General features: G+C 41.3%; 3 protein-coding genes across 6 annotated transcripts; 2 read left to right on the top strand and 1 right to left on the bottom strand.

Annotated features, from left to right (window-relative positions):
* The first annotated feature begins 46,620 nt into the window (after positions 1 to 46,620).
* Positions 46,621 to 110,039, top strand: MAP3K1 (mitogen-activated protein kinase kinase kinase 1). 2 transcript variants are annotated; one of them, XM_081880694.1, is made up of 20 exons: positions 46,621 to 47,255; positions 82,633 to 82,783; positions 83,829 to 84,035; positions 85,203 to 85,397; positions 85,817 to 85,933; positions 86,827 to 86,975; positions 91,217 to 91,338; positions 92,443 to 92,524; positions 92,638 to 92,815; positions 93,311 to 93,595; positions 95,006 to 95,127; positions 96,678 to 96,769; positions 98,269 to 98,458; positions 98,616 to 99,888; positions 101,470 to 101,622; positions 102,217 to 102,379; positions 102,710 to 102,841; positions 104,498 to 104,640; positions 106,101 to 106,232; positions 107,380 to 110,039. In XM_081880694.1, exons 1-20 carry the CDS (start codon positions 46,693 to 46,695, stop codon positions 107,527 to 107,529), a joined length of 4,599 nt encoding a protein of 1,532 aa, XP_081736820.1. In that variant the 5' UTR covers positions 46,621 to 46,692; the 3' UTR covers positions 107,530 to 110,039. The 2 variants fall into 2 exon arrangements, with proteins under 2 accessions (XP_081736820.1, XP_081736819.1); XM_081880693.1 differs by having other exon boundaries at positions 46,623 to 47,255; positions 85,197 to 85,397.
* Positions 110,040 to 112,707: 2,668 nt separating this feature from the next.
* SETD9 (SET domain containing 9) lies at positions 112,708 to 123,403 on the top strand. Its single transcript, XM_081880812.1, has 7 exons — positions 112,708 to 112,970; positions 116,272 to 116,636; positions 118,958 to 119,081; positions 120,877 to 120,992; positions 121,346 to 121,451; positions 121,655 to 121,782; positions 122,704 to 123,403. Exons 1-6 carry the CDS (start codon positions 112,885 to 112,887, stop codon positions 121,740 to 121,742), a joined length of 885 nt encoding a protein of 294 aa, XP_081736938.1. The 5' UTR covers positions 112,708 to 112,884; the 3' UTR covers positions 121,743 to 121,782; positions 122,704 to 123,403.
* On the bottom strand, positions 123,281 to 142,448 carry MIER3 (MIER family member 3). Of its 3 annotated transcripts, none has more exons than XM_081880767.1 (13): positions 142,356 to 142,448; positions 141,452 to 141,476; positions 139,200 to 139,345; positions 137,991 to 138,125; positions 136,963 to 137,083; positions 135,339 to 135,424; positions 134,842 to 134,917; positions 131,507 to 131,658; positions 130,393 to 130,474; positions 129,327 to 129,418; positions 127,429 to 127,556; positions 127,118 to 127,263; positions 123,281 to 127,015 (listed from the first exon to the last, which is right to left on the bottom strand). In XM_081880767.1, the coding sequence occupies exons 1-13, from the start codon at positions 142,362 to 142,364 to the stop codon at positions 126,558 to 126,560; spliced, it is 1,656 nt and encodes a 551-aa protein (XP_081736893.1). In that variant the 5' UTR covers positions 142,365 to 142,448; the 3' UTR covers positions 123,281 to 126,557. The 3 variants fall into 3 exon arrangements, with proteins under 3 accessions (XP_081736893.1, XP_081736894.1, XP_081736895.1); XM_081880768.1 differs by having other exon boundaries at positions 141,399 to 141,476; positions 142,356 to 142,440; XM_081880769.1 differs by lacking the exon at positions 142,356 to 142,448 and adding an exon at positions 141,880 to 141,945 and having other exon boundaries at positions 141,399 to 141,476.
* Between the last annotated feature and the right edge of the window lie 1,731 nt (positions 142,449 to 144,179).

Below are 144,179 nucleotides of genomic sequence, written 5' to 3'. Positions count from 1 at the left end.
TTTATCTCCAGGTAGGGTTGGGACTCTTGGCTGAATCCCTGAAGAGCTGCAGCTGCTCAGAGTAACAATACTGAGCTAGATGGATAAACGGTCAGATTCTGTATAAGACAGCTTCCTATGCATCCTATGTAGGGGAAAGAGTTCTTGTTTCATTGGCATTTAGTTTCATTGCCATGTGCAAACCACATCTTCTTGAGATGTTTCTGCAGGCAGGGACATGGTTAGGGGGTGTTTCAGAGGGGCTGAGCCCCAAGTCTTTTGCCCTGTATTCTGGATCCCCTGCCACTTCCCTCCCCCCCAAAAAAAACTTTATTTATAGGGCAGCTGGTTGCCCCACAAAGGTCTGCAGAGGTGAGACTCCAGCCGCTACTTTAATTTGCCCAGAGGCATCTACACATATTTGATCAACACATGTAAAGTTCAGATGGCTTGAATTGGGTCACCCTGGCCAATGATTTGAACAAACATAAGAATATAAAAAGAGCCTGCAGGATGAGGCCACTGTGCAAGAGTATTGCTCATTTATGAAACACCTTTTCTGAGTGACAGCACCACAGGAAGGAACTGCAGGGAAATCGACCACACTAACCCAGGAGGCCTCCTTGCAGATTTTTGTGAAAAGAAAAGGAACTGAAACGGCACGATTCGTACAACATCAAAGCTCTTTGGCCTCTCAGCTGCTTCCTGCTGAAAAGTTCGTGGGTTGGAGGGGGCCCAGAGAGCCTGTGTGCCCCCTGCTTTACAGAGAACAGTCCTCTGTTTCTGAGGACAGCTCTCAGTTTCAGTGGTGGAGAACCTCTGGCCCATGGGCCTAATAATGCCCAGCTGAGGTCCCCACTTGGCCTGAAGGCTTCCCCCCACAAGTTACACCAACCCACACCTGGTGTCATATATGATGGGAGATAAGGGGCAGGAAGAACCCCAGAACAACATGCAGGGGAAGGGGTTGGCATCATTCCATCTGGCAAGCTGATGGAATATTCAATATGATGTGATGTATGTGTAAATAAGCATATGCAAATTGTATGCAAATATGTGCCCTATAACCTGCATCTTTAGTTTGACAGGAGCGAGCTCTGACAATTGCTAGCTGCATCCTCCATCACCAAATGGCACCTAAAGTGAGGCTGTTGTGCCTACTGTCCACCGTTGTTGTGTGGAGTGGATGGAAATAAAACAGGCTTGGTCCATGGGGTCAGGAGCCACCAACCCATCTGTATGTCTCCCACCCATTATTTTGGGCACCCATCTGCTGCAAATAATCTATTTCCCTGTATGGCAGATTTCATGTTGTTGTTTTTAATGGAGACTTGCAGTAGGAAACACTGTTGACACCAGAGATTGACAAGAGCATGAGATTAAAAGTGGGGTGGGGGTCAGGGAAAATCGCATACACACCCACTCACCTACTGCTGGAGAAATGCTTGAGGATGTAGGAGGGCAACCATTTTTCAACCCGTCTCCCCTTATCTGGAGTCTGCAGATGCAACCGAAAAAGAAGTCTGAAGCAGCAAATCTCCTCTCTGTGCCTCCCAGGCTTTGTGCCAGTAATAGATAAGGGAAAACAGAGAGGTGATTATTCATTATTCTCCCTTTGACTGCCTGGTACAGGTGGATGAGATTTGCTCCGTCTGTCTGCTGCTCCAGCAAAAGTATCCATATGGCCCTGCATGATCTCATTTTCAGTAAATTCCATCCAGTTTCAGAAGAAACCAAAAGATACCGACAGGCACCAGAACATTACGCTCCCCAAGCCATTTGCAGGCAGGTGCCTAGATACTGTAGCAAGAGAGATCACAAGTTTTTCATATCATCCTTCTGTCCTGTTTCACAAGTCCGCAATCACACCATACTATTACCCGCAAAAAAAGTGGGACAAGATTTAGAATGATGTCGAAGAGCCCAGCTTTTATTTTAGTTTACTTACTATTTTGCTTTTATTCTTACAAGCTGCACCTTTCTGATGAGATGGCTGAAATCTAATATCAATACATTTTCCTTTTAACAAATAAAAATGTCAAGGGATGTCCAACTGCTAAGGGAGTTCTCAGCACCCCAAACTGGAGAATAATCCTGGAACCCATGTCCTCCAGAAGGGTGCTAATAAAGTCAGTGGGCATTTCCAGACTGTTGCCATTTTCTAGTGCAATTCAATCACATACTGGTAGATTTAATTCTACATACTGGTAGAATTAAAACCAATCTGGAGCTCTTGCACAACAGTATAATTTTTCTAGAAAAAGAGGTGCCGGAATTCACCATGAAGACCTGCCTCATTCTCTTAGAATGGCAATGGCACCCACCTGAGAGATGCTGGAACTGAGTTTCCCCAAATTCCTGCTGAAAAAAGTCCTGCCCACCAGCATCAGACTATTTGAGACAAGGAAAGTGACAGGGAAGGTGTGGGATGACAGCTATTTTGATGCAACATTGTTGAATGCCTCCCCAACAAATCAAAAATGAATATTCATTAAATAGCCAACATTGTATAACCTCCCCACAAGCTTTGTGCAAACAAGTCTGTATGAATGCTCAATATACAGTTTTTCTGGTAGTGACTATTGTCACCATATACAATTTACATTCTATACAATCTGCACTATATACAATCTATAAAAATCACGGCCGTTGTATAGCAAGTAGTGAACAAGCAAGTGTCTGGTTTAAATCTCACAAACTCCTGGGTGGCCAAAGGCAATCTCAGCCTCAGTTAGGGCTGGCCCAAGGCACTGAGCTGCCTGAGGCAGAGCAGCAATTTCCCCAGTCAATGTGCATAGTACCCAAGGCCTATCAAGTTATTTTGGCACGTGAGGCCAAAATATTTTAGAACCATAACTATGTGCTGCCATTTTCTGACATGGCAAATCAGCTTCCTGGAGTGGCTGCCTCTCTCTGCCTAATGGTAGGGCTGGCATTGACTCTGCCCTCCTTCTGCAATACAAGGATCATGGCAGCTCAGTCAGTAGAGCATGAGACTCTCAGTTTCACGGTCATGGGTATAGTGAGAGGAACTGCAGGTGCTTCTATGTCATAGAAGGTCCTTAAATTTATATATTGCCCTGCCTACTTCTGTATCTGGCTCCGCCCACCCTTTGCATGTGGCTCCCAGAAAATTTCCTGTGAGGGAATGTGGCCCTCGGGATGAAAATGTTCCCCACCCCTGCTATTTGAACTCAGTGGATCACAAGCAGGAACATTTGCTGGCACCACTCACAGAAGTGGGTTGTGTTCAGAAAAGGATGAGGTAAATGGCAGGGGAGGGACCTGGTGGAAGCAGGGAGGAAGAGAAGTAGGTGGGACAACACTAGATTATGCCCAGAGAGAAGAGTGGACAGGGGACAGAGAAAGACTGGAGTGGATGAATAAGCTGTCACTCAGTGCTGATGGCAAGGAGGAGGAGAAACCGTCATCCAGTGTAACTCAATGTGCCATTTGCTGGAGCATGGTGTGTGGTAGATGGTACCTCTGGTGGGGGACACATTGTGTTCTTTCTGGGGTAGTTTGTCCACCTTTGGTCCCCACCTTGCACTCGGCTCTCACCTGTGGCTCCTAGAAGCTGTCAGCCTCAGCATGTGACAGCAGCCATACCCTAGGAAACGGCGTTGACTGGCCAGGTGAGCTAAACCTCTGCTGCCTTGTGGCTATACTCATTCATGAGACAGGATTTGGGAGTTAACCCCAAAGAAAAATCCATGCCTGCTGCATTTTGGGATGTCTTTGGGAGAAGAAAAGTCTAAGGAGAAAACCCTACACAAATCCAAAATGGCGTCCCTAAGAAGGTTGGATGACGTCTTGTTTACATCCTTCCAGCAACTCCCGCAGCCAAGCTGGTGTCAAATGCATTGCTCTACTTTTCTTTGGACCACATCAGTGAGGCTGAGAAGAAGGGTTTGGATTTGATATCCCACTTTATCACTACCCGAAGGAGTCCCAAAGTGGCTAACATTCTCCTTTTCCTTCCTCCCCCACAACAAACACTCTGTGAGGTAAGTGGGGCTGAGAGACTTCAAAGAAGTGTGACTAGCCCAAGGTCACCTAGCAGCTGCATGTGGAGGGGCAGAGACGCGACCCAGTTCACCAGATTACGAGTCTACTGCTCTTAACCACACGGGCTCTCAGAGGGGGGGTCTTGTCGTGTGGGCAGCCCAGGACCTCCATACACACTGCCCAAGCTTATGCTCTGGGGAGGTCACTAATGGAGCAGTTTGACTTCACCCCCAGAGGCGCACTCTATTGTCTCTCAAGACAGATGGATGGATGCCAACAACAGCTGCTTGTCACCGACACTGGATCTTACCTGAAATCACTTTATCAGGACATACGAGATAGTACTACACAAGTCAACAGAGGTCCTTTCAGATAAATAGTGATCAGATGGCTCTGTCGCTCTGTCGCAGCCTGCGACAGTCCCCATTTCCAATGAGAGCAGCCCCACCAAGGTCAGGAATCCTGAGCACTCTTGCCAGATGTCAAACGGATTGATTGCCTGCATAACAGTGGGGGGTGGGAGGGAGAATCTCCCTTGGGCACAGACATGAAACACACATCAGCAGAGTTGAAAGGTTACAGTGCCTTTGCCTGTGGCCACATTCTGCTGCCAGAGAAGCAGCAGCAGAGATTGCCATGGCTTTCAGAGTTCTAATATTCATCAAAGGAAATGACCAAAGCTGAGTGATTCAGTTGTTGCAGTTGTAAAAGTCGTGATGGATTCTTGCTAAGTATTGGGGGAAAGACTGTCCTAAGTGATGAGAATGTAATTTTCAAATTGGCACTGTCCTCTAACAGGCTGCAAACTAACTGTCATTTGCAAGCCTCTCCCATCCCAGCTATTGGTGACAGTCTTGCCAAAGAACATTTAAAATAATAAGCAGGAGAATCAGTAATAGAACATTCAGTACAGCATTAATTATTTTAATTATTTTCCTGAGGCAAAGAAAGGGGTGCACTTCATGAACCCCCCCCCAAAAAAACCCCTCAACCTCTTAATTTCAGCTATTTTTGGGTGAAGCGCTGTACAACCAAATACAAACATTCACCCATACCCTGAGAGTAAAATAGTCAGAGAAGTTATGAGCAGAGTATGAATGTGTAAGCTATGTAGCCAAATCACACTTAGAAAAAAGAAAAAGATGAATAATGGTCAGTGTTAGACATACTCACAGTAGATATCCACTTTAAGTGTGACTTGACATTGAGATCACTGCATGCATCAGTATTCGGACTGCGATCAGAATTTTGAAGTACTTTCATACAGGAGGTATATGAAAACCATAGTTCCATACTATCATTTTTTAAATGAAAGCCACCTGGCACACCTGAAGGTATGAAACATTTAAGCTAAGACCTTTAGTTTAAGTCCTCTAGGGTGAAAGCAATGACTGCTTTGGCTGCCATTAGTCAATTGCATATCAAGTCTTTGTTGCTTAAGCCTTTGTTTGGCAACATATCTACAATGCAGAGTGCCCATTGTGGGTCCATAAAGCCTTTCCTCCTCCCAGGAGGGGAGGGGTTGTGATCGGGAGATGATTCCCGCATCGTGCAGGGGGTGCTCCGCCCCCTGCTTCAACTCCAGGGCTGGCACCACGCCCCTCCCGAGTTAGGCACCCAATAGGGAAGCTCAATGGGGGTGTGGGTTGCTGCTCAAACGCAGCCGTGCCAGCGATCCCCACCATTGCACACACATTTTCTTCGAGCCAATACCTTCTCACATGCTGTAATCAATAAAGTTGTGGCCTTTACCTTACCCATTAACCTTACATTCTGTGTCCATGTGTCTTTATTCCCCAAGCGGGGATCGGGTCCTCGAATCACAACTACCACTGTATCTTTTCAAAAATTGGAATCCCTTGCTTGTTGCACTTGCTGAGTAAGTTTGTAAATAACCAAGGTCTCCCAAAATGTATCAATCCACTACTGCTTGATTTTGCCCTCTAAAGTCAATTGGCTAACTTTTATCAATTCATAGCAGCAATACATTCTCTTAAACCCATTCTGTACTCAGCAGTCTGAATGCCCCACAGTGAACTGTGCTTTTCCAGGTGTGCTAGCTACACATTTGGACATTGATTACTCCTGTATAAAAACAAAACCTAAAGCAAAGGTCAGAATATTTATTCCTAGTACATTTCACGTTTTCTGTTGCCAAATGCCTTGTGATGTATCCTGCAAAGGGCAGGATAAGACATGTCTACATAGCAGAGAGTCACAAAGATGCCAGTGTGACCTGAAAGTGACCTTCTATGCATACAAGCTTTGCACAGTCGTTCTTGCACAGGAACTGAAACAGCAAAGCTTAGCAAAACAAAACAATGCAGACAAGGAGAGATTGGTGTTGGGAGCAAACAAGTCATTCAGTGTAGCAACAGGCCTCAGACAAAAAAACAAGGATCTATCTTCCAGCAGCCAGGAGGGGGAAAAGATTCGGATATTGATGCAAGCACCTAAATGTCCTAATTATGAATTCCAGTGAGGCTGTCAACCAGTTAAAGAATTTTTAACTGATTTACAAGCATGTGTTTTCACAATTAAATTTGGATATATTTGCATATTACAAAACCTCAATGTCTTGCTGAAATGTTGGAGGAAGTGTAAGAAAAGTTAACAAAAGTTACCTTAGGAAGAAAGACTATTTTGATTACATTGGCTACAGTTATACATGCTTTTAGTAACCTAAACCACAGAGCCTAGGACTTGCCGATCAGAAAGTCGGCGGTTCGAATCCCCGCAACGGGGTGAGCTCCCGTTGCTCAGTCCCTGCTCCTGCCAACCTAGCAGTTCAAAAGCACATCAAAGTGCAAGTAGATAAATAGGTACCACTCCGGTGGGAAGGTAAACGGTGTTTCTGTGCGCTGCTCTGGTTCGCCAGAAGTGGCTTAGTCATGCTGGCCACATGACCCGGAAGCTGTACGCCGGCTCCCTCGGCCAATAAAGTGAGATGAGCGCTGCAACCCCAGAGTCGGCCACAACTGGACCTAATGGTCAGGGGTCCCTTTACCTTTACCTTTAGACTAGACTACTGAAGTGCTGCCTTTAAAAACAGCTCAGAAAGTGCCATTGGTCCAAAACATCAGCTGCCAATCCAAGTACATCACTCCAATTCTGCCAATTTTGCATTGGTTGCCAACCTGTTTTTAGACTAAAGTTAAAAGTATTTGTTTTGGGCTTTACAAGCCCTAAGTGGTCTAGTACATCAGTGAGGATCTGTGGCCTGCCAGATGTTGAGCCAACCTCAACCTAGTGCCCTCCAGACATTTCAGACTATCATTTCCTTCAGCTCCATCTAGCTGGTTTAAACGATGCAGGGATTTCATACAGTTACAAAATATCTAAAGTTATAAGCACTGTGCATTTGCAATTATAGAGTGGCATTCAATTATTATTCAGAGTAGATTCACTGAAATTAATGGACCTAACTTAGTCATGTTCATTAATTTCAATGGGCCTCCTCTGAATAAATTTTATTTATATGCCATTAATTGTGTGTGTGAGAGGGGGGGGGGATAGCAAAGAAAGCCTGGAGGATGTAGCACTGTAGTTCCACTGTACTTTAGCCTCTGGGAAGCTAACAAAAAGCCTTTATGGGAGGTTCAGAAAAGAGCACCCAAGTGAAAGATAGACCTGTATGCTCTTTGTGTATCCAAGCAATTTCCCAGAATGGTTTCAAGTTTTACGGCTCGCTTTTGTTGCACAAAGAAAAGGGCATAAGAGTAACCTTTACAGTAAGCAGCAGGCACACATAAGCAGAGGAATATGAAGAATCTTATTGTATTACATATTTACTGTGTTGTCCCGTGGGGCGATTTATTCTACAAGATGAGCATCTGTTGACATAAAATACTTTTTTGCTTTTCCAAATAAAACCGCGAACCATTTCGCAATCAGAAAATTCACTTCCCCGTCTCTTGCTACAGGCAGAGGAAAAAAAAAAATGGAAGCAAATTTTGTAGGAGAGGAGAGGATAGCCAGCAATGGTGATTTGTACCTGTTTTTCATTCCCTGGTAACTCTTGCGTCGTACGCCCACAGGAACAATTAATTTTCCCCCATGTGTAAATGACCCTTCAAAGAAAAGCTTTATCCTTCCTATGTTCAAAAGTGTGTTTGCGTCCATGTACATGTGTGAAATGGAGTCAGATATAACATCCATGCTCTTGGCCATGCGTAAAGCAGCCATTTGTTCCTGGGCAAACACCATTCCTGCAGCAGCTACTAGGGCCACTGAGATTTTGAAAGCAGCCTTGAATTTGGCTGCAGTCAGTGATGCTGAGCGATGCAACTCTTCCACAAGTGTCAATGCCATGTTGTTGTTGTTGTGACCCAGTGCTGGAAGTGCAAAGGGGGGACCATTTGAGTGACTCGTCTCCAAGGAAAGTAGGGCAAGCTCTTGTCAGTTACACTCACACACACTGGGGTGGGGGGTGGGGAAAGGCTTCTGGCTGCTTAGAAGCTTCAGGCAGAACACCACTCACTTCTCCACTCTAAATTGCCTCCTCTGCTCAATGGTGGCTTTTCCGGGGGGGGGGGTGAGGGTGGAGCAGGGGAGCTCTCTAGGTTCATTTGCAAGGTAGTACTGAAAAGGTGGAACTGACCCTGGGCTTCTCTGCTGGAACACACATGCTTCACTCCTTTAAAAGAGCAGAGTGGTGTTTGGCAACTTAAACTGATGGAATATGCGCAGCTTGCGGACCTAACATATAGAATAAGAGAACAAGTAGAACATCAGTTTAAAGAAGATTGGAAAATGTTTATTGAATATATGAAGGAAAATTGTGTTTACAGTGGTACCTTGGGTTACAGACACTTCAGGTTACAGACGCTTCAGGTTACAGACTCCGCTAACCCAGAAATAGTACCTCAGGTTAAGAACCTTGCTTCAGGATGAGAACAGAAATCGTGTGGCAGTGGTGCGGCGGCAGCAGGAAGCCCCATTAGCTAAAGTGGTACCTCAGGTTAAGAACAGTTTCAGGTTCAGAACAGACCTCCAGAATGAATTAAGTTCTTAATCCGAGGTACCACTGTATTTGAAAATGTGGGCAGCATTGATATAAATTCAACAGTGTAAATGTTTGGATGGATGTAATGATGGAATAATGAATGATTTAGTTTATATAAAATATGCAGGGATTTATGTTGTGCAAAACGAACCATGGAAAGAGAGGAAGGGGTCATTGATATTTTAAGGTTGTTTAAGTGAAGTATTTTAAAATGTAAAACAGAAATTTTATAAAAAATATTTTTAAAAAGAGCAGAGTGGTGCAGATGCTTCTGTAGCACTACAAAATGGCTATATTATAGTGATACCTTTGCAAGCTGAAGAAGAAGAAGAAGAAGAAGAAGAAGAAGAAGAAGAAGAAGAAGAAGAAGAAGAAGAGGAGGAGTAGTAGTAGTAGTAGTAGTAGTAGTAGTAGTAGTAGTAGTTTGGAGTGTAAATCATCATCAACAAAAAATCATCACTCCAAAAATAAAATAAAATAAAATAAAATAAAATAAAATAAAATAAAATAAAATAAAATAAAATAAAATAAAATAAAATAAAATAAAATAAAATAAAAGGCAATTCTTCCTCTTCTTCATTCTCTCGTGAATATAAGATGCCATAGAATTTTTATTTTTAAATGTGAGTTGCAAATTATATTCAAAGGAGTAATAGCAGCATAAGAAACTGTCTTATATCAGTTCATGCTGTTTGTCTTTCTATCCCCATTTTGTCTACTCTGACAGGGTAATTTTGTCTACTCTGCAGCATCTCAGGCAAAGGCTTTTTTCATCGCCTGCTAACTGCCCTTTTTACTGAGGTTGCCAGAGATTCAGCCTGGTACCTTCTGCATGCCAAGCAACAGTACTAGCCTTAAGCAGTGGTCTCTCCCCACAACAGTATTCTCCTTGCAGCAAGGCTACCACATTATCACACATATAATAGTTATTGCACTGTTCCTATAGAGGGGGGCATCGTTTCCTGTTAAATACCAAAATATCAATAACCACTTCTCGTTTCTCACTTGCTGCATGCCAGCTGCATTTTGTTTCTTCATTTGCCTCATCTGTGAAACAAGAAACCCTTGAGGATTGCATCGGTCCTTTCACACCCCTCAAAAGCAACAAAATTTATATTACACAATATCCAAGTTAAAGGATAAGCTTGGTCAAGATGCCCTTGCAAATCTATCATCGCTGTTGCAAGCATTGGCACACATTCTTGCCACTTTCCCAATGTGAATTAAGTTGCTTCAGAGCAATTTGGACCTTTCTCTGCTCAGTCACCATGCACTGTTTGGGTTATTGTGGCAAAACACCTTCAGTCGCTTGGCAATTGAATGAACCTCCACAGCAAAGGTTCAGTGCAAAGCCTCCTCCCGTTATATTTTCTCATTCTTTCCAAGAACCCTTGAATCAGGTTAGGCTATTTCACACGCTAAAGAAGAAGAAGAAGAAGAAGAAGAAGAAGAAGAAGAAGAGTAGTTTGGATTTGATATCCCGCTTTATGACTACCCTAAGGAGTCTCAAAGCGGCTAACATTCTCCTTTCCCTTCCTTCCCCACAACAAACACTCTGTGAGGTGAGTGGGGCTGAGAGACTTCAGAGAAGCGTGACTGGCCCAAGGTCACCCAGCAGCTGCATGTGGGGGAGCGGAGACGAGAACCCGGTTCACCAGATTACGAGGCTACCGCTCTTAACCACTACACCACACTGGCTCTCAGCTAAACACAAATAAAGCCGGGTTTCCCAATCCATGAGTTCCACCCAATTCTGGAACTCTGTTGGCTGTACCTGAATAATGGCACATGTTAGCACCTGTTTGCCACATTCACACTTTACATTGCAGGTGGATACTTAAATCCTGAGTGTACACTCCCAGATAAAATGTAATTGCTAAGAGGCCAATGCCGTTGATTCCAATGATTGCATGAGTTATACGCCAATGAAGAATTTTTCATTTGATAACACAGGCTGAGAATCTTAGCTATCCAGATACCCAGTGCTTCATTTGGTACCAAACATCAACTATTTGCACGTTTTGCTTCCTGACTGTTATCTGACATGACGAGGATAGAAAGATGTCAGCAGCAAAAAACCAAGACCTCGCTTCCTTAAAAAAATACACCCCTTTAAACTGCTGATGCGTTGTGATGTTGTGTCACCCTGCATCAGAGCAATCTCCTAAAGCAAGCTCTCCATGCCTTTTAGGCCTTGTTCACAATCAGATTGGAATTAAAACTATTCAAATATTTTACAGATCATTTCCACCAGCATTCATTTCAGTCCTTAATAATGAGCTGTTCTTTAAAACAAGATGGCATACCTGATGCTCCTAACCAACAGTGTTTAAATATATTTTGAACTACATGTTGGTGCAATGACTGTTTACACAAATTTTGACAGCCTGAGAAAGCTGGTACTAGAAGAATGCACCTGAAGCTAGATTCTGTGTTATGGCGGACCTCCCACACTTATTTACCTTTTTCTGCAAGTGCTTGATTCTTTACTACGTAATGTTTCCACCAATCAGAGAATTCAATTCATTTTAAATGAGGAACGCAAGTTAGTAACCTATAAAATAGCAATAAAAACCAGTGTTAGTTTTGTTCAATCAAATCCCATGTGTCACGAGGGTCATTTACAGATTTAGGTCATTGACAGTATTTCATTCCTGAATTACTGAATTCACAAATTTATCCTTGAGCAATATATGACATAGGAAAGATATTTGAAGACTCACAGTACTGATGGGCTGAAGGATTGTCATAGGAAGTTACCTAGCCCATGTATGTGCCTAATGAGAGTTTGTTTGTGTGTGTGCATTTGACAATATTGAAAATACATGGATATGAAATCTGTACTTCAAATAAATTTAAGAAATATAAGAACTAAAGAAGATACCAGCTGGATCATACTATCTTGTCCAATATTCTGTTCCCTTATTGGCCAACCAGATACCTATGGGAAGCCCAGAAGCACAATAGGAACGCAATCCTCCTTTCCTGCTTGTGTTCTCCTGCATCTTATAGTCAGAAACATGCATTCCTTCCTCAGGAGATGGCATTAGGTCCAATCCGGACACAAGTGCTGCATCAGCCTGGAGCTGGCACAGGTATCGGGCCCAATCATCCTGTTCCCCCTTCTATTATGACCACCATAATTAGCTGGGCTGTGGGTGTTGTGGTGGCTCCACAAAGCCCCAAAGCAGCCTTAGTTAAGGACCATCTCTCCTCTAGTCAGCTCTGTGAATAACATTTCTCATGAATAGTCATTTATTATATCTAGAAATTCAGTCTCTTTTCTACAGAAATTATCTTGCCAAGAAAGAAAGAAAGGGAGAGGGGGATTGTTTGCGAGGTTTAATTCAAATCCTCTTTGCTCACAGAAGAGATGGGGGAGAGGTCAGGGAATTGCAAAACTCTGTGGTTATCTCCGGAGAAGGATGGCCAAATTGTGGCGATTTCTTGCCAAAGAAAATATGCTTGGCCGTGGTACTATCAGTTGCATTTTTCCCACTTTCAGGTATTGATAAAAGTGATGAGAATGAAGAAGGAGGGAGAAATGTCATCTTTACCCCTCTCTGAAAAGAATGTTTGCTGCTCTTTCCAAAAAAGTGTAATTATCACAAATTGTAGACTTTCAGGGCAGATTCACACGACCCTTTGGCACTTGACTGGCTGTTTCTTTTCTATCTGGCCTGCCATTTTTATCTTTTTATTTTTGCTAATTCAGATTTTGATGTGACTATAGCCCTGTTCAACTGTTACTCAGCACACATGGAGAGGAAATGTATGCGGTCAACACCCCAGTCAGGTTCCACCACTAACCCATGTGTGTTGTGGAGGAAGGTCTGAAGGGTGAATTCTTTGTGTGTTGAACTGAACAAGTGAAGACTGATTCCCTGCTATCAGGACTCCCAAAGGAAGGGATGGTTCTGGACAGAGTCAGCCAAACATGTGAAGAATACCCCTACAGCTCAATGTACAATGGTTGAGGGCATTATATGTGGGGCTCTTCCCACACTAATCCAAAGAATGTCTGAGCAAGGCTTGTGGTGGAACGGTGCATGGAGCACAGACTGCACCAAACTAAATGGAAGTCTTGCTTCCCTTGTGGCTGCAACTGTAGGGTGCTTCCAGACTGTTGCTATTTTGAGATGTTATTCAACCACATACTGGCAAATTCAGATTATGCAATTATTGTTGACTGACTGGAAGGGCTTGCACAACTAACCCACTTCCACAACAGATTAGACTTTCTGCAATAAGGAAAGTTACAGGAGAATGCACTGGGAAGTGTGGAATAAATAATACTTGTTTTGATGCAACGTCATCTAACTTCCCTGCAAACAAAGCAGAACAAATGCTCATTAAACAGCCAACATAATCTAATCTCTCTGCAACAAATCAACACAAATCTTCTTTTTTTGTAATAATTTTTATTAATTTTCTAATTTACGTTTTAAAGTAGTCATTTAAATAATCTTAAATCAATGACTTCTCTTCTTCTCCTTCCGTGGTTGAGTTTCCGTACCATACATCCCTGCATATTTTACATAATCCAACCATTCAGTATTCCAGTATTGCATCCCTCAAACTTATTTCACTGTTGAATTTATCTTAATGCTACCAGCGTTTTCAAATGTATAGTTTTCACCCATATATTCAATAAACATTATCCAATCTTCTTGAATCTTCAATAAACTGATCATCTGGAAGCACCTGTAGTTTCTATTTGGGCACAAGGACTGGAGACCACACCCAATAACTCTTCCCCAACATTGCACCTTCCTCTCTTGACATCCACACATACAGTGCAATCCTCTGTCAGGTAGGGAAGGCTCTTCATGTCTACACTGCATGCACAAAGGTTTATCTGGCATCTGGAATCCTGATCCTTCAGGCTACTGCAGGATCACAGCTGGGGCTGGGGGGAGAAATTTGATTCAGTTCATATTCAAAGGCAGATGTGGGTAACTGCATCATATAGCTACACTGGTGACTGGGAGTGGCCGCCGAGACAACACTGGTCTTGAAAGACCTACATTGGCTCCCAGTACATTTCCAAGCACAATTCAAAGTGTTGGTGCTGACCTTTAAAGCCCTAAAGGGCCTCAGCCCAGTATACCTGAAGGAGCGTCTCCACCTCCATCGTTCTGCCCAGACACTGAGGTCCAGTGCCGAGGGCCTTCTGGCGGTTCCCTCGCTGCGAGAAGCCAAGTTACAGGGAACCAGGCAGAGGGCCTTCTTGGTAGTGGCACCCACCCTGTGGAACACCCTCCTACCAGATGTCAAAGAGAAAAACAACTACCAGACTTTTAGAAGACATCTGAAGGCAGCCCTGTTTAGGGAAGCTTTTAATGTTTAATAGACTATTGTATTTTAATATTTTGTTGGAAGCCACTCAGAGTGGCTGAGGAAACCCAGCCAGATGGGCAGGGCATAAATAATAAGTTGTTATTATTATTATTATGTTTTCCAAAGCAATCTGTGAACCAAAACATAGCCATTGTCATGGACTGGCTGGATGCAGAGGAGTAGTGGGAGGGGGCACCAGTTGGGGAAACCCCAAGGGACACCCCAATTGAAGCCAGGGGATTGGTGGTGGGATGACAATGTGTGGTCAGAGTGATGAGAGGGAAGAGACTGGGAAGAGGAGTCAGAGGCTGAAGAGGTAGCAGGGCTTAGTGATCAGGAAGAAGCTGTGGCAGAGAGCAGTCCAGACTGGAGGGGGCTGGAGATGAATGGGAGCCAAGAGGAAGAGATGAATCAGGCTGCTTAAGAAGCCAAATGCTCTCCCCCTCCTGCTGGGGCCGGCTCTCCTCCCCTTGGTCTCCCAGAAGCAGAAGAGGTTTGAAGAGGGCAAAGCAAAGACAGACAAGGTGTTAGAGTCTCAGATTGCTTGGGAAGGACCCGGGGGAGGAGGAGACATAGGGAGCAGTTGAAAGGCAGGGACTTCAGTTCTCACAGCTGCCTCAATGGGGCAAGATCTGCTGGGAAGAGTTGCTGTAGGCCTGGCCTCCTGGGTTGTTTTGTTCCTTTGAATAAAGAGAGTTATCTTCACCAACACCATGTGAGTTATTGTTGACCTGCTCCTGACACCTGCCCTGACAGCCATCTTTTGCAAATTCACAATTCTCTGAATTTTGCAGTGCAGTTCTCCACCCAAGCAATGTGTACAAAAATGCATATACTGAGTTAAAGTGTGGGAAAATGGGTTCTATTAGGAAACAGAGCTCTGCAAAAAAAATGTGTATACTAGGCAAAATTGCATACAAACCTATTATGAGAAATTAACACTAAAATGTTGGTGAATTTGCACAAGGACCTTTTAAAAAATAATAATAAACAAATCACAAACTGATGTGGAAATGCAGAGAAATGAACATAAGACTGGACAAACCAGAAACTGAAATTGACAGATCCACCCATCCTTAATCACAGCAATTCATCCTGTGACTAAGAAGATCTATGCCTTCCATTTCTCTCCAGTTCTTATCTTTGTGACATTTGAGGGCAAATCTGCATGCTCTGTGCTTTATTCTGACCTCTCGTTCATCTCTTTCTACATTACAGGCACAATAAGTGCCCTAAAATGGCATCCCAACTGAGCGTAGGAGGCGGGGAGTGAGGGGAAGAAAAGAGAGAGAGCGAATGGGAGGAAATAGTAAGTAAATCATCATTTACGTACTACTTCTTTGAGCTTTAATCAGCACTGCCTGTACTTTTATACTGTACTTTCGTTTCCTTCTGACCTGACTATGGCCCTGTCTCCACAACCATGTATTATACAGTGGTAGCTCGGGTTAAGTACTTAATTTGTTCCGGAGGTCCATACTTAACCTGAAACTGTTCTTAACCTGAAGCACCACTTTAGCTAATGGGGCCTCCTGCTACAGCCACGCCACCGGAGCACAATTTCTGTCTCATCCTGAAGTAAAGTTCTTAACCTGAAGCACTATTTCTGGGTTAGTGGAGTCTGTAACCTGAAGCGTATGTAACCTGAAGCGTATGTAACCCGAGGTACCACTGTACCTGCAACTCAGGACTGTTTGCATCTATTGAAGTGGCCGGGAGCCTTTGAAAGCTTATGGCAGCATGGATTTGTTAGTCTTTAAAGTGCCACAAGACACTCTGTCACTTTTGCTGAGGGACTCACACACAGCTAGCCCTCTGAAAATAGGCACTGTGTATCCTTTTCAGGGAGTCCTGAGTGTGCACGCTGGTTCTTTCCCTCCTAACCTGAAGAATCCCCTGGGCATTATCAGCTCTCTGCTTGTAATGTTTCAGAAACGCATTAGCTGGAAGTGCTAAGGAAAAGGAGGAGCTTTGAGCCATTTCTCCAGATTCCTCATAATGGACACCATTGTGCAAGTCGCCTGGCCAGAGTTAAACGGGTTTTAATAGCATCCCTTGAAGGAAGAGCCGCTCTCCAGCATTCATAGACACTTCCTTGTGAATCCGCACAGAAATATCTCATTCTTTCTTGTGTGAACTGGGGCATTCGTTAAAATCTGTTTCAGCTGTGCAGTTTGAGGCATTAAATATTCAGTTCCAAGTCAGCAATAATGGACAGCGAACATCTATTTCCTGTGTGACAGCCTGAAAATTAATTCCTCTGGGTCAAACTTCATAAGGCCCAAAAAAGGAGGGAAGGGGGGGGGATATGATGCCTGTCAACACACACACAAAAAAGTCTGAAAAAGCCACAGTGCAGCTTGGTGATTAATGCCTTCTTTATAATGCTAAGTCAGTAAGAATTATTTTGTGACTAGAAGCCTAAGCTTGCTGTATAAGTGACAAACAGGCCATATCATCTCTGGACAATCTACTCAACCTGCTTCACAGTCCTTTGATGGCTCCAGTAGCGGCAGGTGCCAATTGAGACTGATAGGGCAGAAGGCAGGAAGGTCAATAATACGTGGAGCCAGTGAGAGAAAGACCCAACTACTTCATTCTCCCCCCTGTGGAGTTCTAAGGGATTGAGGAAGAAGAAGCTGGCAGTCAGTGCCAGCCTCGGAGTTGATTGTAAGGTGGAGGCTGGCTGAAGGCAGACTGAGGTTGAGGGGGACGTGTCCCATTCACTCCATTGGATCAGCTTCCACTAGATAGGTCAGTGAAGCAACAAAGCTGTTCTGATCTGCTTCTCTCTGCAATAATGAGTAAAATGGACAAGCGATGCTCCTTAGTGGGAAGAGACCATTGCTCAAGGTAGCCATCTCACTACATCCCAGGTCCAAGGCCAGCTGGTGTAAACTAAAGGGGGAGACAAAACTACATATGCAGCTCTGAATTCATTGGATTATATTGTTAGTATATCTGAGAAGCGTTGTGTGTGCTGCTGTTATTTTAAGTTCCTCCTTGTTCTGTTTTCAGCTATTTTGGATTTTGGAATGTTAATGTATTGATATGTTGTAACCTGCTACGGGAGGGTGTGCAGCCTAAAAGGTGGTCCACAAATCCATTAATAATAATGACAACAATACATTGTTACTACTACTACTACTACTATCATCATCATCATCATCATCATCATCATTCATAATGGTGTGGGTAGCCCATGGGTCTCAAACCCTCGGTGAGCTAGGGACTTCTTCTGCATGCAAAGACAGGCTCTGGAGGAATGAGCAGACGAGATCAATAGTGGGTTCAATGGTCAAGAAGGCAGTTTCTGCACATGTTGTAGATCAGCCTTTCTCAACCTGTGGGTCCCCAGATATTGTTGAACTACAACTCCCATCACCCCTAGCTAGCAAGTCCAAAGCTCAGGGATGATGGGAGTTGTAGTCCAACAACATCTGGGGACCCACAGGTTGAGAACCGCTGTTGTAGAGGGAAGTGAGGGGTGGGGTGGTATCTCATCACTCAGTGAAGGTAGCCCATCTAGGAGAAAGAAAACTCTGGTCTTAAACCTCCACTGCCTTGCAGGATATCTTCAGGAGAAGAAAAGGCTAAGGAGTGAATCCTATACAAATCCAAAGTGGAGTGACTAAGACAGTTGAATGGAATGCTCCTTCCAGCATCTCCTGCAGCCGGAATGTATTGCTCTGCTTTCCTTTGGACCACATCAGTGAGACCAAGAGTGAAGTCTTGTCATCTGGGCTGCCAAGGGAAGTCACTTTGGTGCTGCTAACACAGTGGTTTGACTTCCTGAGGCACACTCCATTGTGTCTCAAGACAGATGGAGGCCAACTACAACAAACAGCAACAACCATTATTATTATTATCATTAACAATTGAATTGACACAAAGGGTTTCCTGCTCAGAACTGACCTTCCATGAAACGTGTGAAGGGGCCCTTACATTATTAGCTGTTCAGTTCATGATTGATTGGCACCTTTTTACTTGTTTAGAGCTATGCAAATGCAGAAGGCAGAAGTACTTCCACCCAGATAGAAAACAATGCCCTGTTCATAGATGACTCCCAGCTGCAATCAGTCCTGTGTATTAAAATCGGCTCTTGAGTACATGCACTGAGCGCCTGGGCAGGATCTGTGTGCTGCTGTGCCTTCATTTGCCATTCTGCATTTGACCCACTCCAGTGTGAGGAAGACACACTCCTCCTCCTTTAATTATTTATATTCAGCCACCCTAATTTTGAGCTGCCTATTCATACTCTCAGAAATGTCAGAATCACTTATAATCACTGTCAGACTTAGCCGGTTCTCTCCCAAGTGAGTTCCTGTGCGTGATTTTACGGAAAAAGCCTTTTGCCTTACATAATTTAAGCTTCCAGAAACAAACGAGGATACACAGCAAGCTTGTGCATGTTTACTCAAGAGTAAGCTCTCACTGTTATTCAACGCAACCAGCAGCTGGAATCCTGTACCCACATACCAGGGAGTAAGCCTCGTTGAACTCGAAGGGGGTCTTTGAGTAGATATGCACAGGCTTTAGCAGTTAAAATAGGTTAGGAAGGAGACTATTCTCAGCTCATAAGCAGCATGAGTTTTCTAGGAAAAGATTTTTCAAATATTTGACTATCATAAAATAGTTTTATGCTGTAGTTAGCTGTGCTGGCTTTTAGATTGCGTTTTTTTGTGTTTATCAGTTGGTGTTAATGATCTTTTATTTCTGTCAACCACCCTGTGAGGGCAATGCACCCTGAAAAGCGGATTAGAAATTGATTTAGTTAAACAGATAAATAATATATTGCAGGACTCTGGGAGGAAGTAAATGAAGGATGCAGCAGCTGCAAGAAATACTGAACTATTATTGTATGGAAAGCAGGTTTCCTGAAAGATGGCTACAAAAAAAAAAGTGGCACAGGAGATGAAAGGAACAAAGCCTACCCCAAATGTCGCTTCCCTTCGACTCCTGTTCCTTTCGCTTAAAGCTCTTGCAGAAGAATCATCAGTTGGTGGGCTGTGCCTGAAGACAGAAAAATGACACTTCAGAGCAGTGCCCTGAAGGAAATTAAGAGAATGTCACAGTAGGAATGCAGTAGCATCAATAGCCTAGCATTGTTAAGCCTAGAAGAAAAATAATCTCATGAATAAGTAGCACAGAAATGGCTCAAAAAAATCCAAAAACTACAGTAGGCTTCTTTGGCCCACAGTTCCACAGTTTGGAGGAGGGTAGCTATGGGGTGACAACACCACAAGGTTTCCCTGAAGGACCCACCAGATTGGTCCATGCAGGAGTGGGCCTGCAATCAGGCCAACTACCCACAGGTGGGCTGGGGACATGGGCATTGGACATCAGTTGGACTGTGCAGTGACCAGATCCTTGCCTGGTGCCATGATAAACTATGGTCAAAAAGTTGTGGCCTTGTTAAACCCATGAAAGCCTCTGTATCATTTACTGCTCTTGTGCCTGTGCCCTAATTATGCATGGATACTCAACAGCTATAAGTAGCTGTGTTGGTCCATATGGATGGGGTGGGTGTGTCCAAAATATACAGTAGGTTGAGTAGGACCAGTAGCATCTTCTGAGTTCTCCAAAACACTTCAATAGGCTAAGATATTAGGCAAAACAAGTGGTTCCAAAAGTATCTACATGGTGCTTAGAGAATAACTTGCACCTAAATATTAGTAAGACAAAGGAGATGGTGTTGGACTTCTGGAGGAAGAGAGGGGAACCTGCCCCGTTATATATCAGGGGGGCTGTGTGGAAAGAGTCTCCTCCTTTAAAGTATTGGGCTTCTACCTTAGCGATGAACCTCACTTGGAAAATCAACATAACTCAGGTGGTCAGAAAGACCCAACAGAGACTCCATTTCCTCGGGGTATTGCGAAAGAATAATGTTAAACAACAACTGATGAACTCCTTCTACCGGTCCACAATAGAAAGTGTCCTTTCATATTGTATCACAGTGTGGTATGCTGGCCTGACAGCCACGGACAGAAAGTCTCTACAGGGGGCTGTCCCTTGAGTCTGCTAGATAACATCGCAAGGAATCGTTGCCTTGGGAGAGTAAGAAAAATTCTCAGGGATGACTCACACCCCAACCATCACCTCTTTAATCTTCTACCCTTGGGCAGGAGATATAGAAGTATAATCAGCCATACCAATAGGCTAAAAAATAGCTTCTATCCGTCGGCTGTTAGGCTGTTGAACGGAAAATAACATAGCGAAATTGATTTGCGAGGTGGTGTGTTGTTCGATAAGAGATTGAGTGGGGGGGAGGGAGGCTCATTTAATTTCATTGTACACAGGTTGTACAATGACAATAAAGGTGTTGTTGTTGTTGTTGTTGTTGTTGTTGTTGTTGTTGTTGTTGTTATGTGGTGGTCATGGAGAAAAAGCTGGCATGATGTTAAAGCCACAATATCTGCAGATGGAAGTTGTCTTAATATGGTTTAACTCCTGGAATCCATTTTAAGGCCATTTCAGACCTTGTGGTTTTAACAATGTGCTAGCTTTTTCTCCCCACCCCATTTTTTTTAACATTTATGTTCTCTGATTAAAGGACCTGAAGAACTTGAAAGTTTTCTTCCTGTCTTGTGGCATTTGCTTGATCCCAATAAATGCATTGCCCTATTTGGATTATGAACAAGTAGGAAATGTCTTGGATATATTTCTTTGAGTGATTTTCAGGCAAAGTAAGATCTTTGGGGATACAGGCTGAACTTCGTAATTGCCAGACTTCCAGCCATTTCTCCCTTTTAAGTTGTGAGAGTGCCAGAGATGCCAACTCTATAGGGCTGAGACATCTTCACACCATAGTCTGTTGGGATGGGGATGAGCCCCACCTCCCAATCTTGAGGGGGCAGAGGAGGCTGAGCCTGGCCCTTCCGCCGCTCGCCCACAACCTTTCTTGCAATGGAGCAGCCAAGATTGCCCGGAGCATCCCAGGGGTGTTTCAAAGTCTCCTGGAGATGGCTCCCCTTCCCTTCCCTTCCCAGCCCTGCTGCTGCATTGTCTCCCGGTGGGTTACCACTTCCACCATGCCTCCTGGCCCAGCCAGAGTGATCATCATGCCTCAGCCCTGTCCACCTCCTCCGCCAAGTTCATTTCCTCTGCAGAGCCAGCTGCAGCGAGGCAAGTGAGTCGGGAGCCAAGAACAACACCATGCCATGTGGCTGGGCTCCACACTTGGCCTCCTCCTCCTATTGGCCTCCTCCACATGTGTGACATCACAGACGTGTGACAGCCCTCCTCCAGTGTTGGGTGCAACTCAACACCTCTGGTGAGAATGGTCCAGCTGGGAATTTGGCCCAATCTAACAAGGCTTTTCTTATGTTCATAGTCTCCGAGGTATAGCCCTTCCACACACATGTACTGTGTTGAAATCTTGAGAAAACAGCTCTTCCTAACCGAGTAGCTGGAATTCATACATGCCTTCTTCAAGAAGCAATCATTATAAATAGACACGTGCGTGTCATTTGAGCCAATGTAAACAAAATGGCTAGGTTGCGCTCAGGCGCAAAACAAGCAGAAACAGGGCCGCCCACCAAAATGTCATCACACATGTGACACACCACCAATCTAAAAAATGTGCTAACATAACGTGAAGGGTTATTTCTATTTGCAGTTTTTCCATGGGATGGGTAAACCAGGATGAAAGGAAGAAAAACAGTGAGCGAGCATGGTGAAGATGATGCCGTTGTGTGGACATTGCAAAACACTTGTGTGCATGGACAGCACCTATTCTATAATAAAGTCCCATCTGCAAGAACCCGCAAGGCCTATGAAGCTGATAGCCCTGTTGAAAATATCCAGCCCTTAGTCTACCATGAATTGAGGTGGAATTCATTTATTCATAAGCCAACTGGCTCGCTTTCAGAACAGTAGCTATCAATAATTCCATGCTGAGGGCCATCTGATAGGAAATCAACCACCAGCGTCCGGAATGCTAGCATTCCCCACTGCTCTGTTTTCCCAGTTGTCAGCTCTGTTTATAAATTGTCCATTTATAGCAAATCCAACACCTGCCATCAACACCTCATCCTGCCAAGTGTATGAGCGCAACCCAGAAAGGGAGCCAATACGGCGGTCTCTCGTTACTGTTAGAGCCGTTCACCAATGCTTGAATGGAAACACTTCCTTAGGATTTTTGGGGATATGCTGGGGGCACTTCAAAAAGATAGTTGGCAGCATACTAGAAACGAGAGCTTCCTTACAGCACACTGATGAAAAGCACTTTAATGTGACACGTCTTGCTGTTGTGATCAAGCTGCAATGCACTTTGCATATGCCCGCCTAGGAACCACTATGTGGGACCATTTAAATACATTATGTGGGAGTGAATAAGGGTTTGCTGCTTGGCGAACACACGACAGGAAGTCAAAGCAAGCAGGTTGAGTGATACAGCCATTTGCGGGTGGCGCTGTGGTCTAAACCACTGGGCCTCCTGGGCTTGCCGATTCGAATCCTTGCGACTCAGTGAGCTACCGTTGCTCTGCCCCAGCTCTTGCCAACCTAGCAGTTCAAAAGCACACCAGTGCAAGTAGATAAATAGGTACTGCTGTGGCAGGAAGGCAAACGGCATTTCCGTGCTCTCTGGTTTCCGTCACTGTGTTCCGTTGCACCAGAAGCAGTTTAGTCCTGCTGGCCACAGGACCTGGAAAGCTGTCTGTGGACAAATGCCAGACCTGGCCTGAAAGCGAGATGAGTGCTGCAACCCCATAGTCACCTTTGACTGGACTTAACCGCCCAGGGGTCCTTACCTTTACCTTTTTACAGCCATTTGGGTGCATTCAGAAGTAGGGAATATTGCATTACTTTCCCTGAGTGGTATGGGGGAACTGGAATAAGTGATACTAGGGTGGGTAGTGAGTTTGATAAGTGAGGAAGTGGAGCAAGGAGTTTATGAGCTAGGCAGGTACACCAGGTATTGTTGAGCAAAAGATTCTGCAAAAAATTGTGGGGGGGGGGGGAGATGAATATTGCTAGTTATAAGCCACTCCATTATCAAGGAAGTAGAAATCATTGATTAATTGCTTTAGAGAAGCACATCAAAGAGACTTACAAAGAATAGTCAATGAAGGGAAACAAAATAATAAAAAGCAAAGCACAGAACAAGGTAATTAGACTATTAAAACCATCCCTCCGCTTCTTAACAAAGGTCTGACCACCACAGACATGCCTCAAAGCAGTGGCGGGGGGAACATACCACCAACCTCTGCAAAGCATGACTGGAGCTGATTGGCACTAGGTTGGTAAAGGCTAGAATAGTAGAACACAAAGCTGCTGTTCACAGCCCTGTGTATCTTTTAAGATATTCCAGGCATGACAGGCAGCATGGTCTCCAATATCCAACCATTCCCCTTTCCTAGTTTCAGCTCCTTGTACTAAACTGAATGGGGTTCCAAAGACTTTCCTGGCTATCTGTTTGTCTCAGCGCTGCCCTGCCCTGAGTGGAGGCATGCAAGGTTGCTTGTACCCAAGACATTTGACTACCAGCAAATGAGATGGGAGGGTCCTTTTAGCTCAACCCTAATTAAGAGGCAGGCCTAGTGATTCACAGAGAAACCTGGCCAGGGGGTCTTCCTGTCATACTAACCCCATACTCTTATACTCACAAAAAGTAAACTTTCTGGAGAATAATATTTAGCTGCGTCTCCAAATTTAATTCAGAAGAAAAATGTTGCCTCATCTATCAGAAGTTTGGGGAACAATGGCTCTCAGATATTATTTTTACTGCCAACAATGCTGATATGTTTTGAGAAGCTCCCAAGTAGAGTAAGTCGTGAAGGAAAAAATATCCGCTGACTATATGTATGTGAATTGGCAAGCAAGCAAACAAGTCGATATATTCAGCTTGAGTATTTCTTTCTCTCCATGTGACTCAACTTTTTAAAAAACTGACAATTATTCTTAGCTGTACTTTGATTTCAAAGGTTTCCTTCTTTTCTATATTTGGTAGCAGAATATGAACTTGGATCAGCATTGGCTCTCTTCACCATTAATCTAGTCTCTGAAATAAGTTATGCTCTTTTTAAAGAGGCTAAACTTCCTTTTTTATGCTTATGCATGTAGAGGGTTTTTTTTAAAAGATACACATGTGACAGCCTGAATTAACAATCAGCTTCTTATATTACTTACTGTAGCAGCACGGACAAGGAAGATTTGAAAAGCTAAAGCAGAGTGATTAATTTCATATGCCACAAGGATTAGCTTGAAATAAATTTCATAAAGGGCAAATTAGAGCTGCAAAAATGACATGCTGCCTTATTGGTTTCTGGATTTATTCATTTTCCAATTTGCGTTGTATAATAAATGCAAAGGATAGGCATTTATGTTAACTATATTTCAAAAGGCTTTGGGTGGATCATTGCAGCATTTCTGCTTCACTGATTAAAAAAAGCCCCTGTCAATTGTTTTTGGTACTCTTATATTTGCACATTGGTGTGGAGAATCAGTAGAGAAAATGCTCATGTATGAGACCAAGTACAGTGGTACCTCGGGTTACATACGCTTCAGGTTACATACGCTTCAGGTTACACACTCCACTAACCCAGAAATAGTGCTTCAGGTTAAGAACTTTGCTTCAGGATAAGAACAGAAATCGGGCTCCGGCGGCGCGGCAGAGGCAGGAGACCCCATTAGCTAAAGTAGTGCTTCAGGTTAAGAACAGTTTCAGGTTAAGAACGGACCTCCGGAACAAATTAAGTACTTAACCTGAGGTACCACTGTAAAAATGTATGTGAGCTTTAGAGTTGCACAGAACTCTGCATCAAGGATAGCAACACACAGGGCACCACAGTTATCAAGGGGGGGAGGTTATTATTTGTGTCAGCAATATTATGCATAGTGTTCCCTACAGATGCATTAGATGAATGAAAATGAGTTCATTGGTACAAAGCGGGAACGGTTTTGTTCAAATGCATTGAATCTGTGGCTATGTACAAATCATGTGGATATTCCTCTACAATGTTATGGCTGGGCAACTTGTCTAGCTCCCCCAGCGAACATTGTGGCAAGGTGACTCCAAATGGAAGTCCACATGTTCTGATAGATAAGATGCAGGCAAGCTTCAGATCATCCTGAAAATTTGAGATGAGTGGGAAACAATGATTTTTTTTTAAAAAAAAATCACAGTAATGTGATTACATCCAGTGCTGTGACTGTTTTTAAAATCTGTGTGGGAGGAACGCTAGTCATCCCTATTAATGTGCAAAGTGACTTTGATTGTCTCTTTCGAGTGACATGAAGGAAAGCAGTGAAATAGACATAGACATGGGGGCGGGGAAAACATGTGCTTGAAGCTCAGAGGCAGCGCATCTATTCTGCGCACCAAAGGTCCCAGGTTCAATGATTGGCATCTTTATTAAAAGCGATTTTGGAAGCGGGTGGTGGGAAGACTTTTCCTGAAGGCAGTAGAAAGCTGTTGCCAATGAGAGTAGATAATAATGGGCTTGATGGGCAAGAGCTTTGGCCTGAAATAAATCAGCACCCTATATTTAGTTTTTAGTCCTGGATCACATCCTAGATCGCAAGAAAGTCATTGCAACTGTGCAAATGACACGAAACTATGATACGGAGATCATATGACAAGCAACTGCCGTTCAATAGGCAGGTTGTGGGGTTAATTGGCATAGTAAATCTAGGTCACCCTTTGCTTGCCATGCTGTGCTGATGTGGCACAAGAGCTTCTGTGACTACCGTTCCACATGCACAGACATGCAATCCTTTAAAGACGCTGCTCTAAGTTTTCATCTGAGCACTTGTGAATTTTGAGGCAGGCCGATCGCCTCTGGCTTGGGCTGTGAGCCCAGTTTTGGGGGTCACAAAGGGCATATTCCCCAGAAAGAAATACTTTTTTTTTTTTTAAAGTTAAGAGGGCTTTTTCCACAGAAAGTAGTGAGCAATGAGATATCCATAACTCTGTTTATGACTCAGTGCCCTGAGTTCTGTTATGAGAATTATATCAACTTTATGAGCGTAGGCTCTAACACTGTCCTCAGTGGCAGAGATTTTACTGTGAGATGAGGGGGAAGGGCAAGAACCACCACGAAGTTTAATGACATCCTCTTGGCTATACTCAGGAATAAATACCAAGAAGCAGTGTATTTTAGGAGCATATGTTGCTGTTACTTTTATTATACTTCACAGTAGCTGTTATTTACACAGGTTGATGCTGCTCATCCCATTTGGCACCCCCATGGGCAACTTCCAAACCTTCATAGGCAGCTTCCAAGGGGCATATTCCAGCTAGGCAAAAACACTCAAGGAGGATGTTAAGGAGGGCCAGTAATGAAAGTGACCTAGGGCTGAAACCCAGCTGTTCTTCAAAATGTTAACTTCTTTGAATTTTGCAATGCAGTTCTCCAACAGAACAATATGTACAAAAATAGACACATTAGAGAAAAAGAAAATCCAGAAATGCATTTATATTGGGGGGGGTGGAATGCTTAGGGAAATGTTTATATTAGTCAAAACTGCATACAAAACTTTATTGATAAGGAGAAACTTATACTCAACTGCTGACTGATTTCCATGAGGTTTCTTTTAGAAATTAAATACATTGCAAATTGCTGCAGAAACGTGGAGAACCAAATTTAAGATTGGGAAAATGGAAAGGTTAGAGAATGAAAAGCGATCCACCCATTCCTAGGGAAAACAGCCCTGGAACGATATGTATGTGGGTGGAGAGGGAGCGCAAAATAAGGAAAAGTCCTAGCCAGTCATTTCCCTCAGTGACCTGCCACTTAATCTTTGGTATTTGTCTCGGGGGTCCTCAGGACGGGCAACCTTGTGCCACCAGGTCTGTCAGGAAGGTGACAGAAAAATTTGTGGGGATCTCTTCAAGCTTCCTTGCACCTCTTCTCCTGGCTTGCCAACAGCAACTCCACTGTGAATGATGGGATAACATTAATAATAATAATAATAATAATAATAATAATAATAATAATAATAATTTATTATTTATACCCCACCCATCTGGCTGGGTCCCCCCCAGCCACTCTGGGCGGCTTCCAACAAAACACTAAAATACAATAACCTATTAAAGATTAAAAGCTTCCCTAAACAGGGCTACCTTTAGATGTCTTCTAAAAGTTTGGTAGTTATTTTTCTCTTTGACATTTGGTGGGAGGGCGTTCCACAGGACGGGCGCCACTACCGAGAAGGCCCTCTGTCTGGTTCCCTGTAACTTGGCTTCTCGCAGCGAGGGGACCGCCAGAAGGCCCTCGGCACTGGACCTCAGTGTCTGGGCAGAACGATGGAGGTGGAGACACTCCTTCAGGTATACTGGACCGAGGCCCTTTAGGGCTTTAAAGGTCAGCACCAACACTTTGAATTGTGCTTGGAAATGTACTGGGAAGCCCTGCTCTTTCCAGTTGGTGGCACCACTCCTTCCTGCCACGCCTTCTACTAAGATCAAATAAGAGAAAGCCTATAGCTCAGTGGCAAGACAGATGCTTTCCATGCAGCAGGTGCCAGGTTCTATCACTGGGTTGGAAAGTCCTCTGTCTAAACTACAGAAAGCACACTACCAGTTTAGTGCCTGTATTCCTGCTGCCCTGGTGTGGCAAACAGAGCTTCTATTTAGACTGGGGAAACAATATGGCGGAAGGATCAAATGGCATATTCTCTATCAATGCTGCATTGATCAAGACTGGACTCCTAGCTGCTTTGAAGAGGGTTTTGGGGGGGGGCAGGGAGCTGGAAGATCTTGTCACAAGTCTACCACATCACATCTGTGCTAACCCTTAAACTGCAAACTTTATAAGCATGTCTGAGGAGTGCTAATGCTTTGGAAGGAGGAAATGGAAAACGACAGTTCTGCCAAGCTGAACAGGTGCCTGTATTATTCATGTATATACACCAAGGGATGCAATGTTGGTTTCTGGAGCGTACGGAGGGAATAGCATATGCTGACACACTTAAGAAACGCATTCCTTCTCTTTCTAGTCACGCAATGCTGTTATCATGAGTAGCATGGATAGAAGGCATGGTGAAACATTGAAGGGAATGGTTCTTCCACGATCCCGTATTATTGTTGTGGTGACCACTAAATAAATGGCTTAAAGATGGAGTCAGTGAATTAAAGAATGCAGTCCTAACTATGCTTGCCCAGGATTAAGCCCCATTTATTTTAGCAGGACTTACTTCTCAGTACTGTGGGAGAAAATTCCCTTTGGGGGTTCAGTTTGGCGGCTCACATCAAATCCCCAATTAATCAGACTTTATTCAGTAATGCATTAACAGACAGAGTCCCAAAGTGGCTTTGAGATCATTTCTACTAGCACACATCCTTAAAAAAGAAAAAGAAAAAAAGACATAACCCTGGCTCTTTCATCCTCCAGCTAACCACCTTCTGCCACCCCAGCACTTCATCCAACAATAGTCATTGAAAACACTTATTCAATCCAATATTTTATTGCTGTAGGTGCACAGCCCTCCTTGCACCTTGGCTGAAGTTGTTTCTCAGTCAGCCTTACGTTCCTCATAAACTGGATCTTACCAGTTTTGTGGTCAGGCCACACTCTTACGTAGTGACACTGGCCTCATTGAAAATGGGTTTTACAGACTTTCTACCTCACTAGGCACAATTAGGATTGTGCTGTTAATTTGCTGATGACCAGAAATGCAAGCCTCCATGTTCACTTCCTACTATTGTTTCTGCTCTGACGTATACAACCTATTGGGAATTAATATTGCTCGCCTTGCCTCATTTCTGAACTTTAGTGAGGGTTTTCGCAATCAGTGTTGAAATACCATGCTAGATAACATGTTCGAATGAGCAGGGCAATTCTCAGGTTACCCCACTTTCTACTGCATTGTACCAAGGGCATTCACATTATGGCCTCTAGGCTGAACCCCTGCAAGTCAACACAAGGGTCAAACATGCCTCCACCTGGAAGCCAGCCATTTGGAATCAGTGTGAAGAGACCACACACACATGGGGCTCCTCCACATGAGTTCTAGTACATGTGGGGAATCACTTATGCACAGGCATCTGCATGCACACATCAGGGGAGGGACACTCAAGGTGTGTGGCTTGGGCAGGATCCGTAGATGCATTCCTGCTGCCTAGTGCATGCATAAGTGGAACATGTGTAGAGGCATGAGTGAACTCTTCCTGGATGAACCTTGTATTTTGCAAGGCATAGAGGACCCAGCAAAAATAATGTAGCATTTTTGTGGCCAGAAGCAGGCACAGGTATCTATTTCCAAGATTGTTTACCTGATGATTATGACAACATGGAATAGTTTAAAGTGGCAAGTTTGCCACATTTACCTAATCTGTACTTGTACAATTCTGCTCAATGCCGTGAGATCTCATTGGCAAATTCATTGGCTTTTTCACTAGCATGCTCCAAATCCCTTTGTTCGCTTTGCAGAAAACAAGTCTACCTGTTTTCCCTTGAAAGCTATGGAAGGTGAATAAACAATGAGAGGTATTCTTGGACCCATTTTTCAACCTTTTCTCGGCTATGCTGTTAATTGTTTACTAGCAATTGATGTGAATCTGTGATATGCTTATACAAGTCACTACACGTACCGAAAATACGCTAAGCAGCAAGTGACGCAAACGCTCAGTAACCAAGTTTGTATTCTTATCGAAGATCAGGATTGGGCCTGCTTACCTTCTTTGTGTTGCAAAACTCTTCTTTCGTGACATTTTACCTCCTCTGTTCTTTTATTTGCTATCTTCTTCATCCCCCTCTGTCTCTCAAAGCAGTGGGCTGTGTTTTTAACATCCTGGCCTGCTGGAGACCCTGAGGCAGGCTATTGTCTGGAGATCTGATTGGATCTGATAGAGTGCTGTCTCCAGCACAAATTGTGCGACCCTTCTGTTTAATGTAGGCTACAGCTCCACGGAGTTGCTGCTATTGCTTCCTTTGCAATCATTGAAGAATCAGCATCAAATGATGTGCTTGCAGAATGTGTAGCATAATAGGCCTTGTCGATGATTTGTGTGTGTTTACGTGTGTGATTTGACTTGGGCACATCTGCTATTAAATCCCACTGTTTCCTAAATTATATTCAGCAGCAGCTCATACTCCCTCCAGCAAAACAGAATGCACAAGCCAGAAATTAATTACTTGACCTGAATCGACTTCTTGAAATTTGAGTTTAATCTTGGGTCGTAAGATATGGTTGGAAGGCTAAGCTGGCTCCGTGATGGAAGAAAACTGGAATATAACTGAAAGATAGCAGGGATTGTTTGATGAAGAAGGGAGCTAGCTGGGTGTCAGGGCTGAGCTGTAGGTAGCTTGTAGATGGGACCCAGGAACCAGGAGCTAAAGAACTTAGCTAGGAGCCAGAGCCAAGGAGCGCACAGTAATGCATCACAGCAAAACTCTCGGTCCAGTTAGGAAGCTGTTTAGGGCTGTTACAGTCTAGGGGCACACAATGGCAAAGCTAGGAAGGCAGGGGTGGTCTAGAGTTTAGGAGTGTACTTCACTGCTATGGGCGATGCTCCCATATGTTGCTCTCATACTCACCGCATGAGGCAGGCACATACATTGTCCTAGGTTTCTGTTTTTAGTCTGGATAGCTCCAGACACTGGGACAAACTGAGGGTACATTGATAGTGCAAATGGGAGGCAGTTCTTGCTCATGATGCAGGGCCTGTTTCAAAGGAAGATGAAGGCAACCCATCACCAGTACAAACCTATTCACAGACTCTCATGGTGCGACACAGTTACATAAATCCACCAGGTATGTCCCCATCTGTCTACTTCAGATGGAGTCCTACCTGGTCAGTTTATGAGCCCATTGTGGACCTTTGACGGTGCCTGGATCAGATCACATGGCCTCTAGCACTGGTCATACGGGTGTATGCTAAATTCAAACGTTAAACTAATTAAAAATGTAATGCACACTAAACATAATCCCATAAAAACCACCACACCTCTGGCACTGCTTTTGTAGGCATCATAGCCTTGGCAGTTTTCATGTATGCCTGCAGCCATCTTGGTTCCCAGCCAGGCCTGTGAGCCAAGGAACATAGAAATGGTTTTTTAAAATAAAAATAAAAAACCCTTTGAGCTGCACCCACATCATGCAAATTCTCTTGACTGTTCACAGAAAGCAAGCTCCCAGTAATCCCCACAGAAGGTTCTTATCACTGCCATACTCATCTTATGCATCCACTGCCAATTTCAGCTAGGGTTTTTGTTTTGTTGTTTAAAAAATATGTTTCAAATATTATGAACTTTAAGAAGATAATCTGAAAACCCTGCACCCATCACTTATAACGGCTCTTACTTCTAGGACTGGAAGTAGTGTTTCAGTACATTCAATCTACTCTGTATATGGGTCACCAAGTTGCAAAATGGATGCCGATTTCTGAGCAGCAAATGGGCATTTCTGAATAGTTGCAGACTTGTGTTTAGAGTTGACAACATTTCCCCTCACTGGATTCTACTCCTTTGCCTTTAATTTCAGCCGACACAGGTGGTAATGCTCCTTTCTCTGTTGTGAAAAGCTTCCCATGCTGACTTCTGCTTATCAAACATAAGAGCATACCAGGGCGGGCTTTTTTCCTCATCAGTTGGCAGCTCCACTTGTTATAAGCCTGGCTATGCACTGATGGCAAAGAAATTGTGTTTCTGTATAGCTACATGCCTTTATTTACCTTTCCCATATAATTTAAAACAATGCAAGAAATGGGGGGGGGGGAGTTAGCTTTATTAGAAGAAGTTGTCAGGCTGGTGCTTTGTATGAAGAAATGAAATGATGATTATTATTTAGGCCACACTCCTTTACATTTTTTTTCAGAAATATAGATCACAGCCCAGTGCTTGACCTTTGTTTTGAACATCCAGTAAAACACAAATGCCCAAGCATTAGTTGTGCAGACAAAAACTCAAAAAAAAGTCTTTAGAAGACTTTTCAATTAATGTCATTAACCAGAACGTATATAAGCCTGGCATTCACATTAGCTATGCCCTACATAGCCTTTATAGTGACTGTGGGTTATCACAATGACAGCTCTCTTTCATTCCATTTCTATACATAACTATTTTGCCAGCTCCAGCAAAGCACTAATAAAACTTCAATCCTACTCCTCCCTGCTTGCCCCCACACCCAGTGTCCACATCACCTTTTCACAAGAAAAGACTTTTCACAAGATATTGGGGTTGTGGTAATATTTTAATATTTTTGAGATTATTACATAATACAGTTGTACCTTGGAAGCTGAACAGAATCCATTCCGGAAGTCCGTTCGACTTCCAAAACATTCAGAAACCAAGGCGCGGCTTCTGATTGGCTGCAGGAAGCTCCTGCAGCCAATCAGAAGCTGTGGAAGCTGGACGTTCGGGTTCCAAAAGAACATTCGCAAACTGGAACACTTACTCCGGGTTTGCAGCGTTCAGAAGCCAAAACATTTGAGTGCCAAGGCTTCCAAGGTACGACTGTATTGGTATTGTTTAATGTTCTTGAAAACTGATTGGGTCAATTAACATATTCCATTTTGTCTTAATGAAAGAAGCAATCTTGACTGTGCAACAATTGTGGACCTGAATACTTTTCCCATTCTACTATACATTCCTTAGGATGTAAGTACCATTTTTGCTGTCACTTTCTGATACTTAATCCTCCCTGGATTGACACATTTGTGTCCAAAATAGATTGTCTTTCCAAAGACCTTTGCCTTTAGTGATCATTACAAAATAGTTCCCACAAGACATCCACTGGCACTGACCTTGTTTGTGATGTCATTGAAATTTCCTCAGATTTTTCCTTTCATAATACCGCTATCCCAGAATACTTTTGGCCTGGCCAAGGCTTTAGGCATGCCCAGTAGGATTTTTGACAAGCTGACCACAAAGTGATTTTGAAAATCCCGTTTCAAAGCTGACATGGTGTGAGGAATGTGTTCTTGGCAACAAAATATGCAATGCTTGGGTACATGAATATGCCTTTATTAATTTGGAAACATTGGTCGAGAGCTGCTGAATGGGAAACACAGGGTGGAATTAAACATCATGAAATGATAACGTTCTGTCAGCATGCCAGATGGAACAATCCCCCTTCTCCCTCATGTGCTGTTCTGAGGGTTTTCCGCACCCCTTGAGATGATGGGCAGGGGCTGAATGAGGGGAAGAGAGAGGGTGGAAACCCCATGGTGCAAACAAAAGTCCTTGCACTGCATTTCCACTGACAGGACTCATCAGGTGAACCCTGTCCCCTTGCTCTAAGTACCTCTAGGTGTGGTGGAATTAGTTGTGCAATTCTTTGGATACTGATCTAAATATTGTTTCTGATACTAACTGTCCTAAATTGCTTGTCAACCAAGTTCAAATAGTAATGGAAGAGGATGTATTGACTGAAATTTTCATTGCTCTTTCAGAGTTAAGATTGGGTTGCTTCTTAGACCCAAACTACAGGCTATGTAGAGATTGCAGAGGGGCAGATTGTGGAAGGTTATATGCAGTCAAATGTAACTGTGCATAATTGTTAGTAAAAAAGGGGGCGTTAAGGACCACAGAACTGTATATTTCTAGAGAAGGCACGGCTAGATTACACCCATCACCTTCGGGGAGGTAGGAAATATTGTCTGTTCCCTATTCCCCTTTCTCTCCCTCTTCTTCTCTTCTTCCTTTTGAACCATGTAAGCTGAGCGGGCATCTGAGGCTGGAGTCCCAAATTCAAACCACATGTTTGAGACTAAATTCTGAATTTTGTCAGCAGGAATACCTTGCCTGTGTTGTTTCTGCTGTAGCATTGAATGATACATAAGTGAGACCTTTGATTACTGTAAGTAAAACATTTAAATTTACTCAAGGTTGTGGTCTATTTACTCTGAGAGGGATAGAAGCTGGGGAGCACAATTTTAAGTGCTTAATACTTGGATATTTAAAGGTCTAACAACCTATATTTCCCACACTGCAAATGCTGCATAGATCTGTGTTGAACTCTGCTGAGGGCTGTTTTGGCTAAAGAATCAGTAAAGCACCATGTTTGTTTGTTTGTTTGTTTGTTTGTTTGTTTGTTTGTTTGTTTGTTTAATACAGGCAGTAGCCATTTTTTCTTTGTAGTTCCCCACACATGTGGGACTTCGGGAATAATTGGTATTCACTAGTTATTTCTCAACAGAGATGAATGCTAATATGATGGCTAAAGATCATGCTGTTTTCCTCCAATTAAATGTTCCAGGAAGACATGGATTTGAAACTAAGGGAGAGCCATGTTAATCAATATATGTATATTTACGTTACACTTTGATAAAGAGTGCCCTGAGTTGCTGATTTTGCTATTTTGTGATGCAATATGGTTTCTATAATTTGGTGCTGGATGGTTGTGTGTTTGCACAACCTCTTCACATAGCAATAATTAACAGTTATGAGCTATAGTAGATGATTACTGCTGTATTTTAAATTACTGCCAATTATCTGTAGAAGGGGGGTGGGGAATCTGGAAAAATGCTTCCTGTGAGACTGCAGACCAATATAGAATACCTGTATAGAATGGTTTGCAGTGGTTCCAGTCCTACTTGGAAGGTCATCTCCAGAAATTGATGCTTGGGGAGTGCTCCTCAGATCCTTGGAGCCTTCAATGTGGGGTTCCTCAGGGTTCCATTTTATCCCCTATAGTTTTTAATTTATTATTATGCACCACTGTTTTGTCCAAGGCAATCAAAGTGTCTTATGTTAATATGTGAACATTACACATCCCCCCAGAGAGCTCAGAGCAACACAGAAAGGCTATTCATAGTTGTCAGGGAACTGCCATTGGAGCCAGAGGGAGAAGGAGGGCTTCAGAGGGATTACGGAGAGCGTCCCGGGAGGGAGAGAAGCAGCCCATCTTTTGGGGAAGGAATTCAGCGTAGCACCAGTGGAGAAGGGGGGCAGATGGGGGAATCGACAGGGTGGCTGCATGACTCCTCGCCGGAGACCAGCAGGGAGAGCACGGGTCCTCCACTGCCCACACCCTCCCTGCGCAGGAGGCTTCCGCACAGGGAGAGTAGGCGGAGACTAGGCATCAAAGAGCTTCTTTGCTGGAAGAAGTTCAAGAAACACCCACTGACGGATTCTGCCAGCGATTGAGGCAGCCACGGGTGAGTGGCTGTCCGGACAGAATAGGGTTCACCCAGGTAACTCAGCCAGGTGTGGCGACGACTTACGCATGAGCAACTGCTAGAACCATTACAATAGTATATATTCAGAACAACTCTTTTGGGTGGTGGTATCTCAGCCTAGTTTGTTGCCTCTAACCAGGAGCATCTGACACCTACCCTCGTCGGTGTTAGGCACTCATACTTTTTTTAACAGTAAGTTGTATCTAATCTTATTCATACGCAGAGCAGACCCATTGAAATTAATGGACAATACCAACTTAAGTCCATTGATTTTAGAACTTAGATATAACTCGGTATGTTGTAGTATTTTAGTTTTATCACTTGCTGCCCACTTTTACTACAGCTGCTTTATTTCTTAACTTTATCATTTTACTGCTGTATACACTGTTCTTTTAAGCTCTTATAGTTTTATGGTTTGTAATTGGTTATATGTGACTTTATGGCTGTTTTAGTTTGAAAGGAGGGATGTAATATTTAATTATGCCACAATAAGCCCTGGCAGGCAGGCAGGCTAGGATGAGAGAGAATGACTGGTTCCAGTTCATCCAGAAAGCTCAATGGCCAAGCTGGAATTTGAAGCCAGGTCTTTCCAAATTAAAACCAGTGCTCTAGCCACTTCATCACACTGAGTCCACATACACACTAACCAGTTTGTAGCACAAAAATGTAGTTTTCTCCCCTTAGTCTGGAATAATTAATGCTCATCATAAACATGCTGCTGTCAATCTAGATAGATTCTAAGTCCTGACACCCACCAGGACTGGTGTGATTACTCAATATTCATTTGAAAATCCTCCCCTTAATTAGGTTAGCCATGCTTTTTTCTCCCCTGCACATGCCCCAGGTGAATGAAGAAAGAAGTATTGATTGTGATCTTGGTATACACCTACCCACAGCATCATCAGGCAGATTTGGATACATCCCTCTGTGCCAGGACCACCTACATCTGTTTTCATTCACTTTCAGATGGACAGCCTACAGTATAACCTGCAGAATCAATCTGCAACGAGCTTTCATTTTCAGAATGAAATGAATTTCTTAATAAGTGTTTTCCGGGGACAAAAGAAATATGCAATAGATCTGGACAGCCTGTGGGCTATGTAGAAAAAAACCCAAGTACTCAAGTCTTGATTCTAGAATAATAAAATGCCATGTGTACACAGGCTGACATCCAAAATGCTAAAATGAAGGAAAGCTATCTTTAACTGAAGAGGATCAGGTAGAACACTTGTCCCATGGGAACAATGAGAAGAGTTGCTTTGTTCCGAAATGCCAAGTGCCAACATGCACTTGTGTGGCAAATTTCAGTCTCTACGGGCAAATATTTAAATCACTTTCCTGGACTCCGCATGAAGAGTTGAATGCAAGACATCAATGGAATTCAGACTTGCGACCTTCTAAATATTTAAGATGAATCTCTTTGGTAGAACCTTACGGTTTAACTTACAGACTGCTTTTGTTGTGTTTGCTCCAGAGAAGTAACCAAGATATGACTCTTGGAATGCTCCCCATATATACCAATGTTAAATAGATTGGTAAAGGGTTGGATTTGTCAAGACCAAAGCAAGCGCATAAGGTATGTAACAAGCACATTGTGGTGTGAATGTGTCACATTAGGAAACTAATTCATTCTCACGGGTTCGTGATCAGCTTTCATTGCTAAAGGTGAAGGCATCAATCCTTCTACTTAGATACACACATCAAGGTGTTGAATGTGACTAGTGGCCTGGGTGGACATGCACAGCCCACCTGCTTCAAATAGACACAATAAGCAAATTCAATGGGAACTGGATTTGCAAATTCCCATCTGGATATGCAACTGCATCCACCATCAGCTGCATATGTACTTTCTAGTTAGCAAGTTTGTTTCTGGGGTAGGGGGTCTCCCTTGCAAGCTTGGGACAGTACCAATTCGCAAATACATGCTCTTACTTAGGGTGGCCAGCTATTTATTTATGGTTAGCCAGAGGCAAGAAAGGAGCCGAAGCAGGCAGCTCTCCATGCTCTGTGGGGAGGTTTGGAAATAGGGGGGTGGGGTGTCACCTGACAGACCTCTCAGTTCCCTCCTTCAAGTCCAGCTCAGTGCTGCCTTGACCACTTGACCCTTTTCCTGGATCAAGCTCACCTGTGGTCTCATAGTCCTTGTCCCCCTTTGACTGGACTCACCAGGAAGTCTCCATGGGGTGAGTTTCCACTTGTCATTTTTGCTTGCCAAAGTGCACCCCCAAATGAAAAAATAGGGTGAATAATAATTTGTCCCTGCTCTAATTCTGCAGCATGTACAATCTAACTAAAGATTTGGAATATGAAAGAGAGCTCAATTGGTAAAGACAAAATCCAAACATGTAGACAGTTGAGCAAGCAATGAGCTGGCGTTGGAATAGCTTCACTATAAATGATGTCCATATTAAATAACCAAGAGCTGTTTAAATGGCGTCCTTATTTGGGGGAAAGGCAATGACAGCCTTGGCCTTGCAGCCAGTAAAGATTCTGGCTGTTGCCTCTAGCCTTTATCTGTTCAAAAAGCCTGCTGGTTCCATTTCCGTAATCTCTGCAGGTAGCTGTTTGAACTACTAATGCAATGGAGCAAGAGGGAACTGACATAGTCTTGGCGTGAAAACGGTGCATGATGGAGCAGGCACTAATGTTGCTGCTGGGTTTACTTATTCTCCTTGACAGTTTTGTGGGCCTTAGTACTTAGTACATATTCAATAGTTTTAGGAGAGAAATCATGCTGTCATTCTGGATAGCATTTATGAATAGAGGCGGCCCCAAGTTTGGGTCCAAAGCCAGGATTCCATTTGGGACAATCTGGCAGGTTTACCGGTATTTTCAAAGGATGAAGTGATTACCATAGTCAGGTAGCAAAGTGGAATCAGTGTCTGAAAAGGCTGCTAATTTTGCACAGCAAGGGGATAGGCTCTAGCGTCAAGGTAGATGCGTCAGGCAAAAGTTGGAGCAGAAAGCAAACAAGTACAGAAACAACCACCCCAAAATGAGAACTAGCCTGAGACTGAGATTTTATATAGGATTCTCAAGCCAATCAGAAGTTTAGGATGAAGAACAGTCAGAAAGTTAGGATGAAAGACATTCAACTTTCTTAGCATTCTACACATTTTTAGAGCTATAAATGTATTTACCGTATCTGTTTCATTTTCACCCTGCTGTTGTCCCAAATAACTCAAAACAGTTGGGTTTTTTTTAGCCTTACAACAATCATGCGGGACAGGTTAAGTGTAGAAATAGCATCAGTGAGTTTCATACAAAGACTTGTTTCTGCTTAGGGCCCAAAGGACTGCGATTCTAGCCCAATGAATGCCAGAATTCATCAAGCAGAGTTCTTAAGTGTGATAGTATGGAATTAGGATGCCAGATTTGATTGTGAGAGTTGTTGAGAATACTGAGTGGCACATTAAGTGCAGAATGTATGTAACCTAATGTATATTAATGTTCATACTGATTGGGAAAAGGTTTTTTTAAAAAAAAAACAATTTAACTTATTTATTTGATTTAGAACTGCAAATTATATTGTGGTAACCCTGACCTGGGATATTTGGTGAATGGCAGGGTAAGAAATCTAGTAAGTAAATAAAATAACATTTTACAAACAAGGTTAACTGATTTTACAAAACCCTGCCCGGGGAATGTTGCAGAACTGTCACTTGACTGGAAACAATATTAGAAGCTGTTTCATGTCCTGTGTGTGATATGCACTGAGGTCTGCTGCACTATGCAGCTGGTTTTTAGCCTACAACCATAGTGCGGCTCACCACTGAGACTTGGCCTAATTTCTATGTTTACTGCTGCTTGGGTGTCTGTGCTTTCCCTGCCTTGTTGTCCTGTGGATGCTGCAGCTGCTATTGGTGGTTGTTTGTTCACTGGGCTCTTCTTGCCAGTGTCAGCAGCAGGATCAAAAGGGAGCAGCTGGAGGAACAGAAAAGAGGAAGAACATTTTTTTCTGAGGACTGTTTTAGTCCTTCTTCCTTAAAGCGCTGTTGCTGGGATTGTAGCCTGTTATTATTTAGATTGCAAGCACTACAGAGATCTCACTGTAGGGGTGGTTCACAAGTGCATTTGCTTTTCTCAATGCCGTATCCCTTGATGCCTTGCAGGTGAAACATGTGAACTGCCTGCACTGAGAATTATTGTGCTTGAGGTGATATCAGGTAAAAAAAAAAGTTCTGCCTTTGGTATTTGGCTGTATGATGGTTGCTTCACCCATTCAGTATCATTTGGTGCTGCTGTCATTCTCTGATTAGTATACATATATGTAGGGCGTTGCCAAGGGATTGCAATAGTAGCAAAGAAGGGGAAGCATCCTGGAAGACAATCAAGCATCTCTCCACCCCTCCTCTCCCACTTCCCTAAGCATCCCCACATCCAGAGGCTAATAACATCTCTTGCTGATCCATATCTGCCATGTTGGTCAGCAAAAACTATACTTCAAGATCAGCCTTTGCAAACCTCGAAATATTGTTGAACTACAACTCCCACCAGCCCCTGCCAACTATTATGTAAACAATTGTATAAATTGGAAATACTGAAACAGTGACCATGATTAGTGCCATCTAGGCTGAGGACAAGCCATCATTTTTAAGAGAGTTGGAAAATGGTTTGAGTGAGGATTTACTTCCCTTTCCTCTTCTTAAAAACAATGCTAGTTTTTAGCTGGGCGTTACCACCAGGGCTTCCATTTGATGTGGCCATCTACTGCAGGACTCCTTCAGAATTTCCTGGGTAGATACAGTATGTCTCATCCTACTTCATAGTAAGACAGTAGGGCAGTAGGCTTTGTTGAAACTGATGGACTTAATACTAAGTAAATGTATGTTGTACTGTAATCTCAGTGTGCTCCTGAATATAACTTTCTCTCCACAACTGCCACTACATTCCAAATGTTGCATGACACCAAGCTTAGGGTGCCGGCGAGAGGCTTATGTTACCCAAACAGCCCTGGTTGTCGCCACTTGTAATTCAGAGGGAAGTTACACGCTGGAAACTGTTTAAAGTTTCATGTTACACCAAGGTACTATATTTGAAGTTTAAAACAACCAGCTGGAGATCAAGAAACCGAGAGCCCCTTGTGACTACATTGTTTAGGAATACACTAAGGGCATTGAGAATGAATGAATTCTCTGCACATTGTGGAATCAGTCCCAGAGTAACACAATGTTTAGGTCTGTAAAAGTTGTTTTTTGTGATGTGCAAGATGACATGGTGTTGGTGAAAGGCAAGCAGACCTCCAGAAACACCCAACAATTGGTGCAGCAAACTTGAATCTACAAGAATCCTGCCCCATATGTAAGAGGACCAAGGAGAGAGGACATCAGGGCACATTTTTTGGATGCCATGGTTTCTGACTGCTGAGGTAATACTGTAAGACCATATGAGTAACACTATGGGGCCCAGGAAGGAGGATTGCAGAGGTAGCTATCTACCAGGCTAGTAACTTCATCTGCTAGGATGGAAATGTGCTGTCTGAAGGTTTCCTTCCTGAATATCTATGGTTCATAAATGTTAATCACCCCACTTCCAGTTGGTGGAGTTCTGTGTTGCTCTTTCCAGTCTCTCTGCCTTTCAGTAAATGTGTGCTGAAAGCAAAGAGTAAGGTTACCATAACTTCCATTATGAAGCTTCGGTATGCTGATGATAATGTAGTGTGTGCACATTCAGAGGATGACCTCCAAACCATCCTACGTATCTATGCAGAAGCTTATGAAAAGCTTGGCCTTTCGCTCAACATCCATAAAACCAAAGTGCTACACCAACAGGCAGAAAACAACCCCTCTGCAACACCACAAACCCAACTCAATGGTGTAATGTTGGAAACTGTCAATCACTTTTCCTACCTGTGCAGTTATCTTTCCACAATGGCTGACAATTATGGAAACCCAGCACTGCCTAAGCTCTTTGAGTGCAGCCTTCTCCTGATTGCAGTGCAGAGTGTGTGAGGACCGGAACATTCACTGGGAAACCAAAATGCCTGTTTACAAAGCTACTGTACTACCAACCTTACTGTACACTTGTGAAACATGGACCACTTATAAATGCCATCCCCAGCTCCTTGAAAGATTCCATCAATGGTGTCTCAAAAAAATTCTACATCTCACTTGGTAAGACTGGCAAACTAATTTCAGTGTACTGGAAGAAGCAAATGATTTGTCAGTGTCGAAGCAATGATTCTTCAACATCAACTTCATTAGACTGGTCATGTTGTCAGATGCCTGATTATCATCTTCCAAAGTAACTACTCTATTCCAAACTTTAAAATGGAAAGAGTAATGCTGGTGGCAGTGGCGGAGCTTCATGCTCCGGCACCGGGGAGAGGAGAGCAGGCGGGGGCGGGGCTGTTGCCTGTGGGGGGGCGTGTCCTGGGGCGTGGTGCACTGCTTGCAGGGGCATGGCGTGTGTTCTGGGGGCAGGGCATGCTATCTGCAGGGGACAGCTGTGATGGCACCCTACCGGGATCGCACTGCCGGGGGTGGTGCACTCCCCCCGCACTCCTCTTCCTCTGCCAGTGGCTGGTGGTCAACAAAAAAGGTTTAAAGACTCTGTCAAAGCAAATCTAAAAAAAGTAGCGTAAACACCAACAATTGGAAAACACTGGCCTTCATGCGCTCCAATTGGAAAACAGCCTTTACCAAAGATGTCATGGGCTTTGAAGATGCTCAAACTCATGCTGAAAGGGAGAAACATGCTAAGAGGAAGGCATGTTTGGCAAACCTTCACCATGATCTCCCACCTGGAGACCTATGTCCCCACTGTGGAAGGACATGTGGATCCAGAATTGGCTTCCACAGTCACTTATGGACTCATTGTTAATACCGTGTTCATGGAAGACAATCTTACATGGCTACAAGTGATCATCAAAGAAGAAGAAGCTGGTATGTCTTTCCCAAACAGCACCTCAGTCTCAGCAGCCAGTCAGCTTTTGCAGTGGTAGAACCAGTTGAATAAAAGGTTTGGCAGAGATCTACTGGAGCACAATGGCAGGAACATTAAGAAGACAATTAACAGCATGGCCACCATCTTTTAGGGACCCTCCCCACAAGCTATTGGGGAAAGAATGGGAAGGCTTTGTTGATGCCATGGTGCCATACGGTATTTTTTAATATATATATATAATAGAACTGTAGCCTTTATGCCAAATCATTCCAAGGCAGATTTCCATAAGTTATAAAACTCTGTTAATCCTACCATCATTTACATCTGCTTAAAACTGCAAGCTAAATAGCAGGGCATGAAAAATGTATCTAACCCTTTCATTTTCATTCTATTTCATTTTGACAAAATGGTAATAATTACATTAAAATTCTGGAGCGAGATATCGTAAATTCTTAAATGTAGATTATCATGTTAAATCATGCAGAACCAGTGGTGATTTTTAAAGACACATTCCTTTAAAAATGGGAAAAGATTGAGGTAAGGCAGATAGTTATTTATTAGAGCTGAAGATGCTTAACTACGGGCTGGAATTTTAAGCACAAATGCTTGCAAGGGAAAGTTACTTTTATATTAATACAACTTAAGAAACACAGAGCTGTCATCAATCATGTGTCATTTTCCCTCCCTCTATAACATGCAGTAAAATTTACCCCATATATTGATATTGTTATCTTATGTGGTTCCTTGTCTCAGCTCCACATTAGCTGCTATTCTCAGGAATAGAGAAATGTATGGCACAATGACATCAAAGTAAGTTACTACATGCCATTATTGCAGAGACACACTCAGTTGGATATATTCCATTTTTGGCAGCAGCCCCTAAGTTTGTTGTGAACACCCCATTGATGCCTGCCAAGGGCCTTGCTTTTCTTAAAAAATGAGGTTTTTGTTATTGTTTAGTTGTGGTTGCCTTTGTGGGGGTCTGTATTTTATTTCTTTTGGTGTGTGTAGAGTTTTTATGGGGGGTTCTGAGCATCACCAGTTTTGCTTTGTGAGATGGGTCTCCCCCTATTGTGTGGGCAGGTGATCCCTCCCCCTACATGGCCTGATCTCCTTGGCAACGCCTCCCCAGGTGGGATTGGGCAACTGGCTGAGGTAGGCGGAGACCTCCAGGTATCCCACCTGGGGAAGGCGAAGCCAAGCCTGTGCTAATGGTGCCACATAGGGTCCAGGGGGCTGCACACGACCACACGAAGGGCATCCCCCATTTAATGTGGGGAGAGGTCATTATGATATTTACAATAGTGTATTAGGTTTGTGAAATGGGTATTTTGTGATACTCACAACAGTGTGTTAGGTTTCTAGATATGTCCCTGGCCCACAAAGGTTGAAGCCCCCATCATAAAGTAATGTTCTGTCCTTATTTCCATAAAAAATATGTTTTTCAAACAACAATTAACCAGTATTAACACAAGTAGATATAATAATGATATAAAGTATATACAATATAAAGTAGCTATATCGATTCAATGATTTTTTTTAAAGATAAAATCTGTTTCTTCTGTACAAAAAGATTTCCATTATTTTCCTGTAACAATCAGTTTTTAATTCCCCCCCCCCCCAGCTTCCATATGGTCAGCTAAATTCTTAAGCTTTAAAGTGTGCTTTATACTGCATGGAAGATAAATTACTTTAGAGTAATTTCTGATCAGAGTCAAAATCAATATTTTTCAAAGACACAGTAAATGGAAGTTATACATTTCAGCAAAGCTATTTTTCAAGTTTTTTTATATTTGAGGTTTTGGTGGAAGATACTCAGTTGAACATATTCCTCAAGATTCCAGTTTACACATTTTTTTATCTGCAAAATATTACACTTACTTTAGGAGCTGTCTAAAATAAGAAACCTACACATTTTTTAAAAGTTTGTTTTGACACATTGATTTGCAAATGGAACATGTAAATGACAGAGAAGCATTATGATGCTGGATTGCCCATGTTGTTGACAGTGAATGCTTCCAGGATGTCACTATTTTACCATGCAATTCAATCATATCCTGGCAAATTGTGGTTGCACACTTAAAGTGGATTTGGCACTATAATGCAAGAACCCATTTTTTTAACATATCAGTTTGGTTTTTTTTTTTTACAGTAAGAAAAGTGTCTGGGAAATGTACTGGAAAGTGTAAGATATTGCTTGATAGTGTCACATAACCTCCAGTAAACAAATCAGAATGAATGCTCATGGAATAGTTACCATTGTATAACCTCCCTACAAACCTAATGTAACAAATCAGCATGAATGCTTAGTGATCATGGGAGCAACTTTTTCACTTATTAAATATGTGAACGACTGCGGCAGGCAGATGGGTTGGTCCCTTGTTTTTCCAAACAGTAAGGCTAAGGACAAATGACACACACCTCATCACTGTTTCTCTGAGCAGATGGGAGAAAAGGGCAGAGGAGACTATCAAATGACATTCCAGAGAAACTAAGAATGGGATTGGCATGCGTAACACTCTAATGTTGCATTACATGATTGCTGAGTTGCAATGTCAGGATGCCACTCTGCCTATTCATGGGTTTGTGCAGGACTTGTCAATGACAGTGGGCTCAGCAAAGTTCAAGGATGCAAATCTAATAATTAAAAGGAGTGCGTGTCCTTTGATGTATGGTGGCTGAGAAATTACAAAATTGTTGGAAGATATTTAAGATTTTTACCCTTGGTAAAATCGAAGGGCCTCTCATGTCATTAGGAATAACCATGACTCATTTGTTTAGCATGTTTACTCAGAATTCAGTTCTATTTGAATGCAAGGAACTTACCCCCAAGTAAATGTACACAGGACTGCAACCTTGCAGTATAATCCTTTATGTTAGTCTAATGTAAGGTTACCAGACGTCCCCATTTCCCGGGGACAGTCCCTGGATTTACAAATTAATCCCCATACAAAATGCATTGAAGTTCAAAAGTGTCCCTGGATTCACTGAAAAAAATCTGGTAACCTTACTCTAAAGGCATGAATGGTCTCAAGCCCATGTTGTCAGATGCATGAAGTAAAACCTTAGTTGGCATTTATGTATATGATGAAGTGGGCTTGAGTCCACAAAAGCTTATGCCATGAAACATTTATTAGTCCTTAAGGTGCCACAAGACTCTTTGTTGTTTTTGCTGCAAAAGACCAACAAGGCTACCCCTCTGAAAAAAACTATACGTATCTGCTCAGTAAATTTGTGTTCATGTCAGTGGAGTTTACTCCCAAGTAAGGGTCTTACTCCTTTTCTGTCATGATGCTGCATATCTACCACCCAATAAGGTCAAGCTATATAGCTAGAGATCCAGAGCAAAAAAAGACCACTGCGAAACAAAAACTTTTTTAAAAAAAATAGCGGGAGGGGCGAGAGAGATACAAAATTGTCCAAACCTTGAATAAGTATTGTGAGAATGATTTTTATTTCATGAAACTTATACACCACTCGCTTGTCAAAACAAAACAAATAAACAAGCCTCAAGAGTGGTTAAGAAAGAGAAAAGCAAAACTACATGCTCTGAAGTTAGATGCATCTAACTGGGGTGGTACTTGACTTGACTTCCATAAAAGGAAAAGGGTGTGAGGCCCAATGCAACACAGAATAGAGTGGCAAGAGCCCGGAGGTGATGGAATGGGAGGTGCCGCTTCTCACGTGCAGGGGGGGAATTCCGCATTTGGAAATGGAAAGATTATTTCAAAAGAGACAGACAGACAAACAAACAAACAAACAAACAAACAAACAAGGTACCACCAGCCTGGATGTTGATATTTAAGAGATATGAGAGAGAGAGCTAATACTGCTCGTCGTTTGAGTGATACCAACATATATAATACACACACACACACTATACAATACTCTCTCTCTCTCTCTCTCTATATATATATATTAATGGGATTGCAGGAGTCAGCACCCTCTTCCCTAATGTTTTAAAGCAGGGCGGCTGACAGAGCCAGCCTGGCTGTGGGAAAAGGACGAGGAGGCGGAGGAGGAGCGCTTGCTTTTTGTTTTTTTCCGACACGGAGCTCCCACAGCCAAGCCAGTACCTGGCCGGCCTGAGGCGGCGTGGAGAGAGAGGGGCAGGCCCGGCCGCGAGGCGCGCCTCTCCGCTCCCTGCCGCCTACCTATCGCCTCCTTCCTCTCTCCGTTCTTCCCGCCCCCTCAACCTGGGCCCGCCCAGCCTGCGCTCCTCGCGGCGCTACGCAGCCTGCGCAGCCCGCGCCGCTTGCGTGCCAGCGGCCGCCGGGCCGGGCCATTCTCCCTCGCTCTCTCTCCTCTCCTCTCCCTCCCTCCCCGCCCGCGCGCGCCTCAGAGAGCCCGGTGCGACTGGCTGACGGGAGTGCGAGTGGTGTGTGGGATGTGATGCGAGCCGCCCGAGAAAATGGCGGCGGCAGCAGCAGGAGGAGGAGGGTCGGCGGCTGCTGCGGCGGCTGCCGCTGCTGTGGCGGCTGCGAGTCGCATCTCCTCCTCGGTCGGATTATCGTCGAGTAAGGAAGCCGCCGCCGCCGCCTCCGCTTCCCCTTCCTGCTCCGTCCCGGCCGCCCGGAGCCCGAAGTCTGTGAGGAGCGGCGGGGCTGGGAGCGCTGGAGGCGGCGGCGGCGCGCTCCTGACGAGAGACCCGGGCGGCGGCGGCATTCGGGAGCCTCGCTCGGACTGGAGGCGGAAGCAGCTGCGCAAAGTGCGGAGCGTGGAGCTGGACGGGCTGCCGGAGCCCGCCGAGTGCCCGGAGCTGCCCCTCTGCCTCTCGGGAGCCGCCGCCTCCTCCGCCGCTTCTTCCGCGCAGCCGCGCTCGACCCCCGGCAGCCCCGCGTCCTCCCCCAGCCGCGGCTTCCTCCTGGCCGGCTACCCCGACGCGCCGCTGCCGGACGCCGCGAGCCAAGCTGCGGGAGCGGGCGCCGCCGAGAAGACGACCGTGGAGCCGCCGCCCCCTCCGGGCGGAACAGGGTGAGTGGGGGGGGGCTGATTTCGGTCGGGAAAGGGCAGGGCGGTGACACTTGAGAACGGCGGGGTCTCCCCCGGGCATTGGGCTGGGCCTGTGGGGACCCCGCTCGGCGGGCAGGTGCTGCACGGGAAGGAGGCGGGCAATGCCCGGGCGCCTTTGCAAACGCTCGCGCTGAGCCGCCTTGCCTGCGGTAACTTAAAACTCGTGCAAGCTGCACGGTGAGCTTGGGCTTCGCCAGGAAAACTTGCCAGGGGTCGCTCTCGGCTGCACGGCCGGCGTGCAGCGCTGCTTCTTTCCCGGGGAAAGCATTGTTTTGGCACCGTGGCTTTTTCCGCCCTCGCTACCTCGGTTGCATTTCTTCGTAGGTACCCCCGCGCGCCTCCCCCCCCCCCCGGTTTTTCGCTCGAGATCGTTGGTGTTGCAAGTGCTGGGAATGTGTGGGCGCTGCGGGGCTGAAGGCTGCTTGATATTTGCCCAGCGACTGCAGAGAGGCTTTGAAGTTTGAATTTGTCCTGCTGCTGGTGTTGGTGGAAGAGGAGGAGGACCCAGGACCGGATGTATCAGCCATTCAGTTGCAATGCGGTTAAACCCGCTAATTCTGCAGGCAGTTCTTTTCGCTGTGGGCAGGAGCATCCGGAGTTGTGGGGGGAAGCTGCTTTAACGTGCGTTTCTATTTAAACAATATTTCGGCTTACTTGACATGCATATCATTTAGCAACCTGGTCGCAGTTTGCAATCCCCTGGAGTTGCCATTCTTGATATTTAAGAACCACGATAGCGTTTATCTCTCCCGCCCCCGGTGCCTTGCTCCACCTCATTGCAGCTTGAAAATGCGGAACTGTTTTTTTATGTGGGTCTTCTTAAGAGAGAAGAGAATGTATAGACATGCATGCCTTATTCCCTATTTGTGCTAAGAAACTTGCAGTGCGATGTCAGGTGGCTCACGTTGTAGGGGATTGTGTGCCATGTTTTGTTTCGAGCGTTGACCTTGCAAAATGTACCCTGTTCTTATTCAAGAGAGAGAAGCGCAGGTTACAACTGTGGCTATTAAAGTAAAAAGCACAAGATGGTTGGAGTGCCTTTTAATTCATAGCTGAAACCATTCAGATTTCCTGTTGCTGTTTTAAATCGTGTAGCCTTGCTGCTTTGAATTGGCACATTTGGTCTGTTTGCCCTCAGAAACTTTGTGCTGTGGGTTGGTGGTGCAGATCTTGCTATCAGTGCACACTGGAAAATAGCTTAATCTGAGAACAGCAGACCTGACTGCTCGTAAATGAGGACTTGCAGTCTGATCATAAATGCATTTCCTCTGAACCAAAACAGACTAATTTTAGTAGGACCAACTTTAGTAAGCTTGCTTAGGTTTGCAGCATTAGTGCTAGTATCAATGCTATTTTTAAAATTACTGTACAACTAAATGTAGACCTGTGTGACAGTAATAAATTGCTCCCTGGAGGCTTAACTGATGGTCAGGGACTGTTTTAGCTTTGATACTAACAACTATCCATTGTGGTTCTTAAAGTCTTGTTAATTAAACAGACACCAACATTCTAGTAAACACTAGCTCTAGTAATGGTCCACTGATTAATCAACAGTGGCAGACATACTCATATTGATTATATGCAACTTGCAAAAAAACAAAACCCAAACAGAGGAATTGGTTTGTAGTCAGTGAAAAACCTTCCCAGTGCACATAAGCTAGTTGAGGAAGCTTAGTGCTGAAACATGAATGAAATGTTTCTGGGAAATGAACATTTTGTATTGTGCTATTCTGTATCTTGCAATACAGCAATACATGGTTGTAACAGAGGAATAATGACAGGTAAAGCATTGGCAAAAATGTATCTTTCAAATAGGATTCTCAGGTTCTTTTTTCATTTATTTAAGCACTTGTTGCATTAGGCGAAATCATCAACGTTGAAATGTTGACTTACTGCTCCATATATGGGAGAATCTTACTGGATATCCTCGTTACACTTTCACACACACGTGAAATTCACTTAAATTTATAAATCCTTTAGTAGTTATAGAAGAGGTTCCAAGAGCATTTGTTGTAATGGTTTTCACAGGTTTGATAGGGTCCATTATATAGCAATATAATATTAATATTAAATACCAGGTGCTTCGTTGTGTTTCTACAGTGCAGTGAGATCGATACTTGTTAACTAGCCTATAGTATGCTTAACCTCATTCCTATATCTAGAAATTTTTTTAGCTGTAGCTTTTTTACTTATTAAACGCCTAATTTAATATTGCCTTTCTGGAAGAAGAGGCAATATCCTTGATTAGTTCATGTTGACGGATAAGACATAAAAATAACCATTAAGGAAACAGGCTTTTTAATTTTAAAAAGTGGGTGAAATCAAGTAGCTCAAGCATTTTATCTCTGAAAATACATTAATACAGTACAGCTTACCTTTGCACAGAGAAGCTGTAGGCTTCAATCCTGTAAGCAGTTTATCGTAATTCTACTGAAATGTCTCGTACAAAGGGGAAGTGTAGTACAAAGTACAATTCCTACGTGAACTTGTTAATACTTTATTGCTAATATTTTAAAGCAGGCTGTCTGAGATTCCTTTCAGCCCAATAAGCAGGCCGTGTGCTTCCTCCAAAGCCCTTGTACATTTCACATCTATGTAGTATTTTTTTCCCACAAAGAAAAAATGCTGCCAAAATATTGTACATTGCAACAATTCTGCAATGTGAAAACTATGGAATAGTTGCAAGTTATCCTGTTACAGTATTTTAGAATTTTTTGATAGTTTAGAACAAAACAAAATGAGAAATGGTGCCATCTAGATTTGCAAATATATATTGAATATGGCTGTGGGAGCTGAAGTAGCTCACCTTGCCTTAAGAAGCAGCTAAAATGGGAGAAATGTTTTTTGTTTTTGTTTTGCTGTTAGCAGCATCCATTATGCAAATATGTAATGTATAACTGGTAACTTCACTTTGTAGAGTCCATGAAACAGTAAGATGAAGTTTTTCAAATGTGTGGCCATTGCATAAACCCCACTTAATAGGACTGATTAATCCTTCCCAGTTGAGAGCACTTTCCATGGGAGAACTGGGAATTCAAAATATAGGTAGTTCATTTAGCCAAAATGAGAAATGCACTGCTGGGTGTGGTGCTACTGTTTTATCAACTGCAAGCTTTTGAAGTGAATCTGGAGAGCTCCAGTAAAATACTGTAATTTTATTTGAGTAGTTTGTGTGTGGTGTGTATGTGTTTTCATAATTTCTTTGTCATCATTTCTATCCTATAATGCCATGAGCATAAATACACTTTACCTGGGTTGTTCCATATAAAATCCAGAATTCCAAATTATTATTAGTCATTTATACAGAATAATTTCAGTTGTAGTCTGTCTACTAATTCACATCTGTAATCCAACTAAAATCTGTAATCCAGCTAATGCTTCTCTGTGCATCAATGTCCATTTTCTATATGTTTGTTTTGTAATTGCTGTGTATTTATTTATGCAGTATTAAATGTTCTACTAGTCCTATCAAAATTATCTGGAGAAGCAGCAGCTTATTAGCTTGTCTTATAAAGCTGTGTATGTGATTCAAAGTGGTTTGAGAGATCAGATCCTGGGTTACATCGTACCTTGTTAAACAAGGTACCTTCCAACTCTATGATTCTATGATTCTATTGTCAAGCCTTGTTCTGAGATTGATTTCTGAATTACTGATAAAAGGCTACATTTTGCTTATCTCTGGTGTCAGGTTTGTATCTCCCTATAAACACAAACATGCATCATTGACAAACTTGTTAAAGCTTTGGTTAGAGTGTAACATATTGGCAACATATGCTTTTAAGTATCCCTAGGAAGCCATTATGCAGCTTAACGTCTGGTGATAGTTGTACAGTAAATTACTGTATAGTTGTTTTCTATCATAGATTGTATTTTAGCTCATCTATTGTGAGCAGAAGGGATAAAAGTTGCACTAAGATGGATAAAGTACAAAATACATAACATCCTTCTGTATTATGGAACACCAGCTGCAAAATTAAGCTGTATTTATGCTGATTGCTGCAGGTACAGTCATACCTCGGAAGTTGAATGCCTTGAGAGTTAAACGTTTTGGTTCCTGAACACCACAAACCTGGGAGTGTTCCGGTTTGCGAACGTTCTTTGGAACCCGAATGACCGACACGGGTTCCATGGCTACCAATTGGCTGCAGGAACTTCTTGCAGCCAATTGGAAGCCATGCCTTGGTTTCTGAACATTTTGGAAGTCAAACAGACTTCCGGAATGGATTCTGTTCAATTTCTGAGGTACAACTGTATACAAATAGCAACAATACAAGAGTAGGTATACAATAGCAGGTATACAAATAGCAACAATACAAAGGTAGGAGTTCAGATTTGGCTTTGGAGGGTTGGGGGGGCCACCACCATTTTGGGGGTGTTCATGGGGTGAATAAGAAATGGAAGTGCAGTTGTGCCCACATAACAATGCATGTAGAGCATTGGTTACAGCCTGTTGTAATTAGTTTAAAACAAATAAATTTTAACTGTTCTGCCAGTTAGTTAGTATGAATGTTTGTTTGGAAATGATACCTGAAACCTGATGTAAATAAATTATTTAACCCCACACTTATTGGTACATCTGATCAATTGGAGGGGACTTTGTAGGCCATCTAGTGTAAGCCCTTGCTTGATGCAGGAAATTCAGAGCTAGAGCATCTCCAGATGGCTGTAACACCACTTATCCCTGATAATTTGCATGCAGCTTCCAGAACTGGATAAAGGACTGTTGATGAGGTCCGACTAGGACAGAATAAACTGAAGTTATTACTAGTAGTGGCTAGGAAGCTATGGTTCTATTAATGTAGCCCAAAATTACATTAGCCTTTTTTGCAATTGCTGATTCATGCTCAGCTTGTGATAAATTGCAACCCTGAGATAATTTTCATATGTACTGCTGCAAAGCCAGGTATCCCTCATTCTATAACTTTGCATTTGGTAACTTTTTGCCTGTATACAGAACATTGTGTTTGTACCTGTACTTCATTTTTTTATTCATTGTGGCCCAGATTGCCATTCTTTCAAAGTCTGAATCATCTGCTAATCACTGCATTTTTTGCTTCTGGCTCCTCACCTATTCTCTGGGATTTTTGAAAAATGATAGAAAGCAATTCTGAGTGTACAGTGATTTATGTTGCCTTGATTCAGATACTTTTCCTCTGCTTAGTTTCCTCTGCAGTTCATGGCTGTAGCGGCTGATGCATATACTACTGAATCAAAACTCTCTTGACCCTTTTGCATGTTTCAACCTTTCAAACAAATTGGCTGCTTGCTTTTTAAAAAATACTGCATGAAAACACTGCATGAATATTATTGTATATTCAATCATTGCTTTATTAATTAAAAACAGGAACTTCAGGGGAAATCATTCAGGGAGCATAGATTACATCATGGGGAAGACAGCCAATCAGGGTGGTGAACTGACAGTAATTGCTGCAGATGTGTGTAACATTTTTTCAGAACTTTAGGATGGAGAGGATAAATAGAATATATTTTAAGGGAACACAGTCAGGATACTTCCAGAGTAGCCTATTCTAAGAAAATGTTATGTGTCTGCTTGTCCTTCATATAACCCTGATACTTGACTCATAATCATTGTGATTATGAGACTGTTTCTACCTATGCAGAAACTTCCTTGGATAAGCAGTAATGGGGAGACTAACAATTTAATTATTTTGATGATATCAATCATACCAAATGATAATGCAGCTGAGGGTTGCTTCAAAAAGTGTACTTGTATTCCACACAATTATTTTCCAACATATAGTTTTTGGTGACAGCTGAAAGCCTTCCTCTTAGCTTCAGGCCTTTGGGTAATGAAGAATGAGTTACATAGCCATAGTTTTAGGAAAGAACAGATGACATGGTTTGTATATTGTCATGCTTGTTTTCAGGTTTTTGTTTGTCTTCATTGTATATTTTTATTGTTGTGACCCCCCCCTCCCAAATTACTTGCAAATGAAGGGCGGGATATAAATTACATAAATAAGTAAAATTGTTGGTACTTGTGTTTTTGAGCACAATTGCTTGGATACAATTCTGAGATGTGTAAACATTCCTTTGACATTGTCCCTTGTGTGGCTCTCAGGACAACTTTCCTAGCGGATTTGAATTTATATGCCCTATTGATTCAGTTAAGATTTACAACCAGTTGTGGTTGGGTTTTGTTTTGTTAATTCAAAATGTTAAAAAGGTGGATATCTTAACTTACATTTAAGGACAAATATGAAGATACCTCATGTGTTTTCTTCCAGCCCTGAGGAGACAATGGAGTCCTGGGTGTGTTTAGAATTTTATGACTTCTGTAGTGAGAGAGTTAGTATGGTGTAATGGTTAGTGTTGAACTAGGACCTGGGAGACTAGGGTTCAAATCCCCATTCAGCCAGGAGGTTCACCTGCTGATCCTGGGCCAGTAACTATCTTATCAGCCTAAACTACCTCATAGGGTTGTTGTGAGAATAAAAGGACAGGAGAGAACAATGTACAGTGTCTTGAGTTTCTTGGAGGGGAAGACACAATAAGTATGTAGTATATGAAATATATTAAAATAAATAATTATGGGCTTATCCAAGGTAACTGGTCAGAGACTTGATCCTCACTGGAGCAGAGAATGAATTCAGTTGGTTTCCCTTCAGGTAATAACATAAGGACAAAAGAAAAGCCCTGGTCGATCTGACTAAAGACCTAACTAATTTTGCTCACTATTCTCATGGTGGTCAACCAAATGTGTGGTCAGCTAAGACATAAATACAATGACTTTCACTTGAGCAAGTGGTATTCAGATGCTCCATGGACCAAGTCTGCTCTAGATATCAGAAGCATGAGAATAATTGTTGGACAACAAAAAATAATGGAAGGTTGTTGCTTTCATGCCCTGCTTCTGGGATTCCTGGAAGTGTTTGGCTGTTTATTGTTTAAAACAGGGTGCTAGATTAATTGGATCCTTGTTCTTATCCAGCTGGGCTGCTCTAATATTTTAAGTGTGTTGAACTATATGCCCATCTTGGTTTCATTTAAAAGCTTTTTTCCTGGATTATGCCTAGAAACTTTGAATTCGTTGCTTCATAGCCTCACGCCTAGATTACTATAATCATCTATCTATATTTGAAGCTATCCTTTACTTAAAGTGGGATTGAGTGACCCTCCAAACAATGTTCAAAATTAGCCAGACGCCAGGCACATTTTGCGACTAGCGCAGGTCCAATTGCAACCATGTGGCGATCTTGGGATGCCAGGTTGGTGACTGAGGAAAGCAAAATGTCACTTAGAGAAGGATCTGAAATATTTTCCTTGAAGCTTGAATTAGCTTTATCCTGGATTGTTTTATTTGATGTTTTAATGTGTTGTAGAACACTTTGAGATTTGTTCTTTGAAATATAAAGCAGCATAGAAATGGAATGAGTACTACTACTACTAATAATAATAATAATTGCATCGGTGTGCGTGGGGGGAACAGTGGCTAGACATTGCATTGTGGCAACTGCAGCCTAGGTTTAAGGTGCCATTTGGCAATTAGATTATATATCTGAGTTTCAGACGCTGCCTCCAAATGTCATTTGACTTCCAGCTCTCATCAGCCCCAGCCAGCATGGAAATGGTCAGGAATGATGGGAGTTATGGTCCATTCCACCAACATTTTTAGAACCATCGGTTCCCCATCCTTGGCTCTCGCTCAGTCAGTCTTGCAAATAAATGAATGCTTGACAGAGGTGGGAAGTGACACTTGCCTTGTATTCTGGAGGCAATCTATTTTTAACATGAGGCCACTATATTTTAAGGATTTTTAAGGAATTGTGGGATTTTGTCATCAAGAGCTCCTTGCGTCCACATATCACAAGGATTTGTTCTGAAAGCAGCAAGGCTATCTTCACGTACTTCCCGGTGGTTGATTATTATAGAATCAGTTCTTCTTGTGCATGCATGCTTTTTGTAGCATCCATGTGATGTCTTTTCCACCAGAATGCCAGCCTGTATTTCCTCCTCATTGAATTTGAGTCTACCCTTTCCATTGAAATACCAATAAATTAAAAATAATTCTGTTGCCAATATTCTGCTTGCAGTATCAAGCCCCCATGTGGAAGCATCCTTTCGTCCTATGTATTTCTCTCCTATACACCATCTTTTGCTTCAGAAGGAAATACAACACCAAGGAGGTTAAGAAGAAGGAGATCAAGAAGTTCCTTGCAAAGACAAAAATGCATCTGGGACATACTTTTTATTGTGCGGAAAGCTAGTTGTGCTACCACTTCTACCTTCTTGATTGGGTGCAAATTAGTAGTTGCATTTATTATTGAGGAGCAGCATATGCTGGAGAAAATTTGTGCTGAAATGTCACAGGGTAAAGCTGTTATCAATGGATGTTCCATTACGTTGAAATAACTAGTGTGAAGCAAAGGAAAAGTTAAATAAAGCCATTGTGAAATTAGGGAAATATTTATAGTGATTGGGGAAATGCTGTCTGTTAACATATATTTGGTTGAAAAAATTGTTGAAACATTCTAGCATTCTGTCTTTAGTGTGCAGCAAAAAGAGAACAAGTTATAAGAAGCACTGATTTGCAACTAGTCAGATCAGTGATTTAGACCACAACCATACAGGGTTGCACAGAAGTGTGCGTTCAGCCTATGGTCTGAAGCATGGACCAGAATATCAGGAGACCATCTCAATCATTTTATTTATATACTGCCTTTTCAAAGTTAAAGCTATGCTCAAAGTGGCTTGCAACATATAATATTATGTAACTACAAACATAACAAAAGTAGTCATAAACAATAAATCAAACATCGAAAAGTAAACAACAAAATTTCAACATAAATCATAAGATCCAAAATAGAGATACAGAAGTCAACAGCAACAACACACCCACCCAATGCCCAACAAAAAACCCCTAAACAATACCCCAGCATTGTTCAGCAGCCTCCGCTGTTGTAGCTGGAGTCAGTCAGCCAGCCAGCCAGGGTGTCACCCTCCCAGTCCAGGTGGGGAAAGGCCTAAAAGGCAGGAGGCCAGTCTTCTAGGACTCATAGCCAATATGCAGTCTTTAAATATCTGAGCTAGTTTGTAATTTGAAAATATTTTCTATGTTTTTAAGTATGTATTATGCTATGGAAGCTAATGCATTTTAAGCTCTCTCCCAAAATCCATATTGGTTTTATTTATTTATTTTTTTAAAAAAAGCCTGTGTTGTTTCATTTAGGAGGGAGTTCTGCAAAATTGGATCTACAATACTGAACTATGAAATGACATATGAGTATCTTTTATTCTTTTTTCTGAGTCTGGATGGATGCAATAGGAAAAACCATGTTTCCTTTTTCCTGGTACGAAAAGCGTATTCATATATATTAGGGCATATTATTTTTCTGAAACAGAATAATCAGTCTTATCCCACATGTCCAAGAACAGAGGGCCAATTTGTGAGTTATTTTTTTCCAGCATAGATAATAATGAATCAGTCTTCTAAGCATTTATGGAAATGGTTTCTTAGAACTGGATGCACACCTTTTACTTTTGTAAGCATGCAAATAAAATATGATGTGGTGTTCAACTTCTGTCTTGAATAAGATTCTGTATGTATAAAAGGTAATACTTGCTTGTGTGAACTGATTAAGACCATAGCATTAGTGCACATCTGAACAGATCATTGACTTCATGGTGGATGGCTTGCAAAGCTTTATGGATTGAATGGTGGAGCTGCTCAAACATAAGCCTGATAACTTACATGATTTTTGTGACTGCTAAGCATATTGGATGAAATAATATTTTAAAATCATAGTGAATATACAATCATCTACAAAATACCAAAAATTGTTTCTGTTTACCACTGCTTTTTCCTCATGGGGAGAGGAGTCTTCCATCTCATTCTCAGCTTTGGACAACTGCTTTTAAGTCCTTTGCCAATGGATGTGAAGGCAGGGAAATGTCTTGAAATGTCACATCTAAATAGGCTGCACATTGAGAAAAGAAAAAGGAAGAGGCTTAGATGAAGACAAAGTGTACTGCTTAATTTGTTTGTGTGATACATGCACACGCCTCCTTGCTTACCTTTCATACCCTGTGCCCAGGCATTGGTCCCGTCCCACCCCTTCCTTTCTACAATCTTCTATCTTAAATAGGAAGTGTTACCTTTAATATCATAAAGGTACAGTCAAGAAGAATAAAAATTGTACCCAGTTGCTTGTCAAGAAACAATTCTACCAACGTGTGCATCTCACATCAGGTTTACAGTTCCATATTTCACTAGTTGCAAAGGGACATTAACAGCTTTCAACATTCATATTTTTATAGTAGGTTAATAGGTGAAAGGAAGGTAAATGATGGCCATTAATGTAAATTTGCTTGAACTGGTTATATGCTCAAAGAAGGAAGGATTTCCCAATTTTGTCCAATCCCACCCCCCAATTTGCTTTACATTGCACAGTGCTGTTCTTTGGTAAGCATGACACATGCTGGAAGAAGGCAGCCACCCCAATCATAGTAAGCCTAATTATTTGTCAGTATAAATATTGAGCTGTTGCTTGGTAAGAAACAGATGTTTCAATTTCTGCCTGTGGCTCTACTCCAAATGAAGGGATCTTCAAGTGAGTTTAAGAAATAAAGCCTTTTATTTCACAGGAGGCAAAAAATGATGTGAATGGCTACAATCAATACTCCGTGTCTGTGTTGTTCAGTAACAATGTATCAGTTGCTTAAAGTAAGAAAACTTTAAATGTCCCAACCACGACACATCTCACTTGAAGAAACATCACATTTTAATTTTTTAAACTGGCATAAAACTGGATTCTCTCAGCTTGCTGCAACACCACCTGTGCTGTAGTGCACAGAGGGTACTTTGCCTGCCATAATAAATGTGTTAGTCTTTAAAATTATGTGAGACTCCTTTTTTTTCTGCAACAGACCGGTGCAGCTACACCTTCGGAAACTGCAACATATTCAGACACTTAGCATTCATCATTCTGCTGGTTCACACTTGAAACAGTTTGTGCCAGGGTGGGTAACCTGTGACCCTCCAAATCATAGAATAATAGAATTGGAAGGGACTTCAGGGTCATCTAGTCCAACCCCCTGCAATGCAGGAATGACGTTTGACTCCACATCCCATCAACCCCAACCACTGTGGCTAGTGGTCAAGGATGATGGGGGTTATAGTCTATCAGCATCTGGAGGCTCATAGGTTCCCCATAGAATCATAGAATCATAGAGTTGGAAGAGACCACAAGGGCCATCGAGTCCAACCCCCTGCCAAGCAGGAAACACCATCAGAGCACTCCTGACATATGGTTGTCAAGCCTCTGCTTAAAGACCTCCAAAGAAGGAGACTCCACCACACTCCTTGGCAGCAAATTCCACTGTCGAACAGCTCTTACTGTCAGGAAGTTCTTCCTAATGTTTAGGTGGAATCTTCTTTCTTGTAGTTTGGAACCATTGCTCCGTGTCCGCTTCTCTGGAGCAGCAGAAAACAACCTTTCTCCCTCCTCTATGTGACATCCTTTTATATATTTGAACATGGCTATCATATCACCCCTTAACCTCCTCTTCTCCAAGCTAAACATGCCCAGCTCCCATCACTGGCCCTTGCATGCAGTGCATAAGCCCCCCCTTATAACAATTTTGAAACATAATTCTGTGTTGCGGTATCTTGCTACTAAATAATTTGGGCACAATAATCCATGCAGTCAGCGATCCATTCGGACTTGTTGCTAATCATACACTGAGTAAAGCTTTTGCTGTCTTCATATGCATGTACTGTTAATCCTTGTCATTGAGTTTGAAGATGAGCTGCAGCGAGCTTTATGTTCATGCACTTGTCCTGCCCCCTCCTCCAGTATAGGCGTAAGGAAATAAGAAGTACGGTACCCATTATGGTTGAACCACAATCAGTGTTGTGTCCAAACTCTAAACTGTGGTTAATATTAATAGTTTGTTGAAGCAAACCAACTTGGAAGAGCAGAATTATGATTTACAAGTTGTTAGCTCACTTTTGATATCAACAGATTTGTTACAAAAGGACAAACATAATAAAAAGAGGGAAAACAAAAATTTAAACCATGAAGTATCACAACCTGGAAGGACAAAAGTACAAAGATACAGTGTAGCACCAAAAGGAATAATAAAGTATTAACTCATACAAAGGTTCCTGTTACAATTCTGATGTTTAATGTGCTCCTGTGGCACTCCATAGTTATACAGCTGATAAACGTCACTTTTGCAATATACCTCTTCGGCTAAATATTCTATATTAAAGTCTCAGAATTTGAGCTTTGTAAATTAGCATCTTACCACAATACTTGTTGGGAAATAAAATTTGCAAGTGCATATTGAATTTGAGTCCAGATCCTTAAAATGTCAGGCAATGTCAGCCTTGCCTAGTTTTTGTAAGATTCTCCCACCTCCCTCGCATACTACTAGTTGTCCAGCTTGTGCATTTATTTCACTGCTAATACAGGATTTGGTCCCCATTTTCAATTGTCTCTATTTTTCAAACACTAGTACCAAGATTTCTGTGGTGCTGGCAGTAATTATTTGGTTAAACGTGCACACAGTTCCTTCCTTATTAGTCATATTTATTATATTTACAAATGCAAGGCAGCAGCCCCATCTGCCCTAGCTCCCTGGATACATGCTGGATGGCTGCAGGAAGGGAAGGAGGACACCTGGAGACTCCAGGATGGAGAACACTGAAGTAAAAGAACAAAGTTCTGGGAACTGAGATAGTATTGGAACAGATTGCAAGTATCATGTTATGTGTCTCTTTGAAAATAAAACATCTCTTTCATATATTCTATCTATCTATCTATCTATCTATCTATCTATCTATCTATCTATCTATCATCTGTGTGTGTATAAAATGACTTTTTGATAAGTCTTCCACATATTCTTCATGTGGCAGGGGACTGTGCTTAAAACCTTCACACAGTGATCACTTCCCTATAACTGGTGCCACAGTTTTGTTGCCAAGCCACACTTGCTACATAAAATTGGATTAACAAATGGGAAACAGCTCTTACATTTGATGGTGCCCTTTGTCTCTACAATGGAACATAAATTTCAGCCCTTAAAACAGATTCTTTGATTTACCAGTATGATGCATTAAAGTAGTTAAAACCTTTGGGTTAATAATTCAAGATCATTTGGAGAGAGAGAAAACCGTTTATGTGTTAATCCACTTTTTTAATCACAGGTAATTTCTAAAAATGTTTAAAAATAAATATTTAACATTTATACTCCCCCACTCCCCACACCATCTGGAGAAATGATGCTTGGCCTTCTTTTACAGAGGCTTTGTAAATTTATTAGGTAAAATAAGGTAAGCAAAGAGCTTTGAACACTCAAAAGAGCAACATAAATGTTGCTAATACTATGCTTGTACATTGATTAAAACAGGGCGGGATAAAAAAACAGAACATTAAAGTTATTAATAATTAATATATGAATAATTTAAGTGTAATAATAAATACAAACCTGTGGACCTGAGATGATGTTTATGAACTGTGGGGTTTGTAGTTCTAGGTGTCAATTGCTGCCTTTATTTCTGCAGTGCTATAGTAGCTAGGAGGAGATGACCAAACAATCCCTGTACTATCTGCCTGCTTGTGTGTGGTGATAAGTGTTTACTGGGTAAGGTGATGTCCTAACAGTGCTATTGCTACATGTTGACTGTTGCTTTACATGTATGGCCAATGCAGCTGTGGCAGCTGGGTGGGTGATTGGTGGGTGACATGGAGTTGCCATGGACACTGCAATTGGCTATTGGTTGCCTTATTAGTGCTTGTTTCTACAGCAGCTGTTGTGCTTCTAATTTTGCTGCCAGTTGGAGCATAAAATAATAACTACATGATCCCAGCAGTAGTCCTGGTGCAGCAGTGGCCACTGTGGGTCAGACTGCATCAAATTGCCCTCGCCATTTCTTTAAAAACACTCATACACAAATCCAGTCAATATAAAACTAGTAGAAATGTCCCCCAACAATGCATTCATTCTAATATTAAAAGTTAAAACATTTGTTGTATTTAATTTATTCCTGCACAAACTGACTTAGAGGAGGAAATGTGCATCCTTTGTTATTACGGTCCAGATGTTCTTTCATCAAATATTTGCAAATTGCAATAGGGGAAAAAGTCTGACATTCTAACTCTGGTTCTTGGTTTTCTTTTTCCTGTGGCCTTCATATTATATGTAGGAGTTACGCCACTTGTTCAAATAACTGATTATAATTTTAAAAATCGTAGGAAACCAACAACTCTTTATTGGTCAAGTGGTTAACCTTCCGAAATATATTCTCCAGATGCCTGCAGTTAAGCTCAGCCCAGGTGAGCTTCCACATATGTAACTTTTGGCCTAGCTGTAAAAGGTCCAAAGTCTTGGAAGTGTGAGTATAATTAACTCATATGATCCCTAGACAAGTTACACTTTTCCGCTGGCTATGTATGCTCATTATCTACGTCAGAGTTATTAAGGTCTGGCTAAACTTTCTGTAGAAGGACAAATTCCAAGCCATCCATCATGCGGAACAGGAGAAGAGGGGGGCAAAGGAACTTCTTTCCTGTTTCACTCTGTCACTATGTGATCAATGCTACATTCAGGTCATGTCTCGAAGAAAGTAGGGAACCCTGACTTTAGCCAGAAGGGGACAACTGTCAAGCTTTCTTAATAAAGAGTGGGTGCTAAACTTTGACTTTCTTACTCTGTCCTAATGAAACTTTTGCATAGTATATTAAATAAATATATACATATTATGAACACTTTTGTGGAGTTTCTATCTATAACAATCATGGTTACTGAGTATCTGCACATCCATTTTTCTTTTAAATAGACTTTCTGTAATGATTAAGCCTACTGCCATTCATAAACAGCTATTCTCTACTGCTGCCGGCTTCTTTGAAGGCTGGGAAAAACTTGGTGTAAATAAGAAAAATTCCAGCTGCTTAGAACTCACTTCCATGGGTGAGAACCCATTGCTATTTGAACCCTAAAGCATAGGAGGTTGAATAATTTGAGGATATCTTTTGCTGTAGAATTGAATCAAAGCAGGGATGGAACTGATATTTGACAGTATGGTAAACTAGAAAGAGAGTTGTTAGCCACTCTGACGGGGGTAGAGTACAGCTACCACGTAAGCAAGTGGTGGTGCCTGGCAGCCAGAAAAGGGAGTTGGAGTGAGTCAGAAGACTGCTCAGAGCCCAGGGCCCCCACCCTGACTACAGATCTTTCTGAAGGGGAGTGTATAGGGGCAATTCAGGGGATTTTGATTAGACTGTAGTGTAAACCCTCAATTTATGCAGGGATTGCATTCTGGGAATCATACTTTTATACACACAAATTGTGTAAAGTCAAAGTATCCCCCCCCCCGATGTCCCCACCCTTTTCGTTTTCCTTTATTTTTGCCAAGGGCATAAAGCTGAATGTACACAAGTTAAATGTGGATAAGTTGTGGTCTTACTGTACACAATTTATGTCTTCTGACTGTAGAATTAACAACTGTGTAAGATGTAACTCTGCTGTAATGAAACTATCATTGTGGTGGTGATCTCATAATTAATAGCTGATCACTATTTTGGCCATATTTAATGGACTGGCTATAGCTTATAAATAGCTTGGGCCAAATGGTTTAGATAGCCAAATATAAACAGAAGAAGATGCTATTGTCATGTGAGGACCAAACTGCATGTTATTGCTGGGAAATCCATCATCTATTGGTCTATATGTGCATACATACATTCAGGGCATGTTTATTGACTACAGCTGGGGGGGAATGGACACACTGGTGTTTTCATTAGGGAAACTGTGTAGAGTGCTGTATGAGGTCTTTAGCAAATGTAAATTGCTGTAGAAGAGCTCATCCTTGAGCATACTGCTATAGAGAAGCTCACTTTCCCAAAATCCGCTTTAAATTGTTAAAAACAAATGAAAAACGAGCCATAGATCCTGGAGAATTAGAAATATTAAATGATGAATTCATGGGTGCTTTGGGGTTTATTTATTTTTTGAGACAGGGTGAATAAAATATAAATGACTCAGCTACTACTTTTTCATTCCCTTTCTCTTTTTTTTATAAATATTTATTAAAGCTTTTGAATACAATACATAAATAATAAACAACATTACTTATATCATGACATAGTTTCATCACTTCTTTGGACTCCCTCACGTCTCCCGCTCCCACTTACATCGTTATAAAAATTTTTCAAGCAAATTATCATCTTGTTTAAAACCTTATATCCGCTCATTTAAATAAAATCTAACAGTTCTCCAAAAAAATTATATTTTCCTTAATCTCACTTATCGTCAAAATCAAATCTAATTCAGTGGTGGACAATTATTTATGATCTAGCATCCTTCTTAACATTCAACCAAATTACAATATTTTTGTAGATAAATCTTAAATTTCTTAAATTCATTCCCTTTCTCTTCCTCCCAATTTTTAACTTTTTCTGCCATTTGTGAAGTGGCACAAGATAATTTTAAAGGCTTAGTTACCTTTCTTAAAAGATAAAAAAAGCTATACAACAGACATTTCAGAAATAAAGAGTACTTCTATTGTGACATTAGTACACAATTATCAAAAATTATTAAAGTACCTTCCAGATGAATGCCTAGCTTATACCTTGATTTTAACTGCTCTTGGCAGCTCTTCCATGCGTTATCTAGGTTGCATGCTGTGTCTGCATTTTTTATTTTTAGATTTGTTCAGAATTCATATGCAAGAACACTTTAGTTCTTGGGCTATTAAATCAGTTTCTCCTGTAGCAGGACTTGTGTTACTTCATATTCAAGCAACAGCTGTAAATATCTGTAGTAAATTGTAGATTGTGTTAGTTCAAAATGAAGACCTCACTGAAATAAGCTATAATCAGCTGACCTTGGTTGCTTGTTTTCCTGTTTCTATCAAAATGTTGCTGCTTTCTTGCTTTCTCTAGACTTTCCACTCCAGTGTTATAATTATGACTGAAAGGCTTTCATGAATGATGGATTTTTCATGGAATTTGATATCACACATTAATTCCTGTTTTGAGTGTCTCCAAACATATCTCTTTTGTTGTTTATAACGCTTATGTTACTATTTATGTCTCTGGTCTGGTCTTCTACACTATGAACCATGACTATGACTATGACTATGACACAGTTTGATAATGTGAGCAATTGATATGTGTGTAAATGTACATCTTCCCTTCACATTCAACTTGTTAGGGTGCAGAACCTGAGAGAGACAGTGCTGCTGAAACATACCAGCATTCTGTATGGTCAACATATGTTGGCAGTGTAGTTGCTGTTTGGTGCAATGGAATAGTTGTGTTTGTACTGTGCAAGAACAGAAAAGCTAGATGTGTGCTGTCAATGACCATTTTGTGTTCAGTTCCCACCCAACCCTGCGTGTTGGTGGAATGCATATAAGCGCACCCTGCCCCGTACCACGCCGCCCCACCCTTTTAGTGCCATGTTTAGTGACATTCTCGGCTCACTTCCAGGTTTGGCGATCATGCCTCATTCAAAACTTAAATCAAATATATGCAACAACTTTGAAATATTTCCTCTCTCTACTAGTTACATTATTGTTGGGGTTCTTATCTTGGTTATGCTCTGGTCATGAATGGCATGGTGGTTTGTCCATATAGCCTTAACACACAGTGGGTGTGGGTGGGTGTGAGAGAGAAAGACATGAATGTGTACCATCTGAAAATGTGACCTTTGTAACTCCTTTTGTATTTGTGGGCTGCAGATAATGGTGCCTGGAAATGAGAATTTTAGTATTTGAAATAATCCATTTTAAAATATAGAAATGCTGCACTAATTGTGAGGTAGTAATGAACATCATCATGTAAGGCTCCTGTAGAACTGCAAATATTAATCAGGATATGATCTTAAATCTAGGAACTAGCTTTGGAAACCAACACTGACAATCCAGATTTCAGTAGCCATTGGGGGGGGGGGTTAGGTCAGTGAGAGGCTATGATTTTGCTTTCAAGCTTTAATTTCATGGGAAATGATATCTCCTCAACTTGGCTATCTGATTTTTCTTTCATATTTTCACTATCTATATCCTAGCCTGGTGTAATACTCCATGCAGAAAATCTACAGCAATTAGGATATGAAAAATAAATGTGTTCTTTGAGCAAATACTGGTAGATATGATGCACAGAACCCAAATAGTATAACACTACTAAATATTAAGAGAGCTTTGATCAGGAACCGTTTGTTTCTGTCCATCAATGAAAGTACATTTTTTTATCAAGACACTGCAAACTAAGTGAGTTATACCATCTGTATAACCATGCTTACATTTCCTGTGAGAGTAAATAGACGTGTGGCTTGCATGTCATGCTATTGTCAGTTATCTGCAAAAGAGGGAACTGCCAATACTTTATGTTAAGGAGTTTCAAAAGCCCTTGGAAGATATAAAAAGATAAATAGTGAACAATTTAGCCTATCAATCTGTAGCCAAAGGTCATAGACATAAATGGTGCCAAAAAAGGCAAAAGCCAGACTGGCAGGATTCCAGGTAACCAATAGCTTCTGGGGTATCTGAAATTAGAGTGACCATCTGTTCCATAACCTTCTTTCTCTAAATGTGAAGATTAGAAACAAAAGGGTAACTGGCATCAAAATATAGGATTTTGAGCTGGCCTTCAATCTTCATGGCATGCTGCTTTCCTGAAAGAGAAGCATTGTTAGTTCCAGCTAGCAGAGAACCTAGTTTTTTTACTGATTAAAATCAGTTATAATTGGCATAGGTTATACTTGCAAGTGGATACCTGCATACCTGCAAGCATCTCGGCAACACTATCATGAATCAAGGTATCAGACTTGGTTTGTCATGTTTTTTGGGGATTGGTTTTAAATTATGGCTTTGCAGATTGCCAGTTCACAATAGTAGGGGTTGTTATGACTTGATCAGTGTGAAATGCCCCCAAACCCTCTTTTCAAGTAACACATTAGCATACATAACTGGCAGTCCTTATCTTGAAAGTATTGTGATTTGTGATCCTTGAAACAAAAAAGTGAACAGAAAGAACAGAACGCAAGAGATGTTAATTTCCTAAGCAATTTGTTATTTAGGAAAATGCTCTTCTACATCCAACCAGTGTCAATCTCATCTTGTTTGAATTTGAGTTTCACGAAGGACTACAAAAGTATGTACAGTACAATACTTATTAGATGAAAACCCTCATAAGAAAATTGGCTATACTTGTGTGCTATCCAGGGATATAAATGGGAAAACTGTTTCTAGAGAGCCATTGTGATGGTATAGATAGTGTTGTACTTGGATGGGAAGGCTTTGCTGAAATCCTGCTTAGCCATGGAGCTCCCTGTATAACTCAGAGAGAGAGAGAGAGAGAGAGAGAGAGAGAGAATGTGTTTGTCAGAGTCCTGACCAATTTACACGGTGGTTGTGAGAATAGAATAGGATAATCCCTATATTTGACTTACCGAACTCAGAAGAACAGCGGATTAGCATATGTGCTGGAAAATTAATTATAATACACTGAATCCAGATTAGGGGAAGCTGCTTCATTAATTTAAAAATAATTGACCAAACTTTTGTATGTTGAATGCTTTCTGTAAATTGCAAGAAGACACTTTTAACTTTTAACTGTGTTGTACAAAACTGGGAACCTGACTGTTATTGTCACAAATACTTGTAAATATTTAGGACTTCATATATGGTGTATTAAATGCTATTTTGTAAAATGCTACATCTTCCAAATAGCTAATCTTAAGGACAGCTTTTAGAGGATATACTCTTCTGTGTTCTCTGTACACAGCTTCACTTTCTTTTGAAAAAAAGAAATTAAATAGGAGGACTTAAATTGGGTTAAAGAAGAAAGAAATGCATCCTGACTTCTCTGTCTAACTGAATGTTCTTGGAGGCTGTTGAAAAGAAATAGGAGTTCATCCCACATGGCCTACATTCATAAAGCAAATTGGGAGTGCCAAAAATGCCCTGAAATTAAGCTAGGGAGTGGAGGATTACAATAAAATGTTGCAGTGTATCCCTGATATGTAGGTTATCTGAGCCAGGTGCTTAGGGGGAGAGTTCTGGAAAAAAGCAAAGGTCCCTGCTCTAATTTAGGACTTCATGGGCACTTTCTTAGTTTTTAAAAAACATTTTGAAGTGCAACCAGACTGCATGCAAGTCAGTGGGTCATGGAAGGTTCCGGATCCAATTGGATGCTTCATTTAGTCATGGAGGAGGTTTGAGGGGCAAACTGAGTAGAATCACCTTCGATGCAAGCTGACCAGTATGGGTGATGTTTGGCACATATGTGTGATGTTTGACTGGGAATCCAAACCAGCCTGAGCTTTTCACATCTGACCCACAATATTAGCAGTAAAGTGCACTGCAGGGTTGTTGAACTTCAGCAACGTATTCTCATTACTACTTTGGAAATTGTTTAGAATAAAAGCTTTGAGGAACAAAAGGGACTTCTTCAAACATACTTGAAATGGTAGGTGCTTTGTCTCAAAGTGTGTTGTGCTTTTTGCTTTGATATTTTAGATGTAGATAGTGAGCTGCTGAAGAAACCACATGGTTAGAAAGATGAAAGGAAGGGAAGTTTAAACTACACCAAGATTTGCCACTTGAAACTGTTATAAAGAGTAGATTCACTTGCCTGCTTAGGGGAAAGTTAAGAGTTAAGATGGAGCAAACAATATCATTCAAATATTTCCATAGATAGACAGCATAAACAGGGAGCTGTTGCATTGTTCAAAGACGGATGTCAAAGCTGTTTCTGTGTTTGAAAATACTAGGGAACCAGGACTTAGCTCTTGTGCACTGGAATGGTCTGTCACTAAAATACTGGATTCTTGTATTAGCTTTGATTAAACCCAAGAATTGAAATGTGGGATGCTTGGTGCGCTATTTGTAGTAGTGATTTCTACATGTATGCTCTAACCAGGAAGTTCCCACAGCTGCCATAATGGGGCCCCACTTGTATTACTGAATGTTATGTTAGCTGTAATTCCTCCATGACACATGCATTATTAGAAAATATAATTATGCAGGTTGACTGAACTATTGCTATGGGAAGTGTAACTTTGGAGTTCCAGGCATGTGTGAAAAATCTCTAACATAACATCACTATTATAATTACTTGCATTTAGATTAACAACTTTGCAAGGTGGCTTAAGGGCTTCAGTAGTCTGCATATGCTTTTTCCTGGCCTTATATTGCATGTTGACACACTCAGCATTGCAAAATTAAAAATCTAGCAGGCTTGACTTATAATATAAAATTTTAAAGTAGTTCATTGAACTGGTTGTGTGTGAATAATTTTGTCTGGCAGCATTATTTTGGTAATAGAAGCTTCTATATATTCCAAGAACTTAGAATCACAGAAGTGTAGAGTTGGAAGGGATCCCAAAGGTCATCTAGTCCAACTCCTTGCAATGCAGGAATCTCAGCTAAAGCATCCATGACCATCTAGCCTCTTAAAAACATCCAAGGAAGGAGAGTCCATAGCCTCCCAAGGGAGTCTGTTCCACTGTCGAACAGCTCTTACTCTCATAATGTTCTTCCTGATGTTTAGTCGGAATCTTCTTTCTTGTAACTTAAAGCCATTGGTTTGGGCCCTACCCTCCAGAGCAGGAGAGAACAAGCCTGCTTCGTCTTCCATGTGACAACCCTTGAGATATTTGAAGATGCCTATCACCTCTCCTCTCAGTCTCCTCCTTCCCAGGCTAACCATACCCAATTCCATCAAGCATTGCTCTTAAGGCTTAGTTTCCAGACCCTTGATCATCTTGGTCACCCTCTTCTGCACACGTTCCAGCTTGTCCATATCCTTCTTAAATTGTGACACCCAGAACTGGACACAGTACTTCAGGTATGGTCTGACCAAGGCAGAGGAGAGTGCTACTATTACTTTCTTGATCGGGAAACTATACTTCTCTTGATGCAGCCTAGAATAGCATTAGCTCTCTTTTTTTGTCGCTGCATCATACTCATGTTAAGCTTGTGGTTAACCAAGACCCCTAAATCCTTTTCACATGTACTACTAGTAATCCAGGTGTCTCACATGTTACACTGGTGCAGTTGGCTAATCTGTGCATAATTGTGTAACCTTACATTTGCTCCTTTTAAATTTATTTTGTTTGTTTGGACCCAGTTCTCCAATCTGTTAATGTAATCCTGAATCCCAGTTCTGTATCCTGCAGCGTTAGCTACCGTTCCCAGTTTGGTGTCATCTGCAAATTTGATGAACATCCCCTCCATTCCTTCATCCAAGTAGTTTATAAAGACGTTGAACAATAACCCCACATGTCACTTTTTTCCAGGATGATGAGGCACAATTAGTGAGCACTTGGGTTCAGTCAGTCAACCAGCTACAAATCCACCTAACAGTTACCTTTTTCATCCACCTATTTATTTATGTTACTTGTTAAAATATTTATAGACCACAGTTCCCTAAAAATCCAGCATGCAAAATTACAAGGAGGACAATAAAAACGTCAATAAAAAGTGTCAATAAAAACATCAACTTTATTTGGTTTCAGTCCACCATATTTTATAGACTGCATTATAGTGTTAACAATCTGGCTCCTCTGTTGCAAGCTGCAAGTGGCAAAGAAATAATGAAACCTTATTAGTCTGCAGAAATGTGTATCCAAAAGAAGCTAGTGTTTGTGGCCTTTTGCATTCTTTAAATGTCAAATTCTCCTTAGGCTGAAGAGGCACAATTTCCTTCTACAGTTACTCCAGCTGTTTGTGAGTGCAGTAGTCTTATTAAATTAAATTCTCTTTGAGTGTACATATTATAGAATATCTATTTGTATTTACAGTTTGCATAAAGTTTGTTTGCAATAGATGATTATACAATGGGTTGCACTGAATCATTCTAAAATAATAAAATGGATGAATATTTTCTTTTGTCTCTGAATATGAACAAGCAATGATTGCATACTGGATTAATTACCATTTGGATTGCAAATGAATAATAGGGCTCTGATTAATCAAAATTGCCAACTGACTGCTTTCAGAGACCTGCATATCTTCTCTATTCTGTTTTTGCCTCTTACACATTATTCCTACTTATGGCCATCTCCATTAAAGATAGATTGGGCCAGTGACTGTGAATGAATAGATGACACAAGGAAGAATATATGCATAAATGCCCAAAATATCATTGGAACGAATGTTTGCTGGAATTACCAGACTTTGGTTGCTTGAGACTGCCTTACTCCTTACATACGCAGTAGGTTTTTCTTTTTGGAAGTTCCTAAAACATGAAACCCAGTCCATTGCACATTGGAGCAGGGCTGACTTGCATAACATTGTTTCTGCTGTGATATGACATGTGCCCACTATTAGTGGTTTCCAGAAACTACACCATATATATATATATATATATATATATATATATATATATATGCTTTCGTAGATTTTCACGGGTACAGGAATGCAGGTTTTGGTGTCCTCGGGTGTCTTCCCGTGTAAAAGTTGGGGTGTCTAGGCGACGTTTCGACGAGGTCTCACTCGTCATCTTCAGGCTGGTGCTTTCGGCTTCTTGTTACTGGAACAGAGCAGGATCTCAGTGTTTGAGTTCCTATAAATACTGTAGAGGGGGTGTGGTGTATAGCCTCCAATGTTCTGGGCAGAGAGGAAGTTCCCAGGCTAGTGTGCCTTTTCTTCTTTTGTTCCTTAATTACTTGAGAGATATCTTGAGTGATTTCTTGAGTGATATCCTGAGTACCACTTAGGTGGGTCATTAGGTGTGGATTAGTTGTTAAAGTCTTTGTGTCTTGACCTCTTGAACTTTGTGAAGAGTTTTCCTGAGAAGATGGCTGTACTGTACTTAGTTGTGCTCTGGCTTGGCTTCGTGTATAGGGGCGAGCTGTGGTTTTGTGGCTTGTGTCAGCCAGATCTGTGTAGGGATTGCAGGGGGGTGCAGCATCCGGAAAACCAAGGGATCTATGAAATACCCTGCAAAGTCTGCCCAGCCACGTACATTGGACAAACAAACAGACGAATAAATGCACGTATCGCAGAACACAAGAATGCCGTCAAAAAAGAAGAAAAAACTTCCTCTCTTTTCCAACACATGAAAGAAACAGGACACGAAATTAATTTTGCAGATTCCAAATTGCTCTTTAACACGGAACATCACCACAAGAGAATAATCATGGAAGCCATCGAGATAGAGAAACACCCTCACAACATGAACAAGCGTGACGACACATCCCGCTTGCCAGACATCTGGAAATTAGCCCTCCCCACAAAAACTGACACCAGATCCAGAGGCACACAGAACGCCAACACCAATCAACCACACCAGACCCAAACCCAGACCCTCTCCACAGATGAATTACAGACACCATCCAGTAGCCAATCCATGGTGGCACCTCCGGATGCTGCACCCCCCTGCAATCCCTACACAGATCTGGCTGACACAAGCCACAAAACCACAGCTCGCCCCTATACACGAAGCCAAGCCAGAGCACAACTAAGTACAGTACAGCCATCTTCTCAGGAAAACTCTTCACAAAGTTCAAGAGGTCAAGACACAAAGACTTTAACAACTAATCCACACCTAATGACCCACCTAAGTGGTACTCAGGATATCACTCAAGAAATCACTCAAGATATCTCTCAAGTAATTAAGGAACAAAAGAAGAAAAGGCACACTAGCCTGGGAACTTCCTCTCTGCCCAGAACATTGGAGGCTATACACCACACCCCCTCTACAGTATTTATAGGAACTCAAACACTGAGATCCTGCTCTGTTCCAGTAACAAGAAGCCGAAAGCACCAGCCTGAAGATGACGAGTGAGACCTCGTCGAAACGTCGCCTAGACACCCCAACTTTTACACGGGAAGACACCCGAGGACACCAAAACCTGCATATATATATATATATATATATATATATATATATATATATATATATATATTGTTTTCACAGTGTTTTCCAGCTTTATTTATTTAGGTGTCGGTCTTCAGTGTTTTGTATTGTGTTAAAACCTATTTTTGTTTTTATTGTGTGATTGGCACTTTATGAAAGGCAATTCATAAACTAATTATGAATGAATTTATATTCAAGTCCAAAGGCATTTAAAGTGATCAGCAACCCTTTGAATTCTGCCTGGAAATGGACCAGTAGCAAGCACAGTTGTGAGAGCTGTTCTTTATAGCCAAGCTCAGTTTTCTGCATTGTGGGCTAAATTAAGTTTTCAAGAAGTCTTTACAACCCCTCCTACATATAACACATTTTCGTTGTTTAATCTGAAGGTTTTCAGGACATGAATGACACTGACTAGGCTATCTCTGTCTTAGGAGGACCTCGCAGCTGATAGAAGGTGCAGCATGTAATAGGTGACACTTTAGCTCCCTTAAACTGCAACCTTGTTCTCCTGGCGAAGGGGAGTCCTGTCCAGAACAGGTTCAACAGCACCTCCCTGGGGAGATTAACTTGCCACCCAAAAATATCACAATCTTTTCTGCATTTATCTTCAGTTTACTAGTGTTCATTGCACATCTCATATGCTTGATTGAGTACTTGAACTGCCTAACCTGAATATGATGAGAAGGAGTAGAGCTGAGTGTCATCAGCATGCCGATAACACTCTACTGCAGATTTCCATGCAATCTCAGTTAGATTTCATGTATGTGCTAAAGAGCACAGGATATGAGATTAAACTTTGTGGAACTCCATAGCGTAAATGTCATGGATCCAAACTGTAATCTCTCAAATGGACCTCTGGAATTGGCTACCCAAGGAGTCTCCTCAGTCCAGATCTAGTAGGATACTATGATCAATGGCATCAGATTGCCAAGTGTTCTAGGAAAATGATCAGGGTAGTGTGCCCACTGTCCTTCCCTTGGCAAAGTTATTCCATCTTGGCAACCAAGTCTGTGCTGAAACCTGAGCCTAAAACCAGGTAATCAGTTTATACCAAGAATGTCTGGAGTTGCATAGTAACTACACATTCAAGCCCCTTTCCCAAGACTTTTGACAAAGTCCCCCATTATGTTATTGTGGAGAAGCTGGTAAAATGTGGGCTGGATGAGATAACTGTTAGGTGGATTTGTAGCTGGTCGACTTACTGAACCCAAACAGTGCTCACTGATGGTTCCTAAGAATCCTGGAAAAAAATGACAAGTGGAGTGCTGCACATGGCCACAGGGTTCTGTCCTGGGCCCGTTGTTGTTCAGCCAGATAGAGATGTCAGCCACCAACCTGGCACCCAGAGATCTCCAGGTCGTCCCAGTTGGATGTGCGCTTGGATACCCAAGCTAAATGAAGAACCCTCCCCCTTTACGTAGCAAATAGAACTCTCTGTACACTCATGTGTCATCTGTTGACAGTGTCTGCAGTTTTAAAACCCCTGTTTGTGTGTCTGGGAATTGGTGTGGTTTCTTTTGCTTCTACAGTTCAAGAGCAGCTTGCTGTTGCAGCCAAGGGTTCTTTCTGATTTTGATGTTCTTCCTGGATCCTTAGTTTTCTTGCTGTGATGGCAGAAGCAATGCCTTCTCTACATATTGCAACTTGTATTGCCTGTACTTTAAAATTATTATTGGACATTATCATATTGTCCTCAGTCAAATGCAAGTGTTTTCAGTAAACTAAATAGGTTTTTAAAGAAGAATTTATTTAAAACACATGCTTCTATTATTGACATCATATGATTAATACTGCACAGAAGTTGAATCACATCCATTATATGTGGTCTGTCTACCAACATAAACAACATATGCCAGCATAAAACAAATCTCCCATTAAAGAAATAGTTAGAATTTCCAGGTGCTCTTGGAGGAAACTGATTTTCTAGATCCATTTCATTTGGCGTTTAGGACCAGGTTTAGCACAGACGCTGCTTTGGTCAACTGGTCACCTGATGACATCTGTTGAGAGAAATGGGGAAAATGTATCCTTGTTAATTTTCCTCATTAATTCTCAACAGCTTTCAATGCTATCGACCATGATCTCCTTCTGGAGTGGCTGTCCAAGTTAGGGGTGGGTGCCACTGCTTTGCAGTGGTTCCGGTCCTACTTGTATTATCAATTCCAGAGAGTGGTGCTTGGGGAGTGCTGTTAGGCCCCATGCAGCCTTCAATGTGCGGTTTCTCAGGGTTCGATTTTATCCTTCATGCTGTTTAATATCTGCATTGAACTGCTGAGTGTGGTCATCCAGAGTCTAGGAGTACATTATCAGCAAAATGCTGAAGACACACATGTAGTTTGAATGTGGGTGAAACGTTGCAAATATTAACTAAAACAGGCAATAGCAATTGGGCAATAGGAACTGAACTTTACAAGTTAAATAGATTCAAATCTTTTGATGCACAATTTACTCTTTCTCATGTTAACTGCTAAGCACATTTGAAACTAGCTGGTAGGGGACTTCCGGGTTAGCGCGAACGGCTAATGGCGGATTCCCTCCGAGCTCCGGAGGGAATCGGCTCTGCTGAGGACGGGTCTTGCCGTGCCGGCGACACGGGGACCCTCAGAAACCGCAGGCGCGGAAGCCTGCGGACTTGGTGACTCGGTGGGCACCTTAAGCGCCCTCCCCGACCCACGAAGAGCCTTTTTAAAGGCTGCGGAGAGGGTACGGAGAGTGGCGTGGTGCTGAGAGTAGATCGCTACCTCAGTAGAGCGAAGCCGCAAGCCATGGCCGGAGAGCGCTGACTTTCTTTCCAAAATTTGGACTGGATAACAAAGGACCCGTGAGTAGTGGAATTTGGACTTTAAAATTTTATCCTGTGAATTCGGCACGATCGGGGGATGTGTTAAAGGGAAGTCCGCACCCCCTCTACTTATAGACGTTTCAAAGCAAGGAACGGAGAATTAAGGCGGAATGAATACTGTTTTGATGATTTAAAAGTTTCTCACAAATTTGATAGAACAAGATTTTTGTGCTGGAGAGAAAGGGAATTTGGAACTTTGTGTGTATCCCCCCCAAAAAACCCGGGAGTGTCCTATTTGGGTCCCGGAGGAAGAAGTGAAAGGAGTTTGACAGCTGTCAAAGAAGCTGTCAAACGGGCGGACAAAGTAAAGAATTTTGCTATTTAATGACTCTTGGAATTAAAGCTGATACATTTGGACCGAGGCGATTGGAAACAAAGTATTGATAATAACAAAGTAACAGATTATTGGAAAAGGACTACTAAATAACTGAAAGCCCCCTAGGGGGAATTAGTGACATTACAATGGCTGCAGAGGGAAAATTACTGGCGGAGATAGAAAAAATGTTTTTTCTCGTGGGAATCCTGCAGGAGCAGAGTATGGCTCTGAGTAAAGTTTTTATGACCTTGAATCCTGAAACAAACAACTCTGCTGAATGCACAAAGGAGATGTACGATAAAAATTCTGCAGCTGAGCAGGAAGAGATGCCTTTGGAATTGACAGAGAAAAAAGAAGGAGTTCAGACACTACAAGTGGAAAATATCAACCAGAAATCTGCAGCGTTAGAGTATGAGCAAGAAGACCTCTGGATTACAGACCTGCGAAAGATGAGAAAGAAGAAGAGAGAAGCCCCTGGAGTACTTGGAATATTAAAACTAGAAAGAACAAAGAAATATGATTGGGACTTTTCTCTTGAGTATGGAAAACTAGATGGTCTTTCGCAGCAAACACTCTTCAACATTCTGAATGAAAGAAAATATGATCTGACTCTGACTGAACTCCTTCGGGGTCTTAGGACCATCAAAGAGGACTACCAATATAGCTGGCAGAGAGGGACTGACAGAGAATTAGACGCCTCGGACGTGAGGAATCCGGGCTAGAAATATTTTTTTGTTTGTTTTCTGGACATTGGTCTAGGAAGGGACAGAAACCGGGGCAGGGGGGGGAGAGAATAGAATTATAAAATGTTATGTTTTGTTTTACTTGGTCAATGTGACCTATAATTAATATAATAAAGGGAAAATTTGTGAAGGGGAAGTTAGATCGACCTTAAAAAAAAAGAAATTAATGATTATAAGAGAATTGGATAGTTGAATATAGATAAACAAAAGATTTTAATTTTTAAAAGCAATGTGAATATCTTTAAGAGGTTAGGTAAGAACTTGCTGAATTAATTTTGGAATTGGGATGTAAGAGGAGGGGGTGGGGGGAAGTCAATGAAAGTGGGTAAAGAAACTTAGGGTATGTAATTGTATTTGTGTGTTTGTTTGTCTTTGTCTTTGTGTGTGTGTCTGTTGTTATAAAATGTAAAAACCCAATAAAAATTATTTAAAAAAAAAAAAAAAAAAGAAACTAGCTGGTAGAAGATAATCTGTGATGGGGCCTTCTCAACAGTGCACTGAGGTTTGGAATTTTCAGTCCCTCTCCTTAGGTGGATTTCTGACAGAGTCAAATGCATAGCTCTCTCAAAATACTTTTTATTTTCTCTGAGCCAAAATAATATTATTTCCTCAGTTCCTTTGCTAGGTGCTTTTCTGCTGGGAACTTGGATTCTTCTGTTAACAGCTATATAATTTGCTGTACATTGTTTAAATATATATGTTTAAATGTTTGCTGCCCTGAGGATCCTTTTGCTCCGAATATTTGATTAAAAGGTATTTTCTATGACTGGTGTACAGTAAGCCTGCAACTTACGTTCATTTAACTTTTGCACGTTCACCTTTATGCACGTGGCAATTCCCCCACCCCCACCCCAAAAAAATAAGAAAGAGGGTGGACACCTGGGAAAAAAGACTTTGACAATTCCACCTGGCTTTGAACACAATATGTTTTGGCTATACATGATTTTTGCTTTAGGCGTGATCCCTGGAACATAACTCCCACATACTTTGTGGGTTTACTATACTTCTGTTCCTTTCTGTTCCTTTTAATCTTAAAGCTGTGTGAGCACAGCCCATGTCTATTTATTAAATACTAAAAGTTTTGCTCATGTGACTATTTTCTGTCTTCCCCTTTGTTAAGAATCTGGAACTATTTATCTGACTAGTTCATCTGAATGAGTATTTTTACTTAGCGCATAGTGAATAAAACACAATTAAACAGCATGGCTCTTTTAAACTGACACAAAATATTATGGGGATGAAGCTGCTTTTTATTTTTTTTTACTATAGATCCATTAAATACTTGCATGGTACAGCTTACAAGACAAAGTTGCTTACTTGTCTAGGTTTTGTTTAAAAACTTCCTCAACAGGTGTATGTATCCAAATATAAAAACCCTATAGAAATATAGAAAGAAAATATAGAAATATAGAAATCCTATGAAAGGCCATGGACCCACTGACTAAGTCAGCCAGGAGCTGCATCTGATCTGAAGTGTAGTAGCCAGAGCCAAAAGTGGGTAGTGGTAACAGGATTGCTTCCTTTCTGCCCCCCTTCCTCTCACTAGTCACACACAGGAGATGGCAGTCAGGATAGCTGCAAGGCTCCTCCCTCCCTTTACTACGTGGACTAAGTGAAAACCACACTTTAGGAAAAAGCATCACTGAACATACTATTGCTTGCTCTAACAGTATGGTGTCTGCAAGGAACAGCAAATTAGGTGAAGTTTGGCTTGCACTTGCTCCTGTTTCCAAAACCTTTTTCCCCCCAGATGCCACCTGCAATGGGGTTTGGGGTTGCTTGTGCATAAGGCCCAAACTGCTCCAAGCTGAGTAGTTTGGTTAAAACTTTCCCCTGGCTGGACAGTCAGTACTCCGTGACTGTCTCAATCACTGGCAGAATCCGTCAGTGGGCGTTTCCTGAATTTCCTCCAACATAAAAGTTCTTTGACACCAAGTCGCCGCCTAGCTTCCCTGCGCGGAAGCTTTCTGCGCAGAGTGGGCGTCCCAAGGGGAGGTCCTGTGCTCTCCCCACTGGTCTCGCTGGAACAGCCCCTGAGCCTTCCCTCCAAAGCTCCCTCAGCCTCCCCTTCCTCCCTGGCGTCACGTCTATTTCCTTCCCCAGCGGAAGCTCTCCCTCTCTCCTTGCTGGTTCCCTCTCCAGCGTCATTGGGGAGCCTTACCACCACCCTTGGCTCCGATGGCAGTTCCCTGACACCACCCAATTTGCTTTCCCATTTTTCTGTTCCTTTTCTGCCCATTCCTTTCACCTTCAGTGCTCCCATCAGGCCTCTGCCAGCGAGCAGCCAGTTTATCCCCCAGTGATATCCATCCCTTGGTCCACAATATAATTTTCCTATCTTTCCTCCCACCCATTCCACCCTTCACTGCTTTCCTGCTTAGCTCCCCCAGGCAACCAGTCAGTTTGCCCCTTCAGGCTTGGCCACTCCCTTACTGCAGCCTGTTCTTTGGCCCACAGCATAATTTTCATGCCCAAACTGCTCATTTCCTTTCTTTCCTTCTTGTTTATTCCTCTCTTCCTCAGAGTACACATATGGGAACCTGGGCATGGCAGACAAGAAGGGGCAGAGCCAGCCGAGTGGGCCACATCCCAGCTAAAAGCTTTGTCTCCTGCAAACAGGGACAAGACTAGATAGGGTTTTCTAATTAAGTCAATTCCATCAGGTCTGGGCTTTGCCTGGGTTCAATTGCTGACCTATCTATTATGTGGTTAATTCTTAATTCCGGAATTAAGATTGCTGGAAGAAATATCAACAACCTCAGATATGCAGATGACACAACTTTGATGGAAGAAAGTGAGGAGGAATTTAAAAACCTCTTAATGAGGGTGAAAGAGGATAGTGCAAAATATGGTCTGAAGCTCAACATCAAAAAAACTAAGATCATGGCCACTGGTCCCATCACATCCTGGTAAATAGAAGGGGAAGAAATGGAGGCTGTGACAGATTTTCCAGGCAAATAGAAGGGGAAGAAATGGAGGCAGTGGCAGATTTTAACTTCTTGGGCTCCATGATCACTGCAGATGGTGACAGCAGGCACAAAATTAAAAGACGCCTGCTTCTTGGGAGAAAAGCAATGACAAACCTAGACAGCATCTTAAAAAGCAGAGACATCACCTTGCTAACAAAAATCCATATAGTTAAAGCTATGGTTTTCCCTGTAGTGATGTATGGAAGTGAGAGCTGGACCATAAAAAAGGCTGATTGCCGAAGAATTGATGCTTTTGAATTGTGGTGCTGGAGGAGACTCTTGAGAGTCCCATGGACTGCAAGAAGATCAAACCTATCCATTCTGAAGGAAATCAGCCCTGAGTGCTCACTGGAAGGACAGATCATGAAGCTGAGGCTCCAATACTTTGGCCACCTCATGAGAAGAGAAGACTCCCTGGAAAAGACCCTGATGTTGGGAAAGATGGAGGGCACAAGGAGAAGGGGACGACAGAGGGCGAGATGGTTGGACAGTGTTCTCGAAGCTACCAACATGAATTTGATGAAACTCTGGAAGGCAGTGGAAGACAGGGGTGCCTGGCGTGCTCTGGTCCATGGGGTCACGAAGAGTCGGACATGACTAAACGACTGAACAGTAACAACAAGAACTATTATTATGTGCTTGGCACTTTATTTATTTAACATAACTCCGTTTTGCAACAAGATCGTAGACAAATGTGAATAACATGAAAGATGTTACATTGCCAAATGAAACTTAAAGACCTTGAAGCTGTGTTCTCACTTGTATCCAGTAGTGATGTTGCTTTCTGTCTGCTGCCTTTGTTTTGGCGCTGAAGTTCAGATATTCAGAAATGGACCGCTTGCATACTTGGATGAACGTGCAATTTGAATCTGAGCATTTTGAATCTGCAACATTGAAGGTCATTCTTGGTTTCAGATAGACAAGGTGTAAAAATAATTTTTATTATCTATATCTGAGAGAGAACTCTTTTCAGCCAGTAATTCCCACCTCCATTTAAATAACTGTTATATTTTGTGTAAACAAGAGCAGATTGGATTTACTGTCACATGAGAAGCAGCTAGTTTCTGTTGGCCTTTTTTGAGAGAGAGAGAGAGAGAGAGAGAGAGAGAGAGAGAACACAAGTAAAGACTGTGAAGCTTTCACTGCTAGAGTACATTGTTAATAAATGCTTGTCCAAGTACTTTTTTATATCGGCTGAGAAGTCAACAGTGGACATGAGAACACACGGAAGAATGTGGTTGAGTCTTTGGCTGCCTTAGTATCCTTTTTGCAAAGGATTTTCATGGTGCAGTATATCAGATCTCATAGAAATACAGCTGCAATTTTATTTTAGTTTTCAGTGGAAGAATATCTAGCATATTCTTTCTAGTTATATTGATGCTAATCCTAATATTTCAGCAATTCTTCCCCCAATAGTAAAATGTGTCTATTATGTGTAGATGCACTGAGTACCCAGGTCAAAGAAGGAATGGATTCCTTTATATATTAGGATGAGAGATACAGGGAAATACTATTTTTTTTTTTTTTTTAAGATTCCAGAAGCAAATTTTGTGGGTATGATTTTCTTTTTGAGCCTTCAGCCTGAAAAGAATCAAGTGGCGTAAAGGGGATGCAGAGGAAAGAGGAGGAAGTTATGTTGTAGCCAGTGTTAGAAAATCTAGGAACCAAATGGCTCCTGGGACCTGGGGGTTGCGGACACCAAAACAGAATATCTAGTCGCTATTTGGGGTGGGGGTGTCGGCAACACTTTTATTATTTTCCTAAGCATGAACTAATACACAATTCACATAAGTGACACATTGTTAATATCACATTTTAAACAGAAATTGTTAATGCATGTTTAATTTGGTGTTTACAATAAAAATATTGGTACAATACTTCAGTTTTCAAAACACTCTTTATTGTTAAACTCCTTAGCATATTGTCTATCCTTAACATATACTTTGAGGCTTCAAAGTACATACATTTCAGTAATCCTTGAGTGTCAGCCAGGTGCAAAAAAAGGGCACCCAGAGTTTTTGAGCTGCTCGCAAATAGAGAATCTTCAGGTGCAAAGTGTGCCTGGCTTCCTGCTAATTTTGAACCCCGGTTGCAGCACCTGTGAACCAATATGTAACATTTGTTTATCTCGGACAAGTGTGGATATTGATGCTGTCTCAGCACCATTGCTTTCAATAGAATGTTCCTTTGGATGCACATCCAGAATGTGGATGAGGATTTGCATCCACATTCTGGAGACATTCTAGATGCACATCCCACTGAAAGCAGTGCCACTGTCATAGGAGACATCCATACTCAGGTGCATATTTGAATGCACATCTGTTTCCCCCCTGCAGTTACTGATCTAGCTGTGTGTGTGTGTGTGTGTGTATGTGTATATATTATGGGGAAGCTAGCTTCCATACCTATATCTCCTTAGTATAAAGTAAATGGTGAAGATGGAGAATGAAAAGGAAGAAACATCTTTGTCTTTGTCCTTCTTTCCCCTCTGATTAATAGTGTGTATGCATCTATCCATCTATCTAATATCTATATATAAAGGGCACACATGGAGTTGGGGGGTGGGATGTAACAGAAGGTTCAAGCAAATACAGAATCATTCTTGAACTTTTTGGGTGGTCGGGGAACATTGCAGCATTTAATATTTTAATATATATTGCTGTACCCCAACTGGTTGCTCACAGTTAAAAATGGCAAGCTGTTTTGTGTCCCAGAGTTGTGAAACAGTAACAAGAATGTCGCTCATGATTTGCTTTTGCCATTTAGTAATGTGTGTGTGTGTGTGTTTGTTTATGTATAAACTAAAATTTGTATATAAATGGGTAGGTGCATTTGAGGCTGTTTTTTGTGCAATCATTAATCTCAAGACTACAGCGCATCAGTGATGATGGATGCTGGCAATGATTGCTGCTGTGGTTGATTATGGGGTTTTTAAACTTCAACTGATGTAGTCTATACAAACAGTGACTTTCATCATGACTATGGTAGTTTATAATAGTAGTATGGACAAACATGGAATATAAATTGATTCTATATTTGGCAGAGGAGCAACTGATACTTAAGTACATTAACTAGTTCATTTTAAGTAGTTTATACTTTTTGAGTGGCAAGTTTATACTTTTTCAGATGTGCAGGAAGATTGTTATTAGCTTAGGAGTGGGTTTAATTAGAGTCACCGTTTTTAATCATGGTCTTGTTGCTTCTGTTAATCTTACCCACCCACCATCCTAAAGTCCCAAGCAGAGTGTTAAAAACAGTTTAAAATAACTTAAAATCACATGCACAATTCATGTCAAAGGTTGTTCAGAAACTTCCTGTGATTGCAGCCCCATGTCTTAAGAACCATGTGTTTATTATCAGGCTATGGTAGGTCAGTAGCTTGAGGGAATGCTTTTTTTTTTTTTTTAGGTCTACTAAAACATCTTTTCTTTCATGCTTGATGTTTTGTATTTGGAGTAGATGCATTCCAAATAACGGGGTAGCAGAATGCCTGCATTAGTTTAAGAGGTTTTCATCTGTTGCTGAAATCAACCGTTTAGCAATTACAGGGGGAGTAAAATATGGTGGTTCAAGGGTTAAGCATGCCACTGTGTTTATTGACAATCACATTTATGGCCTCTGCTTTTTCTTTACTATAGTCGTGACATGGAGAATAAAGAAACCCTCAGGGGGCTGCAGAAAATGGATGACCGCCCAGAAGAGCGCATGATCAGGGAGAAACTCAAGGCAACATGTATGCCTGCTTGGAAGCATGAATGGCTTGAAAGGAGGAGTAGGAGAGGCCCTGTGGTAAGTAATGCTCCAGAAAAAGGCACTGGCGTTTATGCTTTTAAAAAGCCTGATTGCTGATTCTTGTACCACAGAACCTTAGTGTTAACATCTGGGTATCTCTTGTCTTGTAATTCCTCTTGATTAATTTCTGTGAATTGCTGATTGCGAAGCTTTAAATTCCTAACAATGTACAAGTCTACTGCATATTGTGGAAGTCAACTCCAACTTACATTTGTATTGCTCAAAATAACTACAACACTGCCCTCTATCGTTAGCATTTTAAATTTACTCTCTTGGAGGGGAAAAAACACATATTCATATTCATAGCCAGCAAGAGTAAAAAAAAAAAGGATCAGGCAAAGGTGGCGGAACTATTTTTTAAAAATATTTTGTATACTAACATCCTGGTCAGGCAGTACACAATGAGAAGAGCAAAGGTGAGGCCTTACCTGCAAGTTTTATAATGTGCAGAAAGGAATAGGAAAGTGGGCTTTGCAGTGGAAGAAGAGAGATACCCACCACTTTTAACAGACATTCCACAAAAATATGGTTTGATGAATATGGCAGTTATATAAAGAAATGTTTTATTAGTAAACAGCCAAGAAGGGTTTGGACTTACATTTCTCATACTGCAACTCACCTCTAACTATATGGCAAACTTCTTTTCCAAAACTGTGTGATATCACTCTGCACGCAGTTGCAAAAGAAAAGCTTTTTCAAGCTTTGAGGCACTTTGGAGTCCTTTAAAAAAAAAGTTGTTTGTTTACCCAGTAGTGAAGGTTACAGTATACTTCTTTCCAGGTATTCAGACCTTGGTTACCAAGACTACCAATCCCCCATATTGGATCTGGCAGGTTTTCATTTTGCCAGGTGAACATCATCTCCCTGGAGCGCACGTTCTTTTGACTTGAAATGGAATCTCATAAGCACTGAGAATAAACTGACAGGTTTTGGTGTGAATCCAGTAAATATTTGTATACCCAGGACTTCACTGTGAATCTTTTCTTTTCTTTTAAGAAGACCTTTAGGTAACCATAAATCACTTCATATCTTTCTTGAAAAGGTAGTAAAACCAATACCGATAAAAGGTGATGGCTGTGAAGCAAACAAAGCAGCAACGGAGCCTGTTTCTGAGGGACAAACAAGTGCTACTTCACCTACTCAGAAGGGGAGGCGGAGCCCTTCTCCTAGCAGTTCCTCTTCATCCTCATCTAGGGCGGTTAAATCGGAATCACCAGGTGTAAGAAGGAAAAGGTTATCTCCTGTGCCTGTAAGTTAAAAGCTCTTATGCATGGGTTGGCAAACTAAGGCCCGGGGGCCAAATCCGGCCCAATTGCCTTCTGGATCTGGCCTGTGGATGGTCCGGGAATTGTCGCGTGGATCTGATTCTGATCATTCGGGCTGCTCTATTCCCCCCCCCCCCCACTCACCACGGCGGTGCCTCCTCCCTCCCTTCTCCTGGCTTCTCCCCGCCCTGCCTAAAGGAGGAAGGGGGCTGGGCTTTGTTGGTGCCAGCCCCTCTCCGGAGCCCTTTTGCGTGCCGCTCATCATCCTGCTGCCGCCCCCTGCCGCTCACAAGACACAGGAGCCGTGGTTGGCTGAGCGCCCCTCTCAAGCGGCCATTTAAAACAGCCCCTCTCCATAGCCCTTTTGCATGCTGCTCACCGTCCCTCATTCTTCCCCCCCCCCCAAATTATAGTCCGGCCCCCCACAAGGTCTGAGAGACAGTGGACCGACCCCCTGCTGAAAAAATTTGCCAACCCCTTCTCTTATGTGACAGGGTATAGCCTATTGCCATGATATTTCAGGTATATCTACTCCTGTCTATCCATTTTGGTAAGCAGGGGAGATCCTGCTTGCAGGTCTTGGCACCAGCTTAGGTTCAGTTGGCAGCAACTACATAGATGCTGGGATTTCCTACCCAAGAAGCTCAGGCTTCATCCCTGATACTGTAGTGCATTATTGAAGTCCATTTTGTTCCAGCAGATTTTGGAGCAATGGATGTTTTGATCTGACTCCTTTAGTTACATTTCTGTGTCATTGACTGTTTTACCTGCTATCTTGTGTCTATTGCTGCTACTACATTTAATATTCTTTTAAAAAGAAACTTAATGTAAGCCTCTACAGGTGTCTTCATTCTGAACATGAAGGGGATGGCGCGGGTTTAAAAAGTAGTAGCCATAATTTGAATAACGTCTGAGAATACTAGCATAGAAATTTTTATTTTCTGCAATTGTTTGGAAGTGATGGTATCATTTCTGTACTATCAAAATATGGTGGGTAACTAGTAGATCACAAGTTCTTCCTTTACAACTTAACAGATATGACAGACACACAGTGGGCAATGTAAAACATTTCTATATTGGGAGAGTGGAGGTTGAATTCCTTTGGCAACGTTATTGGAAGCTAATTGAAATAAATTGGTTATAAGTTTCAGAGTGGACGAATAACACCACCACGAAGAGCTCCATCTCCAGATGGCTTCTCACCATATAGTCCTGAGGAAACAAATCGGCGGGTCAACAAGGTCATGAGGGCCAGATTGTACCTCTTACAGCAGATAGGACCGAATTCTTTCTTGATAGGAGGAGACAGCCCAGACAATAAATATAGGGTATTCATTGGTCCTCAGGTATGAATTGCATAGACCCAGTTTTATTTTTAATTATAAAGTACACTAATTTTAGAAGATTGGAAGAAGTTGTAATTACTATTGTATGTTCAATAGCACACTGTAGTACTGTTTTCTAGTGTGTAATACTTGTAATACTTCTAGTGTGTATACTTGTAATGAGTAGGCATTAGAAGAAACACCAGCTAACCATAAATAGTTGTATTAGCTTCAGGTTGGTTATATCTGAGAACAGCATAGATTGTTTGCTCTGCCATAAATCATCCATCAGCCCATGGAAGGATAGCTGTCAGAAATAAACCATGTTTATATTTTCTAAATACAGAAGTATAATCCTAATAACTCCTTATTTAATATAGTAACTTGTGTCTTTTGAAAGAAAACAGTCATAATAAGCACACTAAAATCTTGGTTTACAGACCTGCAGCTGTGGGCGTGGAACATTTTGCATTCATCTCCTATTTGTTATGCTTCGTGTGTTTCAACTTGAATCTTCAGATCCAATGCTCTGGCGAAAAACCTTGAAGAACTTTGAGGTAGTGTTATCCTGTCTCTTCTATCATGGATATACAATGGTTACTGCAAATACATTAAAGCTGCTAAAATTTACTATTCAGAAATCACATTGTAGTGCTGTTTAAGTTTTGCTAGAGTTACTCTGTTTCTGAAATCTCTGTTAATAGCCAACGATACTACAGCAACATCAAATAAGTTGTTTACTGAAAAATTCTCCACCAATAGCCCTCTACTTTAATAGCTGGAGGTTAATGCTCGCTTAATAGAGTGGACTACTAGCAGTGGGAAGTGGAATACCATGTTCCTTCTCCACAGCCCTTTCCTTCTTACCTTAACTTCATCAATAATGATGTTTAACAATTCTTAACATGGTTTCTTGATTTAGCTGATGTCAGTTGTGATGCATCTTGCAACCATGGTGGATAGCGATCGCAGAGTTTCTTAAACATCAATCACATGTGCTCCACCCTAAAAGTGGAGGCATGAAAATAAAGCACGTAAAATCAGGAACACACTTCAAGAGAATAGGACATCAATATCTTCCTGCAATTTCTTCTGTTCCTTCTCTGCTTCTACTTAGCAATGTAGATAGATGCAGAAGCGCTGTTAGCTAATGTTAAATTGCAAGACTTTGCTGGTTATGAAGGTACATCCAGTAAAGATCTGGTCAGAATTCAGGATCTATGTCCACATGTCTTAAATGAAGTGGTTTTAATTTTTGAACATGAGGTGTGATTTTAATTGTTTATAAGATGGATCCAACCATCCCCTCTTGGTGGTGGAGTAGGAAAACTTTTTTTGTTCTGATATTACTGTGATTTCAATTGCAATTAAAACTTTATTTCAAATTGGACCTCAGCTTCCAGGAATTAACAGCATAATAGCTACTGTTAATGTTTTCTTCTAATGTTAGGTTGAAAGTTTGTTCCAGAAATATCACAGTAGGCGTAGCTCAAGGATCAAAGCCCCATCTCGTAACACCATCCAGAAGTTTGTCTCACGCATGTCAAATTCTCATACATTGTCATCATCTAGTACGTCTACATCTAGTTCAGAAAACAGGTTAGTAATTCTTCTAAAGAAAATAAGTAGTGTTCTTCGAAATCTTCCCCTTTTCACAGGGAAAGTGTTGCTTTAATTTGTCACATGAATTTTATACAATTCCAAAAGGGTAGCTGTGTTAGTCTGTTGCAACAAAACCATTGCAAAAGACTCCTTGTTCTTTATATAGCGTGATCTAAGTTACAAAAGTTCTGGTATTTATTGTTTGAATGTTTGGGAACAATATTTTTTGTGTTGGCTAGCCAAGTCTGCCAAAAAGCACATTTTGAAATGGAAGTTTGTTGCCCTTTGGTTGCAAGATTATTTTTTGTTAAGAGCCTAGTATATATTAGGTGCTTTATGAATGCACCAGTGACTTCTGAAGCCTAGTGGGATCTTGAAGAGGATCTTTCACCTTTGGAAAGTGAAACTTTATTCTAAAATTGTGTGTAGCATCAGAATAATTAATTGGACAAGGAATTATCAATTTGTGGAATGAATCTGGTTTCACCTGGCCCCAGTAACCTTACCAGATTTTAATCAAGCTACAAGCTAGAAATTTACTCTCAGGAGAAAAGAGAATATCTAAAAGTTCTTTGAAATCAAACTTTGGATCTAAAGAAGCACAAACAGAACTCTGTTCATGGTGCAGCCCCCCCCCCCACCTCACCGTAGTCCATTACAGTCCTCAGAAGATGCTCCCAAGGCTCGGGAGAACCTCCAGAACTGCAAGGGATGTGGCACAGTGCAAGGGGACACTGGAAATGGAGGATACCTTGCACAAGTAGAATTGCCTTTCCATTCATGCTAGGGATTCACATCTAATACTGTGCCAAAACACATGCCCTCTGTTACTGTGAATTCTTTGCTCCTTCATAGCAAAGCCTTTATTTTTTGTGCCTAACCTTTCATTTTGGGACAATTTGTTGGAAACATCTTCTTAAACAATGGGAATTTACATTTTGGGTTTTTTTTGGTATGAGAACATCTCCAGCTTAAATATGAAAAGTATATATTCACCCCTTAACTTGGGTGCTAGGCTTTTGTGGCTACTGTCCCCTCCCCACTCACCATCACCGTACATGACACTTCACTGAGTACCATTAGTTTTTTTAAAAATCAAATTCCTGCCCCCAAGATCTTAATGCAAACTGGAAACAGGGAAGTAGCTTCAGTTGGGGGTGAGGAGCAAGGGGCTAAAGCATAGATCCTATCAGAAGTGTTGGGTTTGAAAGAATCAAGAGATGTTTGCCCTGGAAAGGGTAGCTGTTTTATGTAGAAATCACGAAGTGATTTTGTGTGTGAGCGATTCATCTAATGCAGGGGTGTGGAAATCTGAGGCTCTCCATTTGACCCCTGGGACTTTACCCTGGTTACATCAGCTGTGCTTTGCACCTTCCTTGAGTGTTTTTACTTTGGTGGAATGTTACCTTGAATTCGAATAATGCTTCCTGCTGGCATAAATGGAGGACAGAGCAAGGTCTACAAGTGTGTGTAAAAGTTAGCCTACTGTACACAAGGAACAATTACATCAATTGGTCTGCTCACTTTTGCCTCTGATCCTGCCTTCCATTGATATGTAGCCTCCAGAAGGGAATGCAGTCCCTAGGATTAAAAAGTTTCCCCATTCCTATTTTAGTAAATCTGGCGATAGTAGAAATATTTACTGCGGATGATGAAATGCAGTGAATTTTCTAAATATATGAGGAGTGGGAAGCATCCAGCTCCCTGGCCAGATGTGGCCTAAAATGTCATAAATTTGACCCCAAACCATGGCACCTTTCCCCTGTGGAACTCTTTATTGTGCAGCCAGTCATTGCAGAAAGCCCCTTTGCCAGCATAGAGCTGGCAAGACTCCTTGTGCTGCATTTCCCAACCATCTGACAACCGGTTGGCTGTGGAGTGCTTGGAAAGCTCTGTGCAAGAGACTCTGGCAGGTGCTTAGGACAATCCATCCTGTCAAATCATCTGGCATTGACTGTCAAAGTTGGCCCATGGGATGGGGACATATAACAATCTGGCCAATTGGGCCAAAGAGGTTCCCCACCTTTGGCATACATATATCAAATTTCTTTTTGGCCATATGTGTATGTAGTAACTAAACTACAGTAATGTTAACCTGTCTTCCTGGTCTTACTAGGTCCATAGTACTTGGGCTTGAAATGCAGCTAGTCTTGGTAAATTATTCAGCTGCAAATCTTTTCTTAACTGTTGGGTCACCTTGGTGTATAACAAGAGTGGCTAGCCTGTGGCCTGCCAGATGTTGCAAAATTACCACCCCCATCATCTCTGACCATTAGTTGATGGAAGTAGTGGTGGGCTACAAATTAGCCTCCCCTGGTGCATACATTGGGTAGTTCTTTAGAAAATATGTTCTGTAGAATTCTGTTCTTACATTTTGACAACTTGTTAGCAGTATTATTTTGAAAGTAGTGTCATAGAGTATACATACTGTTTTTAAATTATATGTGTTATTTGTTACCTCGGATGATTATGTACCCATAAAAATCCACAGAAAACTATACAACCTCCATTTGTGCCAGTCATTTGGAGAGCAATATTCTTTATTGATAAATCATGTTCTACTTATCAGTCATGAGCTGAAATTTTATTCCTCCACATAGTGCCCAGATTTTGAGCTTTTCGTAACAGATGGCTTATAGAGAAAACAAATTCTGTGTACGTCAGAAATGGAATAGGCATATTTCCATTATCTGTATTACAGAGGGGGAGAAAGGTGATACTTTTAAACTTGGTAATCATTTTGCTTATGTAGAGAGTTCTTAAAAGGTTTGAGACTGTTGAAGTGGACTTAAAGGAATTTATTCCATATTTAGTTTTTCTAGGAATATCTGACTTAAGTGTTGGGTGACTTCAATATTGGCACTGACCAAATTGTAAGTTTCCCTTGTTTCGTTTTTAAAAACAAGACACTTGAATTAGCCACTAATTCAGTCTTAACATGGCACCAGTTCTTAATATTACCATAGAACCATAGCAAGTGCTTTCCAGTAGCTTCTTCACACATCACTCCATTAACTTCTAGATGGGAAAACAATGTCATTTGCCCCACTTGTGTGATTATTCCATCTAGATATTGCCAGAGTACTGTGGGAAGAAACCACAGGAATGCCATTCTGGCACCACTACAGTAGCCTAAGTGTGGAATTAATACTTTTTGTTTATTTGTTTGTTCATTGGCAAAACTTTCTATATCAGCAACTTTTTTTTAAAAAAAAAGGCTTTGACCAACATGATACACAATAAAATCACATTGATAAAAAATACACGAATACACGAAAAGAAATCAGTAGATTAATATAGTACATGAGCATAGCTGGATCACCCCCAGGGAAAAAGCATGGGTGAACAGGTAAGTTTTAAGTAGTTTCCAGTACTATAAGAGCCTGCCTGATGATAATTGAAGGTACATTCTAAAGGGCAAGTGCCACAACACTAAAAGCCCTGAGCTGTAAGATGAGCCTGTTTCTGAGATCAAAGCTATTAATATCCAGAGCCTCTTTACCAACATTTCCTACAGAATGCTGTATGTGTTCTAGGACTTGCTATATAACCATAGGTAATAGTTTTCATTTTGATACACTGCAAAGTATGGCTTCAAGATAGAGGTTCGTCCATGGAAGGCTTTAGGCAAAAGGTGACTTTCCTGCCACCCCTCTCCCCAGCAACCCCAACCCCAGGCCAGGCTGAATGGAGTGGGTTGTGGTGTAGGAGGTTGAGGGGAAAGAGGGAGATGATGGGAAGCTATGTTGAGGCACCTGAGGTTCTTCCAACCAGTCTTTCCATGACCCCCACTTCCTCCAAATCCCCCTGACCACACACACCCTTGATTCAGCAAACTCTCATGATAATTGTGGCTGCATGTTGGGGCAACTGCTGTAGGAGAGGAAGGGGACACTTTCCGTCCAGCTCATTTTGCTGGCTGCAATTTGTCGACTTTTCCATGTTACTATTGTAACATACAGTTATTCTTGCAACATACATTACTGAAGAGAAATATATGAAACATTACATCATGCACAACGTAGAGGTGATTTTGATCAGTTACCTGTGTGGTAAAGGTAATATGTGAGCAAGCACTGGAATATACTGCAAACAGTTGCACTGAAAGGTCAACTAGTCACTTGCAGCATGATAGAATGCACCCCAATAAATATATATTGGGACCATTTCTTGCCCTGGAAAGAGGTATAGTAATGTAAATTAAAAGGATTACTCTTTAAATGTTCTTTTAAAAATAGTATCAAGGATGAAGAAGAACAGATGTGCCCCATTTGTTTGCTAGGCATGTTGGATGAAGAGAGCTTGACTGTCTGCGAAGATGGCTGCAGAAATAAACTTCACCACCACTGCATGTCAATATGTAAGTCGCTTGTGATAGTAAATATATGCCTGCATCACAGATGTCAGTACTTCTGCTTCAAATAATGAATATCAAAAGGGACATTTGATATTAAGGAATGAGATTATGCGTAAACTGGGATGTTAGAGGAGGAATCTAAGTGAAGTACTTTCCCTCATATAAATGTGAGGTAGTATTCCTCAGAGTTTTAAGTATAAAGGATGATAAAAAGGTAAAGGTACCCCTGAGAGTTAAGTCCAGTTGCAGATGACTCTGGGGTTGCAATGTTCTTCTTGCTCTATAGGCTGAGGGAGCTGATGTTTGTCCGCAGACAGCTTCCGGGTCATGTGGCCAGCATGACTAAGCCGCTTCTGGCAAACCAGAGCAGCGCACAGAAATGCCATTTACCTTCCCACTGGATTTATCTACCTTCCCACCTATTTATTTACCTTCCCACCTATTTATCTACTTGCACTTTGACGTGCTTTCAAAGTGCTAGGTGGGCAGGAGCTGGGACTGAACAATGGGAACTCACCTCATCGCAGGGTTTCAAACCACTGACTTTCTGATCAGCAAGCCCTAGGCTCAGTGGTTTAGACCACAGCGCCACCCGCGTCCCTATATAAAGCATGATAGAGAAAAGCATCTTGGTAGCTTTTGTGTCTTAAAAAAACCTCCCTTACTATGAATGAAAGAGAAGAAAATAATTATAAATGAGAAAATTATTAACCTGTAGTTTTAACTGAGCTGATCAATCAGTTTCAAAGAACTGGGCAATATTGTGATATTAGCCCAGAAACTTATAAAATGTCCAAAATCCAGAAGTAATAGGTCTTTAGTTTCTTGTCTCAACCACAGGATTGGAGGTACAGATATATATATATATATTATGTGCACAGGTATATAGAGCTGGTATAATTTACACAATACATTAAACTTGTAGAAAAAATGGCAAATGCCACATTTGCTACAGAACTGAATATACAGTTTTCCATGTGACTAGTTTTCCATAGACATGTAAGCTCTGTAGATGTTTCCAAAAACTCAATAGCTTTATATTTTCTAAAATGTCCTTATCATACTAACATCAGTATTATTTATTTTTGTTATTGTTATTTTTTTTAGGGGCAGAGGAGTGTAGAAGAAACAGAGAGCCTCTTATATGCCCTCTTTGTAGATCTAAGTGGAGATCTCATGATTTCTATAGGTAAGGATGTGTTGTACTTGGATATACTAGATCTTCCATTGATGAGTATAAATATTAAAATATCTGCTAGCTTGCAAACATCTACTCATGGAAACTGTTTTCCCCCCATACAGCCATGAGTTGCCAAGCCCTGTAGAATCTCCTTCTGTTCTTCGTGTTGTCCAGCAGCAAACTCAGCAGCCTACAGCCGTCTCACCGAGGAGGAGTCAAGATAGTAATTTTAACCTTACTCATTATGGGGTCCAGCAAATCCCTTCTGCCTATAAAGACTTAGCTGAGCCATGGATACAGGTATACTAAATTTCTAAAGGAAACATTAATTAAACTAGCTGCTGGGTATTTTTGTGTTCCTTGATTCCGTTTTATATCAAATAGCACAAACAGGATCGCACCGCTACTGCTTAAGTTGTGTTATATTCCCTGCACACTTTGTATGTGCAGGTGTCAGGTTTGCATTCTGTGATAGGAGAGGACTTTTTCGGTGTTAGTTCCCTGACTTTGAAAAAAGATTACTATATTTATTGTGTGCATATTGATGTACACCAGCTTGATATTTTATGAGATGGTGGTATATGAATACTTCCAAACAAAAATAAACAGTAATGAATGGAGAAGTTATCTGACACTTCATTACATCTCCCTTGTTTTGCAGCTGCTCTGATGGTAGCAGCCTTGAAGAATGCAACATGCTCTTCCTTGTGCTACCCCAAGTTCAGATGGAAAAGCTTTTTTCATTATGAGATCATCATACATGTACTTTTAAGTATTTTCATGTCTGTCTTTTAGGTATTTGGAATGGAATTAGTTGGCTGCTTGTTTTCTCGAAACTGGAATGTACGTGAGATGGCCCTTAGACGTCTCTCCCATGATGTTAGTGGTGCTCTATTATTGGCTAACGGTGAAAGCACTGGAAATTCTGGAAGCAGTGGTGGAAGCACCACAAGTGCTGGAACTCTAGGAGCAGCTATTGGGTCATCACAAACCAGTATCTCAGGAGATGTGGAGTCCTGCTGTAGTGTCCTTTCCATGGTGTGTGCCGATCCCGTCTACAAAGTCTACGTTGCTGCTTTAGTAAGTAGCTTCTTTACGAATATTGAAATTTCAAGATCATTGTTACAGTTTAGAGATGGAAACCACTGTTTATGCTGTTGCCAAAGATGTAGAATTTGTGATGACAGCAGAACGACTCCCAAATTGTTGGTTTTTTGGTACACTCAAAAGAAACTAATGGCCATGGTCCCATTTACTTTTCTTATAGCTACCCATTTCATACATTCACTGGAATTTAGAGCTTGAATAGCACAAATAACCTCTGTCTGTGTTTTCTTTCCTCCTGTGTTTTTTAAAGGGAGGTAAATCATGTAAACAGTTTCCTGGTACAAACCTGTATATGCATGGAATTTTTTGATTCTCATAGGAGCTTATGTGTATGGTGAAAGGAAGGAGCTTAAGCTGCTCCATCACATCTGCTCCCAGCGAATGTATGAACTGGGGCTTATTTAGGGAAGAATTCAACACAGCACTATGGCAATTGTTCCATCCGTGCAAGTATTTCAGCTTGCCAGATGGAACGATTCCATCTAATATCTGAAGTGTCTTGTGGCATTAGTACAGCTTATTATTATTATTATTATTATTAGAATTTATATACCGCCCTATACACGGAGGTCTCAGGGCGGTTCACAGAAGAGATCAACATAAAAAATCACAATATATATATAATCAAAATAAAAACAACAACCCGTTATTGAGACCCATTGCCAAATGGTTCCGTTGAAAGGCCAGGGTGTGAATGTTCAAATGAAATCCATGCATGGATATCTATGCTTCGGCATGCATGGAGAAATACATGTTTGAAAAATACAGTGTCTCAAATTAGGACACCCAGTGTAGATTACTGAAGCTTCCATTCCAGGTTTCATATACAAGTGTAAGATAAAAGCTACTTTGCCCAGTTTACTTCTAGTAGTATTCAGTTCTTGGTTAAGCCAGTAGGAAGCAGATCACACAAAAAAATTCTAGAAAGCCCAGAGTAACAAGAGTCTGGCTTTCAGCAGAGGTGATAGGTTGCTTCTGCTAAATAGAGCTTATCAGTTTTCTTTGGAATATCATCAAAAAGGACTTTATATTATGAGGAAGATACATAGTGTGGTCATCCTTTATTATCTGTTTCTTTCTGGCCTATCACACTGGACTGCGTTCTTTATACTGTACTAAATAAAACACATAAAGCAGAGTCTCTGGCATCTGGAAGGCTAATAAATTTGTAGGAAAACATGGATTTGTTTTGCTTTCTTACAAAATTTGCCTCTTGTCTACAAAATTGTATCCTGCAATTGATTAGTCTGTTGCAGCAAAGTTTAGAGTGCATTTTTGTATCCATTGACTAATTCTTGTTATTCTTTTAGAACATATGAAGTGCGTGTATAAGGTTTTTGTGTTTTTTTGCTTTTTAAAACACTCCGTCCCTGCTTTTTCTAGAAAACGTTAAGAGCCATGCTGGTATATACACCCTGTCATAGTCTGGCAGAAAGGGCAAAATTGCAACAACTTCTGAAGCCAGTTGTGGAAACTATATTGGTGAAATGTGCAGATGCTAACAGGTATAGTGTTTGGTCTATTCAAACTTTTTACAAATCTGTATTTTAAAAAACTTCATAAAAGATTAAGGACAAATTCATGTAAAAACAATTTTTTGGCTGTTTGTTGATTTATGGTCTGTATTAAGTTATTTTGGCCTGGAACATAAAATTGGTTATACCGTAAAAAATACTCACCAGCGGCTCTTTGAATATTATCTAGGTATTATTATAGCTGGAAAATGTTACTCTTAAATTGATACATTGGATTTCATTTTTCCATAACAATTTTCTGGAAAGTGTATTTGCTCAGATTTTTCAAAAATTTAGGATATAATTTTCTTGTCATAGTTGGTTGTGTGCATTATCAGATGTGTCATAATGTTGCACAGTGGATGCACAGCACATCATAAAAGATCTGTGTACTGTCCCACATATGGGTCTGCACATGTACAGGCAAAGTCTATTCTCTTATCTTTCCAACTTCCAAAGTACTCAGAGACATCAGGTTGCCTTTCAATTGTTTTTTGTCTCTGTGGGTCTAAGCCAGTGTTTCCCAAACTTTGGTCTCCAGCTGTTTTTGGACTACAACTCCCATTATCCCTAGCTAGCAAGGCCAAAGGTCAGGGATGATGGGAATTGTAGTCCAAAAAGAGCTGGAGACCAAAGGTTGGGAAACACTGGTCTAAGCGACCATCAGGTGCTCACCAAATAACTGAGTTCTTACTAAGTCAGCAGTGAGCACTAGCTGCCATGAAATGGTTGGTTTTGCCTAAGTCAGAGCAGTCTGTTAAGAAAGCAAAAAAGTTTCCACTGACCTAGCATACAAACTAAATCACATAGTACTGCAGAAATAAGTCCTATAGAAACTTCAAGAAATTGTTTGAATTCCAAAACTGATGCCCTAGACCAGTGATGGCCAAACTTGACCCTCCAGCTGTTTTGGGACTACAACTCCCATCATCCCTAGCTAACAGGACCAGTGGTCAGGGATGATGGGAACTGTAGTCCCAAAACAGCTGGAGACCAAAGGTTGGGAAACACTGATCTAGAGCAACAGTTTTGGAAGTTGAAGGTGATAGAGCCAACAGAAACTTGAGACAGCACCACTAAAGTATCCATTTAATCGTTTACCAAACCTTCAGTATTGAGAGTATGTATCAGAACTCCCACAGCTAGCTGAGGGAAAGCTGGAGAGTTTAGACTGAGTTTAACAGATACCACCTTAAACCAAGGATGAATAAATAGCCTTAATCCCAGATTTGGGATGGCATTGCCATCCAACCAATCCATGGGAGAACAGTGGGGAATCCCTACTTTGGTGTCACCTGTTGAAGAACAACCTTGTTTTACTTTCTTAAAAGTATATAATAATGGAAGCATGTTGAAATCGGTATTTATGAATTATGAAAATTGCTCCTAATTTTGAGCATGCTGTTTTCAGAAATATCCTTGATAAAGATCTTACATGATAGGTTCTCTGCCTGTTGTAAAAATAAAACAAAAACATAGAGCTATACATACAGAATTCATGTGATAAAGACATTTTTGTTTTTGTTTTTTACTTTTTATAGCCGCACAAGCCAACTTTCAGTTTCAACACTCCTTGAGATGTGCAAGGGCCAAGCTGGAGAACTGGCAGTTGGTAGAGAAATACTTAACTCTGGTAAAACTTCATTGTATACTTATTTGTATAGTACCATCAGTATACCTAGTGTTTTACCGAGTATCATAAGAAAAAAAAGTGCTTGCCTCTTCCTTTACTCGGTGGGCTTCTTGGGGCAATAGTAACTATGGATACCGTAGATAAGGAGCTTTGAGATGAAATTTGAAGTGGCAGAGGAGAAAATCTAATAATAACATATGATCAGTTGTTCTAAAGAAAACTAAATTCCAGCATGGTGGAGTCCAATACTTAATTAAGTTGGAAATTAAAAAAATAATCTTATGTACTAGCAGTCGCCAGACCACCATTAATTAAGCCCATTTGATTGTTGAGCTAATTTCTCCCCACCCCCAAAGGGTCCATCAAATGAACACAAGATCTTTTTATTTTATTTTGATCCTGCATCTTCATGGCTTTGTGAGCATCCCACTCAAATCATCTTGATTGCCGTTGTTCTGCATAAAGTACCTACTGTGTACTAGGTCATACACTAAAAGCAATAACGAACCCCACTTCATATGTTTGCATTCTAAATTAAAGAGATAAGAAGGTGTGAAGTTGTAAATAAAATAAATTAAAATAGGTACAACAGGGAAATTAAAAGAAAAAAGAGAGTAAGTGGAGAGAAATTGAAGATCAAAGTGGAAAAGCAAGGGAATTTTGGGGGGACGGTGGAGAGATTAAGCCAGCTGAGTTTATAAAGGAAGAATTCCTACACATTCTTTCATTAGAAGAGAGGGTACAAGCATTAGAGAGGTGTAACAAATAAATTGATCTTGGGTGGAAAGTACAGTAGAAAAATAAGGAACTAGAAGACTGTAAAATGATTTAATGATTTAAGAAACTGGAAGACCAGGGATAAAGACATCACAGTAATTGTGTTGGATTGCAGACCTAGGGTTCTATGTAAGTTATACTTTAAATAGACCCATTTAAAGGAATAGACCCAAGTTCATCATTACTAAACTTCATTTAATAGAAGTAAACTTCAATATTTCATTACTAAAATATTGATTCTGTGGCACCTGAATTGGCAGAATTTGAGAGCTACTTGAACATGGTGGTGAATGCAAAATAGTAGTTTCCAGTCTTCAATGAATGCATATAGATAGAACTGTGAATATGCTTGTAATGATTTCTGTAACCTTTTAAACATTCATGTGACATGTGAGCTTGTGCTGTGAACTTCAAACAGATGGGATGGAAATGTGAATGAAGGACAAACCTTTCCAATGTCATTTATTTTGGGAACTTTGCTTACAGCATTAAAAAAGGGGCGGAAACTGGTTCTTCTTATATGAATTCACTTTAGTGGCAAGCAAAAGCAATCAGTATCAGCACTGGTGAAATTCATGAGTAGTCTGAAAAATTGTAACAGGTTGTAACACCCCCCCAAAAGTGACTTGGCTGAAAAGGGGAAGAGCTTCACATAACTTCACATAAAACAATATATTTTGGTGATATATCTTTAATTCTGTTTAATTCTTTTTCTTTTGTAGGGTCCATTGGCATTGGTGGTATTGATTTTGTCTTAAATTGCATCCTTGGAACACAGCCTGAACCAAACAATTGGCAAGCACTGCTTGGGCGCCTTTGTCTTATAGATAGACTGCTGTTGGAGTTTCCTGGTGAATTTTATCCCCACATTGTCAGTGGGGATATTTTACAGGCAGACACTGTCGTAGACAGGTACTACATTAGAAAATATTGAGTTTAGAAAATATTTTTTTTTACATAAAAAACACTTTTTGTTAACTATACCACAGTTGACTTGCTGCTTTAAATGCTTGGTACGCTTTATTTTTCTGCTGCAGAGACATTAACTCTGCTTTGTGTTTACTTTTAGGTACAAAAAGCTGCTGTCACTGTTGAACTTTGCTCTGCAGTCAATTGACAACTCCCACTCAATGGTTGGCAAATTGTCACGGAGGGTATTTTTAAGTGCTGCCAGAATGGTTGCAAGAGTACCGCACGTGTTTATTAAACTGTTAGAAATGTTGAGTATGACGAGCTCAACACATTACACAAGGATGCGCCGGCGGTTGATGGCTATAGCAGATGAAATGGAAATTGCAGAAGCCATCCAACTCGGTATGGAGGAGATGCATTCCGGCGAATGCAGGCGCGAATTTGCACAGCCACCAGTTCCTGATAACTCTCCAGAGTCCACAGAGAGCAATACTCCAAATAACACGATTCAGTTATCAGGGAAAAGTGGGAAAGGTGTGGGTGACAAAAAAACAAGTGCCAGTCCAGAGGACATTTCTGATATGGTGGCTGGTATATCTCTGGGACTTTCTGTTGCTTCAGGAACAATGGAGCAACCAAAACCAGCCGTTCAAACAAAAGGCAGACCCCATGGTCAGTGCTTGAACTCTTCTCTCTCATCCTGTCATTCCCAATCCGTATTCCCAACTTTGTCGTCCCCCACTACGCCATCCGTACCCACGGGCGCTGATGTTTCTAAACTCAGACCTCAGGGATTTGTTCCCTGCAAAATGCCCTCTGCTTCTCCTCAAACGCAACGGAAGCTTTCTCTCCAGATTCAAAGAAACTGTGCTGAACATAAAGAATCAGAAAAACTGTCTCCTGTCTTTACACAGGCCCGGCCTTTGCCATTCAGTCATATACACCGGCCAAAGCCATCTCGACCTACTCCATGTGAAATGAACAAGCAGGGGGAAGCCTCCAAAAACAGCATGACGCTTAATTTAAATGATATATCACAGTGTGATAGCAATAGTAGTAGCAATAATAGTGCAATCATACCAAGTGAAGAGACTGTTTTCACCCCTGTGGAAGAAAAACGTAGCCAGCTGGATATTAATACAGAACTCAATTCCAGTATGGAGGACTTACTTGAGGCTTCGATGCCAGCGAGTGATGGAACAGTCACGTTCAAATCTGAAGTGGCGGTTCTGTCTCCTGAGCGCGCGGAAAACGACAACACATACAAAGATGATGTGAACCATAATCAGAAATGCAAGGAAAAGATGGAAGCTGAAGAAGAGGAAGCTTTAGCTATTGCCATGGCAATGTCAGCATCTCAGGATGCCCTTCCAGTAGTTCCTCAATTGCAGGTTGAAAATGGTGAAGATATCATAATCATTCAGCAGGATGTGAGTACACTGGCTTTTGTATTTTCTTAGTCTACCTGTATTTACTGTTGTACAATGCATTTCTTGCGTTTGATTTGGAAAACCAAAGGAAAAACAGTTTTGCCCTTTAAGACACAGTGGGTTGCTTCCAAACCATGCCATTCATCCGAAGGGGGAGGGAAGCCATTTTCAGCCATTGCCCGCTGAACCTGCTCCAGAAGCTGGGGGCTCTCTCAACCAGATGTACGGGGCTGTGGGGCGGGAGGTAGGTAGCTGAAAATGACTTCCTTTCCCATTCCACTGACAAAAGCTTTGCCATCAGCTGAGCAACACTTTTGAAATGAAACCATAATGGTTCAAGGAAAACTCAACCGTATTTTGGTGGCTATGCATGTCACTTTTTCCTTCAGCCAGTTTACCTGGGGGGGAAATGGGCATACTTTGGACTTCAACTATAACTGGGTTCTGTGTCCTGTCCATAAAAATAGTTAATTGAAGCTACATACCAAGCTCTAAGGCACGTCACTTCATTTGTTTATATATTAGAACTGGGGAAAATAGGTATAGGGAATAGCATGTTGTTTGCATGTGGTGGGTAGGGTTTACTGATACCATCAAGCCTAAATGAATGTTTGGGGGGGGGTTGTAGTAACTGAATTATCACTTAGAGCTGAAAGAAGAAATTAGGGTAGCAATGAAAGTAAGAGTGCGCTTTGAGCGCAAATTGATCATGCATGGAATCACAACTGAATATACAAAATGCAAAATAGAAGTAGGACTGAAATCTGTCTGGTGGGCATTATCTTGCCCAGAGGTGAAATACAGGCACGCCAGGCCTTGAGGTCTGCAATCCTACTCCCTCTGCACTCTGTGGAATTAGATTGCTTTAAGACAGGAATTCAGTATTTACTCTGTGCTAATTTGGTTATCTCTGTGTGGATATTGTCACTTACATGGTTTAGTCATTAGATTTAGGTGACACTTGGAGTTGAGAAGATTTCTTTTTCTGTTCTGTTCTTTTTGGTGAGGGGCAATAAAGTTAATTGTCTTGCTTCCCAACTGGCGTGTCCTCTAGACTTCCACAATAACCTCCACCAGTCAGCAAGGTACAAATGTTTTATCAACGCCCCCCCCCCTCCGTGATACATACCAAACACTACAAATGTTGAAGAAATAACATACATATAATTGCTGGTACATAGTTTGCAATTTTATTCATTATCTGTTACTGGGAGAGTATTGTTTCTTCAGTGCAGTGGTTCTCTAGAGGTTTCTTAGACTATCCTACCCCCTCCATTTGTTTTTGTGTTTTACTTTTTTTGTCTTTGCAGTAAGAAATATCTCATGGTGATATTTCCAAATGTAAGACTTTATTAAGTGAGTAGTTCGAAAGCGAAACATTAGGACTGGTTAGTTTTTAGAATTTGAACAAAACCCTATATACAGGTACTGAATTTGTGCACCCCATGGTCCTGAAGAAACTTGGATACAATCATTGTGTTTTGAATTTATTAGGATGTGTGTCTTTTAAAAAAAATATCCTTTTCTTGGGTAACATTGGGTGTTAATGGGTTCACAGACAGCTATTTGTTTAATTTGCAGACACCAGAGACGCTGCCTGGGCATACCAAAGCAAAGCACCATTACAGGGAAGATATAGAATGGCTTAAAGGTCAACAAATTGGCCTTGGTGCCTTTTCTTCATGTTATCAAGCTCAGGATGTTGGAACTGGGACGTTAATGGCAGTGAAACAGGTAAATGTTCCTCTGTTGTGATGTGGAAGTTTTGTCAGCATTAACTTAATATTCGGAAAAGAAAATCAAGGTAGTGCAGAGGTCTAGAAAGATTTGTCCTCAGTTATGTTAGTTCTGAAAATTTTGACACTGGTTTCTTTTACACATAATCTGCCCAACTTGATGCCTTAGGATAAGAAAGGACTTGGACTATTGGAGGAAGTGATAATGAAAACTGTTTTTATTCTAGGCAGCTCCACACACTAAGTCCCTCCATCCCCTTTGCATGGGAAGAATCTTTAGGAAGGTGGGAAACATACATATTCAGCAAGAGTGTTTATCTTTCTTACTGCACTTCCCATGTCATAGTTTATACATTTCTCCAAAATCCATTTATCTCCACATGTGAAGTGGCTGCCTGTGGCTGTTTAAGGGAAAGAAGAAAGCAAGAGAACAGAAGCAGAAGTTTTATATAGTGGGTAGAATCAGATAGCCTGTCCTATGTTGAACCTCTTTCTTGAAGGTGCTCAACATGGTTTGCAGCTTCAGTTACAACAATGTCAATACGATCCTCTATGGTTGAAGCAAAATTTGACCTGGATTTGTGTGATGCAGGTGACATATGTCAGGAATACATCATCTGAGCAGGAAGAGGTGGTAGAAGCTCTGCGGGAAGAGATAAGAATGATGGGTCATCTAAATCACCCTAATATAATCCGGATGATGGGTGCTACGTGTGAGAAGAGCAATTACAATCTCTTTATAGAATGGATGGCAGGTAAGTGTGCCCCCAAACTGCATTCATCTCTCTCCACCTGCCTCTAGTAAGTCCGTCCCTTTTGCCATCTCTCTAAATTGAAATTAACTTTACCCAAATTGTGGGATGTTAATGATACAATACTATGTTTCGTGTACATGCCACTCTTTCTGATAAAGGAAACTCTAAACTACTAGGACCCCAAAAGTAAATTCAGAAAGTTGAGCTTAAAACTATTTCACTTGCCTACATTGGTATACCCAATTTTGAAACTATTTCAGTGGCAGTAAAATCCAGATTGTTTTCATGAGCAGTGTACTAGTGACTGAAATGTTAACTCTCATCTTCCAGGGGGATCTGTTGCTCATTTGTTAAGTAAATATGGAGCCTTCAAAGATTCTGTGATTGCAAACTACACTGAACAGTTGCTTCGTGGCCTTGCTTACCTTCATGAGAATCAGATAATTCACAGAGATGTCAAAGGTAAGAACAGTGCTACTATAGTTATTATAACCTGTAATTGTTTATTTATTAAATTTGTATACCACCCTGCGGTTCACAGCATAAAAATGCATAATACATAATAATAATCTAGAGTAATAATTTATTTCTTATACCCTGCCCATCTGACTGGGTTGCCCCAGCCACTCTGAGCAGCTTCCAACAGAATATAAAGAGACAAAAAACAGGAACAGAAACAAAATAAACCTCACTAACAACAAGGAAATAGGATGTTACTCAGCCAATGGAGAGGAACATTTTCACCTGATGCCTAAAGGCATATAATGAAGGCATCAGGCAAGTCTCCCTGGGGAGAGCATTCCACAAACAGGGAGCCACCACAGAAAGGACCTGTTGTTGTGTTGCCACCCTCCTGACCTCTCATGGGAGAGGCACATGAAGAACGATGATCGCAGGTCTGGATTGATGGCATCAAAAGCCACTGAGCAGTTGAGGAGAATTAAGGAGGACACATTATCCCTGTCCTGACAGAGGTCATCATACAGGGTGACCAAAGCAGTTTCTGTGCCCAAATGGGCCTAAACCCTGATTGAAATGGAAAACTGATCTAGAAAATCAGTTTCCTTCAAGGGCACCTGAAGACAGAAGGATACCATGGCTGATAGTACCAAAAGCCACTGAGAGGCTAAGGAGAATTAACAAGGACACATTCATCCTGTCTCTCTCCTGACGTAAGTCATCATGCAGGGTAACCAAAGCAGTTTCTGTGCCAAAGTGGGTGTAAATCCCAATAGAAATGGAAAACTGATCTAGAAAATCAGTTTCCTTCAAGAGTGCCAAGACTTCTGTTACCTTTGGATTTTGCACTTCTCCAGATTTTGTGATGCAGTTCTCAACTCTCAAAAGCCATTAACTTAATTATTAAAAAGCACTTTTAAAGATACAGTATTGTAAGATATATAAATTTATGTGCAAACTTTTCTGTTAAAAATCCAGAGATTAATGCAACAACGAGATAGAATAGATTTATGATTGAACACATGTAATGCTAACGTGTCTAGTTGGGGGAATGGGTACATAAAGGCTTTTATTTTTAAAAAATTGTATTTGAGGTTTGCTGTCCTCCTTTAGGTTCTTCATGCATAAGATTTGTCTTTATATTCTTTGTGTTCTGAAAACATTAAACATCAATAGAAGAAATGGTGGTGGTGGTGGTGGTGGTGATATAGTCTACTCAGTGGTTTTTGTTCTCACTTATGTCTAAACTGTTTGCAAGCAGGATAAAAATGAATTTTGGCGAACACCCAAACCCACACCCAAATGTAACTTGCTACAGCAGTATTGCAAGACCTTCTGTTGATAAATATTGCCCCTGTTTCTCTTCCAATAGCAAAAAACAGAGTTTGGTTTACAGAGGCAGAAATCTTTCAGGTGTTTTTTCAATATTTTGTGGGAGAAAGTCACTTTTGGAGAAAGGCTGCAATTTTTGGTTATATGGCATTGTCTAATTTTGAATGGAGGCTATTTGTGTACACTGAAGGAAAATACCCAAATCTTTGGGATTCTGATTGATAGTAATTTTTGTTTCTACCATGTGTGTGCGCCCAAGCCTGTCTCCCTCCCTCACACAGACCCACGCACAGCAGCAACTAAATTAATTTCTTATTACGTTCACAGGTGCCAACTTGTTAATTGACAGCACAGGCCATAGGTTAAGAATTGCGGATTTTGGAGCTGCAGCTAGGTTGGCATCTAAAGGAACTGGCGCTGGAGAGTTTCAAGGACAGTTGTTGGGGACCATTGCATTTATGGCACCCGAGGTAAGAATTCAGTGGGGCAACTTTGGGAAAAGATTAACTGCTTGATTATTATCTGAAGGTAGAAGAGGGGAACCTGTGGCCCTCCCAGATGTTGAACTTGCAGCTCTGGCTGGCATGTTCAATACTCCGCATCACTGGCCTACGTGCTTGCTCAGCTGCAATACCTAAAGAGGCATCCTGTGCAATGCAGACGAGAGAAAGCAGTGTAGTTTTGCCCTACTTGCCTTTTAAAAGATTATACACTCCTTTGTTCCACTACTTGGATTGGCAAACATGTGACTATAACAACAACTATGGTTATTCGAATCAAGCCAACTTGATCAAGGTTGCCTGCACCAAACCATGCCATGCTATCTCTGTGTCTGCCACCATCTTATTTTGAACCTCTTGAGTAGGACAAGATCTCTGAAGGTAGTGAGTTTAAACTAAGAAAAGAGTTTGCTGCCAGCAGCAACCCCAGAAACACTCCAGCCCACATCCCGTTTCCCCTCCCCCTTCCCCTTGAACAAGAATGTAGCAAATTTGAGCCAATGGTCTGAAACATGGAAAATTGCTCCTTGGGTCTGTATCTAGTTACTGCTCTTAGTTATTGCTCTTTGTCACTGTATCTAGTTATATTTCTACCTGTTTGTTGTGCAGAACAGGTTAGATTAGGTTAGATTACTGCAGTACATGGGGCTGCCTCTGAAGATGGTTTGGAAACTTTGCTGGCGGAGAATTCAGCGGCCAGGTTGTTCACCAGGGCAAGATGATTTAAGCACATAGCACCAATCATGACCCAGCTGCACTGGCTGCCAATTAGTTCCCAAGCCCAAATCAAAGTGCTGGGTTTGACCTATAAAGCCTTAAACAGCTCAGGACTGCAGTATCTCAAGGACCACCTCTTCCCATATCAACTGGCCCAGACCCTGTGACTGAGGGTTGGCAACACGAGAATGAGCCTTTTCTGTGGTGGCTCCATGCTTGTGGAATGTGCCTTTGCTACATATCTTCAGGCACCAGGCAAAAAGATTCCTCTTCTCCCAGACCTTTGAGCAGGCATAGGCAAACTCGGCCCTCCAGATGTTTTGGGACTACAATTCGCATCATCCTTGACCACTGGTCCTGCTAGCTAGGGATCATGGGAGTTGTAGTCCCAAAACATCTGGAGGGCCGAGTTTGCCTATGCCTGCCCTTGACTAATTAAAAAAATTATGGCCTTTTAAACTGTGTGTGTGCGATTGTGGTTTTTTTGCTGTTCTTGTTGTATGTATTTTGTTTTTATATTGTAAACCTCCCTTTGCTCCTTGGATGAAGAGCAGTATAGAAATCAAATAAATAAGTTGTCAGTCCTGCCATAATCCCACACAGAGGTGTCTGCTGAAACTATCATTTTATTAACCATGGAAGATTCTTAAAATACTTTCTATACTGCTGCTAGAAGATTTATAGAAATTAAACTTGTCTTTCTTCTTCTTCAGGTGTTAAGAGGCCAGCAGTATGGTAGGAGCTGTGATGTGTGGAGCATTGGTTGTGCCATTATAGAAATGGCTTGTGCTAAACCCCCCTGGAACGCAGAGAAACATTCCAATCATCTTGCTTTGATATTTAAGGTAAGGCGATAAGTAAGAGAATTATCTACAAAGCCTGTAGGTGGAAGCAATTCCACTGGGAACTTATACCATACAGACAACATTGAAACAAATTTAGAGCTGCCAAAAATGTTTGTTTAAGTTCTTTTAAAAGGACAATGTATTCTATTTTGAAAATATCCTAGTTTGAAAAGTACCCACAGTTCTCTAATATGTGCATCTTATGAAATTTGCCCTAATTAAGAATATCATATAAGTACAGTATATCCATTAGCATGGTCCTCCCAAAGGAATGTCTTGAGGGGCACATTTTTCAGGATTCTGTTTTTCATAGGTTTAGGACTGGGTTTTATTACTGTACTTAGAGTTGCAAATAAGGGATCAGAAATAGACAGTGATTGGGACTTCAGCAAGAACTTACTAAACCCTGCTGTGCATGATCTACCCAGTGATCCTGTTGCTGTCATCCATAGCTGAATAGTACCATACCCTGTTCAATAGCAACTCCGTCTTTGGAAAGACCATTCACTGAAATGATGTACAAGGATGAAGAAGCTAGATAGACTGGAAACAGTGTTATAGAAATTAAAGAAGAAAATTTAGAGATTTGAGTAAAGTCTTCAGGGGCAGTGAATATTGGCAGAACTCTTAAATGTAAGCTAGGTGAACTACAGATGTGGATCTTGTTTATGCTAGTTGTTTACATCAGTTGGTTTAGTGTTACTGCACAACTATACCAATTTGAAAAGGCAAATGCCCTGATTGAACAAGACAACTCTTTTTTTTCTAGGAATCCTGCAGATCAGATATTGTAACAAATTCTGGGCTAAGCTGCCCCTTTTTCCCCTCTTTTTTTTTCTGCTTCTGCTGCCATTATGTTTTGATATTGTGTCTGTGTGAAATAAGATAGTAAGCAGTTACAAAACACACACAAACACAAACACATTTGGGGGAATAACTCCAATCCTAAAGTTCTATGGGTGGGAAATACAAAATGTGCAAAAGATAAAGACAATACATGGTAAGCAATGCTAACCAGACTACATGCAATGTAAGCAAGATGTCCTGTAGTTCAGTGTCTTGCAGAGGTTTTGCTCTAGTCTGCATCCAGGGGTATCCTACGAGAAGGAATCCTGAACATAACCTGTGTTTGCTCTTCTGATTGTAGATTGCCAGTGCAACCACAGCTCCATCAATCCCACCGCATCTCTCTCCAGGCTTGAGGGATGTGGCGCTTCGGTGTTTGGAGCTTCAACCTCAGGACAGACCTCCAGCAAGGGAGTTGCTGAAACACCCTGTCTTCCGCACTACGTGGTAGTTTGTTATGTAAAAGTGGGGATACACTGAACATGATGCTACTGAATATAGAACAGTGCTGGTCTTCCTGTGCAGTTTTGCATGGCAGTATGTATTAACTGTTCTGCTGGCCTTAACTATACATTTTTGAGGACTTGAGGTCAGTAGAGGACCTGTACTTAAGTATGTGACTGACAAATCGAGATCTTTACCTAAGCTCAGTATGCAACATTTCACAGACTGCAGAAATATGTAAACTGTGCCTTTCTCAAAGATCTGGCTCTTCGTGAACAAAAAAGCAATTCCTCTTTTAAATCTGCATGATTATTTAGTGGAAGAAGTGGTTTTTAATTTTTTTATTTTGGAGCACTTTTTCAGCAATACTAGTAGCTGAGGGGCTCAGGAGTTATTTAAAAACTGCAATCCCATTTCCATTTCACACCATGCAAACATCACCAGTTATGGGCTCTACAACCCAATTTAGGTTGTTTTCGTTACTCATCATTAAGAAGGTACAGTGTCTGTGCATTATATTTTCCATGTTCTTTAAGTGGAGGGAAAAAAAAACAGTTGATAGTTTTGAATCCACATTTTGCCTTCCTAAAAGTCACTGACCATGGCAATTTGGGTTCAATGTGCATTTACTGCTAGCCTTGTAACTTCCCCTTGGAAGTTACAGTTCTGTGTTTTCATTTTATCCTTCAGGGAATAAGTGATTTTTTAAAAACACGCCCATAGTAGCTAGAACTTGGTTCAAGCTAAATATTGCTGGATAACCTGTTATAAAAGACTGTGATACAGATTGGTTTGAAATCTGGAATAAAATACTGCCATTGAGTCAGTATTTTAAGTGGGAAGCGTTGGGAGGGGGAAATGCACAATTACTTTCGATAACAGAATTTGTAACCAAGGGTCAAATGAACTGTTTTGGAGCCTTTCTTTCATGTAATAATTCTCATGGTAAAGCTGTGTAGAAAAGTTTTATGTCAAGCCTACCACTACCCAGCTTCCATTCTAAGTCAACCTTTGATGGGAGCCAAATATTAAAATCCAGTCTTACTCTCAATTTACCACTGTGTTCATGTCCACCATTGTTGGATTTGCCTGCTGTTTTCCTTCTACCATGCATCATCTGTTTACAGTTACAATTGATAAATATGTAATTTGGCAATATTTTAAAAAGGAAAAGAAAATCACTTAAGCTCTTTTAAAAAAATATTAAGGGTTTTTCAGGAAAAAAATGTGCTTGGACTTGAAAAATATAACCCACAAGTATAATGTGAGAAAATTCTTCAACAAGAGTGCAAAACTACTTTTTAGCAAAGATTTTTAATTGTTTCATGATTGTTTTTAAGGGCAGGCTTCTAGATTTTGATGAATGGATTACTGAAGGAAAATGGCAGCTATTCTTTTGCTTTTGGTCAGTCTTTTTGAAATAAAATACTGGTTGTGTTTATAATCAGTTTGTTTTAATAACTGTTCAAGTTTTAACTCTTCAGAAGCCAGTTGAATTATTGACCAGAAATTGGTTATGCTCAAAGACTCAGGACAAACTAAATAAGCTATAGTACTGTACATTATTGACAATGTACGACTCGCTGATTGGAAACAAAACAAGTGAGGTTTACAGCAGTGATCATGCTAGCGTGAAATAAAAGCAATGTCATTAAATGTGGATGTGCATTTTTCTTAAAACATTACCTGCCTTTGCTTTTTGAAGATTGACAGGCTTTGAAGAGTTAAAAAAATCGAAATGTGAAGTTTGGTAGCTCTGTATTTGTATTTGACTTCTGTTTCTTGACAGTTTAGAATTTACTCTGATCAGATTGTTTCCAAGTCTCTTCTGTGCAAGCTTTAAAGGATGCGCTCTTGCCAATTCATGTACTGGAAGATCAGTTGTCAGATTAATGCAGTTTCTGACAAAATTGTCAATTGTATAAACTGATGAACCTCAGCTAATCAGTATTACCTTTCTAGATCACCATGTCTACCACATATCAAATTCAGACTGCCTCTAGGTGTCTAAAAGCATTGTCTGAGTTTGTTTGCATTTCCCTCAGCTTGCTGGTAATTGTGGGGTTTTTTAATGCAGATGTGATGTAATCTTATTTTATTTGGATCAAAGCTGGACTGAAAATTGTATTGTGTAATTATTTTTGTGTTCTTAATGTTATTTGGTACCTAAGTTGTAAATAACGTCTACTGCTGTTTATTCCAGTTTCTACTACCTCAGGTGTCCTATAGATTTTCTTCTACCAAAGTTCACTTTCACATTGAAATTATATTTGCTATGTGACTGATTTCCTAAGACTTCCAGGGCTTAAGGGCTAACTTCTATTAGCACCTTACTGTGCAAGTAAATTTTAAAGATCTCTAGGTTAAGAAAATTTGGCTTCATTATATCCTTTGTTATTTTAAATATATCAAGATATTTTAATTAAAGTTTTTACCCCTTTGAACCAATTTTATAGTATAATTTGTACCTATTTTGGTGGTTTTGTCTTTATAGTAAATAAAAGATTTTGGACAAAAGCTGCCCTCCTTTATGGTAATGAACTGAGTTTAACAAATACATTGGCATTCATGTACACATGTATTTTCCTTACAATATAGTCAGCAATCAAACACAAGGTTTTAAAGCCAGCTTTTTGCAGCTGTTTATATAGTTTGAAAAATGCCTGTAAATAAGTATTTTAATCCCTTTCTACTCTTTTTCTTGGCAGCATGAACACTTCACAGTAGGCAAGCTCAAGAGAGCTATCTTGCTCAGTTCTGATTCTCCTTCATTATACTCATTGTCTGTGTAAACCTTAAGGGCACAATTTACTAAGCATAATTTTTATAATATCTCTTGTTCATTGAATTAGGGTTCCACAACAGCTATTTGTACCCACAGTCACTGTTACGCTGCCAGATTAAACATTCTGGGACACAGAATTGGGATCTGGTGAATTGTTATACAATAGAACTACTGGAACATTGCTTACAGCTGCTTAACAATCTATTTAAAATGCTTTTAAAAGACTCACTAGGCAGACTTCAGAAGAGAACATAAACCAGTTGAGAGCTAGATCCTCCACTAGACTGAGTGACATGCTATCTCTTTTTGCCACTCAACACACAGTAGTGGGTTCCTTAGATATACCTGCCTAGGGAATACCCAGCACATAGGATCATGAATAGTGCACTGAGGACTGCAGAGTGTTCTTTTGAATTCATGGAGGGTGATGTGGCAAAACCTGATGGGCACTCCCATCATATGAAATATAACATCATTTATACATAATACATGATTGTGTGTATTGGAACAAAGTTTTTCTTGTAATGAGTACTTAAAAAACAAGATTAAACAATCCATTGAAAAGGCTTGTTGAAAAAAGATGGCCCAACAAGCATCTACTACTGTTCACCTGATAAGCAAATAGATGATTTCAAATGGTAGGTGCTGCTACAATAAAAACCTGATTTGTACAAGGTATGGAATGGACCTCCTAGTGAGATGGTGTCTGCAGGTCCTATCCTGCAGAGTGCAGTGATTGGATGGGTATATAAGGTATGAGATTATTTTAGGTGTCCTGGTCCCAATCTGTATAGGGCTTTGTAAACCAGTACAAACACTTAGAACTAGTACCTAATTGGCAGCCAGTGTTAATTCTTTCAACAGCAGCATAATATGGTGGTATTCTGCCCCAGGGAGCTGTTGAAACAACTACAGTTTGCACTAGCTACAGCTGCTGGGTCAACCTCACAGAGGGCATTGCAGTAATCCATTCTAGCAGTTACCAGCACATGGAGAACAGTGGCCAAACCATCCTGGTTCAGAAACACACAGCTGTCTTATCAGCCTACAGACCTTTAGGAGGAGTATGATCCTGTCCAAAGCAGGAATAATCCAGACTTTGGGACTGCTCACTCACAGCACTTCTCCCTTGCCATAATTTGGACTCAGGTTTTTTGGTCCAAATCCAGCCCATCATCAGGGCTGCACAGCCTCTCCTCATTCAGATGTTACAGAAAAAGAGCTGGGTATTAGCAGAATACTGACAGCTTCCCCCAAATCTAATGACTACTCCGAAAGGCTTCTTGTGGATGACAAGAGAGTACTTTCCAGCATGTGCACACACACACCAGGGACAACTGGCAGGAGGCTGAAAAAGAAAACTGAAACCAAACCTGGAGTTAGGGCCAGACCCACTGTAAAACTGTGTCCCCAATACCCATCTCAGTAGGCTGAGAAGGATCCCATGGTTAATGGCATCTGAAGCTCCTTAGATATCAAATGCCCATCTTTCAGCAGCCACACAAGGGGGAGTGGTGCAGGGGTTGGTGAGTTGGATCAGGACCTGGGAGATGCTGCTGGCTGGGGCTGAAGCTGGAATCCAAAAACATGGGGGGGGGCGCAAGTTCCCCCATCCGTGGTGTATCATAGCTGTCAACTTTCAGATTTGAAAATAAGGGACCAGCAGCCTCACCTGTCCTGGGGATATCACCTGTCTACGGGATATCTAACAATCCGGGATAGCAGCGGGAAGCAGCGCTGGAATAAGGGAATTTCCCGCAAAAAAAGGGAAGGTTGACAGCTATGTGGTGTATACATGCTGTTCCCGCGTGGCTTTTAAAACTTCCCAAAAACCCACTGCGCTGGCTGCAAGGTGCAGCCCGAGCCATGTGCACATTTGCTTGAGAATGACAAGTCCAGTGGGTCTTACTCTCCCAAGTAACTTACTCTCCCAAGGGTGCTGCCCCAATCTGCGACCAATAGGAAAAGGGGAGCCCTTCTGAACTGTCCTGAAATCCCCAGCTTGGAAGCTAATGGAATAAGGCGCATTAGGAGGCTGACTGAGCGCCTAAAGCGGAAGTAAACTCCGTCTCCCTAAAACGTCCCCCTGCGAAACTGCGCCCGGGGTACATTTGGTTCCACCGGCAGGTTTCTCTCCGCGGATTCAAAACTCTCTTCAATGAGTGTCGTCTGAATGGTTGGTTGTTTGCTGCTGCTGCTTCCATGCCCGTGCTTGATAAGGTTTTCGGCGGCTGCTTGCGCAGCTAATTACAGGCAAACTCCTCCTGACGCCCGAATTTACTTTGGCCCATCCGTTGCAGGAAACAAACGAAGAAGCCGGTGGGGTTATCATCCGCTCGCAGATGTGCTGCGAGGCGGGTCAGGAGACACGCGTGTGAAGGCAGGCTCCTTAAACTTTCGCCTGCCGACGACGATTGGAGGGAGCTGCGCCGCTTGACCTCGGGGAGGAGGAGCTGCAGCGGCGGCCAGGCAGCAGGCGCTCTCCCTCGCCTTTCCGCCGCCCTTCCTGCGGCCGAGCAAGAAACCGAGCCTGGCTCTTCCCCGGGGAAAGGGACCCCCCCCCCCGCCGCCGCCGCCATGCTGAGGGCTCTATGGAGGCGCTGGGAGGCCTACAAGTACCGCTTCGTGCCCTGGATCGCGCTCAACCTCGGCCACAAGCGCAGGTGAAGGCGGCGGCGGCGGCGGCGGCGGGGCTCTTCCTCTCTCGCCCTCCGTCCCGCCGGGTCTCCATTCAGGGCAGAGCGGGAGAAGGAGGCGACCGAGAGGTCTCTCTGCCACTTGTGGCAAAAAAGGAAAGCCAGAAGTTCGGCGGTGTTGCCGCGAAACCAGCCTTTTCACGTGGAGTACAAGGCGGCGTTCGCATTGGCGAACCCGGGGCGAACTCTTGCACGTGAGGATGCGAGGGCGCGCGTGCAGGGTTCTTCCGCAGCCGGGGCAGTGGCCAAAGCAACGCGGATCCCTGGCGGCAGTGGCCACTGTGGGGACTGCTGCTGGCATGCCTGCGGAAATCCGCGTAGCTGGCCCATCCTCTGAGCTGCCCTAAGAAGCGGTTACCCTTCCCATTGACCCGCAAGCAGCTCCTTTAGGCTATGTGGGATTGTTCTTCTGGGTTCCAGTTACAGATAGGTAGCCGTGTTGGTCTGCCATGGTCAAAACAAAATAAAAAAATTCCTTCCAGTAGCACCTTAAAGACCAACTGAGTTAGTTCTAGGTATGAGCTTTCGTGTGCATGCACACTTCTTCAGATACCTATCTGAAGAATACCTATCTGAAGAAGTGTGCATGCACACGAAAGCTCATACCTAGAACTAACTCAGTTGGTCTTTAAGGTGCTACTGGAAGGAATTTTTTTATTTTGTTCTTCTGGGGTTTGCACCAGCGCTAGGCAGCTTGGTCAAAGGGGCGTCTAAATTTCCCAGGATGGGACTACGTTTGGAGGATTTGTGGTTCAATTATCATGGTGGCTTGACCTAGGCACCTAATGTTGCTTGGAGTACTACTACTAGTAGTGGAAGTAATAATAAGTCATACTTTCCATAATGAATCGCTTGCCATGAGGCATGAGGGCAGGCATCAGCAGTGGGGGCTGCCCAAGGATGCCTGCAAACGCCTTCCGCAACATTTCCTGTTGGGTGGTGTGGTGTTGGTGCAAGTGAAGCAGTGTGTTGACATTTTGTATTAGCCTTCTTGTGCACGTGTGCTAGGGTTAAGATGGCGTCCTGACTGTTCAGAGGTTTGACTTCTACAAAATAGTTCAAAAATGAACTCGATTGGACATATGTACACATTTTTTTTAAAAAAAGGCATCCTTCAAAGTCTATATGTAGTAACTGCTTTACCAGAGACCTTTAAAGGTAAAGGGACCCCTGACCATTAGGTCCAGTCGTGACCGACTCTGGGGTTGCGGCGCTCATCTCGCTTTACTGGCCGAGGGAGCCGGCGTACAGCTTCCGGGTCATGTGGCCAGCATGACTAAGCCGCTTCTGGAGAACCAGAGCAGCGCACGAAAATGCCGTTTACCTTCCCGCCGGAGCAATACCTATTTATCTACTTGCACTTTGACGTGCTTTCGAACTGCTAGGTGGCCAGGAGCAGGGACCGAGCAACAGGAGCTCACCCCGTCACGGGGATTCAAACCACTGACCTTCTGATTGGCAAGTCCTAGGCTCTGTGGTTTAACCCACAGCGCCACCCACGTCCCTTGCCAGAGACATTTACTATGGGGTAAAAGAGACTGTCCCTTGGTAAATCAGCCCAGTTGGAGCATATTATCATGGCCACCACCTTGAAAGCCACTAGAACCACATCAGTTTAGCAGCAGTTATAGAAGCAAGAGTTTGGCATAGAAGTTCCATGCTGACTGCTGTTTGGATTGGGTAGTGCTGAGGTCTCTTGTGTTCTGTGGGTAATCTTGCATATGTTGCTTTCAGTACCTTTTCTGCCTTATGTGCTACAGCAATGATTATTATCTCTGAACCATGAAAAGCTTCACTTGGAATGTCTGCAGAAGTTAAGAGCTGGACAGCAGACCAGGCAGAATTTCTGGTCATTTGGCAACCTTAAAATGAACATTTCTGTGACATAGCGTATTTTTCTGTCTATAAGTCATCCCCATGTATAAGACGCCCCCTGTTTTGGGGGACTCCAATTTAAGAAAATGGGGGGGGGGAGATCTATCTGTGTATAAGACGCCCCCCCCCAATTTTGGACATTATTTTTTAGGGGAAAAACCTAGTCTTATACACAGAAAAATATGGTAATTTCATTCTGCAATGTTGTATAATGCAGAAGAAGAAACAGGGAGCCAAAACCTAGCAAAAAATTATTCTGACATTTGCAGACGGAAGGTTTCTGTCATGCTTTGTGAGCAGTTGAAACAACAGCTTTACTACATTTTAAATTTTATAATGTGATGGGCTGATAATTAAATAGCTGGATTAACTGTTTTTTGTATAAAACTTCATTTTTCAATGTATTTCTCTCTCCACCACCAGAGCTAAATGTTCTCATTTAAACTTTCTTCAAAAAAAACCCCAGACAATTTACCCAATAGGAATTTTGTTGTGCCCCTCAAGACCCCGTATATATGATGGATGAAGACATCCCATTCAAAGAGGCTATGAACTAGTTTCTCAAGGGAAATAAGCAATTAAGACTAGAAGTGAAATATTTGTGAATACATATCGTATACGGAGCTATTTTTCTTTGGGTACAGTGTGGATTAGGTGTCTTTGGTCTTTCCCCCCTCTCTCATTTCTGTAATAATAAGCAGATGCATGGAATGAATAAAGGATTAAATTGATTCTTGGCTCTCTGGTGGAACTAATAAAATTGCAAGCTGAATACTTGTGGTTTAATGATCTCAGTGCAGCTCTTCTAATGAATCACAGCCTTGTATTCATGCAAGGAACATTTATTATTCTGTTATTTCGGTTGTCTTAATTTAGGAGAGATTTCACCTTTTGCTTAAAAGAAAAAGAACCTACAGATTCTTCTCATTAGAAGAATCAGTTTCATGTAGTGTGGAAAAACACCTGTACTTTATCATCTCCTTTGGCCATTCCTCAGTAGAGTCTTATACATAAGAATTAGCTAGACAGTTAGTGCTTCCTTTCCCATTTCAATTGTGCTGTCAGTAGGACTGTTTCTGTACTGCTACTTCCTTAAACTACTTCCAAGGCAACCAGGAACAGTGAGCCATGCCAGCCAATCAGCCTCTTGGGACACAGAGAAATCAGTGTAGGTACAGCCAATCTAGAAATATAGAGCAATCTTCATGTTTAGCACATTTAATAAAAAATATGCACGACTTTTAAATATAAAAGATGGCCAGGGTTTTTAACAAAACTGTAAGTGGTTTGAAACAGTTTGAAAAGCAAGCAAGTAGTGTTTGCTACAGTTTCCAAACTCTCATTTATAACATTCCAAAATGTCTCAGTTCTGTTGTTTATTGGACTGTTGCAGAACTCTGCGGTTTGTACCAGAAGGCTCTAAAGACAAAACGGTTTCTGATGAAGATGTACTTCGAACACTCCTGAAAACTTTCACAGCTTTATTTGTAAATGACTTGAGGAGACAAACATTTCTTCTTAGCTTTCTTCCAAACGTTAAATCTAAATACCTGGACCTGCAGAAAGCTCAGCCTGAGACGAACCAAACAATTGATGACAGCCATCAGAATCAAATCATCTTCAATCCAGAAGACGTTCTCCTTCACACTTTAGGATTCAGTGTTACTCGAAGGCACAGCTCACTTACTTCTGCTGGAACAGGAGTCTTTGTAACGAAAGGTTTTGTTCCCAAAGGAGCAGTTGTATCTATGTATCCTGGTATGGAAAGAATGTATTTACAAATACATAAACATATGTTCTCATTTTTTGCTGAGTCAGATCATTAGCCCGTCTTAATCAGTGTTATCATAATTGACTGTGTTTTCATGTTGCACTGAACCATAAAAGTATTGTTTGTTAAAACATCCCGCACAAGCTGCATGTTGGCCAAATACTCCTGGTTTGTGTCGCCTTTCCTTCATTGAGGAAGCAAAACATGGAGTGGCTGGCTTAGTGTTAGCTCAGACAAACCACAACTGAAGACAGCTTTCTTTGCATAATGGTTTAACAGACCATACTTATGGTTCAGCCTTACATGGCAATGCAGCCACTGACTGACTGCAACTCCCCAGGGTCTCAGCAGAGGGCTCTCACGGATTGAATCTAGGAGCTTTTGCATGCGGCATGCATTCTGTCACTGACTTGTGGCTGATCACTATGAATCCTTAGAAGAGGATTTCTATGTTCTGTGATTGAGAAGAAACCATTGAAACCATGAGGCAATCTGGCAAACCCGAGCCAGAAAGCTTTGAAACTTTTATTCAGAACTGTTGGGTTGGCCAGAGGGAAAAGAGGACAGTTGAAATTCCCTCTTCTACACAACTGTCAAAGGTACAGGAGCCCTGTTCCTCTTTAATGCCCCCTGATGCCTGTTTCTAGCAGTTTAGTTTCAGTCTGTGTAAAGTTATCACCTTATTTATGACAAGGCATGTTGGCAAGGAATCCTATTTGGAATAAGGGAATTTCCCTTTAAAAAAGGGAAACGTTGACAGCTATGGGCCACTCTGTCATTTATAGCTGCATGCCAGGATGACATTCAGCAAGGGACATTCAAGCACCTCCATGCTAGAAAAAGTTACACTTTTGGTTCTGCTCTTCTGAACCCATTTAAAGCTCAAGAGGCCTGTCAGAAAAGACTCATTTGCCCCCCAGATATCATGCCCTAAAATTAGTATTTATAGTAATAATAATACAGTGTTACCTCAGGTTACATATGCTTCAGGTTACATATGCTTCAGGTTACAGACTCCGCTAACACAGAAATAGTACCTTGGGTTAAGAACTTTGCTTCAGGATGAGAACAGAAATCGTGCTCTGGCAGCACAGCAGCAGCAGGAGGCCCCATTAGCTAAAGTAGTGCTTCAGGTTAAGAACAGTTTCAGGTTAAGAACAGTTTCAGGTTAAGAACGGACCTCCGGAACGAATTAAGTTCTTAACCCGAGGTACCACTGTAGTAATAGTAATTATTATTATTTATATTATTAATTAATTAATTAATTCTACCCCATCCATCTGGCTGGGTTTCCCCAGCCACTCTGGGCAGCTTCCAACAACGATTAAAAGTACATTAAAACATCACTTATTAAAAACTTCCCTAAACAGGGCTGCCTTCAGATGTCTTCTAAAAGTCAGATAGTTGTTTATTTACTTGACATCTGATGGGAGGGTGTTCCACAGGGCGGGTGCCACCACCGAGAAGGCCCTCTGCCTGGTTCCCTGTAACCTCACTTCTCGCAGTGAGGGAACCACCAGAAGGCCCTCGGAGCTGGACCTCAGTGTCCAGGCAGAACAATGGGGGTGGAGACGCTCCTTCAGGTGTAAGAAAGAGAGAGAGAGAGCAATGTAGTAGTTACTCTTAAACTTGGACTGTATGAATCTGGTTTCAAATTGCTATTTAACCATAAATGTATTTCCTATGGTTTTAGACCACCCTTCATCCTGCTGGATCCCAGGAAGGTTCAAAATAAACAAAACCCTAACCCACAGCATAAGGTGATTTAAAAAACCCATTAATATTCCACTATACCAGTACATTCCTTTCCAAAATGCCTGAAAGAACGAAATGGGGGGGGGATGTTTTAAACTTACAATAAAAGAGAGATCCATGCATCCAGAGGGAAGAAGCTCCGCAGGTGAAATCCTGCACACAGAGAGTCCTAGCCAATGTCAACTGCCACAATGGACCACGTCTGTTGTTGGGACCACAGGAAGGGTCTTTCTTGCAGATACCTAAACCCAGGCCAGCAGATGCAAAGAGAAGTACCATACATTTGGTTCATGTGGGGGGGAGAAAGCAATATTTTGCCATCCTGGATACTGAAGTTTTGTCATCTTTTTTAAAATGGTACTAATTCTACACCCACCCACTGTTGTCTTTTCCCAGAAAGCTTGATCTTTACATCAGGCTGAAGGAGTTTTGTGATTTGCAGTCTTTTGTATGTGAGAAAATGGTTATATCCACTCTGTGCGTTGCTTGAGACTGCCCATCTTGTTGATTGCAATTAGCTGGAATCTAAAATAGCCACTTTTGTCTCACACAGGCACAGTCTATGAAAAGTATGAGCCCATATTTTTCCAGTCCATTGGCAATCCATTTATATTTAGATGTATAGATGGGGTGCTTATTGATGGGAATGACAAAGGAATATCAAAAGTTATATACAGGTAGGTCCTTAATAAAAAAATGTCAGCCCCAAGGTTTCACCTTTCTCTAATAGTGTTTTTAAGTAAAACCAAAAAACCTGGAAGTTGTCTGTTTCAGGTTTTTATATGGAATAAAATGTTAGCCACAGATTTGGGGGTGAGTTTATTTTCTGGCTGTAGAACATAACCTTTTTTTGCAGTTGCACAGCTTTGATATTGGGAATGTACAAGTGGTTGTCTTATTTCCCTATGACTTTTGTTAACATTTGAAAGAAGTCAACCTTGAAGGTGGGAGACCATCTGCCAATAAGATGGGTCCATAAAACCATATTTGACAAAACCTGTACTACTATTACTGTAGAATATTCCACTGTTCCGTGACTCAATATTTACTTACAATTTGGAAGCTAACAGAAAAGCAGAAGCTCCAGGTCTGCACAAATTTGAACTACAACAAAGTAATGTCAAAGTAGTGGGTTGTGCACTGCTTTTTATGGCTGATGTTGATTTGTATCCAGTGCTTGCAGATGTGAGAATCACTTCCTTCTCTGTATACTCACTAACAATATAAGGTGTCAATTGTTGATGTGCTGGTCTCATCTATGGTAAGTTTTGTGCTTTGGAAAGGACTCCACTGATTTACACAGGTAATATAGGTGTGGTGCTTGTGCCAGAAATTCACACATTACTATACAGTGGTGCCCCGCAAGACGAATGCCTCGCAAGACGGAAAACTCGCTAGACGAAAGAGTTTTCCGTTTTGGAGGTGCTTCGCAAAACGAATTTCCTATGGGCTTGCTTCGCAAGATGAAAATGTCTTGTGAGTTCCTGCGTGGTTTTTTCCCTCCCCCCCCCCCTTTTTCTAAGCCGCTTATCCGATAAGCCGATAAGCCGCTAAAAGCTGCTAAACCGCTAATAGCACTAATCCGCTAAGCTGTCAATGGGCTTGCTTCGCAAGACGAAAAAACCGCTAGACGAAGAGACTCGCGGAACGGATTATTTTCGTCTTGCGAGGCACCACTGTATATTTATAGCATGTTTGCCCTGGAAAGGCTCCTAGAGTGGTTTGAAAAACATCAATAACAAACAAGATAGTCCTGCCCTCAAGCTTGCAATTTAAAAGACAAGACACAAAAGGAAAAGGGGATAAGGAGGGAGGAGGAAAACAAGCAAAATTGGACATAAACTCTTAATTTACATCTTATTGCAGTCCAGGAAGAAAAGGAGTCAAATGATGCTGGTTTCTCAGCAGAACTGATAAGAGTGGGCCTTGCTGCCCCATTTCAGTCTCTGCTGCAACCAAATGGAATGGTGGTCTGGATAAGCACAAGTTCTTGGTTGTTTAAATATTAAATGTCTGGTAGGTATTCTTTGCATCTGCAAATATCTGCTGCAAAGTAACATCCTTGCCATCACAGCCCGCCCTTAGACATGAGCGAAAACCTTCTTCGTTACCAAAAATGAAGGCACATAGCTCGGATGTGCAAGACCCACCAAGTTAAATGCAGCCCATCAGCTATGTATGAAAGTCTGGCAGATGCTTGACAACCATTCCTTAATCTGAAGTGGAACATATGTGCTGTGTATTCAGCTGAATGGGCAGCGTTTGATTTGCTGTGTCTCAAGTTCTGTAGAGGATCAAATTGTATTTGCTACTTACGAGTGCTGAATAGGATATAGGTAATGAGTAGCATAGTCTTAGCAAATTAATTTAATTTGTGGGGTGTGAATGCACACGTGTTTGCTTTGAAAAGATACGATTGCTCAAGAAGCTGTCAAAATGGGGTTTTTAGTTAACGCTGTAAGTTTTTTGCAGGTCATGCAGCAAGAGAGATCAGATTGGTCCTTTGAAAATGAGTGATGTATTTTGGCTTACAACTGGTCTGCAGAATCCACTGGCAGTGGGGCAATATGTTAACAATTGCTCACCTGGTAAGTAGGAGACAGAATTTTTCATAGACTAGATTCGGGCACCTTAAAGACCATCATGTTGAGTTCTCCAGGGATACAACTTTATGGGAGATTAACTTCTGGCTTACTGCTATCAAGCTACCAGTGTTGCTTCTAATCTGCAGTTTGGGTGAATGCTGGGACCTATCTTTTACATAGAGGGAAATTGAACATCTCCATATAATATTTAGAGCATCTGAACAGGATTTCTGTTATGATAAATAATGCGAGTGATGACTTATGTAAATAAATCCAAAAGATACATCAACTGAGAGTTGCACCAATATTAGTGCATCTCATCTTTTTCAATATTTTTCCTCTTATTTTTCCATCAGATAAAGCAGCCAATGTATGCTATCAGGAATTTGACGTACCTGAAGATTTTCCTATAGAATTTAAACAGTATCTTCCAAACATAAACTACTGTCATGAGATACAGAGGTGAGAATTTTAATCAAATACTGGTTACAATCTCACAGATTGGATTAAGTTTGATAATTTGACTAGCTCATTATTGTCAAATAGGTCACATATTTAAACCTTCACTTATTGGAACCTAAAGAAAGAAAAACTGGTGTGTGTTATGCATGTATAAGTGCATGTTCATAATAGTATCTGAAATTCCTCCACCATGCAATCTGCAGGCCCCTGAGATGTGTCGTTCTGATTGCTCTCCAAGACATTGGACCAGGAGAAGAGCTTTTCTCAAACTATTACACAATTATCAATTGAGCCTGAGGAGCCACTGATTGACCAGTTTTGGTCTCCTGAGGTATTTTTTACTGAATGCATACTTGGTGGCAGTGAAGGGTTTGGTGCATCCTTTTGGCCGAGCCTTTTAAGAAAAGAAAAATTAGTGCAAAATTAGTGGTTTATGCAGTGTTAAAACAGTGCCTGCAACCATCAGTCTTCTTCAGCCTATATATTTTCTTACTATTGTATCTTAGGATTTGCTCCTGTTCCTTTATATCAATAAACATAGTATACTTTGTAAGTTTGATTGCTTTAAATCAGTGGTGGGGAACTGGATCTGACCTGCAGGCCGGATTTTTAAGTACCCCACCCCACTGTGGGGCACCACCTACCTCAGGAGTAGGCAACCTAAGGCCCGGGGGTCAGATGCGGCCCAATTGCCTTCTAAATCCGGCCCACAGACGATCCGGGAATCAGCCCGTTTTTACATGAGTAGAATGTGTCCTTTTATTTAAAATGGATCTCTGGGTTATTTGTGGGGCATAGGAATTCGTTCATTCCCCCCACTCCCCCAAATATAGTCCGGCCCACCATATGGTCTGAGGGACAGTGGACCAGCCCACGGCTGAAAAAGGTTGTTGACCCCCAACCTACCTGTAAGCCACCTGACATTATAGTGATTTCAGGTGACTGATAAGTTATCACGGTTCGAAGGGGATCAATGTACAGGCTGGCCAGCTTAACGGCAATTACAACCTCCCTTTGAAGATGGGCAGTCAGCTGATTGGCGCTGGGAGTGTGGCTTCAAAAGGGTGTCTGGAGAACAAGAACATTCCACTTTCAAGAACCCCTGTGGATTCAAACCACTTCCTGAAAGTGGACTTCAGAAGTACCTCCCTGAAGTCACCAATCCACTGAGAAGTTGTTACAATAAGCCTCTTTGAACCTGCCCTCTCAGCACCATGTCACTGCTGATAAACTATTTTGCTTCTACCTACAGAGACATCCATTTGGCGGAATCGCACTGCCTGCAACTCTGGATCCACACAAACATGGGAAGATGTTCCTGCATAAGTACTAGTTGACATGAACAAGTTACGCACTTGAGCCAGGGCCTGCACTAGAGAATTTCCAAGTGGATTGGCACCCATACTTTGTACTTTCCACGCTTGCGAGTCCCAAAAACTTTTATACAGATGCATACTGCCTCTAATGGAACATAGACATTGATGGCCTTCTCCTCCATGAACTTGTATGATATTTTAAAGCCAGTCATGTTGGGAGTCATTGCTGCATTTTACAAAAGCTAATTCCATAGTGTAACTAGGTGCTGTGCACTTTATTCTATCCATCCTGAATCTTCCAACTTTCAGATTCATTGGATGGCCCCAAATTTCAGAATTAGTGGGAGAGAAACCTCTCTATGCAATCAGAATGTAGTCTTGTCTGAAAATATAAATCTGGTTCTTTATGGATTAGAATCTGAACATCTGAAACTCCTTTTAAAATAACCCTGTGTGTTCAAATATACTAAAGTGACAAATGTTGCAGAGGCATGAAAACTGTCACAAAAGAAAAAGGGTTTCCAGACATTTATTTCTGGAACTGTACACCAGGTATTAAAGTACAACAAATACAAAATAATGTTCAAAAAAATCAGTGTTTATGTACAAATATTAAAACCAATGCAACAATAGCAACTTCCTCTTGGGCATCCAATACTAAAACTGGTTGCGATTGTCACTAATTTATTTTGCTATGCACAGGGGATTCCAACCTGAATCTAGGAATGACTGGAATTACTGGTTGCTTCAGGAAGGACTGCAGACCTTAACTGTTAGCAAAAAAAAAAAAAAAAAAAAAACTACTGAGAAGTTTTCCCGCTCACATGGAAAAATCATAACCATGATACTATGTAAATTCAGTTTCTCATTTATAGACAATGTGCTTTTAACACTGGGCAAACAGTTTTCTATTGGTCAGTTTATCCACTAGTTTACATTCAAACTTGAAATACCCACTAAAGACTTTGGTTAAAATTAAACTGTATTTCTAATACACTACTGGATCTGAAATTAACATATGGTTTTGACTTGGTTTTATAAGGAAACTGCACATATCAACCCAATCGTACACAATTTAGTATACTTCAGACAGTATTGTACAGCCTTCAAGTAAAGTCAGCCGTTTGACCATAACAAGAGGGAAAAAATAAGCATTTAAAAATCTAACAATGAGAAGATGAAATGAATTAACAAAAGTAAAAGTATTGCTCTAATCACAGCACCAGTTACACCTCTATGTGAATCAGCTATCCTTTTCAGAATCCCTGTAGTTAAATGATACATCTACCAAACTGCAATTGCCCATGATGGATTTTTGGTTTGTTTTTATGAAAAAGGAGAGGAGAGATAATATATTCAGCAATGAACAATGAAGTCATCACAGTTTGTTAGAAGAATTGTGCTTTACCCACATTGAATCAAGGCAATGTAGATTTCTTCATATGGTTGCAATTCTGCAATCTTCATGCTCTCCCTCAAACGCAATTCTTTTAATAAACGGTAACAAGTTCTCCATTTAAAATGTTTAACACAGAGAAAAACAGGTTAAGTCCAGCTTTTAAAAGAAAAATTCAATAAATAGTTATTTTACATGAATAAAGTCATAGTGGTACAAATTTATGAATGTCACATCAAGCATGCACAAAATGTTACTATACACAGAAGTAGTCAGAAAATATTGAAATAGATATCTAAAAAGATATGCAGAATGTACATATTTACATAATCTTGCAAATTATTGCCTCATTTTAACAAGGAATTAAAAGTAAACATTACCAGCTAGCTAGCCAACAGGCTAAATTAGATCAGCAATTAAAATCTATTAAAACTAGCCGGAATTCATTGTTCTTTCATACCATTTCAGAATTTTGGTCAAAAGTCTTTATTAAATAACTAAAGTGTCCATTCAACTTGCTGACAATCAAAACTTTAGACGAGAAACTAGACTCTCGGTCTTCATTAAGACCCCAGCAATGCATAGATAAACTGAACGTAGTACTGCATCAGCTAATGAGAATGGGTGTTGTCATTTAAGTGCAACTGGTATAAGCATTCAGACATGGTGTAATGATTTTTATACAGACCAGCCACTGTAAACTCATAAACTTGAATGTATAACACAAAAAGAATATTATCTGTGATGAGTCGATTCAAAAACAAAAATGAACAAAGATACAGAGTTCAGCACAAACCACAGCAACAAGAAGCCGACAATTTGGCTAAAAGCGTCAGAATACAACACAGGGCCAAGGCTACCCCATTATTGACTGTACTTATTAGAATGACAGCTTTTAGATGTATATTTCAGAACAGATCACCAACAGCAACTTTTGTCCACTGTGCTAAATTAATTTGCTAAAATGTTACGTGTGCTATATTAACTCTTTGAAGCCATCTTTGTTACAATGCCATGAAGAACACACAGCACTTTGCTGCATCTCAAATTCAGGATGTCAATGCAGTTCACAGTATGTAGAATAAATACCCTCCCTTTGAAGTATTAACTAAGGCATCTGCTTTCTCTATTTATGCAGTGCAACCATGAAATCATTACTACCAACACTGAAAAGTTTACTCTTTTCTTTTAAAAAAATTGCAATATTTTAAAAAGTAAATTAAATATACATAGTGGCCAGTGCAAAAATAGACATGTTTTACTGCATGTCATTTGTTGGAAAATTCAACATTTTTGTGTCGTTCGGGACACATAGCTAACACCTTTTGATTAATATTATAAATGACAGGCAAAGCTAGAATGAAAGGTTAAGCAATAAACATAAAACAGCTATAACAAAGATTCCTCTCCGGAACATGAAATGCAGTCCAAGAAAAAAAAATACATCCATGCTTGAAGATGCTTCAAAGTTGTGTATCATCTATGAATCTAGAGTCCCTCATAAGTTTAACACATTGAACTGCAGTGCTCTGAACTTAAGGCAAGTCCTAAGATGTAAACCATTAGTGGAAAATCCTAAGCTGTACCCTCACCTCTCAGTGGCCTTAAGAAAAGTTACATTAACATTTGATGTTTTCACATTACACTCCTCAGAAGTGTGGACAACTTCCCCACCCCACCCCACCCGGATACTGTATCATTTCAGCCAATAGGTTTACATACAGAAATCTGTGTAATTGTATCTGTGTAAGGTAGCCATGGCCTATAATTTGGTAAGAGCATCCAAACACGTTTTTTAGACAGTGCTCCTACAGTCCTTTGTGCTAGTATCCATCAAGATGAACCTGTTGTTCTGTAAACTGAAGTGCTCTGGTTTAGTATGAGAGAAGGTTCTGCTTAAAAATATCATTGTATGTTTGTGCAGTTTAAATTAAAGAAACCTTTCCCTGCTTTTCATTAATTTTAATGCTACATTGAACAGGGATCAGGACTGGTACCTGTAAACAATCGCTTTTCCACTGCATCCATTACGGCAGAAGCAACTTTAGACTAAAAAAGCCACTCCAATCAGTTCAGAATTTCTGTGCTGGTTTTGAGACATCAGTCTCTGTTTACAGGTTTAAAAAAGAAAGAGGAAGCAGAGCTTAAAGCTGCACCACAGAGTTCTCTTAGTCCCCAAACTCTGCTAAACGTCGTATGAAGTTTCCACATTTATGGATTGGAAAAAAGTGAAAATACTCTTGATAAATCAAGATATAGTTCTGTACATAAAGACATCACTGATGTCACATAGTTCAAACTTCCAGTGAAAGACTAAGCAAACCTGATCGTTCCCATCAAGTTTACCATAAACCACCAACAGTGTCCACTGTGTCTTCAGTTTGCTGATAAAATTCATTCTGAGTGGAGGGCAGTGTGCTGGTGTAATGCATGAGCACTAATAAAGCCATTTGTCTCGTTTGCAGATAGACTGCTAAAGTCAGCCACTGAGACTGCCATTTTGGCACTGGTAATGTGATGCGTGTGATTCTCAAAATCAACACCCAAGTTATTCACAGAAACATCATTCATATATGATTCTGGGACTGCAATTCCCATTTTTAGTCTCTTGGCAGGCCTTTCAGACTCCTCGTTGCACATGTTCATTGGGTTTAACTCGGAGTGATAAAATCCAGTCTCAAATAAATTAAAACAATCACTTTCACCATTACTAGGCAAGTTAAGCAAATCTTCTGTTACAACAGGCACATGATTAACTGCTGTCCGAGGCAAGCTGTCCAGAGGTGGGAAGGCATCATCTAAGCAGTTCACATCTGTAGAGTGGCAGACTGTGGCTACACTGTTGGTCAGTGCTAGAAGAAAGAAAAGCAACATTAGCCAAAATGTCACCATTATCCTGACATACAGCAGCAACAAGCTATTCCAAAACATCATCCGTGCACCCTTTAATTTACCTGTCAAATCATTGGCAGTGATAGAGCTCAGAATGCTTAGCTGTTGGTCAGGCGTGGGCTCCGATCTGCTGTTTGACGTTATGGCTGAAGAATGTACAGCTCCACCAAGAGCTTCTGCTTCATCTACCAACCGGTCCATATAGTCCCTGGAACGACAGTGATCATCTTAAGGCAAGTAATTTAACTGACTATAATCGGAGGATATGCATCTTCAGAACAGCATCAATGCCATATTATAACATGGGTGTGATGTTCTAGAGGAGAAAATCACAAAACACAAAAATAAAGACTTTCAAGGTCTTTGAACTTACGTGACTCCAGGATGGTGGTTGTATCTCTTTTTTCCAAATCTGGTTTGCTGTGCAAAGTAATCGTATCGTTCAGATTTCTTCCACATGTAGTAAAATGCTACACATTCAGCAACTGTTCTTGTTCTCACCTAAAAAGAATTGGCACATTCAAGTCTTGATATTGATATCCATAATAAATCTGTACATGGAAATGCCGACTTCCTTCTGAAAGAGCTGGCAAAGAAGGACCTGACTCTCCCAATAAATGAATATAATCCTGAGGGACTCATAGTGTTGAATCATAGAATCGTGCCCAAATTCACATTGTGAAAGCCAACAATATTCTAAGGATTCTTAAATTGGAGAGACTTGCTTGTATGATGTAGTAAGAAGATACTTAGTACATAATACAAAAAACTTGTGGTTGGCTATTAGCATGCTGAGAGGGAACAGGGAGGATAAGGATGCCAAATTCTGGCTCATTTTGACTGGGTGCAGAATTCATAGGCTGGTTCATTGCTACAAAAACAAGAGAACACGCCCCTGCAACTAGAGGTCTGAATCATCCAGATTCTGCTTTAGTTCCACAGGAGCTTTTCTAGTAAAAAAAATCAAGTCATATGTAGTTTTCCGGCCATGCCTTCTTCAGAGAAGGATGTCACTTGTGGCCCTCCAGATCTTGTTGAACTTTAACTCCCATCACCTAATGATAGGATACCAACTGCCAGGAATGCTGGGAGTTACAGTTCACTAACATATGGAGAGCCACAGGTTCCCCTTCCCTGTCACAAAGGTTTCTTATTAAAAACCACTGAAAGCACCTGGAAAAAGTTATGACACACTTTCTGAAAACCTTCCTCTCCTGGGTCTTGGGATGGAGAAATGGCAGGAATAGATTTAGAAAAAAGGAACATGTCTGTAAACACAACTCTCAGCTTGGTAGACAAGCCTCCTTCCCATTTGGATGAAGAGACTGTCTTATTGCTCCATGTGGCCTGCTTTCTCCTGTTTCCAGATTGGCAGATGCTATCTGGGGAACAAAAAGGGTAGTAGCATTAAGTTGACTTTATGCGCCACTGAGACATCTTCCAACCAGCTGCTGGGATAAGCATATGAATGAATTGGTTCCTCCGTTAACAGTAATGGGCCAGAAACCCTGGAGAGGAAATGAGGGATCAACTGCATAGAGAAAAAGAGGATACACAATTTCAAAAATCTAGCCATGACCAAGACACAGAACCCAGCAAATCAGGAAACCCAGGAAATGGCTCTTAGCTAGCTAATAAATTGCTGAGTCCATCAGACTCAACAATGCTTCTGTGGTAAAGAAAGGGCCACAATCCACCTGAGGGTTAGAAAATTATCTCATCATGTCTCATATTTTACTTGCTGCTTTTATAATGTTATGTCATCCATGAGTCCAAAGAAAATATTAACAAAGAGTTGTTATTTATTGTGCATTAACAAGTTTGTTGTGGAATAAGCATTCATGAGCCAGAGCCCACTTTGTAAAATGCATCTAACTTGTTCATCAGCAAATATCAACTTTCTGATTTCAGAACAAAAGCAGAAGTAGTTACTAGTGATGCAGAACAGCTGTAGTAAACTAGATATTTTCCTTCTTTTTGCCTCAAACAATAATTTAGTTTTTGTATAAGGTAATGTTATAGCAGTAGAGTAAATGAATACAGCATCAAGTTTGTTTGCTTTTTTAAAAAGTATAAACATTCACAGTAATGACATTCCACTACAGACTGCTTCATACACAGAGGCTGACTCATTTACTAAATGAACAGATTTACAACGTTTGTAATACATTTAACATGCCAATGGCCAGTCAGTAACAATATGCTGTCTATACACCTCCGATTTTAAAAACACAAGCACCATTTGTTTCATTTATTTGTATATCGACATACCTTATTTTTTTGTATGAGATGAAAATCTTTCCCATAAATCAGAAGTGCATGTTCAAAGTTTCTACATTCTTCTTCTGTCCAGGCTGTCATCTCTTAAGAAGGACAGAAAGGACAATTAAGATTGATGGTCTGTTCAAATTAATAGCCATTCCACCCTCCAGCACGTGGACAGCAAAGAAAACTTCACCCACCCGGTAATAGCAATCCACAAGTGGAAAGCTCACACCTAGCAGTAAGAAGACCATAGATGTAGAACTACATATGTTACTCCATTTGGGTTCATGGGAAGCAAGCTTATTCTGGACTACACAGTTTTTGCTTCTTTTTTAAAAAAAAGTTCAACATACTCACATTCTTATGGGATGCTCAGCTATTAGCTCTACTGTACTACTTTTGTGCAACCAATGACAATCATATTTATGGCTATTTTAGTCCAAGCTCAAGACAAATAATAATAATGCTAATTTGCATTACCTGAAAAATAGAGCTTAAGACCTAAAGCTCCTATGAGTAAAATTCCACTCACAGGATGCTCCTGCTGTACGAAAAGGAGAAGGCAATTTTTGCCAATTCTTCCTTTCACACTTACTGAAAAGCTGTTTTGGAGAGTTGAGGATACAGGGTGGAAATAAAGGAGCAAGGTGCCTGACTCTGTTAACTCGTTGAAGGTAGAATCAGAACTGGAAGTTGAAAGACGATTACTTCCACTTCTGGCTGGCCACAGAAAATTTCAAGAATGCCTTTTGACTGCCTCCACAAGGAGTTAAGTCCTCTGCTGCCCAAGAATGAATTGTCTTCCAATATCTAATTACATGAACATTCCAGCTGTTACTGATGGCAGTAAAAATGATCTGTTCTACTGTTACAAACTGTTGAGGAACTGGGGTAGATGACTTGCCACCTCAACTCATTTCTGCACTTTTCAACTTAAAACTGTTTAAACCATTCTTATAGCACAATCCTATGCTTGTTTACTCTGAAGTAAGCTCCACAGAGTTCAATGGACTTACTCCCACTTAAGCGAGTAAAGGTTTGTAGCCTCAAACTCTTTGCAGAGATTTCTTACCTTGAGATGCCTTTCCATTGGAGCAATATCTCTCAATTGCTTCTTTTACGTTGTGGTTACATTTGAAAAGTTCATAGAGTGCCTAGGTGAGAGTAAAATATTTATGGTTAAAAGAAGTCAAAAGTATACAGTAGAATGATTATACTCCCATGCCAACCAAAAATTGTTTACTTTATTATAGTGCAATTTCTCAAAATATTTATCATTAATATAAAGATTATATGAACACCAGAACAGGGCTGTGTCCACTGGTTTCTCTCTGCCAGAACAAGAGCTCTTGCACTGGCAGACAGGTGCGTTTGCAAATTGAGCAAGAGGAATCCGATGCAATAGTTAGGCTAGCGGAAACTCATTTGTGCAACAGATTTCCCAATCTACTGTGCAACAAAGTTACCAGCAACATGTTTGTATGTTATCTTGCACAACAATGTCCTGCTGGCACAAAACATTTTGCCAACAAGTGTACCTCTACACAACTCTAACTACATTGGAGACAACCCAGTGTCCAAAGATATTGTGCCTCGTGAGAATAAAAAAAAAATAAAATAAAGAATGGTGGTTGCTGCTGAAGAAGTTTCCTGAAAGCTCAAACTGGGGATTTTAAGATATGGAAAGCAGCAAACACACATAAAAGTATGAAAGACCGTTGCCTCAAAGCACTTGGAGAGGAGGAGTGCTGGGGAGCCCCGACTGGCTGTACCTGCCACCATAGATTTACTGTGTGTATAGGGATGGATCCGAATTCAAATTATGACAATCCATTAGCGAAACAAACCAATTTGCGCTTTTGGTAAATTTACTCTTTCAAAACCTATTAATTTTTAAATGACAGTAAGCTTTTCATCACCCAAGAATAAGGATCCTTGGGAGGAGGGAGTTGGGGGGAGGGGAAGAGGGGAAGGATATTTCGTTTATAAAAACTTTTGGAAATATTCTGACATGTCATAGCATAAATTTAAGTGTGATGAAAATAAGCCATTCTTACAATTGTTTGTTAATATAAATGTATTAAAATGTAGCTTTAAATCAAATGAAGGCAAAAAGATTTGAGTGGTCTTTTCTTGTAACATAAGCAGAGAAAAGCCCTAGTCATATGTTCAGGTAAGAAACATACCTGTTCATTATCCCTTGTATGCATTCCCTCAGGAATTCTGCCAATTGTTTTTTCATTTCCAGTTCTTAAAGAGGTCTCAAAAAGGTACTCTCTAACTTTATTTTCTGAAATCATATCAGGCTGCCAAAGTAGCTGGTCTTCATTTTTATATGCTGTGAAAAAAAATCATTGGAACACAAATGATAGGAAATACTCTTCAGTAACATAAAAGCAAAATATTTGAAAATAAGAGCATATTGGCCACAAAAATAAAGATGTAAGAGACTTAGCCATTAGACAGATCGTGTAAAAGAGAGCTAATGAAAAACAAACATCCCTTAAAACTATTGGTGAGTAATCATCCTCCACAAAATGTCAAATGGGGCAAGTGAAATGGGTATAATACTTGTCAAACCTAATAATCAAAAGTTGCAATTAACTTTTTCAGGTGACTCTCACCAAGAAACACATGCAGAACTTCAGGCATGCTAAAATTAGAATATTAAAGGCCAGATTTAACTAATTACTCCCACTAGTGTAAGCCCACACAAGGACAGTGATTTTCCCCCTCTCCTCCTCCCATGTCCCCCCGCTAAATTGGCTTGGGGTGTGTACCAGGAGAACCCCCAAAACAGCATGCATAGAGAGGAAAGGGGTGATCATTCTATCTCACAAGTTGAAATGTTTGTACTAATGAAATGATTGCTATAGTGCTGTGTTGAGTTCTTACCTAAGTGGTTTCTATGCCTTTTTCCTTAACATCTGAATAATATACATCAGCATTAAGACTGAGTAATCATATTTAAGATGCATTTATACGTAGTCGAGTAAAAACAATGTCAAAGTTAAAGTTTGAATTTGTTTAAACGTAACATTTAAGCCACACTTTAAAGATTTTAACTATAAATCAAAATTTAAGAAAAATAATAAATATTTCAGTTCAACCACTTTGGGTTATTGAAATTTTTTTTCAGGTTTTATTCAGCACATAAAAGGAATATGGTGTACTCTTTATAAAACTGTGTTTACTAATCTCACTTAAGCTTAGCGCTTAGTTTTATGAAGATAAAATCTAATTCTGAACAGAAGCTCTGATGATTCATTGCTTTCCGGGCACAATTCAAGGCCATAGTTTTAATCAACATAATCCCAAGAAGCCTTCACCCCGGTACGGCTCCCCTTTATCACATACACAGCCCAACAAGACAACAACAAGAATCCACCAACAGCATACGCATCAATATGGCTAACCTGATCCAAAAACACGCACCCCAAACTCACACATGAAAACAAAGTTCACCGCAGCCAATCACAAACAAACAACCACACCCTGGGCCAACCCCAACCTCTCTCACCACCAAAGGAACACAAGGGAATGGCAAAGAGAACCTGCACAAGCGACGCTGACACAAAACCCCACACATACATTAAATGGAACGCCCTCCCACCAGATGTCAAAGAGAAAAACAACTACCAGACTTTTAGAAGACATCTGAAGGCAGCCCTGTTTAGGGAAGCTTTTAATGTTTAATAGGTTATTGTATTTTAATATTCTGTTGGAAGCCGTCCAGAGTGGTTGGGGAAATCCAGCCAGATGGGTGGGGTATAAATAATAAATTAGTAGTAGTAGTAGTACAGTGGTACCTCGGGTTAAGAACTTAATTCATTCTGGAGGTCCATTCTTATCCTGAAACTGTTCTTAACCTGAAGCACCACTTTATCTAATGGGGTCTGCTGCTGCTGCCAAGCCGCCGGAGCACGATTTCTGTTCTCACCCTGAAGCAAAGTTCTTAACCTGAGGTACTATTTCTGGGTTAGCAGAGTCTGTAACCTGAAGCGTCTGTAACCCGAGGTACCACTGTAGTAGTAGTAGTAGTAGTAGTAGTAGTAGTAGTAAAATAGAAACATCGCCACCCGACACCCCCCCCCCGCACCATGGCCCCCTCCACCTCTTCCCCCCTTTTCTTCCTAATGTAACACTAACGTCTCAACAATGAAACTGATCTGTAGAAAATGTAACTTGAAAAAAGAAACATTGCACATACTTCTGTAAACCAAGAAATCTTTAATATAATAAAATACATTTTTAAAAAACCCATAGTCCCAATAAGCCTGAAACCCACAAAACATTAGGGAGCACACCGAGATGCCTCCTATTGGGAAGACCTGTTCCACATACCCTACGTGGTACTGAATCAGAGAGGAGCACAGCTTTCATTAATGTGCCACCAATCTTCTCCTTACTGGAGAAGGTTGACAGAACATGATGTGGCAAATGGCGGGGGGGCGGGCAGGGGTACGATGACAGACAGAAGACTAATGGCCACACACTCTGAGGGGAAATAAACCACAAGACCTTTAAATACACCCAGGAAACACTTGAAGCAAGCTGAGCATGGAGGCACACCACTCACATACACATCCGACACGCAAGACGCACAAGCTATTCAGCAATTAAATCAGGCCAGAAGAGCAGGTGCAACATACAAGTCTGCTTTAAACAAGACAGGAAAATGAACTGTCACTTCAAGGGGAGGGATGCCTCAAAGATTCCACCAGACTACCTTTAGGTAACAAGGACTACTCTCACTTGATGTTTTCCTAGTACCCATTCAAAAAAAGATGCCATGCCGCAAGGCTGCCAACAACCCTCTCTCCCCTTGTCGGGACTACAAGGAACTGTTGCTGTATGGCAGAACTGCACTGGTGCCAAAATGCTAGCACCTCATCCTATGTTACTAAATCAACAGCCCAGAAAATCTGTGTTAGCCATCTTCCACATATCTTTGCCCGACTAAATGCTGTTACAAATACTTTATTGTTACAAACACAAGCTTCAGTGTCGGCCGGCAGTAAAGGATGTGCTAGCTGTTACATTCAAAGTGGTTTTTTTCCCATGGGAAGTTTTCCTGTGTTCTACAAATATTTTTGAATTCTTTGCCCTATGTTTACAAGTTTATGGAAGGCAACCTTGAGTCTAGCTTTCATGTATCTAAGAATTTATAATGAGATGATTGCAACCGCTTCTGTGCTGCTTTTCAGAAAACAAAAGTGCTTCATAACACACCAGTAAGACTCAAAACAACCCTGTGAATTAGGATAAGGCTGAGATAGTAAAACACAGCTGGTAAGCTCCATGGATGAGTGATACTTTAGAAACTAGATGTCCAGAATCCAAATGCATTACTCCATACCCTGCACTGCCATGGCCCTTTGACATTTCAATATTCTACCCTGAGAGTATTGCAACTACAACTTTTCAAAACGCAATTTTCAAATCTTGATACAACAGTCACAAGGCAGTGTACAAGTTTAAACAATATAATCATTAATCAAGAAAAATAATGAGAACTCACCCTTTTCATCATCGCTGCTGCTCTTGCCCAAATAAGGTGGAATTTCTGCTTGGTACTGTGCACCAATCATTATTTCCTGAAGAAACATTTTTTCAAACTATTTAATTATACATTTATTCACATATAGCTCTCATAAAAAACAATTGTAACCTAAATGGTGATTATCTAAACACCATCTTCTCTCCTTGCACAACATCCAACTTTCTCACTTCCAAGAATACAAAGGGGAAGCAACAATATTTCTTTTGAGAGCCGCCAATCCCCTTGACTTCTATAGGAGCCTTCACAGGGGCTGCTACTGGGAGGGGTAGCTAAAAGCTTACACAGGCAAGCAGAACACTGCCCATGATGCCCCAAAGCAGAATCAAATGTAAGTCCAGGGAAATGCACATTTCATATATTTTAATTTCACAGTCTTTATGTATCCAAGATATGTGGCTCAGTTTAGTTATTTAAGTATGTTTAAATCTACTAGTGTGGGTCATTCTAAGGGTTACCTTCCGCAAATCTTCAGATGAATTCCCCGCATCCACTTCCACATCTTCACCATCAGATTCTTTATCACCATCACATGTAGTATTTGCTTTTTATAATGGAAAACGAACAAGTGTTAATTCAGGCATATTTAACAACTTGAATTTCACGTACTGCAACATAAGTAGTTTTGAGAAGAGTTTTTTATAGTTTTGTTTTGAGCACTAGACAGCAAAATTATCAGTTACATTCCGCTGCACAAAAAGGGTAGGCATCAGTCTGACAGGGTAATCTTCTGGATTGTATTAAACAAAGTCCTACTCAAAGTAGACTCACTGAAATGAATGGACTTAAATTAGTCCTGTCCATTCACTTCAACGGGTATACCATGAGAAGGATTAGCACTGAATACCACCCAATGTCTACTCTGGTGTTACTCCTACTGAGTAATGTAGAATTTACTCCCAGGTTAAACATGTCTAGGAAAGCTAGCCTGTGTGGTCTTCCACTCAGCAGGGCCAGTAGTTATGGTTGATGGGAGGTAACGTCCAGCAACATTCAGACAGCCACAGGGTAGCCAAAGCTGGGGTACAGGAATGAAGCCTAAGTCCAGAACCATGATTCAGAAGGCTGAGGACATTAGCGCTTTCAGATGATCAATTACCAAATGCATGTATACCAGCCTCTACAAAACTCTGTAAACCAAAATTACATTTCCCATTGCTCTCTTTCATTGTGTTTCTCGTCTTACTTAAATTGTAAAGCGGAGGGCAGGGCCCTGCATTTTACACTGCTTTATGTACAGTGCTTTGTTTACATAGGTTTATTAGAAATATCACCACATTTCAATTTAAACCAATACAAAGTATGCCAGTGATTAACTGAAAATTGGATTGCTCTAATGTTTTCTGTGCCTGCTGCTCCCAATTTGCACACGAAGAAGTATTTATTTAGATAAGTTAGAATGCACAGTAAGTGGCTGATAAAAGGAACTGCAACAAATTCCTGTGTCATTTTTTTCTCCAGCAAGGCACCACAAAAGAATAAGAAGAGAGGGGGAGACATATGTAAAATGACCCTATTAAATGATCTTCAGTAATTTCCACACTATAGTTTCTTTCACTATCTGGAGTTTTGCAAGTTCAAAACAGATGAATAAAGGGTTTCAGGATAGTTTTATGAATTTTGGTTACCAATACCCCTCCTCTAGAGCATACGTGTCAAAAAAGGATTTGTGATTATTCCTAACATACTAAGAATTATTCTTCCTGAAATTTTAGCATGGTCACAGATGTACACTTGTTCACCAACTCTGCCATGGCACCCATTTTTTAGATAAATTAAAGTTATGCAGTTTGTTGAAAGTCTACTAGGTGGTGTGGTTAGTACTTCTGCACTGCTGCAACATTAAATTTCACACTTTTGTCTCACAACCATGTGATTTACTAGTACAAAATGGACCATGTGTAGACCAAAAGCCTATCCTGCCTTGGTTGCATTTGAAATAATTGAGTGCAACAAGCTGAGACAGAATGTGTTCCTTCAGTTAGAGAGCAAAATGCATGACCGAATCAATCTCACAGTCCTAATACTTCTACTTCTGACACAATCTTCTGAAACACAACATATTAATATTATTTTCCCTACATCTTAAAGGCCGAGGGAAAAAGTCTGTAGTTTCATGTGAAGTAACCGATGGTGTCAAATCATCAGCAGAAGACTGTGTTTCTTCATCATCTCCTGACAATAGGTCTTTGGCTATTTCCTCCTGTAATCAGAAGAGTCAATCATTAGTATCATTCCACTCTGGAAGAAGTAACTGTATCCTGAAATTCATCATATTCCTTATGTGGAAGCCTGGAGAAGAGGGGCCTTTGTATTATAATTTCGTTTACTACTTATATCAGACTCAGTTAGAGTCAGAGTAAAGAAAATGCAAGAGATAAAGGGAAACAATTAAAACATCCAGTCATTTTAGGTTTCAGTAATTACATAAAGCACCTGAACTTTGTATATATGAAAAATTACAACCTGTCGCTAGCAACTCAATACTGACAATGTGACCAATTGAAAGAAAAGGGTGTTCAAAAGAAACTACAAAGTAACATTTGATAAAGGAGGTATATGTAGATGTAATGCATACTATTTATTTGAAATCACTTTTACTTTTTCTATTTACTTTTTTAAAATGTCTTTAACATTATAAATATCTCATTTTCCTTTCATTTTGAGTTACATGAGTTATATCCAACACTGTTATTTAGCTGATGGTAAGGCAGGCAATTTTCAGTTATTATGAAATCATTGCCCATCATAAGGGTGAGGGGCTGTAGTGGAGAGAGGGAAAATTGCTTCCCATTTTTGCTACTGGAAGTATTTACTCTCAAGTGAGTGGCACCACTGGATACAACTCAGTTATTCAACTTATAGCCCAATCCTAACCATTTGTACTACTGTTTTCATCACAAAAAATTACTTCCAGGGAAAGCATGTGTTGAATTGAAACTAATTATCTACAAGTTAAAGGAAAACTGTTGTCAGATTTCAAAGATTTTTGCATAAATGCAGAACATTTGGGCCTCAATGTTCAGTGCAATGAGGGGATTTCATGGTAACCATAGAACCCATTAATCTCCTGCCTCACATTGTAACAAAGAAATATGTTTATGACTTACTTTATCCAAAGTCATGTCTGGCAGTTCATCTGCAAGTTCACTTGGGGAACTATCTGCACTGGAACTTGCTATAACCGGAATTGTCGGTTCATAGCCATAGAATGCCAATAAGTCTTCTAAGGGCATGCTTCCTTCCTGGGGTTTTTTTCAAAGGAAAAAAAGATGCATTGCCATTTGTAAAAACAACAACATATTTTTAAATATGCAGAAACAAACAAAATGGTTTTAACAACCAAATCCAAGATATAGGAAAATCTAATTTAAATACTCTTTTCCTAAGTTAAGTTTTCAGCCCAAGTAAAAACATTCCTCTTCCTTCAAGCTTTTTGAATTCTCAGGATTGGCCTTGTATTGAAAGATGTTATATAAAAAACTAGGTTCTAAATTTTAGATTTTTGATTGCTATGACCTGTCCTGCGATCATTTTATGAGGCAGGACAGGATATAAATTTTACAAATAAATAAAATAGAAGAGAGATTTAAATATGCAATATAAATTAACACAGATGACATTTGCAATCTGATCCTGTGCTGTCACTTTACCTGCAGCGGACAAACATTCTATCACTTGGGCATCCTATCATATGGTTCTGCAATAGCTCCTGAAGAGCCTTGTACACAGTACAGTCATACCTTCCAAAACTTTCAGAAACCAAAGCATGGCTTCTGATTGGCTGCAGGAACCTCCTGCAGCCAATCGGAAGCCGCGGAAGCCCTGTCGGACTTTCGGGTTCCGAATAAAGTTCGCAAACTAGAACACTCACTTTCAGGTTTGCAGCATTCGGAAGCCAAAACATCTGAGTACCAAGGCGTCCAGGATCCAAGGTACAACTGTACAGCTATACTACCCTTTGATCTCCTTATGGTGCTGGCAGTACTGATGGCTGCATAGTAAACAAATTTGCTTTTTTAAAAAAATATGATAACCTTTTTTCTGAATCTAGAATTGGTATTTAAGGTGACAGAGCTTAAGGGGATGCTGTGCGGGAGTGGTTTTCTATCATCTTGCATTGTTGTCATATCAATAGTTAAGTTTTTCTGCTGGTGTTCTTTAAGTATTTGTTCCCATAATTTTTTTAACTGATTGAGTCAGATCAGTGGTATTCTATGAAAATTCTCCCCACAATTTCTTTGGTGTTTAAGAATGAACACACAATTTAACCAAAGTTATACTAAAGATCGAGCATGCCTAAGGGAAGAATTCCTTACCTTTTCTAAGTCTTCAATCTCAGAACCGAAATTTTTACCCTCATCCATCATTTCCTCCTCTTCAAGAGTTCTTTCATCATCATAGTCATGTACCAACATTTCAGCTGTAGGGTCAAAGTCATGATCCTCAGAAGATAAAGAGCCAACTATAAAAGACAATTTAAATCACTTTAGGAACACACAAAATGATATCAACACTAAAAAGCAATGGTAAAAATTCATTTAAGTTCCAAAGTTAATGTTCCAAACAAAGAAGCATCAACATCCATTTTTATTATGCACAAGTTGTACACACACTTGTATGGACTGCAATTAAATAAAAAAGAGAATGAGCCTCATGCCTCTTATTCTAGAATAGCTCTACCAGGCAAGTGAAGAGACTGCTCTGGAAGAAAAGTCCTAGTGACACTTAATTACAGCCTTTGTTGCAAGTACTGTATCTTAATTATTTGCATGAATATTAACTATGCATGTATGAGCTCAAATGTAAGCACAGTTCTTTATTTGTAGGAAACACAAAAAAATGGATCCCAGATTTCAGAAATGTAGTGTCAGTATACAAACACCTACTGAACAGGAAAAAATGTCGCTGATTAGAAGCTGACTCACTTGAAAATATGGTTAAAAACAGTTTGGAGGAAAGGGTAACACCATCTAAACAAGTCAACATTAAGCATTGACAAGTCATTTTTAACTAGCAAGAGTAGTTATACTATTAAAAAGCTGTGTAAAACAGCCCCAGATATGCAACATGCTTGTTATAAACACACCAAGACAGTATAACTTGTGTTGCAAATTAATGGTAACATATCTGAGTGTTCTCAGACAATAAATGTAAATAAAAATTTCACACAGATCTTCCAATTTCATTTTTTAAAATAAAGTTTCCTCTCTTTGATGCTAAAATATACTGAAAAATATACTTATTTATAAGTATAAAATATACTTATTTAATCTAAAGTAACAAAAACCTGTTAAAGGGTTCCCCAACCATGCAGAGCAGCTATGGAGAGCACAGGGAGGCTGCAAGGGGATAAAGGAGCCCCTTTGCATGAGTCTGTTTGTCGAGTACTCTTGTAGCTTGTTTTATTTTGTATATAGAGTTAAAGGAGATGCTCCAAAAAAGGCTGCATATTTAATAACAGAATCCTATACTCAGTTAATTCAGTTAAGCTTTCTTACATAAACTAAGTAATCTTTCTCAATTACTCTATTAATAGGTTTAGGTAATTTGGCAACTTTTGAAAATATGTAGGATACAGGATTTTGCATTTGAATTCATTAGAAGACAAATTAAGATTAACATTCACTACACTTCAATTTCATTGACAAATAGTTCCACATCTGCTTCTATTCATTGAAGTTATGTAAGTTCTACAAACACAGCAACAATAATGACTACAAAAGCAATTAAAGCAATAAGACCAAGCCTACATCCTACATAAAAAGGATCCTACCTACATTCACAGCCTAATTCTAGCCATGGCTAGAACAAAGTTTCATTAAGTTTAATGAGATTTATATGCAACTTTCACGTGGGCACAATCTTACTTAGGAATAACTTGCATTTCTTATTTTTAAAAATGAATTCTGTCTGATGTACTTTGGTTTGGCTGTACTTTGCTGTTCTTACTGTTGTGAGCCACCGAGAGCCAGGGTAACTTTTTTAAAAATAAAAGAATAATTAACTTCCATTTAAATCAACATTATTCAATTCTGAAGATCTCAGATTTCAAGGCTGCAACTTTAAGTTCATTTCTCAATAAGAAAGTTCTTCTCACTTCAGGGGGACACACTTCTGCACAAGCATACATTTAGCAAAGCAGAAAATGGTTTTAGGATTGCTGAAGGAGTGACTCCCGAAAGCAGCAAACAACTAGCATTAGGGATTTTACTGACTTACATTTTAAGGCAAGTTGCCCCGCATGTACCATAGATTTTATTTAGAAAGTTAAATGCCTGGCTTTTACAACACCCACAACAGCTTTGCAACCCGTCACTACAGATTGTACAAGAGAGAACAGCTCCACAGGGCTCGGCCCTTCTAGAACCAAGCAAGTGACTTTTAACATGAAAAAACCAAGAAACAAAATAGGAAAGATGGAGGAGGTGGGGTGGGGTGGGGGAATCACTGTAAACAGAGAAAATACACAAAGCATCTTTTGACAGATGCGCCTGTAACCTGGCCCTTAACCGTACCCAAAAGCTTCCCACTGCCGGAATCACAGAAGAAGGAACTGAACAGGACAAACCTGGGCTCGAACTCCCAAAGGAAGCCTGGAAACAAGGAACGGGAGAAAGAACTGGTTAGAGATGAGCTGGAAAGGAAAAAGGAGGCGAAAAGGGGTGGGTGGGTTTGTTGTTAATGGAACACATTTCAAGTTTCTCGCACACACTTCTCTCCGCGCGCCCCCCCCCCAACTTCGCCTTCCCTTTTTGTCTCTCAGCATCCCTTCCTCCCTCTTTCCCCACCCGCCACCACCAGGGCGCAACTCCGGAGCCTCCATCCCTCGTCCGGCCGCCCATCCCTTTCGCCGTAGCTGCTTCTCCCCCCCCCCCCACCCGCCCAGCCCTTCGAGCGTCGCCTCTAGCCCTCCAAGCTCGAAGCCCCTTTCGCTTTCCCCATCCCCACCGACCCACTGACGCGACCCGGAGGGCCCCGAGACACCCGCGTCCCCACCTCGGCCGGGCCCGCCCGGGCGCTGACGGGGGCTGTCCGGAAAGCAGCGGCGAAGGCAGCCGGACCGCCCGTCGGAAAAACACTCACACCCCACAAAACTCGCTCAGCCCCGCCAGACCCCCTCCGTCCCGCGGCCCTGGCCCTCCTCGGAGCCCCGCGGAGCCAGGGCTTGGCCCGAGCGCCCTCCACCTCCGCGCCCAGCCGCGGGACTGTGGGTGGAGACCGGCCGGGCAGCTCCGCAGCCAGCCATCGGGAGACGGACGGCAGCTAGCCGCGGCCTACTCGCGCAGGCTGCGCTCCGCCGGGGCAGGCGGCTCCAGCAGCAGCCCGGCGGCCCCCGAAGCCCCCGAGGCGGGCCGGCGACCCCCGTAAGGGAGTCCCGGGGCCGCCCAGGGGGCCGGAGGGGGAGCCCCGCCAGCGGAGCCCCGCCAGGAGCCCGCCGGACCCCAGCGCCCCTACCCGCTTTCCCCGCTCACCTCCGCCATATTGGGAGCGCTCGGGCTGAGCAGCAGCGATGCGCCAAGTGCCCGGATGGGGCCGCTAAGCCAATGGCAGCCCGGCCGGGACTGGGGCTGGAGCCGGCCGGAGAGGGAGGGAGGGAGGCGAGGCTGCCTGCTTAGCCGGGCGGGCTGGTTGATGTGGGGAAGGTGGCGGCGGCGGAAGCGCAGGTTGTGGAAGCCAGCGCGGTCCTTCCCATCCTGTCAAAACTCTTCCCCCAATTTTCCCTCAGTGTCCTGATAGGAGCGTCCAATATGTTCGGCGGTACGAAAGGGGGATATTTCCCCTCCCCTCCCCCCCCAGTTCCCTTCAAGCACAAGCAGCTGACAGCAACCCCCGAGCCTATCGCCGAAGTTTGACAGGGAGTTTCTTCCTCCGTCTCTCGCATCCTGGCTAAGGGGGCGAATGGCGGAGAAGCGACTTTAAGTGACAGCGGGACGACGCGGCAGGAGCGGGTTGTGAAGAGAGAAGAGTCCTCTTTAGAGAGAGGCCCAGCGCAGCATAGATTAGGGAGAAGAGAGGGGATCGCCCTATATAAAGGGGGGTGGGATGTTATTCCAGCTCCAACCCCCCCCCCGCAAAAAAGGTCCAATATTTTCTATATCTTCTGGACGAGAGCATATGGCATACAGCAACCTGTAGAATGCCCTTCCTGAAGCCAGCCGCAATTTTTCTGAAAAACGGTGATTGCAAAAATCGTCAACTTGACGTTAATATGTGGTCCACTTCCAAAGAGCATTGCATAAGAAAGCAGGTAGTAAGAGCTCTCCCAAATCAGGTCACACAAGGAGGAGTCTAAAATGGCAGTCCTTTACACATTTAAAGTAGGACTTATTTTGGAGTAGGCACACATAGGATTGCACTATAACAGTGCAATATTATACATAGCTTTGTTTTCAGTCATCGAAAATGCATTATTTAGCTGGTTCTGAACAATGACAATTGTGTTATTTCCCTCTATAACACACACACACACAGTGCTGATGTGCCGCACCAACTTTTTAGAATGCCTTGTGTCCACAAATAAATGGGGGTGATCTGAAAGGTACTATATTTTGGATTTCTAAAAAAAAAATAAAAAATTAACAGTCTCTCTCCACAAAGGGTCCTCCTGAGTAAACATCATGGGATAAGGGTGTGGGGCCTCATATGGATCTATTACTGGTTAAATAAAGGGAAACAGAGGATAGGAGTAAGCATGCAGTTCTCATCGTGGAAGGAAGCAAACAGTGGATCTGGTACTGGTGATACTTAGCTTATTCATAAATTATTTGGAATCACAGATTAGCCGTGAGTTAGCCAGGTTTGAGACAACACCCAATTATTCATCTGGGTGAAAATTCAAGCAGACTGAAAAGAACTTCAGCGTGATCTATGCAACCAAGGTGAATGGGCAACAAGACGGCAAATAATGTTCAGTACAAATACATGTTGTGCCACACCACCCCAATCTCTGAGCAGTGCTAGTTTCCAGGGGTTCCAAGTGCTTACCCAGGATTACTGTTTCCTTTGGAATGAGGGACAGCAGAGACTGGTGTCTTTGTGATATATGGTTAGCTACACATATATACAAACTGAACCGACAATGGAGGGGTTCATAGCATAAGCACCCCAAGGGCATAGCTGTCAACCTTCCCTTTTTTTGCGGGAAATTCCCTTACTCCAGCACCGTTTCCCACTGCTTCCCACTGCTATTCCAGACAGGTGAGGCTGCTGATCCCTTATTTTCGAGGCTGCTGATCCCTTATTTCAAATCTGGAAGTTGACAGCTATGCCCAAGGGTCTTGCTTCTCTCATAACTG

Source organism: Podarcis erhardii (assembly GCF_964252035.2).
Source record: "Podarcis erhardii genome assembly, chromosome: 11".
In the NCBI taxonomy this organism is placed as follows: Eukaryota; Metazoa; Chordata; class Lepidosauria; order Squamata; family Lacertidae; genus Podarcis; species Podarcis erhardii.
Note: the sequence above shows the minus strand (reverse complement) of the source record. Positions and strands in the feature narration are given on the sequence as shown.

Bases quoted from the DNA above. Each gene is read 5' to 3' on its own strand.
- MAP3K1 (XM_081880693.1), top strand. From the start codon at position 46,693: ATGGCGGCGGCAGCAGCAGGAGGAGGAGGGTCGGCGGCTGCTGCGGCG. The intron at 85,398-85,816 runs GTATGAATTGCA...CTTGGTTTACAG, and splicing joins GGGTATTCATTGGTCCTCAG to ACCTGCAGCTGTGGGCGTGG. The intron at 91,339-92,442 runs GTAAGTCGCTTG...TATTTTTTTTAG, and splicing joins CCACCACTGCATGTCAATAT to GGGCAGAGGAGTGTAGAAGA.
- SETD9 (XM_081880812.1), top strand. From the start codon at position 112,885: ATGCTGAGGGCTCTATGGAGGCGCTGGGAGGCCTACAAGTACCGCTTC. The intron at 116,637-118,957 runs GTATGGAAAGAA...TGTCTCACACAG, and splicing joins AGTTGTATCTATGTATCCTG to GCACAGTCTATGAAAAGTAT. The intron at 121,452-121,654 runs GTGAGAATTTTA...TGCAATCTGCAG, and splicing joins TACTGTCATGAGATACAGAG to GCCCCTGAGATGTGTCGTTC.
- MIER3 (XM_081880767.1), bottom strand. The intron at 130,475-131,506 runs GTATGTTTCTTA...ACTCTCACCTAG, and splicing joins ATACAAGGGATAATGAACAG to GCACTCTATGAACTTTTCAA. The intron at 127,557-129,326 runs GTATGTCGATAT...AATTCTTTTTAG, and splicing joins ATCTCATACAAAAAAATAAG to GTGAGAACAAGAACAGTTGC.